At 33.1% G+C, this 123,451-nt stretch overlaps 13 protein-coding genes, 2 long non-coding RNA genes, 1 other non-coding gene and 1 pseudogene across 24 annotated transcripts; 7 read left to right on the forward strand and 10 right to left on the reverse strand.

Annotated features, from left to right (window-relative positions):
• Positions 1 to 8,938: 8,938 nt before the first annotated feature.
• On the reverse strand, positions 8,939 to 11,471 carry LOC7462356 (uncharacterized). 2 transcript variants are annotated; one of them, XM_002317486.4, is made up of 3 exons: positions 10,834 to 11,471; positions 9,923 to 10,501; positions 8,939 to 9,610 (listed from the first exon to the last, which is right to left on the reverse strand). In XM_002317486.4, the coding sequence occupies exons 2-3, from the start codon at positions 10,485 to 10,487 to the stop codon at positions 9,228 to 9,230; spliced, it is 948 nt and encodes a 315-aa protein (XP_002317522.2). In that variant the 5' UTR covers positions 10,488 to 10,501; positions 10,834 to 11,471; the 3' UTR covers positions 8,939 to 9,227. The 2 variants fall into 2 exon arrangements, with proteins under 2 accessions (XP_002317522.2, XP_024467436.1); XM_024611668.2 differs by lacking the exon at positions 10,834 to 11,471 and adding an exon at positions 10,662 to 10,811.
• An 8,008-nt stretch (positions 11,472 to 19,479) lies between these two features.
• Positions 19,480 to 23,831, reverse strand: LOC112329129 (PAP-specific phosphatase HAL2-like). 4 transcript variants are annotated; one of them, XM_052445667.1, is made up of 4 exons: positions 23,320 to 23,831; positions 21,850 to 22,531; positions 20,681 to 21,060; positions 19,480 to 19,851 (listed from the first exon to the last, which is right to left on the reverse strand). In XM_052445667.1, the coding sequence occupies exons 1-3, from the start codon at positions 23,474 to 23,476 to the stop codon at positions 20,757 to 20,759; spliced, it is 1,143 nt and encodes a 380-aa protein (XP_052301627.1). In that variant the 5' UTR covers positions 23,477 to 23,831; the 3' UTR covers positions 19,480 to 19,851; positions 20,681 to 20,756. The 4 variants fall into 4 exon arrangements, with proteins under 4 accessions (XP_052301627.1, XP_024467434.1, XP_024467432.1 ...); XM_024611666.2 differs by having other exon boundaries at positions 20,698 to 21,060; positions 23,320 to 23,830; XM_024611664.2 differs by having other exon boundaries at positions 19,480 to 19,889; positions 23,320 to 23,830.
• Positions 23,832 to 26,056: 2,225 nt separating this feature from the next.
• LOC7462358 (uncharacterized) lies at positions 26,057 to 26,494 on the forward strand. Its single transcript, XM_002316889.4, has one exon. The coding sequence runs from the start codon at positions 26,100 to 26,102 to the stop codon at positions 26,304 to 26,306; it is 207 nt and encodes a 68-aa protein (XP_002316925.1). The 5' UTR covers positions 26,057 to 26,099; the 3' UTR covers positions 26,307 to 26,494.
• An 8,621-nt stretch (positions 26,495 to 35,115) lies between these two features.
• LOC7460850 (receptor-like protein kinase THESEUS 1) lies at positions 35,116 to 38,448 on the forward strand. The gene has a single exon (XM_002316890.4). The coding sequence runs from the start codon at positions 35,568 to 35,570 to the stop codon at positions 38,109 to 38,111; it is 2,544 nt and encodes an 847-aa protein (XP_002316926.1). The 5' UTR covers positions 35,116 to 35,567; the 3' UTR covers positions 38,112 to 38,448.
• A 1,628-nt stretch (positions 38,449 to 40,076) lies between these two features.
• On the reverse strand, positions 40,077 to 41,441 carry LOC7460851 (uncharacterized). The gene is made up of 2 exons (XM_002317488.4): positions 41,137 to 41,441; positions 40,077 to 41,023 (listed from the first exon to the last, which is right to left on the reverse strand). The coding sequence occupies exons 1-2, from the start codon at positions 41,357 to 41,359 to the stop codon at positions 40,233 to 40,235; spliced, it is 1,014 nt and encodes a 337-aa protein (XP_002317524.3). The 5' UTR covers positions 41,360 to 41,441; the 3' UTR covers positions 40,077 to 40,232.
• Positions 41,442 to 42,402: 961 nt separating this feature from the next.
• On the forward strand, positions 42,403 to 43,440 carry LOC7462359 (phytohormone-binding protein CSBP). Its single transcript, XM_024581070.2, has 2 exons — positions 42,403 to 42,839; positions 43,014 to 43,440. The coding sequence occupies exons 1-2, from the start codon at positions 42,551 to 42,553 to the stop codon at positions 43,295 to 43,297; spliced, it is 573 nt and encodes a 190-aa protein (XP_024436838.1). The 5' UTR covers positions 42,403 to 42,550; the 3' UTR covers positions 43,298 to 43,440.
• Positions 43,441 to 43,507: 67 nt separating this feature from the next.
• On the reverse strand, positions 43,508 to 44,596 carry LOC18103382 (uncharacterized; annotated as a pseudogene).
• Positions 44,597 to 48,660: 4,064 nt separating this feature from the next.
• LOC7460853 (lysine-specific histone demethylase 1 homolog 2) lies at positions 48,661 to 52,312 on the forward strand. Of its 3 annotated transcripts, none has more exons than XM_024581307.2 (3): positions 48,661 to 48,996; positions 49,174 to 51,075; positions 51,170 to 52,312. In XM_024581307.2, exons 2-3 carry the CDS (start codon positions 49,542 to 49,544, stop codon positions 51,880 to 51,882), a joined length of 2,247 nt encoding a protein of 748 aa, XP_024437075.2. In that variant the 5' UTR covers positions 48,661 to 48,996; positions 49,174 to 49,541; the 3' UTR covers positions 51,883 to 52,312. The 3 variants fall into 3 exon arrangements, with proteins under 3 accessions (XP_024437075.2, XP_024437076.2, XP_052301357.1); XM_024581308.2 differs by having other exon boundaries at positions 49,529 to 51,075; XM_052445397.1 differs by having other exon boundaries at positions 48,661 to 51,075.
• Positions 52,286 to 53,929, reverse strand: LOC7460854 (uncharacterized). The gene is made up of 2 exons (XR_002976800.2): positions 53,787 to 53,929; positions 52,286 to 52,952 (listed from the first exon to the last, which is right to left on the reverse strand). It is a non-coding gene; the product is annotated as an uncharacterized LOC7460854 (long non-coding RNA).
• A 1,203-nt stretch (positions 53,930 to 55,132) lies between these two features.
• LOC7462360 (uncharacterized) lies at positions 55,133 to 59,245 on the forward strand. Its single transcript, XM_002316894.4, has 12 exons — positions 55,133 to 55,318; positions 56,167 to 56,280; positions 56,515 to 56,625; positions 56,724 to 56,786; positions 56,908 to 57,021; positions 57,114 to 57,263; positions 57,585 to 57,662; positions 57,739 to 57,960; positions 58,042 to 58,128; positions 58,210 to 58,329; positions 58,724 to 58,816; positions 58,949 to 59,245. The coding sequence occupies exons 1-12, from the start codon at positions 55,181 to 55,183 to the stop codon at positions 59,006 to 59,008; spliced, it is 1,350 nt and encodes a 449-aa protein (XP_002316930.1). The 5' UTR covers positions 55,133 to 55,180; the 3' UTR covers positions 59,009 to 59,245.
• A 239-nt stretch (positions 59,246 to 59,484) lies between these two features.
• On the reverse strand, positions 59,485 to 59,557 carry TRNAF-GAA (transfer RNA phenylalanine (anticodon GAA)). Its single transcript has one exon. It is a non-coding gene; the product is annotated as a tRNA-Phe (tRNA).
• A 1,421-nt stretch (positions 59,558 to 60,978) lies between these two features.
• Positions 60,979 to 64,958, reverse strand: LOC7460855 (probable disease resistance protein At4g27220). 3 transcript variants are annotated; one of them, XR_002976819.2, is made up of 4 exons: positions 64,776 to 64,958; positions 64,497 to 64,602; positions 61,315 to 64,324; positions 60,979 to 61,194 (listed from the first exon to the last, which is right to left on the reverse strand). XR_002976819.2 is itself a non-coding variant. In XM_002317490.4 (4 exons), the coding sequence occupies exon 3, from the start codon at positions 64,299 to 64,301 to the stop codon at positions 61,428 to 61,430; it is 2,874 nt and encodes a 957-aa protein (XP_002317526.4). In that variant the 5' UTR covers positions 64,302 to 64,324; positions 64,497 to 64,602; positions 64,776 to 64,958; the 3' UTR covers positions 60,979 to 61,194; positions 61,398 to 61,427. The 3 variants fall into 3 exon arrangements, 2 of the variants coding, with proteins under 2 accessions (XP_002317526.4, XP_024437228.2); XM_002317490.4 differs by having other exon boundaries at positions 61,398 to 64,324; XM_024581460.2 differs by having other exon boundaries at positions 61,398 to 64,324; positions 64,497 to 64,695.
• A 4,635-nt stretch (positions 64,959 to 69,593) lies between these two features.
• On the reverse strand, positions 69,594 to 73,699 carry LOC7462361 (probable disease resistance protein At4g27220). Its single transcript, XM_002317491.4, has 4 exons — positions 73,570 to 73,699; positions 73,386 to 73,418; positions 69,920 to 73,100; positions 69,594 to 69,765 (listed from the first exon to the last, which is right to left on the reverse strand). Exon 3 carries the CDS (start codon positions 73,083 to 73,085, stop codon positions 69,960 to 69,962), a length of 3,126 nt encoding a protein of 1,041 aa, XP_002317527.4. The 5' UTR covers positions 73,086 to 73,100; positions 73,386 to 73,418; positions 73,570 to 73,699; the 3' UTR covers positions 69,594 to 69,765; positions 69,920 to 69,959.
• Positions 73,700 to 75,124: 1,425 nt separating this feature from the next.
• LOC7462362 (uncharacterized) lies at positions 75,125 to 77,252 on the reverse strand. Its single transcript, XR_008056752.1, has 2 exons — positions 77,058 to 77,252; positions 75,125 to 76,970 (listed from the first exon to the last, which is right to left on the reverse strand). It is a non-coding gene; the product is annotated as an uncharacterized LOC7462362 (long non-coding RNA).
• Positions 77,253 to 87,189: 9,937 nt separating this feature from the next.
• Positions 87,190 to 88,012, reverse strand: LOC127905924 (60S ribosomal protein L23-like). Its single transcript, XM_052456954.1, has 2 exons — positions 87,931 to 88,012; positions 87,190 to 87,643 (listed from the first exon to the last, which is right to left on the reverse strand). Exons 1-2 carry the CDS (start codon positions 88,010 to 88,012, stop codon positions 87,231 to 87,233), a joined length of 495 nt encoding a protein of 164 aa, XP_052312914.1. The 3' UTR covers positions 87,190 to 87,230.
• Positions 88,013 to 100,795: 12,783 nt separating this feature from the next.
• On the forward strand, positions 100,796 to 106,783 carry LOC7462363 (ADP-ribosylation factor GTPase-activating protein AGD5). The gene is made up of 11 exons (XM_024581535.2): positions 100,796 to 101,046; positions 102,328 to 102,386; positions 102,570 to 102,660; positions 103,470 to 103,524; positions 103,622 to 103,712; positions 103,812 to 104,040; positions 104,484 to 104,700; positions 104,827 to 105,014; positions 105,231 to 105,563; positions 105,675 to 105,733; positions 106,396 to 106,783. Exons 1-11 carry the CDS (start codon positions 100,996 to 100,998, stop codon positions 106,556 to 106,558), a joined length of 1,536 nt encoding a protein of 511 aa, XP_024437303.1. The 5' UTR covers positions 100,796 to 100,995; the 3' UTR covers positions 106,559 to 106,783.
• A 5,894-nt stretch (positions 106,784 to 112,677) lies between these two features.
• Positions 112,678 to 114,401, forward strand: LOC7460856 (uncharacterized). Its single transcript, XM_024580951.2, has 2 exons — positions 112,678 to 113,429; positions 113,769 to 114,401. The coding sequence occupies exons 1-2, from the start codon at positions 112,820 to 112,822 to the stop codon at positions 114,173 to 114,175; spliced, it is 1,017 nt and encodes a 338-aa protein (XP_024436719.1). The 5' UTR covers positions 112,678 to 112,819; the 3' UTR covers positions 114,176 to 114,401.
• The last annotated feature ends 9,050 nt before the right edge of the window (positions 114,402 to 123,451 follow it).

Consider the following 123,451-nt stretch of genomic DNA (forward strand, 5'->3'; position numbering starts at 1 on the left):
TCTTTATCGGAAATCAATCTTAGCCTTTGATTCAGGCAGGAATGATCTTTACTGTTTGTTTAAAGGTATCATCATGGTCTGTGAAAATAGGTTGTTATAGGATGGTCAAGTTGGACACTTTGGAGAGGCGCCACAGTGGTTGTGAGGGAAATTAGCAAGCAAGAATTACATTGGGGTGCAGTACAATGTTAGCCTATCATAGTAGTGTATGATTTGTTTGGTTTAATTGAAAGATGAAGCATTAAATACTCTTAAAAAGTAGCAACCCGAGTAACCTTTTCAAGCAAAGGGTGGAAGAAGATGAACAGTAACTGAACGTCAAGGCATCTGGTTTTTTTTTTTTTTTATGTTACTATTTGGGTCTAAATAGCGCCATTTTGATCAAAACATGTCATTTCACTTAAATGAAACGACATCGTTTTGGCTTTTGGGGTTTTAATTTAGGGATTTGACCAAAATTCAATTTATTCCTTTAGCTTTTAATTTTTTTAATTGCATCCCTAATTGGCTTCAAACTTTTGATTTTATGCAATTTTGCCCTCACCAAACTTCAATATTAGCCCCGAATTTCAACACTTTTTTTCATTGCAGTCCTTGGTTTTTTATTTATGCAAATTGACCCTTAATTGACTATTAAACTTTTAATTTCTTTAATTTTACCCCTATCTTCAACCAAATTGCATCCTTGAAGTTTTGCCTTTTTTCAAAAAAAGTTCTTGAAAGTGAATTTCTTCAATTTAACCCCTATTTGACCATAAACTATGATTTTATTGTAATTTTACCTCTGATTTCAATCAATTGACTTTATAAAAATTAAGTTTGGTCTTATAAAATTCTAATATTCTCAATTGAGTCCAAATTGAGCTTCCAAACTTAATTTTTCACCAATTAAATCTCTAATACAACCAATTTGACCCATTAAAAGTATAATTAAGTCATTACACCTAATTAATTCTTGAACATAAAACTTTAATTTGGCTCATGTTTAAATCAAATTGGCCTATTAAAAATCTCATTATATTCGTAGACTTAATTTTTATGCAGATTCATCCAATAATCATTTAATTTGACATTAAATCTATATTTTCTCTCCAATAAAATGGGGTACAATTAGGCTTCAAATTTTGTCAAAAAATTTCAACTTGATTCTTTTGTATACATCTAGGACCTTCCTTGGCTAGTTTTTGTTGAATTGTCAATCTTCTTATTATTATTGTTTTTTTTTACAAAAAAAAGGTAAATTTTAAAAAATAACTCAAAAATAAGTTATAATATTAAGCATAGATAAAATTATACTGTATACACGAGTTCAACATTTTATTATCCATTAATGGACGATATGTTATGAAATTTGGAGCTCGCAAAGCAACAACAGCAAGGTGTTCACCTGTAAGAGGTCAGCGGAATTCAAAAGGAGGTTAATGGGATGATAAATAGTGATCTGCGCATAATGAAGGCTACAAAGAATTTATATTTATTTTTAATTAAAGTGTAAATATAAAATAAAAACTTGAGAAAAATATTTTTTTTAATGGTTATTTGAAATGCCCTTGTTAGTGATAAACTTCTTTATGATATTATTTTAAAAGGTTATAGATTTGATTCTCATAATTGATATAAAATATTAGATATTATTTATAAGAGAGTAATATTTTTTTTTTATTAACATGGGTGTCCGGGCCAGTTTGCGCGCAACTCGACTAATCTCACGGGCCCTGAAGTTAAAGACCATGTAAGCCTCCAGTGACCATCATATTAGTAATCACGGGGCTCGAACCAGATACTACAAAAAAAACAAACCTATTAGTATCAAACTCTTACCACAAGAGGAGCAATATTGATACTTTAGATGGAGGCAATGCACTATTCTCATATTATAATTTAATGAATGTGTCATTATTTATTATAAAGCGCCGATATGCACCCTGGTACATAAAATTCTTGAAATATTTTCATATTACTCTTTTAGCAATATATAATTTGGATGTAATTCATTGAGAAATATGCATCAGGGAATTCTTATGAGATTTTTATTTATTTTCTTAATATTTGAAGATTGAGAATCCTATAATAAAAATTATAATTACATTACAAAAACAACTAAAAAGCATAGCGAAAGCATTATAGACTCCTTCACAGTTTAATGTCACCCGAACAATTCCTCTCTTTTTTAGTCTTTCAGGGCTTTTTCTATTTCTGTCATCAAGTTTATTTTTTAAATTTTATCCTTGATCCTAAAAGACGTTTTTATTAACTTTCTATAGGCATCTCCGAAAATCAAAAAAATTCGAGATGTTTATTTTGTGCTCAATTTTACAAAAACAAATTTGATTTTGTTGCCTAGAAAAAAAAATAAAGATGTAGGGACTAAATTTAACATATTATCTAAGTATTTCCCTTCATAATTTTTTTTTGTTTTTCATTTTAGTCCCTTTAGTTTTTTCAATTTTTATTTTATTCCAGAACTTAATTTTATTTATTTTAGTCCTTGAGTTTGAAAAAAAAGAGTTATCAAAAAAACAACAAATGAGAGAAAAATTTGACAATTGACCAAATTTTAACCATGAAATAAGTAGTTAATATTGTTAACAGGTTCCATTTGATGAGAGAAATTTTATTGGGATGTTTTAATTTTGCCTTTTATCTTTCCATAAATAGTAGATTGGGCTTGACAAAAAAATTTAACTTGATTGTGTTTTTTTATACCAATTTAGGGGTTTTGAGTAGAGAGATTGAATTTTTGAGGTTATGAAGATATTTATTAGGTTTTTAGATGATAATTTATTGAAATTGGCTTTTTAAGTAGAAAAAACTCAGCTTTACAAGATGGTTATTTGCCTTTTAAATTGCACAATAAAATAACATAAATACCCTTAAGAGTTGTCGCATGTGTGTGGTGTCGCGGCGATATTCCATTTCATGTAAAGTATCTGGCAAATTAGGAGAGATAATGGATTCTTGTCTTTTATCAGTGGAAAGCGGGAATGGGAGTCGCCACCTAGTATTTTGGTCACTATGAAACCTAACTGGTCTTAGACATCGGGTACAGGGACTAGTTGCGTAAAGGAAAGTTATTAGCACCTCCAAATACATCTTACCTTAGCACCTCCAAATACATCTTACCTAAGGTAAGCTGCATTGTTTGACTGTCTGATAAAAAGCTAAGGTGTTATTGTATTTCTAATTATTGGTCTGTCTATGGTTTAAGAAAAGTCTTCATCGGTAAGGAGGTATTTATCTTATCAGGTAAAACTTTAACCGTTCTAATGTCAATAAAAAGGAACTACCTTTTTAATATCAGGAATACATTTTACGTATAAATTTATAATCCCAGATACTAAAAGAAAAACAAAATAGTTTTGGGGTATTTTTAAAATATTGGCCTAGTTCTCATGGCTTTAATAAACTAATTATTAAAGCCAAAATACATGCCAAAACATATATTTTTTGAATTTTTGTTGTATGAAAATACGATGTGATGATTTTATTTCTTTTTTATCTTTGAGAGACTTGGTCGTATGAAAGAAAACAAGATATTTTTTAATTATTATTTTCCTTTTGCAACATTTTCAGATAAAACCAAGTATTTTAATATCGGATTTGTATCTTTACAGTATAAAAATACAAACTAGTATTAAAAAAAAATTGATAGAAAAAATACGTGGGAAAGTCATAAAAAAATTTTGAAATGAATTTTTTTAAAAAAAATTGGATTGGGCCAGACCCGACCTAGTCATTTTGGGCTAGGTCGGACTTGTCCGGCCCAATGAATAGTGGATAGTGAATTAATTCACTCTTCATTGTTCACTTTGTAGAACAATGGAGGTAGAGCGAAATGAAGAAGAAGAAGGAAAGGAGGAGGGGATTACCTGGTGTGGTGGAAGCTTGGTTGTGACAAAGAGGTTTTGCTGGTGGCTCAGGAGGCTTCAGTAGAGGGAAGGTGGCCGGTGTCGGTTGCTGGTGAAGGAAGAAGAAAAGTTGTAGAGGAGAGAGAGAGGCTCGGCGACACGCTCACTATATGAGGTGGTTGGGCGGCTTCTTATAATGGATATGGAGGTGTTCAAGCCAGTGGTGAACGATGTTAGTGGCTGAAGGCCGCAATGAAAAGAGAGAGAGAAAGGTTCTGCTGGCAGCAGAAATGAGGGGAGTGGTTTTTTCGTCGATTTTAAACCCAAAGCTCTCCACACCTCAACCATGAAAATCAAATTCATTTATAGGTTGTGGAAGAGGGACACTTTATCTCTTCTAATGCTAAATCTTAGCCTTCGGTTCGACCCAAAAACACCCCAACCATTGGTTCAAAGTAGCAATAATGAAATGTCAGTTTTATGCAGGAAAATAGTGGCCGGGTTGGCTACTTTGGGACGGTGCCACGGTTTCTGAGGCCTCAATGAACTCGAACGGCTTACACTGGCATGTAGTCAGGTGTCACGGGATCATTTACATGTACGTTTCGTCCACTTTAGTGAAAAAACAAGGCATCAAATGCCTCGGGAAAGTGGCCACTTAACCATCCTCGTTGTAGAAGAAGATGAACAGTGATTTTTCTGTCAATTATGCTTTAGTCTTTTAATTTGTGATTTATCTCTAATTGCACCCCTGTTTGGTCTCAAACTTTCACTTTTGTTTCAATTTCACCCCTGAAAAACTTCAATTCAAACCCTAGATTTCAGCGTTTTTTTCCAGATTGGTCTTTGGTTTTGAATTTATTTAATCAAGTCCTCAATTAGCCATTAAACTTCAATATTTATGCAATTTAAGCTCCTGATTTGACCAAATCAACCCTTAAAAATTATAATTTGACCCCTAAACTTTAATTTCTTCCGATTAAAGCCCAAATTGACTTGAAAATTAATTTTTCTTGCAATCAAACCCTCTATAAATTCAATTAAACCTCCAATAAAATTTAATTGAGTTCATAAACATCTGATTTTGGACATTTCTTCCTTAAATTGAATTTTTCTTTATCAACAGGGCTCTCATCAATTAACGATATACTGTCAAGTTTCAGTGGAAAGCATTTTTGAACCTCCTCAACCAATTTCTAGCCATTTTTTAGGCACTCCAGCATCTTCTTCTCATTGTTATTAGTTTTTTGGATTTTTTTTTAATCCGAATATTTTTTTTTATTTTTGAAAGAGAAAAAATGAGTTTGGGAAATAACTCAAAAATAGGTTATGACAAGAGTCATACATTGTTAGATTTCATTGAGGGGTAAATTTTTATTTTTAATTATAAGGTGCATAGTAAAAAAACATATTTTCCCTTATAAATAAAAATACTTTGACTACCGAAGAGAGATGTCTTGGTCTAATCCTTTTTATTTGCATAGTAAAAATATCTTATTGCCCTTGGGGTTCAATTTTGTATACCTTGGGTCTCGTACCTCATTATTATTGGGTAAGTGAATGGTAATTTCGTCTTTTAATAAATTAAAGGAGTTTTAAAAAAAAAATTGTTGATGCATGTCCACGTCTTTAGAGGCGAGTGGGTTGATTCCAGTAACCAAAAATGTTGTTGCAAAGCATCTTAGATTTGTCTTGGCATCTTCTCTATATAACGGGGGTGTGTGTACATAATGGATCTTCATTTTGGCTCTGACGGCCATTTTGTTTTTTATTATTCTTTATTTTCTCTCTCTCCCCCTTGATTTTTTCGCTTTGCCCATCAATATTTCAAATCAACCCCTCAACTTCTCTTTATTTTTTATTTGGTCCCTAATCTTTTGGTTAATATTTGTTTTATTTGAAATAATTTATGAAAATCAAAATTTGTTTCAGTTTCAATTTCAATTTCATCCTCATTTGATTTTTTTATTTGTCAAATTTGATCCCTATTTTTTTAATTGCTATTTAGGTCATATGAGATAATTTTTATAATTTTTTTTTAGGGATTTCACCATCCATCATATTTTTTTTCTTATTAGATTTTATCCTTATTATTTTGATTTTTTTATTTTTATTCTTTGCCAATTTTTTTAGTTGGGTATTTATTTATACTCAATATCATCCTTTAAATTGAGTTGATTTGAATTTGAACTTTTTGGTTAAGCCCGTATTTGGAATTTCACAGGCTATAGTTTGGGAAATTAACCTATAGCTTAAGGAGGTTCACCAAGGGTTTTTTAGGTTTTTTTTTTTATCATTTTTTTAAGTTAATATTTTTTAAATTTTATCCTTTAATATTTATTTTATTACAGATTGGGTTTTGTTGTTTTTTTATATGCTTTCTAAGTCCTTTATTTTATTCTTTTTTTATTTGGTTGGGTTTTCTATGGTCTTTTTATTTTTTTTAATTTTTTTAAATAAATTTTATTCTTGAATTAAATAAAATTGATTGATTAAATATAGACTCATTGGCTTATTTGGTTTGAATACTTACTTTATTGTGTTTTGTTCGGTTTGCTTTTCTAGAGCATTGCTCTAACAACTCATGTGGCTTTTTTGTCATCTTGCATCTTTTTACAGTGAGGTTTGAACTGTCACAACAAACTTTTTTTATCATGGGCGATGTTCATGGTAGAAAGAAAGTGAATCTCCAACAATTTTTTTCTATCAGATGTTTTCTATGATTCGTTTGCTATCATTACCTTCTATTTAAAACATATTATAAAATTAACTATTTTATTAGATACAACCCAATTAATGATCCAAGTTCAAACTTCTTTAAAAATAGGGTTATCATCTTAGCATTGTTTTTATATTTAAAAAGAAAAAAAAAATCGGCCAGCACCAAGTTGAATCTAAACGCTAAGGTGGTGCGCGGCCTAAAAAGTTTTTAAGCAAGTCGAGGGCTGAACTCAAATTCTCTTAACCCTAGTAATCATAGGCCTTTGGAACATTAGAGCTGGGCCTTAAGTGGACTTTATCAATCTAATATTATCTCTGAGCTGCTGGATAAGTGGATGTTCTTCAATAACCACGAGGACTTTTCTGACTGGTTGTTTCTGCATTCGTTGCCGGCGTTAATGAACCTCATATTTCTCAGAGAGAGAGAGAGAGTTCTGATTTAAAGGCAAGAAACTCACTTTTGGGCAGAGTGTGTTTTATTTTGTAAATCTTGATCCAATAAGCTAGCTTTTAAATCTGGGAAAAACCATAATCTTTAAAATTATGTGTTCAAACATTTATTAATTGCTGCTACAAAACATCAACCAGTACATGCGACAGATACATGAGTTTTTGCACTCATTTGATCTTGTTGATCTGATCCTGTCTCCTTTGTCCATGGTCCATGATATATTGCAGAAGCAGGCAAATAGCTAGCAGCATCAACTTAAAGATGCTACTTGGCTCAATCTCTGTTTACCATGATTTTGCAATGGAAGATCAGTCTCCCATGGAGGAAACGCACCAATTATTTTGTCTGTTTACATAGATATATATTGAAGGTTCTGGGCAATGCAAACTGGAAACTATCCTGGTGGCTAAGTTTTTCACTTCTCGAAAATTAATTTTAACTGCAGATCATGCAAAGAGACTAGTGTTTTCATCATCAATGGCTGGGATGGCGACCAGACAACAACCTGACCGTCGCGTCAACTGAACCCTTAAAACTGCAGCAAAATAACGTTGTTCTTTTAACTGCACACCACGTGGCAAGAATATTGTGGTGTCCAACTTCAAATCAGACTGCTTTCAGATCCAGTTAACCATCTCCAATTAATTTGGGATAAACCTCTATGGAAAAGAAAGTTGCAGTCATAACTCCTAAAATATTGAAAATAAGCCTAGCTACTTTAAAGTGCTTAGAGTTTAGGTTTAAACTAGCTATTTCAATCGGGTTTTATTGTGAATTAGATAAATTTTTCTAACAAAAAAAAATTGAATATTCAAATTTTTCAACGCATTATTTTTGTATAATGATAAAGCATCTGATTTGTCTTCATGTACCCCAACATTTAAAATAAAAATTTATCAGAGAAATACAATTTTAAGCCATTCTTCTCTATGATGATGATCAAGCACATGATGCAATCAAAACATTTCAGGAGTCACGAGTCTTCACGAGGATGATCCAATAAACAATAGCACATAAGGATGTCTAATTAATTGTTTTTGCTTTGGAGTGCATATTTCCAAGATACTATGGTTAAAAACAAAAGGGATTTAGCCAAATGATTCGATGAACCGTGCTTTAATTAGCACCATGTATGGACACTTGGTGCAAATTATAAGTATATTTTTCTGTTCTTCATATTTGATTTCTGTAACTTTCACAGTATTTATGTAGAGATTCAATATAAACCCAGCTCATTCTCAGCTACCCCAAAACAATGCATGTTTCCCTGTAAAAGATCAAGGATTGTGCATCGACAACACATCATTGTCGACTCCGTAAGCTCGCCCACTAAGCATATCACTATCTCCTACCCCAGAAGAAAAAGAAATATGCAGTTGTCTTCCATCACTAGGCAGGGGCAGGGAAGGCCGCATGAACATGGAAATGAGCAACTATAATATCAAGAGACATGGGCTATCCTTAGAATCTACACAACTTTTTTTCAATACTATGTTTTGAAACTATTCTATGGTAAGCACCCACCGTCTAATTTGGTTGCGCTTGGCTTTAATTTGTAAAGCAGCGCGTTGCACATCTCATTAACTAATTGCTATGGTAGATACAGTAAGAACCTTTATAGCAAGCAGGGACTGTTCTATCATCATAACCTTGAATCCAACACTAACTGTGCTGTCCTGTAATTAGAAATCTATCTTAACATCTTGTTTGTGTGTTTTACCTATAATTATGAGAGTCTATGCTCTGAAACATCCTAAATTACCAACAACCAATTTAGCTGAAATGGAAAACACAAATTTCAATCTTTTTTTTTCTTTGGTTTCCATGAATGGCTTAGAAATCACAGGCATGCAGAAATTCAACATTTGACTCCACTATCAATACAAAGTTTTCAGTTTTCAGGTTAGGAAGCAGTAAATTAGCAATCAACTCCTTAAATTGATAACCATATACAATAACACTGCACTGGCCTCACTTGTGTCCTGTTTGTACGTGTACTATCACAACCAGGTCATGAGTTCAGAGGTTGGCAGAGAGAGAATACAATAACACTACATCACAAGTATATATTTTCAACAAGGCATCTGGATCGGCTTCGTCTCCCCAGACTTTTGAAAGTATGATCATCAGTAACTTACGTATATTTCTCTAATTCTTTTCCTATTCTTTCCTCTTGATATATATTTTTTCTGATACGTATTAGCACATCAGCATCTCCAATCCAGGCGGACCTCACAAGGACCCAGTATGTGCTGAATAGGTTTCCGAAAAGATACAATGTGGCTGCTCATCATGAAGGCAGTCACACGCTCTGAAACCGTAATATCCTCCATCTTCAATTCTTGTAGACGTCGGACATATTCCGGCACATGTAGTAGATCCCAGACGACCCCAACACCCCCGGGCTTCAGAACCCTGACCATCTCACCCAACACCCTCATTCTTTCTGCTGCGGCCTCCACTGTCCGATGGCCATACTCTTTTCCAACTGTGTGTACAAAAGTAGCTGATACCACCACATCAAAGTAGTTATCACCGAATGGTAGACTCCTCACATCACCCTCCCTGCAAGTGACATACTCTCCAACACCTGCTCTTGCAAGTCATGATAAATCCGTCATCTATAAGCGAAATAATTAAGGGCATGTGCAAGTAGAAGAGAAACTGCAAGTTATTTCGAAAAATAGAATTTAAGTTTGAATTTCTCAAAGTGATTGTTAGGAAATATATTCAAAATTGACAAAAGTTAGATAGCCACTAAATTTCTCAAAAATGAAATCCCAAAATTATCATGACAAATTATACTCAAATGCAAAAATAAATAAATAAAATTAGTAAGAGCATCGGTATCACAAGAATTATCAAAAGGTGCTTAACTTAATCCAACACCACCAAAACTCACCTTCCACGTTGGCGGTTCGAAGCGTAGACAAAGTAGTCCCTTTAGACCGGTCCAACCCAACAACCCGACCGGAGCTCCCTGTCTTCTTCAACTGAGTAGCCACCGCATTCAACAAAATCCCACGGCCGCATCCGATATCAAGAGCAACCTTAACATTAGACCAATCATTCACACAGCTTACAATCCTTTGCGCCATTTCATAGCGCAACCCAACAGAACTATAAAAAAAGTTCCCCGCCGCGAAAAACAAACAGACAGCAGATAGTGCTGTCACACAGCCGATGAACCCAGCAGCAAAACGTGCTGCACTGCCACCACCGGTGGAACTGGTGGCGGTGAGGAGGAAGAAAGTGTCTAGAAACTGGCAGATTGGTTGGTAGTATAGCAGGAAAAGGATTGACATGATGGAGAAGAGAGTAGCTTGAAATACGAGAAAGAGTAATGTTTGCCATTGTTCCATGCCATAAACTGTGTAGATCTGTGTCCAGTCTCTGCTGTTTGTTGATGTGGGTTTGTGCATTCTGTGATTCTGATGATGGAGATGAGGCTTGATCGTTAGTGACATTGCTAGATTGAATCCTGCAGTAGTACACAAGTAGATCATTAGATAACAGAGAGAGAATATTAGTCAAAAAGATAAAAACAGAGCAAATTAAGAGAGAAAAAAAAGTGCTTTGAACATTCTTTAATCAGTAACAAAGCTAAAATGAAAGGATTTGAAAGAAATTGGTTCTCTTACTTCACTTCAAAAGAGGCGTTTGTATGAAGTGAGGGGATCTTTTTCAAGGGGTAATTATAGAGTGATTAAGGAAAATACTTAAGAGAAACAAAGCACAAGAAAAATAGTATATTTCTGTTTAGTAATGTAGAAAAAGTACAATTAGTTAAATTAGCTGGAGCATTTCACATACCAAAACAAGAAAATAAAGAAGATGGAGGTATCTCGCTTTTCCAAAAGAACTGCAAAAGCTGAGTACTTGAAACTTCTTTTCCTTTTTAGCTTTCTTTTCCCCTATATCTCTCTTTTTTTTCTGGGTAGCCAAAGAAAATCCTAAAAATGCAACCTTTTCTTCATATACAATACCAAAATACCATCATCGGCATCAGATCCACTGGCTATTGCAAAGAGAATTTGACTGTCACTCTTAATTTCTGTCTTTGCCTGCCCAAAAACAGCAAGATCGTAAGTTCCCTGAAACCAAAGCAGAGCAGCCCAAGGGGGGTAGCACTAGAGAAGGAAGGAAAGGGATGAACACCCTGCTGTGCTCTTCTGTGCTCTTTTCAAATCAAAGTTACAAATAAGAGAGAGAGAAAGAGACAATGTGTCATCAGTGTAATAAATCTGAAAATGTCAGGTTTGTTATTGGGGATACCATTGATAACATCAACTCAAAGTCCCCGTTACTCCTAGTAGTAACAATTCACGCGCTTTTTGAGGTTGTCTTTATGTGTTTGTTTTGAATTTCAAGTGACAAAATAGGAGTAGTGGGATGGCTTCAATTCTTTATCAAAGAAACAGAGGAGAGGGGGAGAGAGGAGAGTGATTGATTTATCAAATTATGGTATGTATAGGGTGTGCTTGGAAGGGGCAAAAAGGGAATAAACAGGAGTTATGATTTTGTGACCAGCACCAACTTCACAATCAATTGACATTTTCTTATTGTTGAAAAGTCGTATATATATCCATGGCAATACCATGTAGATTTTGAAATCCAGTGGCGGTGGATGTATATTCTAAGGATTTGGAAAATATTTTCTTTTCGTTTTTATTTTTTTCCTATTTTATTTGAAAAATCAAATATTATACTTAACAATTTTATTGGTTTCTATTTACTTTAGAAATTCTTATAATAATTCTATAATTATTTATTAAAAAAATTTCTCCCCAAATAAACCTAGAGCAGGTATAAATAGCATTTGCTTAACTATTAGACAAAATTCAGCAAAATTTTATCTTTCTTTTTGTGTTGTTTCAGTCCATGTTAGTTACTAAAACAGCTATGTGAGTCGCTGGCAAAGCTATATTAATTAGTAATAAAATCCAATAATTTTTAGTTATTAATTACATGTTATATTTTATTAAATAATTATAGCTAAAAAAGACCGCAAAATAAGACATGTTCAAGAACAAAGAAGTGAGGAGGTTTCTTTTAGATAAAAAGATGTTCAAGAAGTAGTAATAAAAAGTTTTAGTTATCAAAACAATTGATTTACTTACATCATTTTATTCCCAAATTTTTTTAATAATTATAAAATTAAGATATCTTACCAAAACTTAAATTGACTATGACTAACCTAGTAAGAAATCCTATTAAAATTTAAATTGACTATGACTAACCATTTTCATTGATAATGATCATAGTTATTAGTTAACATGCTAAGTTAATTTGACTACAACTAATTATTTTTATTGATAATTATTAAGTAACCTAATAAATTAACAAATTTACATGTACTAGTATTGAGAATAAAATAACGCCAATAAATCAGTTGTTTTGATTCAAGGATGATGATGATGATGATATTTATTTCACCACCATGAATTTATTTTAAAATTTTCATTTATCAAAATGACTTATTTATTTATGTTACTTTTTTGCCAAAACTTTATTCATAATTATTAAATTAAGATGTCCTATTGAAATTTAAACTGACTATAACTAACCTAGTAAGGTTTCTATTAAAATTTAAATTGACTATAACCATCCATTTTCATTGATAATTATTAATTAAAATACTAATTTAATTTGATTGCAACTAACTATTTTCATTGGTAATTATCATGAATATTAACTAATAAGTTAAGGAATTCTATCAAGACTTAAATGGACTAGTATGGAAAATAAAAACATGTCAATAAATCAATTGTTTTGATTTGGAAAAGATAGGTATTGTTTTAAATTTTAAATTAAACTGAAGAACAAATATATATATATACACACACACACCGTGACTAATTAAATCTATGTGGTTACACTGCTTCTGGCAGCGCAATCTATTAAGTGCACTATTTTTCTAATTTTTTCTTGGCACGTGTTAATTTTTTTCTTAAAAAAAAAAACTCCACATCGATAACTAAAAATAGCTCGAAGTCATATAAAAGGGTTCTAAGGTCATTTACCAAACAAGTTTCCCTGTAGAGAGATTGGAATTGGATGAGGATGCATATCCCACTCAGGCAAAAATTAAAAAAAAAAGTGGGTCTTTACCAAACAAAGCAGAGTAAAATTGGGACCCATACAAGGAGAACGCGGTAACGCATAAAAGCAAAGAAAACAGGGTTTGATTGGATTTAAAAAAAATAAGTTTAAAAAAATTTAGGTTAGTTGTAGTAGTTATATTTAGATACGTTTTTGATAAAAATTATGGTTAAAGTTTATGTGTAGCAAAAAATATATATAAAATATTTGGTAGAAGTGTGATTGTAGTTGCTTATCAAATTACTTTTTACTTGGAAATGCATCAAAATAATATTTTTTTTTTATTTTTAAAAAATTATTTTTGATATCAACGCATCAAAATGATCTGAAAACACCAAAAATATATCAATTTGAAGCAAATAAAAATATAAATAAAAATTTATTTTTTTAAAGCACTTTTGAAACACAAAAACAAACATGATTTTTAGTGGGTCCCGCAGTACGAAACACAGTTTGGTTTATTATTAAACATGTTGTTGCGCTTGTTTCACCGCAAACGCAAAAGCTGGTGAAAAACAAACCTAGCCTTAGTAACCGTATCGAAATCGAAATTATGTTTTTTTTAAATTTATTTATTTTTTAATATTTTTTTAAAAAATTGATATTAAAAATAATTTTTAAAAAATAAAAAAATATTATTTTAATATATTTTCAAGTCAAAATCATTTTAAAAAGTAAATACTACCATACTTATAAATACTTTCCAATATTATTATTTAACTCTCTCTCTCTTCAACAATATGTAAAAATAAAATAAAATAAAAAGATGTCAGACATCACCGACTCCAAACATTACATTGCAATTAAAAAAAATATATCTAAAACAGTATAAAATGACGTCGTACTTAGAACTTGAATAGTTTCGTTGATGTCTAAATAGGTCTCAAAGTTGAATCCAGTACATTTTTATGATTTTACATTTTTTATTTTTCTTCTTGCACCAATCAAGTCAACGTATATATTGAAGCTTTGGTGCGGAAGGTTTGCGCAATTGTGCCCTTTTTATAATTACTTCTATCAATGTTTTAACCTTTCCAATTTCTTGTATGGATTGATTATTATTTCCTTTCGTATGAATGTTTCTTCATTCAATTAAATCTCTATTTGTTTCTTTATTTTTATGTTTTAAAATTGCTTTTGAAATTCTTTTATTCTATGAATGTTTTAACCTTTCCAATTTCTTGTATGGATTGATCAGTTCCTTTTGTATGAATGTTTTTTTATTAAATTAAATCTGTATTTTTTATATATTTTAAAATTCATTTTTATTTTAAATTAATTATTTTTTGATATTTTCAGATCGTTTTATATATACTATACTGATATTAAAATAATTTAATATATTTTTAAATAAAAAATATTTTAAAAAATAATTACTACAATACCCCTAAACATTAAAGTATATGAGATTTTTCCTGGTCGTGATTCAAACAACTGGGGATTGAATGTTTCTTCAGTGGAGAAGTGTACGCTAGGGATTTCATATCAAAATTGGATAATCCCTTCAACTCGTAGCGCTTCAGTTAAGCATCTCAGTTTTTCATAAGAAATATTAATTAAGTAATTATACGATGAATTGGTCTCAAGTCGCATGCTGACAGTCCATTTGTTGCCAAGTTTCTCTACAAAGAACAATCACCATGCATGGTTTTTTTAATCACCATGTTAATTAAGTAATTATATTGGGCCACGCAACCAATATATATATATATATGAGAGAGAGAGAGGACACAATTTCATACAATGTTGTGTGCCAATAAAAATTCCAGGTATAAATCATATGTGTTCATGTTACAAATTTAAAAGATCGCATCTATATATTATCAAATATCACAACTCTAACCATCTAGGTGGTGATCCAATAGTAAGAGCTTGGGACTAAGAATTTTGTTTTTTCTGTGGTCTCAGGTTCGAGTCATGTGGTTGCTTATATGATGGTCACTGGAGGTTTACATGGTCGTTAACTTCAGGACCAATGGGATTAGTCGAGGTGCGCGCAAGCTGGCCCGGACACCCACATTAAACTAAAAAAAAATATCACAACTCTACCCTACCATTAATTATCTATATGACTTTTCATTTGGAATTTCAATAAGTCTATATTTTGTTACTCATTTTATTTTTTTATTATTAATATAAATATTCAGATAAATTTTCACATACCTCAATTAATTTGAGAGATTCTTTACACCTTATTCTTGACAAACACTTTTGTTGCCGAAAATGAAATTTCACATGGTTCTCTTGTTCGAAATTCACGTTATTAGCCTTTCTTTAGTTCCCTTCATCGTACATTCTTCCACTCGATTACAAAATGAAAACTATATACGTCTTCTTTAATATATACTACATGGTTGTCCCGTGCAGTGTGTCGTGGGCTAATCCTTTTTTTTTTCATCATAAAAAAAAAAGTAAAGACAAAGTAAGCGTTCCAAAATAAAATAAAAAAACATGAGATTCAGGTCATTGATTTCACCCGGTTTAATAAACATGTATAATTTTGATAATATAAATATAAAAAAATAATAGAAAAAAAACAATTTATATCCATTTGGATAAACATGCTAAATTTATGACGTGATCATGATATCAGAGTAACCTCAATTAAAAGTTTAATTATTAAATAATTCAATATGAAAGAAAAAATTTAAAATAAAAACAACAACAACAAAAAAATCGTAGATTGAATATAGGATTAAAATAACCCTCTAAACAAATGAAAAAAAAAATAGGAATACCAATTCCAAACAAATAAATTTCTCAAATTTCTCTAGAATGTTAAGAGCTGTTACACGTAAACGTCAATCTTACCGATTCAACATTTCTTGGAAATCTCTAAATCTTATAGGCTATATAATATAACTATATATCATAAAATTCAGGCTTTTGATCCATGTTCATGATTGAAATCTTGTCCAAGAAAAAACTAGAACAAGGGGTCGTGGGAGCACCCTATCACCGGCCCTAGGCATGGCTGGAACTGAACAAATCTCCTATAAGGTTATGAAAAGTATTAAAAAAAGCTAATTAACATCTACTTATTGCAATAATTTTGCTCCTACAAGGGTACTATGTAGCATATAGCATCTGACAATGGCTTATTGCTACAATAATGCATCCCTAGAGGAGAGTAGCAGTAATATTAATGGGACCAATAATTAAGTTCAACTAATTCATTAATAGTTCATTGACTTCTTTTCAAATTGAAGTGAAGTGGTGAAATAATACCAAGATTTCATATTCTATTTTAAACATTGTCTGCTTTGTTTAAAATCTGTTTAAAATTAATATTTAGATACAGTTTAACTTCTTAGATTTTAAATTTATTTTTTAATAATTATAAATTCAAGTTTTTTTATGATCATTAAAGGCATACATGATCGTTAACTTTAGGGCTCGTGGGATTAGTCGAGGTACGTGCAAATTAGTCCGAATACCTACGTTAATAAAAAAAAATATGTTTAAAATGAACATAATATTATATTATGATCTTGCTCGTAAAAAAAATAAAAAATCAAATTCATTCAACAAAATGATGTTTATTCTTTCGTTTATTTTTAAGTAATTTATTTTTTTAATTTTCATAAGACTTTATTCAAAACACAATTTCAAAATGTAGCCTACCTTGGTTATAGATGGCTTGAAACAGGTGATAACGTATCATCATATATTTATTCTTTCGTTTATTTCTCCCACGCAATCTACCTTCTTTTACCTCACTGATTTCCATAAGCAAGCATTTCTTCCTGAACCATAAACCATGTTGATATTCTTCTTGGAAGAACAGTAGCCCTAAACACTGTGCGGTGTCGGCACAGCTCTCGATCGAACCCACAACTTAATTAATTAGATCATTACAATGGATTCAATTAACTGGGGAAGGTCAATATATATAAATATATATATCCAAGAGAAAGGCACAAGATATCATATGAATCACTACAACGTGATTGTAGAATCTTTTTACGTTTAATAATACAAGAAATTAATCTATTTTACTGTTTTACATGCACTAAGTCTTAAAGATAATGTGGGCTCAAATAAACGAGTAATATCAATTAAAGTATTCCCTGCCAAGTGCCAACCATCTATCGAGTAGTACAAACGACATCCAAAATAGTTGCAAGAGTTCATGCATGCTCGAGTCTTATGAAGATTCACATGGTGCTTCATTCAATTGACTCAATATCCTCATGGATCTGGTTTTACTTTATAAAAGTAACGCAAATCATGGATTTTCCAACCTTAACAACATCGATGAAATATATATATATTAATTTTATTTATGAAAGTTAGAGCCAATTAAGTATTCTAAATCAGTAAATCACTCGTGTTGATCTACAAAGAGAGTGAGAGAACACAGCTACCTGTTGCGCAAATTGATTTTTTCTTTTTTTGAAATAGGTGGTGTTGCCTGCGGCTGATACAAGTAAAAATCTACAAAAGATCAGGAGAGGAAGAGTCATGTTACTCAACTAATCAGATCTTGAATTTATTTTTTAGAAATTATCAGTTTGAATCTTATAAATTTCAGGCCACTGAAAACTTACATAGTCATTAACTTCAAAGCCCGTAGAATTAGTTGAGATGCGCGCAAACTAGCCCGAACACTCACGTTAATAAAAAAATTCGGTTTGATTATTTTTGTTTTTTATAAAAACCAAACCGAACTGAATTAATATATACGTAACACACTTAAACAAATATCATCCACATAGTTTCAACATTATCATCAAACAAATTTTTATATCAATTTTACCCTTATGCTTTCAAAAATCTTAACAAAAGATTTTGCTTTTTATTTATATTTTGTAAGAAACTCAATGTCCTTCGTGGAGTAATTTTAACAATAATTTTTATTGAGAAATCAAAATAATATAATGATGAAATTGATATAAAGTGATTTAAGTCAAGATTACTATAATAATTTATTGAAGGTATATTTAGACTTTGCCTTGGTATTTATTTCAAGCCCTACAAAAGAAAAAGTCCACAATAGTTGTGGAGATCGCACCAAATCTCCTGTCGTATTTGGAGGTTGAAAGAATTAATATCGACTCCCCTCGCCAATCGCCGTATGACATGGTTGTTGACTAACAAAACTTTATCCTCCTCCCTTTAATTTCTCGACGGCCATGACGGTAATGCTTACAACTTTTTCCAAATGCCATAGCCCACAGGGACCACCGGGACAAGGTTCAGGGAGAGGAGCATCATCGTCCCGGTTAGTCAAGACTGGTATTTGGATGGTATTTCGGGTGCTTGGTTTCCTAAACCAAGAGCTGCCTAACCCATCTTCTATACATCAAACCTAACCTTGACTTTGGCACAAGCTAGTCTTCGACAGGCTCTGTCTAAAAATTCTAAATCTTCCCAAAGTATTCAAGTTAGATGGGAATTCGTCAAACAATGATATTTTAAAATACATGCAAACATGTAAAATTTTTGAGGTACAATTATAGCTGACTGTACACATTCTCAATCCGTATCTTGCAGTGGATTGTGATTTGTGAGGAACAAGAAGGCTTCCTTCGGGATAACTATGGCATTATTAATTAGGATTACTGTAGGTTTTAGCATCAAGAGTTCTAACTGTAGTTCTGGTAAAAAGAAAATCTTCAGAAATCTACGTTGTTAAAACGCTTTTGTATCACATAATACTGAAAAAATCTCACAAGCTTTACCTTACAATCTGTGGCTTTTTTACTCTCAACTAATTCTTGAACTTCTATTACTCCGCTGCATCGTTTTTAAAATTGCAAAAAAAGGAAAAGCTAGACTTAACTTAGGCTATGAATCAGACAAGACATTGAACAAGATTGATCTTGTTGGATTTTAATGACCTGATCGAACCTGAACAAGTTAACAGGGAGAAATTTTTTTAAAATAAAGAACGAAACAATAGTGTTTTGATTGACTCGATAACCCATACACTCTTCTAGGTCAGTCCTGAACCCGAACTAACAGCTACAGTGTTGCACGATTAACACCATTTTGAAGTACATTTTGTATCATGATCTGGATTTTTAAAAAATGAGAATGTTGTAGTTTGAATTTTAATATTTGAGGGCTGGAAAATGCAACAAATGGCACATAAAGATTGGATAACCTTGATGTAATTGTATACACCTCTTGGATATTTATTCATCCAAGAGCTTATTCCAAGCAGGGTGATACAACCATAATCCAACTATGGTTGTAGATGCCCATTTTCAACTTGTGGAAGTTCATCTATGTCTAGCAATCAAACTGTTTACTTTCTTTCACAAAAGAATATATTCCAACCGCAGTCTAGCAGGAGGCACAGGAAATTGCCAAGAACCACAGGTGATTAAGGGGGGAGTAAGAAAAACAGGCTTGTATAAACATCAGCATCGAGCAAAACTTACATTTTACTCGGTTAGCTTGCAAGACAGTCACATATTTAAATAATGGATTTTCTCAATTGGAAACAGTCATGGAGTGATGCAGGAGCACTCAGCTCTGCATTGAAATGTAAGTTAAAATATGCCAAATGTCTATCAGCTCTAAATCATCATAGTTGAGATACCGCTGATGATATATTGAACCTTTCTATATGAATAAAGTTGTGAAGAGCTAATTATCATTACACAAAACCTGGATGAGCAGCTTCGATCCCCAATCCCTGAGCTGATGACTCGAAGTTGCTTCGCTCTGACAGCATAGTATAAAAACACTGTCTCGGCGATGATATATACACACAGGAACCTTTATCAGCAAAAGTGACAGAAACTGAGTTACATTCCCTGAAATACGTTCAAAATTTCAAGAACAACATATGTTAAACTGAGTTAGTTACCCTGAAAGGTTCAAGATTTCAAGAACAACAAATGTACCTGAGATGAGCATAAAGGATTCTGAATTCTGTTCATATTTAGATTTAGGTCCCATTGAAAAGCACTGCTACAAAAATTTGATTTTTTTTTTCAAATTAATATTTTTTTATGTTTGTAGATCGTTTTGATATGTTAAAGTCAAAAATAAATTTTAAAAAATAAAAAAATATTATTCGATACATTTTAAAACAAAAAATACTTTAAAAAGCAACCGCTACCATGTTATCAAACAGGCTCTTAACCTCAAAACTTATAGGGGAAAATCAATGAAATCAATGTGGCTAGAAAACTGTTTCATGTCAACTTGGCACCAGCAATTTGACACATCACACTGGAAGATTTCCTTCTTTTTTTCTTTCTTTCTTTCTTTTTTTTTTTAAAAAAAAAAAACCTTAATCCCTCATTCTGAGAACCGATTGCAGTAATCTCACATCTGTTAGAAAATTAATCTAGTGCAATTTGACTTAAGAAGGTAACTGTCAACATTCTCTCTCTCCAACCTGTGTTTCACCAAACATATTCTATTACCTTTATGTTTGCATCAAAATAATCTACTGCAGCCACATTATAATTTTATGACATCTAATTTTTACTCCAACAGTTTGTTCAGTCGCCTCCAAGTCATGTTAGAAAATTAAATTTAAAAGAGATCGAGACAGGGAAAAATACTAACGGCAAAGAAGACAGGGAAAAATACTAACAGCAAAGAAGGTCGTACCCTCGCAAGAGCATGTAAATCATGTTGCATCAGAATATCATGAATATTCAGAGAAGGCTTCAGAGATTCGAAGACTCCCAGCTAGCATAAACAGCTCCAATGAGCTTCTCATGCAAGGTGGTCCCAGAGCAAGCAACTATGCCCCGATCAAGACCTTCTAAGTACAAACCCCTTGAGAAGTCCAGGGGGTGGCCTCCAGCATCAGTTACCACACCACCAGCCTCTTCTACAATGATAACCCCAGCAGCATGATCCCATATCTTCTCTTTGTACCCTGACTGAGCAAATTTCATAAAGATCTCAGCATCACCTCGAGCTATGGCTGCATATTTCACCATGCTATGAACACGCAAGGGCTGTTTGCTGTCATCAAGAGTGTGAAAGGATATATGAGGACCAAAACAGAACAGGAACCCTGCTAATTGTGAAACCCACCCACATGGATGTAAATGTATCCAAAGAAGTAGGCGGCCTCTTGCTCTAAAAACTTTGCAATGAACTAAAAAGGAAAAGCAACTGAAAATCAAATAAATGACTTGAAAGGAGAAACAAGGAGAGCAGATGCATTCTTTCCACTAATAAAAGCTTTAGCATGATATGACATAAATCATGCTTGATTGTACGCATAAAGCATTTGTTTTGGCAATTCAAAACAATACAAGGTAACTGAACTATAATTGCTACTTCGAGGCAGTTAAATTCTGTTTGTCCTCTAAAATCTTAAAACCAGGAATTTAGACAACTTAGAAGACCGAGTTTTTTCCACAACCTTGTTAAAATTTTTAAGACATTCATCAGGTTCGCAGTCATTGTTACCATACTACGATATGAACATTGAAACATTAAGCTATAGAAGTTATTGTAAGATATAGTCTACCTCTTGTCTACCCCTTGTGCTAATGCTTTCAGTGAGAAATCCTTCTTCTAAAATTCATCAAGGAACTAAAAGAAAGAAACTTTACTACCATGCCTCTCCGATTGAGCATCAAAGAAGAAATAAGTCATTTAAAACTCTAGGCCTTAAAAACTTTCATTTTTTCATTTCTTAGTCAGTCGAAGTTAGCATCTGCCAAGCAATCATTTCAACCATGCAGTGGGAAGAATAGTTTAAACTCTAAACATGTAGGGAAAAGTAAAAGAAATACAACACACTTAAGCCCCATGCTGTGAGCAACTCCAGCAGTGAAGGAATGGTTTGTGTTGGCTTTCTCCACTGGTTCACAGAAGGTTGCCAGTGCGGGGTCATCAATTGCAGAAACTTGAACTCTTTGTGCAGAATTTGACCAAGTATGTTTCTTATTTCCATGTATTAACGGCTGCATCCATGCCTCACCACTGCCTCTCTGTGCATACAGCACGCATCCTTTTTCCCATGTGTCAGAAGTATCAGACATTTTTGGCATGCTCTGATAGGACTGATGATGATTTAGCCATTCTTTCTTCCGAGGGTAATTAGGGCACCCAAGCACTCCAATCACAACTTTTCCCTCCTCTATCAATGCAAGAGCCACAGCATATTGGTCCCCACGCACAAATCCTAATGTTCCATCGACAGGATCGAGTACCCAATGTCTTCCATTGCGTCCCCCAGTTGAGTTGCATCGGCTTATGGCCTCAAGAATTTGTGAGGTTCCAAGAGCTTCCTTGGGACTCTGAAGACCATATTTTGGTGCTTCAGCTAAGCATTCATTCACAGTGTTCACAACAGCTGTCAGCAAACCTACTGAATCAGAGTTTGAGAGAGTTTGAACATCTTCTTCAGCAACTATTGACACCTTTTGATTGCTAAAAGATGCCGACAGCATCAAGCTAACTGTTGCTTGAACACTCCAATCTGCTCAAGCAGTGGCACCAAGAGAATTAGTCAATTAGTATATGGTGAAACATACAAAAAGAAAACAAAATGACTTGGGAAAGATAACACCTTGGAGATTAGAACTTTTGGCATGAATAAGCCTTCAAATGCTTATGTACGCCAAACTATCAAGTCAACAAGCCCCATAAATATATTGTTGAATTATCAACACCAAAGGAATATTAAAAGAGCAATTTTATTTGGTACACATTGCCAAATAAACAATCTAATTAAACTCTCTCTCTCTGTTTTTTCTTTTTTTTTTTTGGTTAAAGAAACAGGTTTCAAGCATTTAGCCCACTGCTTGAAAACATAAACAATTAACCAATTCCACATAGCATCCTAAGACGTTCTAATTCTTAGAAGCACCGAATATGGACGTCCTATTATTAGTAACTACGCCATTAATTAAGCCTGAGCTTGTTCACCAGGAGTACAAAACATTCTTAGTTTTGAAACGGGCAACAGCAGAACTTTAAACAAGTTAATATTTCCACCGCAAAATTAAAGCGCACACACAAACACCAAATAATTAATTGCATTTCACATGAAAATATCATAGTATGAATATTTCCAATCACTCAAATTTCAATAATTCCAATGCTAACATTTCCCAATCCCTCTCTCTCTCAGCAACCAAAACAAACAATTACCAACACCACATTACAAATGCAGATCACCCAATTAAGCCAAAAACCTCATTCAAAGCACATCCATTAAAAACTTTTAAAAAAAAAACAAACGAAAAATAAAAAAAATTGAATTACCTGCAACAGTAACAAGAGAATCATCATCTTTAGACTTAACATGGTCATTACTAGTCGAAGAAACCAAGCCCTCTTGAACTCGCTGGCAAAGAGAACAAGCCATGTGAACAACTCGAACAGCCACATCCAATTCCTTAGCGTAATTGTTCTCTCCCATGTTTTTTATTTATCTCGTTAACCAATGTTACGAGATGCAGAGTTCGGATTTCTAACAGCCCGCCTCAGAATTTGTCCTAAAATTCATCAAAAAAAAAAAAGAAATCACGTTCTTAACGCGAGATATTTGAAAGCCACATACTTCTGTTTGCTTTTTGATGAATTTTAGTGGCGGCCATTTGGTTGTTGCGTACTTTGGGGTTTTCTTTTCCAGCTTTTTTACGAAGAAGCGGAAACTATGTGGGTTCGAGACTTGTCAGTGTAGAAACGACTCGAGTAGCGGGTTCCATACTTCTGAAAAGTAATATTCCTCTTCCTGAAAAGAGAAAAACAAGATTTCCTTTTTCGCACGTATGGAGTTTAGGAGAAGTTAATTCGGAAAAATATCCTATCCTATCGGATTTTCATCACTTCTATCTTCATTTTTTGAGTTTAGGGTTAATAATTCATGTTTTATTCAAACACAAATCCCTTAAATAAAAAAATAAGACCTTTTTATGTCTAAATTAATAAAGCATGGAGGAAAATAATGTATAAAAAGAAAAAATATATATATAAGAGAATGTGTGTTCTGGTCGTTTCCTGAGTTGTTGTGTTGTGTTTATATATATATATATATAAACCAAATGATTATTGGATATCTATATACTCTGTAATCATATGAATCAACATTGTGAAAGAGTAGGTTGTAGACATTTTGTGCACCCTACTTGTATAGGTAATTTATGGAGAATGATTGTTTTGTTGTGAACGACCGCCTATGACATCGTGTTAAATTACATAATTATTAACCAAAAAATAATAAATTAAATGTAAAACTTTTATGATTAAGGGTGAAAATTCTCAGTTAATTAGCATAAAAATCAGATAAAATAAAATAAAAATATGTACGTGAAAGTATTTGTGGTTTAAGGGGGCGTTTGTTTGCCCAAAAAGTGGTTATCTGGAAACTATTTTTTAATTTTTCATGTGTTTGTTTGTCATTATAAAAATTGATCAACATAAAATACTTTACAGTCAAAAAAATAAAAGATAAAACAAAAAAAATATATTTTTTTTTATTGTATAATTTTCATGTAGTAACATATTTTAATAAACTTAAAAACATTATAATAAAACATTATGTCTTTTAATATTATGTCTGTAAATAAAACTATAGGACTATAAATAAAATAATATTTTAAATTAAAATGAATAGTTAATATTTAATTTTATCTCAATAAACATAAACGTTAAAATTAATTTAAAAATAAATTAAATATCAAGTGTTATTTTTTAATATTATAAATATCCACGTAGTATTAAAAAACTCACTCCTTCCATCGTAACTTTAACTTAGGCCATGTTTGTTCCCGGAATTCACTTTTCGGGAAATCACTTTCCAAACTTTCCTGTGTTTGTTTGCTATTAGGAAAGTTGGTCAACAGAAAACACTTTCCGGTCAACGGAAACACTTTCCGGTCAACGAAAAATACTTTCCAGTCAAAGAAAAATTTGGTTTGGTTTCCAGGAAAGTGTTTTCCCTTTTAGCTGTGTTTGTTTTCCGGAAAGTGGTTTCCGGGAAACCACTTTCCAAACTTTCCTGTGTTTGTTTGCCATTAGGAAAGTTGGTCAACGGAAAACACTTTTCAGTCAAAGAAAAATTTGGCTTGATTTGTAGGAAAGTGTTTTCCTGGAAAATTTGGGCGGAAAACACTTTCCGGAAGTTGTGAAAAAATTAGAAATGTCATTATTTGCTGATTATATCAAATTTGATCCTCAAACTTTTGATTGTTATATATAATTTGTTTTGAATATTTATTTTTCAATTCCATCTCTTAAAATTTAATTTTTATATTAATTTTGGTCCTTATTTTTATAATTGTTATTTGCTTTTTCTTATCATTTTTTTATTAAAATTTTTTATCTATCAAATTTGGTCCTCATTCTTTTGATTGTTACTTATTTTATTTGAAATAATTTATGAAATGTTAATTATTATTATTTTAATTTCTTCACCTTTCATTTTTTTTATTTTTTAGATTTGATCTCTATTATTTTGATTATTATTTATTTTATTTGAGATAATTTATGAAATTATATTTTTTTTCAATTTCATTCTCTTTCAACTTTTTAATTTGTAAGATTTGTTCCTCATTATTTTAATAAACTTGAGAAAAATAAAACATTAATAAGTTATTTTCCAGCTCATTTTCCATGACATAACCAAACACTGGAAAGTGTTTTCCAACTTATTTTCCATTACACTACCAAACATCAGAAAATACTTTTCCGGAATTCACTTTCCCCGGAATTCACTTTCCAAAAAAAAACTACTTTCCAGCAAACAAACGGGGCCTTAATTTACTATCCAATATATATATAGAAACTCACCCTTATAAATACTCAGAAAGGAGTATTTCTTTTCAATATAAAAACTACACCAATTGACTCTCTGGGATTAGATGAAACATATACATCGAAGTACTTTGTCGGTTTCCTTGCCACATGTCAGTCATGTAACGATCAGTACCATACCTAACAGTCGCCATGTATGCGTATAAATACCATGACAAGCACACTTGCCATTAGTACACTGCCAAACACACGAATAACCTCAGAAATCTCTTAAATATTTCATTGCAATGGTTTGTTTCTGTTTCTTGGTGGACCAAACAAGGAAGGTTAGAAGATTCAAGCCGGTAGCCGGGTCATGTTCAAGGTGCGGTCATGGTGCAAGCGTGGCTGATATGAGAACTTCAACAAGATTTTGTTATGTTCCATTTTACTGGGATTCTTGGAGAGCTGTTATTTGTACCTTTTGTGGAGCTATTCTCAAATCTTACAGATGAATTTTCGAGCTATACATACATATATATATATATTGATAAAAGTTTTGGAGCTATATACACACATAAATCTATGATCACTTGGCTTTATTGGCTCTCTCTCTTTCTCCACCTTCTTCTGCTTTTTACTCCATGTTATGTATGAATCTTCGTATAATAATATGCCTTCTGAGGGATTGACTTTGGTTTAAGGGTATATGTTATTTTCTCATTTCTGGGTAACGTCGGATGGAGGATACTCTGCCACTTTGGTGCTGCAGCTAATTAATATTGCTCCTGTATGTTTAATTTCTTCTGCTGGAAAACAATACTAGGTCTAGGAATGCTTGGGGATCAAGCAGCTAGTTCATAAGTCAGCGAATGAATTGTACACAGTTCATCAAGTATTAGAACACGTAGAGAGAACCCATGTAAATGAATATATACTCTAACTATCATAAGGATATTGACATCATGAATTATGCAAATAGTTTTAAATTCTTGCCAGCTTAATTTCTATCTTCTCTGGATTGTTTTTCCGAATTTGAACAGGCCTTGCTTGACACAGACCCTTCTCACTGTGCTCGAGTGAAAATATCATTGTCGCGGCTTAATATTTTGAGGCGTAGGTAACTAAACAAGAGAGAAGTGCATGTGTTTTCATCTACTGGAAACAGCAATTTCATTAGACTAAGCTCAAAGCACATTGCTTGGATGTGTTTAATTTCGTTAGTCTGAAATTGAGATTTGCGTTTCCAGGCACAAGTGCGTGCATGTTATCCTGATACCTAAAATTGATTAAAACCACACATTGGATGTCAAAGTTTTGAGCACAAATAATTTTATTTTTTTTCAAATGTTCACATAGAAATGTGATAGCGACTATTTGAATGAAGGGGAAAAGGGAAAGCTTGCAATGCCAAAAATCCAGGCTAGCTTTTAATTTAACTCATTATAAAAGGTCCAGATCAAGAGCACTGCCTTGTAACCGAGGCGATGTGGAGCTTGCCCTCCGAGCTAATTGGCCCTTGAAAAGCAGCGAAAGAGACTGCAAGAAGGAAAAAAAAAACACTGTTTTTTGTTTTTTTTTTTTGGTAACCCGGTGTGTCCGGGTCAGTTTACGCGCACCACAACTAATTTCCGGACCCACTGAATACCCTGCAAGCCCAGCAGGCAGGTAAGACACCGTGGGGATGACAGACATGCACGCTGAGACTCGAACCCAGATAACAAAGGTAAAGAAACCTTGTCTTTTTTACTGGCCACAAGCCTCGGTGTAAAAAAAAAAACTGTTAATGTTTATCTTGCTGTAGAAGGAATCATTAATTTCTGCACAGATGAGAATATTATGCTTAAAATATCCGATTTTGTAGAAAGGTTATTTTTCGATTAATGATAATTGTTTACATATCCAGAACATGACAGGTGCAAATAATTGATTGGATTGACAGGATGCATCACTGGTAAAAAAAATAATTAAATTCCAAATGTTAAGACTTAAATTCTAATAGAATTTCATCTACATTCAATAAAAACAAGAATTTAAAGTTTTTTTTTTGTTAAAAAATATCTTTTTATTTAAAAAAAATTATTTTTAACATCATCACATCAAAACGATACGAAAATATAAAAAATATTAATTTAAAGTAAAAAAAAATTAAAAAAAATTATTTTTATTTTATTTTTATGATTGTGAGTGTGATTGAAATAAAGATCCTGTAGCTATAATTGTGATTGTGATTTTTAAAAAATCCTGTAGCTATAATTGTGATTGTGATTTTTTATTTTATTTTTTGGTTGATTGTGAGTGTGATTGAATTTAAAGTTTTCTCCAAATATGTTAAAAATACATTCATTAGCTAAGACTAGTCAAAGCCCAAACACGTTGAACATAAAAATCCTTAGTTTTGACTTTTGACAGGAACGTTATCACGCCACGCTGATTGGCATAAATGTGTGCAACCGGATTTTTACACCGTGTTGAACTTTAAGTTATTCTCTCTCTATATTTTTTCCCCATGACGGCTGGTAAAAATTAGTTGGGCTTCCACGCGCTTTCAAAAAAAAAAATTAGCTATTTCATCCATGCATTGATGCGGGTCTATATTTTTTCTTTTAAAAAAATTATAAATATATAAATTTTTTAAAAAAAATTCAAAGTATAAATCAAAAGGTTCATACAAGTATTTAATCAAATAAAACAATAATCATTATATAAATAAATAAATAAATAACATTAACAATAATCAAAAGAATAATTAAAACAATTAAGAGATGGATGTAAGTCAAGATATTTGATATCACAATATAAGTCATTTATCTACTTGTGTTTAATGAATTTATTTATAAAAATCAAATTGTAACATAAATCGACATTTACTTAAAATTTATTGAATAAATTTAAAAGAAAAAAATTATATGCAAGGCTGCACATATTAAAAATATTGTAAAAAATAATTTTTTATTTTTAAAAATAAGTTTCATGTATATAAAATATAAAAAGAAATTATAGATGAATCACACAAAAAATTAAACACACTCAATATCATAAAAAAAAAAATCATTGTTTAAAAAAGGCTAAATAAGAAACAAAATCACAGAGAATGAGTATTAATCAAAACATGCAAAAATTATTTTTAAAAATACATATAAAAAATTAGTAATTTAAAAAACTATATAAAAGAAAAAAGAAGGGCCTGGTAAGCTAGGCCTAACGTCTGGCCCTTAAAGAAAGGCTCGCGGGTAAGCTTTTATTTTATTTTTTTGAAGTAAATGGGGTAGACGCCAGACGATACAAGAGGTGTTATCTATAATTGTCTAGAATTTAGCCATTGTGGTGGTTGAAAAAAACAAGGCTTTTGTTTTTTCAACTCAAAAACCTATTTTGAACATTTTTTTAACCTAAAACACCATAATCAATTCGAAACAAAAAATCTTTCAGGGCTCAAATATATTGTTTTAGGTGTTTTCAAGGTAAAACACTTAATCTTAACTTCCCTCATCATGTGAAATTATTTGACACAAAAATCAACCATTTTAGTGTTCAAAATCGTCGTCAACGATAATTTTCTCTCTCTAAGAAGAATTCGGCGACCACCTCCCTCTTCTACACTAAAAAAAAGAGAAAAATAAAGTATGGTACCAAAATATAATGTTTAAAAATTATAGGGACCAATTACCTAAAAGTTTTAAAAGATGGAGAACTAAAATGAACTTTTCAAACAAATTGAAGAGTCGCCACTCATGTTACCCATGTTTTTTACTTAAGCCCTCTTTCTATCAATTCAACCCTCAGCTCCAAAAAAATATGTAATTGGAATATAATTTGGGCTCAAAAGACCTCAATTACACAAAACAAACGTTCAGGGATCAAATTGAATTTTTTTTTAAATCTCACTATTGAAATCCATAATGAAAGTGAGAGAATGAATAAAATAGCTAGGGTAAAAAAATCAAAGCTTTATAGTTTCTTATAATGTCTTAAAATCTATTTTTTATATGATGCTTTAATAATAAAAATAGATATAAGTGAGAAAAACATAGAAGAAATGTTTTTTTTCAAATTATCTTTTCTGATTATTTTTTTTATTTTAATGACAAAATGGTTTTTTTCTTAGCAATATATTTTATTAAATAAAAAGTCTAAAACATCATGAAAAAAATATTTTAAAAACTACAATTTATATTCCTTAAAAAAATATTTTACTAAACTAATTATTCTCTTCTCATTGATGCATTTTTTACCAAAACACTTTTTTATTAGTAGCATGTTCTTAAATTAAAAACAACGACAATTAAAATAATGTTTTTGTAAAACTTTAAATAATTTAAAATAACCAGGAAAAGACATATCTCTTAAATGCATTTCCTTATTAATACATTTCTATTATTTTTTTCTAACAAGAACACCTTTTTTATTAGAAGCATTCTATTTTAAATATAAATAAAAAGCTTATCATAATATGAAAATCAATTTTCAATAAAAAAACACATTAGAGATCCTAATACTATTTGAGCATATCACCTCTCTAAATCCATCAAATTTGTAGTGTCTATTTATAAGATCCAATATTTAATTAATATAGCTAATTCTTTAATTCACAATATAGCTAATTCTTTAATTCATAATATAGCTAATTCTTTAATTAATTGATAAATGATGGTAAGAGTTTTTTTAAATCGAATATATAAATAAAATTACTATTGTGGACAACCTAAAAAAAAAAACCCTAGAAAACTTAATCGACAGCCTCTAAAATAGAAAAGATGAGATGCTACTTGAAAGGTTAATAATCACCCCTACAAGCATAGAATCACTTATTCTCCAAAATAATCATGAAAGGTTAAAATAAAATTAGATATTTTTATAGTTATAAAATAATGTAGATATTTTTTTTTGAAAACTAGTTTATAAATCATGATAAGTTTGCTTTTGATAAAAAAGACATTATTTTTATCAAAACAGAAAATAAATAAATAAATAACAAAAAGGGAGTTTTCGCTAAAAAAATACATTTTTCTCCAAAATTTAAAACTTATTAATTCTTATGATGTTTTATTTTAATTGGTTTGAATTTTTATTCAAACGACCATACCATTGTTAAAAAAAATAACAGCTTTGTTAAATAAATAAAAAATACATAAATAAAAAGAGAGGATCTTGACTTAACAAAAAAACACATTTTTTACTTTAAGATTTAAATAATTGAAGTTCTGTGAAGTATTTTTTTTAATCGCTAAAATAAGGTTAATTGGTGTTCTTGTCATCGAGCCGGGCTGATTCTTGATTTAGAAGTGGATGCGAATCCAACCTCGTCTCCCTGGTTAGCTGGACAGGTCAGGTTTCTATCTCCTTCCACTTCCAGGTCTGAGTCTTGATTTTGAAGACCAATGGCCCAGTCGATGAACCCTAGGTTTAGTAGCTTACACATACATTACATGATATATATACACAATTTCCTCTCGCATGTATAATAGCAAAAGGAAAATAAAAATAATTTATATTCAATGAAAAATCTCATATCTTAGATACTATAATCTCCCTAACAGTGTTCTAACATTTGCCATTGCTTCGGAAAAAAAATATCACTTCAAAGTTTTCTACTCAAAAAATTTTATGAAGTTGAAAAAGTAATTAGTAACATCCTATTAATTACTTTATAAACTTATCTTGAAAAAAAAAATACAAAAAGAATAAAAAAAATAAATTCATGACCTATTAATAGTAATAATAATATATTTAACTATATAGTAGGTGGCCTAGTGATAAGAACTTGGGACTAAGGGGTTTGATTTCCCTGTGGTCTCAGGTTCGAGCCCTGTGGTTGCTAATTATATGATGGCCACTGGAGACTTATATAGTCGTTAACTTCAGGACCCGTGAGACTAGTCGAGGTGTGCGCAAGCTGATCCGGGCACTCACATTTTATATATATATATATATATATATGATAGGTAAGATCGTTTGAAAGGGAAGTGGGCAAGGGTGAGTTTTATATATGATGAAAATCATAGACATTAATTTGAATTCAACATATTTATAAAATATAATTTGTCGTGTTATCAAGAACAAGGAAGAGAAATTATATGCTCTCAATTTTAATTTTATTATCTATTTAAAATAATTACAAAAAAGCATTTTAATAATCTTGAGTTTGAGTTGAGAGTAAAATAGTCAAAAGATTGAGAAATGAAACATTAAATGCACAAACTTTCATAAGATCATGTTATTGCGGTAACCCCACCTTTCTCATTAATGACTATCTTTCATCAACCTGTCTCCACAATAAACACCAGTATTTCTCATCAAGAGTCGTGACGCCTAACCATCCTTTCAGTATGATATTTACATGATAGTTCTCCATCATTACTAAATACGGTATTTGCAACTCCAAGCTTCTAAAAATAAGTTCATATAATTAAGATAATTAAACATCTCATGTTACCAAATAAACACACAATAATAATACCACTAAAAACCACACATAATATTTAGTTTTCTAAGCTATAATTTTTTCTCTTTGTAATTTACTAACTTAGTATCAGAGAGAGATTTTTAATTTTTATTTTGATAGAAAATTTGTTTTTGTAAAAGATGTATTCGTGGAAAATCTAAATTTAAAATGAATTCTTATGAATTAACCGATGATGATCAAATCTCTAATAACCCACTGTACAATCACAGAATGGCAAGACGAAGGATCTGATCTCTAACCTCAGCCTAGGAAACTCCGAATCTTACACCAACTTAGTTAAACGTGTGGGACTAAGCTTTTAAACATCTTTATTGAGTGATTTCCGACCTTATTAGGCCATTTTTAACACAATTTGATCTTCTTTTTCATGCAATTAACCACGCAAGTAATGCACGTTAGGCAGGAGTGGCCCACACACGAAGCCTCTTCATTTATTAATCCTTAAATATGCGTTCCATTGAAAGAAAAAAACATGCCCCTTCTGCATGTTTCTTGAGTGACTGGCTAGAAATCTCCAGCTTGGAGTCATTAATAGTTTTCTAGAGAATAAAATTTATCAAGAGACATTTAAAAATACTAAAAGGTGGAGAGAGAAAGAAGCTTATAGTGGCGGTGGCCATGTGCTTTGGGGCGGCGGTTTATAAAAAAAAAAGAAACGCATACGACTGTTTTGACGTCAAGACGTCCACTATTATGCATGATTCCGTCACTAGCTGTCGTTTCTTCCGTTGGGGAGGTATTGTTAACGACGTTGAGATAATGACAGCTTTTTTTTTTTTGTTTTAAAAAATAAGGGATATTTTAGAATTAATTTGTATATCGAGTAACACTAAGTTTTTTAATTAGATAATTTTAAAGTATATTCTCATATCGACTTTGTGCATTTAAATAAAATTTAATAAATTTATCTAGATATTCGTTTGAATATTTAAACCTAAAATAAAAAGAAAAAAATTGACTTCTTTAATTATAAGATAATTTATGGAAACTAAAACTTATTTTCTTTAAATATTTTCATAATTATTTATAAATGAACGTTAATGTCTAATAATTATGTCAATTAATTATAGATTTCAAGAAAAAATTATAATTTTAAGATTTTTGTAACAAGTTTTTTATTGGTAGATTAATGTTTAATTATAGAAATTATCAATAGAGAGTGTGATGAATGTTGTTTTTTAAAATAAAAATTAAAATAATTTTTTTAAAATTTTATTTTAATATTATACCATCATATTAAAATAATATATTTTTTTAATTTAAAGTAAAAAAGTAATCAAGATTTAATAAAAAACCGATTTAACGGCAGGGGGCCTAAACCACCTAGAATTTAACGACGTGAATGTTATTAATTAATTAGTGTATGCCAGGTGTGCCAAACGGTGATAAGACACCGTTATCTGACGCCGCCTAGTCTGTCCCTTCTCAATCTTAAAGCCGCGTAAAGCGGGTCCCAAAGATCGTCCCATCAACCATTTCCCTTCTTAAAAAAAATTCAATGTTAATTGATTGTTTTTTTTTAATATTTTTTATCTAAAAAAAATATTAAATTTTTTAAAAATATTTTTAATATTTTTGGTATATTAATATATATATATATATATATATTTTAAAAATATTATTTAAAAATATTTTTAATTAAAAATAATTTTAAAAAATATCAAATATCATATTACCAATCACACACTAAATCTTCTCTTGAAAAAAAACAAAACTATACATAAATATAATGGTCTTGTTTATAAATTATTCTCAAATTGTTTTAGCTTGTAGCCTATTAAATTATCTGTGCTTCACTAATAAAACAAACATTTGGTCTAATAATTTAAAACTCAAAATCAATATTATAAAAGGAAATTAATCTCAATGCAAGAATTAATATCATCTACAGAAAGAAAAAAAATAAATGAAAATAGAAGTGTGCATCCTCAAATTCCCCCAACCACAAAGATTAAGAAATTTAGGATTAGCTTCCATACAAATAATTATTAACTTTACAAATAATTACTTTCTGGGCTAAGCTTGCTTTTGTTTTTGGGTATTAAAAAAAATTATTGTTTTGAAAAAACATCAAATTAATATATTTTTAGTATTTTTAATGTTTTTTATGTGATAATATTAAAAATAAAAATAAAAATCTGAAAAAATTAATATATTTTTAAATAAAAAACTATTTTAAAAAACAATTAATATAAAAAATGTGAAACATAAATAACCACACAAATAGACCTCATACGTAACTTGGCTATTCCTGTGCATAAATTCCATTCTTTACAAAGACACATGAGAAATTTTATGGTGTGATTATATTGCCGGCAGCTCCATATTTTATTATACAGTAAAGAAAATAATTAAAATAATAAAATTTGTTTAATAGAAAATAAATTTTTTTATAATTTTTTTTGGGAATAAGTACGATTTTCTTATATATAACTTTGTTAGTGTAAGCTTTAAATTCTTGTTTTTTTTATTTTTTTTATCAAATCAACGGCAATAATTATCAAAATATATATAATAATAATAATAACAGTTGAGTTTTTTTTGTTGAATGAAGCAAGAAGTTTCCATCCTTTTTCTTCTTCTTGTGGGTCCTCCTTTTTTACTGGTAAATGACAGCCTAATCACCAGCCTGGAAAGCAAAGGGTTTGTGAAGTAACATTAGCGGTGTGTTTGGGATGATGAATTGTTTTTTTAAATTGTTTTTTATTTAAAAATATATTTAAATATTTTTTTGTTTTTTAAAATTTATTTTTATATAAATATATTAAAATAATTTAAAAAATATAAAAAAATTAATTTAAAATAAAAATAAAAATTAATTTTTTTTTATAAAAATCCAGTTAAAACACCTCCCAAACGCCTCCTGAAAATCTCGATGCTTGATGGGTTTTCATGGCTACACTCATTCAATGTCTACTGGTCTTTGATCATTAACTCCAACCCAATTCCCCCCCCGAGCTTCTCTACTTTTCTTTCTTTCTTCTTGAGGTAAGAGTGTATATTTCAGCAAAAGCTTTTGTCTTTGCTAATCTTCAGATTGCATTCTTTTATATTTTATCACCGTCTTTTAAGTTTTAATAGAGCCAAGGTAGGCTGAAGTTGGTCTGCATAGATCTGAGGTTCTTGAGGATATTGTTTTGGAGGCATTTTGTGATTGGGGAGCTAGGTTCATAAGGCCTCAGGCTTGCTAGGGGAGATTCTTCTGGTTCCTAGATATCTTTGTGAAGTGGGGTTTGTTTTTTTTTTTCTTTGGAGTTGGGAATTGGGCATTTTTAGGTTGCTAGGAGCTTGAGGGTTTGGGATACTGCAAATGGTGAGGATGAAAGGAGAGAGTTGGTTACCTGTAGTTGTTGCTTTCGTTTTATTTGAGCTCATTGGTCATAATATATCATTTGCTGCATTCACTCCTCCTGATAACTACTTGATTGCTTGTGGTTCTTCACAAAGTGTCACCTTTCAAGGTAAAACTTATGTTCCTGATTCAGGGCATTCTTCTCCCACTATAAAAAGTGGGGCTTCTGTTATTGCTAAGTCCAATTCTAGTTTCCCATCTCCAATTTATCAATCTGCTCGAATTTTCTCCGGCATATCATCTTACAAATTTGATATTAAGCAAGAAGGCAGGCATTGGATCCGCCTTTATTTTTACCCTATTCCAAACTCAGGCCATAACTTGATGTCTTCGTTGATTACAGTAGCCACAGATGATTTTGTACTCCTGAACAATTTTACATTCAAGAACTATAATGGTTCTTATATGTTTAAGGAGTATGCAGTCAATGTGACTTCTGATACTTTGACCCTTTCCTTCATTCATTCAAACAATTCTGTCACATTTGTTAATGCAATCGAAGTTGTTTCTGTTCCTGATGGAGTACTTCCAGACCAGGCGTTAGCTATAAATCCGTCTTCTACTGTTAGTGGTCTTTCTGAACTTGCCTTCGAAACTGTTTTCCGGTTAAACACGGGAGGTCCGTTGATCACTGCTGAAAATGATACTCTTGGGAGGATTTGGGAGAATGATGCCAAATATCTCCATGTGAACAGCTCTGCATTGAATGTTTCAGTTAACCCTGCATCCATAAGATATCCAGCTACTCTCACTACTGAAATAGCACCAAATTGGGTTTATGCCTCCGCCGAAGTAATGGGAGATGCAAAAGTAGCCAACATGAACTTCAACATCACTTGGGTGTTCTCTGTCAACCAAAACTTCAGCTATTTTGTGCGGGCACATTTCTGTGATATCGTGAGCAAGGCTCTGAACAATCTTGTATTCAATCTGTACATAAATGATGATATTGCCGTTGAGAGTCTTGACCTCTCAACCTTTACTGGTGGCTTGAATGTACCCTATTACAAAGACTTTGTCTCCAACGCATCAGTAGATTCAGATACTTTCACTGTAAGTATTGGTCCAGATACAACATCGGATATGATAAATGCAATTATGAATGGGCTGGAGATTTTCAAAATCAGCAATGAAGTTAAAAGCTTGGATGGGCTTTCTTCTGTTGAGAGCGTCCTTCCTCAATCACCCTCGAAGAAAAAGAAGATTGGAATTATTATTGGTTCAATTGTTGGAGCCCTGGGTGCATTTGGTTTGATTGGTCTCTGTTACTGTTGCTTGGCAGCCCGCAGGTCAAAGACTACTACTCACCAGGCACATCCATGGCTGCCATTGCCATTATATGGAAACTCTCAGACCATGACCAAGATGTCCACAACTTCTCAAAAGAGTGGAACAGCAAGCTGCATCTCGTTGGCTTCCTCTAATCTTGGTCGGCTCTTCACATTCCAAGAAATCCTTAATGCAACGAACAAGTTTGATGAGAGCCTGCTTCTTGGGATTGGCGGCTTTGGCAGGGTGTACAAAGGAACCCTTGAAGATGGAACTAAAGTTGCTGTCAAAAGAGGAAATCCCAGATCTGAACAAGGTCTCGCTGAATTCCGAACAGAGATTGAAATGTTATCAAAGCTTCGCCACCGTCATCTTGTCTCTCTTATTGGCTATTGTGATGAGCGGTCTGAAATGATTCTTGTCTACGAATACATGGCTAATGGACCACTCAGGAGCCATCTATATGGCACCGATCTACCGCCTCTATCATGGAAGCAACGACTTGAAATATGCATTGGGGCTGGCAGGGGCCTGCATTATCTCCACACAGGTGCTGCTCAAAGCATTATTCACCGAGATGTTAAGACAACGAACATTCTTTTGGACGAGAGTTTCGTGGCCAAAGTTGCTGATTTTGGCCTCTCAAAAACAGGCCCAGCTCTTGATCAGACGCATGTGAGTACAGCTGTTAAGGGTAGCTTCGGTTACCTTGATCCTGAGTACTTCAGAAGGCAACAACTCACAGAGAAGTCAGATGTGTATTCATTTGGAGTGGTTTTAATGGAAGTTCTCTGCACTAGACCAGCTCTAAACCCTGTTCTCCCGAGGGAACAAGTCAATATAGCAGAGTGGGCAATGACCTGGCAGAAGAAGGGCATGCTGGATCAAATCATGGACTCTAATCTAGCAGGAAAGGTGAATCCAGCGTCTCTCAAAAAATTTGGGGAGACAGCTGAGAAATGCCTTGCAGAGCATGGAGTTGACAGGCCATCGATGGGAGATGTCTTGTGGAATCTTGAGTATGCTCTTCAGCTTGAGGAGACCTCATCTGCCCTCATGGAACCTGAAGATAACAGTACAAACCATATCCCAGGCATTCCATTGACGCCACTCGAACCATTCGATAACAGCACAAGTATAATTGATGGAGGGAATTCTGGAACAGAAGATGATGCCGAAGATGTGGCCACTAGTGCTGTATTTTCTCAGCTAGTAAATCCTCGTGGAAGATGAGAAGCGAAGGCTTTCCATCCATTCTTGGACAAAGGACATTCTGGTGAAGATTCTGGGGAATGTTCCCGGATAAATGTGAAGATATAACTATCTCTTGTTACGTTATTCAAATTTTTTACCTCAAATTTTCTTCCATAGCTTGTAATATAGTTGAGTGATGCGTGCGAATCAATCCATCAGAAACTGCACGGTACCATAAGGGTTCTATTATTGTCTTGATCTAAAATTCTTCTGGCTTCCAGCTGCCATGCTATTTATTTTTCACACAATTACAGGATATTCAATGTGTTGGGTTTTACAATTTTTATTTATATTCACAGATTGATTATAAAAACAAGGCACAGCTCACTGTCTCAGTATTCTGATATACTTGCTATGCTAGCTTGAATTTGTGATGTCTTGTATTTCTGATATGCTACTACGTTACATAGAACAAAACAAATTTCTCTCCAGGTGTAAGACATGATTTGTGGGAGCTCATTCCCAACAATGAGATTCAGCCTATACTCCAAAGCTTTCATTTTCTAGTTCTTGTGATCTGGAAAGTACCATGTAAATCTTCTTATGTAATAAATTGTGCGTTTTACATAGCATTCGATTTGATCACCACAATGTCTAGCTATTTCAGCAGTTTATCCACTTCCTTACCGTGGTCATTATGGAGAACAAACAGGAGCCATGATTGACTCACAGCAACTTAGAGACAGGCCACCTTCTGTTCAGGACAAAAAGAAAAAAGAAAAAAAAGAAGAGCTTTGTCTTTGTGAATAACCTCTGCTAAAGCAATTGCTGCACAATCACTGAACAATCTTCTGGTCTTCGAATATTTTTTTTGTAATTAAGAAAAAACTAAGACTTTTGATCGAACTGGGCTCGAGCGAACATGATTCCGGAAGAAATGGTCAGACGGGATGGGTTGCAAAAGGGTCTGTATTTAGAATTGTGATTAAGAGTTTATTTAGAATTATGATAGAGGTGATAGTTCAAAATGGTTTTCATTTAGAAATATATTAAAATAAATTTTTTTTATTTTTTTAAAATTATTTTTGATATCAACACATTAAAACCATCTGAAAACATAAAAAAATTATTTTAAATAAAAAAAATTTAAAATTTAAAAGAACACGAGGTACACCGCATTTTTTAACCGACTCTAAATCTTATCCCGTGGAGATTTTCCGCATTTGCTGGCCCAAGGTTGAATGCTTTCAATCCTGATATTCTCTGAAGGAGAAAGTTTTACAAATGACCTGAGTCTGGATCATGAGAATCGGTCAGATAGAATAGGATTCAGATATTATACATAATTTAATTTTTTTTTATTATTGAAATGAATTAGCTCTCACTACTCGAAAGAGGAAAACAAAAAGAATTAGGCTATTAGCAAAGTATTTTGTTATGCAAAATCCCTTTATCAACTCATAGTTTTTTCTTTCTTTTGTGCCTTGGAAATGGAGTCCGAATTGTTGGCAATTAAGATTTTTCTTTGGACATCGTAGTCTGCAAATCAAGGCAGCTCACATGACTATTCCCTAGTTTCCAAACTAGATCCTCCTTTCAGAATTATTGTGATACTATGGATCTTCTCAAAGTTTTTGATATCTTCGATATATGCTCATTAATCTTAACTACATTAAAGAAGACATTAAATGCCTTTCCGATTCCTATCTTTTGATTTATATTATTTGTTAATATATTTCTTCAAGTAAGATTCTTGTAGACTGATTCAACTATAAAAACTTATATTATTAATTATGATGTAAATGTATGGTTTATATTATTTTTAATAATACATGAAAGGGAATCAAAAGAAACGCTAACTAAGACATAATCGAGGAGGCAACCGCGGGATGGATCCTGTAATTAACATGGGAGAGAAATGAAAGAAACAACGACGACTGTCAAGATCGAACCATAAAGCAAATAACTTATACTGAACTTTGAGAAGAAAGATTTGAAAAGAACTAGCAAAAATGACGGAACAAATTTCATTATAAAATTGGAAATCATTGTTTTGTAGCAGACCATAATCCTCCTGAAACTCTTACCAAATAAGTTTCAATTATTCCGGAAGGAGTTGAAACTTCCGGTGTTATTTTTGCACATGACAACTATTCCCACTCACTTCCTGCAAACTATTCCATGTCCACTGCTGGAACCTCCGGTGCAATCAAGCTTGCCAAAATCCATCAGAAGAGTGTCCTTTTGGTCCAAAACCCCAGCTGGAGAGAACACACAAGCGCCACAATCGGCAGAGAGAAGAGATGTTGTCCTAAACATTTCCTCTCCTCCCACAACTGGCATTGCAACTCCTGGCTTCGCCGGGTTCTTGAAATCAGGCTGGTAAGTCCTCCCAATTACCCCTTCAACTTTCGACGATAGACCAAAGAACTGGAATTGAACCTCTAAGTGAGCAAAACAGTCATCGGAAGGTATCTGATAGTTATGAATCCTGTCATCTTCTTTGGTTACTGGCACAACATTGATTGAGATCTCTGCAACCTCCGGGAGAGTGACTAGGACACTGTTCTTGCTCGATGTTCTCTGTACTTTAATATCACTATCTGGGGATTGCCATGTAGATAACTGGCCTTCCGGTATGATTAGATCTTCCCCATTGTGGGAGAATTTTAGATGGTCAACCTCACCATTCCAGGTTGATGCTTCGGTGGCCTCAAGAGAGAAACTGTGCGAGTCGAAGAGGATGCCAAGGGCTTGAATCCAAGTAAAGTCCCTGGTTCTGCCTGCTGGCCGAAGGCCAATAAAACGGGCATTGATTTGTAGGTTGAGATCAGATACTAAGCTGAAATGTTCATTGCTTTTGCCATGAAAGTAAAAGACAATGCCATCTCCACCAATGAACCGGGGGTCCAAGCATGCTGCTCCAGGTGCATCGCAATTCGGCTTGATACCTATAATCACCAAGAAAATCATTTTGAGTCGTATAATTACTAGTATAACCCATCAAATGAGGAAAGCTGTTCTGATTTATGAAATTATAGAACCGTTGTAAATAAACACTTACGTTTGCATTCGGTCTGGCATACGGGCGAGTTACAGTTCAAACGGCAAACTTTTCTCACTTTGGGGTCTGTTGGATTTGCTTTAGGGCATTCAGCTGGACATGCCATTTTCTTGCGAGCACATGGCCCGGTGATACAGGTCCGATAATCAGCATAGATTTGTGCTGCACCACAGGCAAGTAGCAGAATCATCAACAAGCCATAATTGCTACTCGAAACCTTCATAGCTATTTCCGTTCAATGACCTAAAGATATAATAGATTGTTGGTAACAAACCTGTGCTGATACTTGCCTCTAAAATTCTGATCTCTATATAGATTTTAACAAGTGGGATTTCTTCTCCTTTTTTAAAAAAGGTAAAAAATAAAAATAATAATAATAAAAAAAAAACCAACTTGCAAATTCGATTTCTTGCTTAGCTGAACTTCCATGTGGTTGTCCTTCAAGTACATTTATGGATAGTTAATTTCTGGTCAATGCTTTAGAGCTTAAATCATGATTTAAAATTGTACTCCAAGGTATTCGACTTTCAGCCACACTGAAGAATTCAAAGCCTTTCCAAGGGTGCTGGTTTGAGTGTGCATTAAAGGGAATCAGCATGCTGAGTCCATGCTGAGTCCATGTGATAGCCACACCCTTTTAGCCTGGTAAACCGCTATGAATTCCTGTTTTTGTGCTGCTGCATGTTCCTTGATAGCGTTCCCTGGCTAATTACAGAGTACATACTCTCTGTTCAATTTCAACATCATTTTTTTATTCCCACTTGCGGCATTGCAGGTTTTGATTCCAGACATGATCCTTGACTATCGAACTCTTTCTCCTCCTCAAGAATCGAAGTCCTCACAATCGCCTTTGAAAAATAGAGCAGGGTCATCTCAGGAGCAATATCTGGCCCATAACCAGTAACCATTGGAGTCTAGACAGTGAAAATGGGGATTGTTTTTATCACTTGTGAAGTGAGCATGTAAGCTTCTGACAGTGACTCTTGAAAGAGAGTACAAGTACAATGAAATTCCTATCAAGTGGTACACCTACAAACTAAGGATTAGTACTATAACTTTATTGATAATAGGTTAAATGGGCACTATTCTCATTTGTTTGTTTCGGCATGCAAAACCGACAGATAGTTCAAGTTGCTGTCCCATGTTAATTGGAAATGTCATCTTAAAGCAACATTTTTAGGAATTCCAGCTTTAACAATCAGAAGCACAACAGTCTATATGCGACATTGTCCAATCCAGTGGTACATTCCCCTTGGATATATTATCTTGTAGCCCGGTTGGTGAAGTTATCCATCAATCATACATCGATTATTCATTATTCTTTATCCTTATTCACCAAGATTCTTAGGACACGACAAGCATCTGCAGACACATTATTTTTTCCTCCTGCACAAGAAAAGATGCCATACATGATATGCGCATCCTGCCCTATAAGATTCTCTTATCGCTCACGATTGATATAATCTCCCTAGCTTCTAACATATACACACCCCTTTTCCCAAGAATTTTGCGTTTGAGAGTCATGATTAAGGAAGTGAAAACCCAAGTCAATGTTGGGGTTGCAGTGGATGTCTTATGGAAAGCTTTAACCAAGGATTTGAAGGATATTCTTCCAAAAATGATGCCAAATTTAGTGAAGGATGCTGATATGCTAGAAGGAGATGGTGGCCTTGGTACAATCTATCTCTTCAACTTTGGTCCCGGTGAGTCCATTTCTTTGGCTTATACTAATCAATGACTGAACTTAATTTCTTAGTTGGATCATTTAATTTTCTGAATGAATTAAATCAGCAAGTGGAAATCACATATTTGTCTCGTCTCGATGTACCTGTGATGGCAGTAACCGAGTTTTTTTTGCATTCGAAATATTATGTCAGGTATAAAAACAGTAACATACCAGAAAGAAAGGGTTTCAGAGTTTGATGAGTCTGTTCATCGAATCGGCCTGGAAGTAATAGAAGGAGGCCATCTGGATCATGGGTTTTCTCATCACAAGGCAACTTTCCAGCTTACTTCAACCGGAGAGCAGGAGACTCTAATTGATGTCACGATCTCTTATGAGTCTGCAACAGAAGAAGATATCATGCCACCAAATACACCATCATCAACATTACTTTTCATCAAGAACCTGGAAAATTATTTGGTGCATGGTGCACCTTAGATCATTTTTATTACCTGGGTTTCTTCTCTTTTGAGTCCTTCCCTGTTACTGTAATGAAGGGCAGAGAATTTCATTTTGATGCATTGATCTTCAGTAATTTTTGAAGTAATAAAGTTTCCATGTCATTTAATTAACAATAACAAGTACATAGACACGCACAGAACATCTTTCCACTTCAATAACATCACCTACGAAATATTACTAGCACATGTATGACAAAAGACAAATGATTTTACTGCAAGTCAATATCATTGTCGTTTTAAAGTAGTAGAGTGCCATAGTTTGTCAACGATGGTAACCATCCCAAATCATGACACACCAAACATAAAAAAAACATAACAGTGAATAGGAAGAAACGCCCTTGCAATACAAATACTGGCAAACAGCACCTGACAGCCGACATTACTTAATTAAGTCTGAAGCCAGGTAAGCTTCTATTGTTTTTCATTAGGAGAGCCACAAATTGCGGCATTTATTTCCTGCAAACGATGCCATATCCTGCAGAAGCCCCCTTGGTGCAGTCTAGAGTGCCATAGTTCATGACTGAGGAGGTCTGTTGGTTTGAACCACTTTGTGGAGAGAATATGCAGGAGTTGAAATCAGTAGAGAAAAGGGATGTGGTTCTGTAATTGTTTTCACCTCCCAAAATTGGCATTGCCACACCAGGCTTTGCAGGGTCTCAATCAGGCCTGTAAGTCCTGCCAAGTACTCCAACTTTTGAGGATAGGTGAAAGAACTAATTAAACTGCACCTCCAAGTGGACAAAGCAGTCATTAGCAGGCACTCGATAGTTGTGGATTTTATCATCTTGTATAGTCACTGGAACTTCATTGACCATCTGCTCTATCCTTCAAGGTGATTATGGCACTGTTCTTTCCTGATACTCTCTCTACTTTTACATCTCTCTCTGGTGAGTACCAGGTGGTAAGAGAGAGCCTTCAGGTATGACTAGATCTTGTCCATCGTAAGAGAACTTTAGAGGTCAACTTCACTGTCCCAACTTGCTGCCTTAGTGGCCTACAGAGAAAAGGTTTGAGAGTTGAAAAGGATTCCCAGGGTTTGAATCCAAGTGAAATCCCAGTCTCTGCTTGCTGGCCTGTGACCAATTAAGCGGCTGTTGATTTGAAGATCAAAATCTGATACTAAGCTGAAGTGCTCTTTGCTCTTTCCATGGAAAAAGAAGACGATGCCGTCACCACCAATGAAGCGAGGATCATAGCACGCTGATCCTGGGGCTTCACGGTTTGCTTTGCGATCTGGAAAAGAAAGAAGATATATATATATATATATCAGAACCATGCTTCAGCAACTGTAGTTTCCACAACCAAATTTTGCAAATCGACAGCCAATAAAAAAACATCTAAATGTTTTTTAATCCTGAACAGCATCATTTTCATTAATAACATCATTGCCAATGCTATTTTAATTATCAACCTGATGAACATATTTAGCATTGATAATGAGAATTGAATGAATAGAAGATGGTTATATCTTACGCCTGCACTGGGCCGCGCAATGAGGAGAGTTGCAGTCAACATAGCAAACTTTTTTGTTGTAGTCATGTGAGTAAGGTGGCGTTTGATATGCCGGAGAATGATGGATTGAACAGGATAATTGTTTTTTTGTGAAATTATTTGGTGTATCATTAGATATTACAATTTTTTTTTATTAAGCTAAGGCTGGTTCAGAGAAGAAAGTTTTATCCTACCAAAAAGAGAAGGATAAGCTTGTTTAACTTTTTTTTTTTTTTTTTGTATAGAGATTAATCTAGTTGATTTTATCAATATAAAAATAAAAATAATAATTATTATAAATTTAAAATTCAACTAAAAATCGACTAGGAATAAGATTAGGATCACAGGTCAAGTAGACTATTAACTCGAGTCAATATAAAAATAAAAAATATTATTATCATAGTATTAATATTCGACTCAAGGGTGTCGATCCAGGGTTAGGTTTGGATCACTGGGTTAGGTTTGGATCACTAGTATGAGTTGACCATTGACCCGGGTTAACATAAGGATAAAAAATTGTTATTATTATAGCTTTAAAACTCAACTCGGGGTCGACCCGAGGTTAGGTCCGGGTTACAAATTGTGTTGACCATTGACCTGGTTCAATTTAAGGATAAAAGTGATTATTATCATAGTTTTAAAACTCGACTCGAGGGTTGACCCAAGACCATGTTCTGGTCACAAGTCGGGTTGACCATTGACTTGAGTCAACATAATGATAAAAATGATTATTATTATAGTTTGAAAACTTGACTCGGAAGTCAACCTGGGGCTAGAACCAGGTTACGACCGGGTTGACCATTGACCCGGGTCTACCTTAGGATAAATATAGTTATTATCATAATTTTAAAACCCTACTCAGGGGTCAACCCGGGGCCAGGCTCTAGTCATGGGTCGGGTTCCTGGTCCCGGGTAGACCATTGACCCAAGTCAAAATAAAAATAAAAATGAAAATGATTATTATCATAGTTTTAAAACTCAATTAAGGGGTTGACCTATGGCAAGACCCAAGTCACGGGTCGAGATGGTCAACCCGTGTTGATCCAAAGCGGTGTAAGAATAAATATAGTTATTATCATAATTTTAAAACTCGATTCATGGGTTCGACCCAGGGTAAGACTCGAGTTACGGATCAGGAGAGTCAACTCATGTTAACCCTTTTTTTAAAAAAAAAAAACAAAGCAACCTTGTTTTGACAATATATATATATAAAGTCAATGAATTGTTTTACCTATGTTTATCTCGGGTCAAGTAGGTCTAGATCTCGGGTCGGCTGAATCCCATCTAACATCTACCAATTATCCAATAAAATCCAAAACACACCCAACACATAACAAAATATTTATTTATTCAGTTCTAGTCAATCCATTCCAATCTACCAAACACTAAGTGTAAGGGCAAGCTACATTATAGCTCCGGTTCCTGGGGGTGCTGCAGTAGAAATATGGTTCTTCTGCTTCTGCTTGTATGTACCCTGTAACTACGGTTAACAGAATGATGAAAATGGACCTGCTACTTCAGTTAATGATATAGGAAAGAAAACCAAAATAGGCCAAGTGGTGCAAGAACTCAACTTCTCTTGTTGCTATACATATAGAATTTAACAAGCTGCAGGTCAACTGTTACGATTGGTAATTAAGTTTCTCTTTTGATCTTTAAAACTCCTTTTCAGCTTGTAAATCAATCTACACCAGGTTGGTGTTTGAAGGATGAACAATGGCTTAGTTGGCTTGAAGGCGATTAACTAATTAACACCTTCCATGCGCAAACTGTAGTTGTCTCAGGCTTAGTTGGCTTGAAGGCGATTAACCAGTAACTAATGCCTTCCATGCGCAAAGTGTTGCCTCACCGGAGGAGGCACCGCACGCTATGACAGGAATATCGGTAACTTGAGACTGTTAAAGTTAGACTTCATCATCAAGGATGGTGCTATTCATGAGTGAGGAGGTATAGGCACCAGATAAGGCCTTTAATTTGTATGTTTAATGCTTAGATCTTGGTTAACAGCACCTGTCAGCCAACCTGAAAGCTGGTTCATGTTCAGTTCTTTCGATGGATACTAAGCTAAATATTTTTGTGTTGTTACTTTGTTCTGCCTTTCGTGCAACAATTTGCACTGATTAGAGTCTAATCCCTACTCCGCCAATGATTTTTATTTATTTATTTATTTAATGATAGTGAGCATCTTTGAATCAGCTTAATATTATTGAAGATTAAGTCTTCTTTCTTAACGATCTTGATGCATGAGATTCTAGAGAAAGTAGGGTGTTAGAGCGGGTTTGTTGCAATTACAACCTGTGAAATGAATAGCAATAGCCTAAGAAGAAGCTTACAGAGGTGTTTTTTTTAAAATAAAATTTCTCGAAAATATATTTAAATAATAATTTTTATTTTTTAAAAAATTAATTTTAATATTAGAACATCAAAACAATCTAAAAATATAAAAAATTAATTCTAAAATATACTTAAATTTTAATGAAATGTTATTTGAAACGCAATTTTAAATGACGCAATTTCAAATGACGCCTGGATATTCTAAATGATTTTTCTTATAAAAATTATTGTAATTTTTTATTTGATTTGATTTGATTGTTGGATTATATTTAAATTTTACTATAAAATTTTACAAGATATATTTTATAGTGGGTAGTTGCCAAATTTTTTAGCTTTAATATTTGACCAATTTAATTTTGGTTTTTGGTTTTTGGTTTTTCATTTCTCCTGTTTGCTTTCGATTTTCCTTTTCTTTTCTACAGGAGGTCGGCGAGGGGTTTATTTAAGCTATTGTAAGTCCTCATTTTTTTTTTTATGGTTATTTGTAAGATCCTTTTTTTTTTCTTTTTTTTTCCTTTTCATGATTTTTATGTATTTCTATTTTTGTTAACGTAATCTATGTTCAAGTTATGTCATGTCTTAAAAGAACGACCTTCATATCAACCTAGTATATTTAGAAATTTTAATAATTCTCCTAGATGTTGTCTCCAAGGTTTGAACCTATAAAATCAAAGAAGAAAACATATAAACCATGAGGGGTATAGCTCAACTGATCAGATTCTAGATTTATTCTCTAGAGATCACCGGTTCGAGTCTCTTAAACTTCAGGATCACTGGAAGTTTATATGATCGTTAACTTTAGGGCCCGTAGGATTAGTCGAGATATGTGTAAGCTGATCCGGACACCCATATTAATAATAATAAAAAAATATATGTCCTTGAGCACCTTAGAGTTAACTCTACCAGTAATTGGATAGATAAGAAATAGTTGTATTAAGTCATTCAGATTTTTGTAAATGTTTAAGAAATAAAAAAAATAAAAAAATATTTGTTAATAAATCTTTAAATATTTCTATGTCCTATATATTTTAAAAAATCTTAATAGGTTAGAATCTCATATTGTTTTGTCTAAAAAGATCATTTTTTTATTTCCCATATGTTCTCGAGATTTCAAGTTTTTTGAGAAATATTATTTTTTAATGTTTTAAGAGTTTTTTACACTTTGAAAAGAAAAATAGTGTTTTTTATCCTTAGAAATTTTCATGAATTTTTATTGATCGTCATTTTATAATCTACATTTAGATTGAATAAATTTGGTTACCAAATCTTTTCCATATATGCTTAATTTGGGAAGTTTATCCAATTTAAGTTCAAATCTTCCATTAGTTTTTCTATTATTGATTTGATTTTATAACAGTTTATCTTCTTTACATTTATTTGCGTTAATGTGAACTCTTAATTTTCAAGATCATCTTCTTCATTGATGAAAAACTTGGAGTATTCTTGAATTATCATATTACATGGAGCTTATATGTCCCAAATCTATTTTTATTAGATATGTATAATTGGGATGTTACCTGAGCGATTAGACTAATACAAAATCAAGGAAGCTTTTAATCAGTTTTAACCCTTTTGAATGACGCAAACAACCCATCATCGGTCCTCCAAAATCCCAATTTCCAAACCAATCAATCTTCTGTTTTCGCAGTGCCCTAAGCCCATTTCAGCCCTACCCATCATGCCCTTTCAGTTCCCTCCAATTCATTTCTAAGTCAAACCGAGTTAACTCGCTCTCTCCTCCACTTTTCCAGGTCCTACCCAAACCCTAACAGAAACTCCCGTTCAATTTCTCCGGAGCAGAACACACTGCCCCATACCCCAAACTCAACTTGTGTGGAGAGGATTCCAAAGGTCAGTGACCCCCTTTTTTCCCATTTCTTTAGTAATTTCATGCACAAATTCTTGGGTTCTTTTTTATTTACTGTATAACATAATATGCGACACATTATATACAAAATATATTGAATCTGTTGTATCCAAAGTCAGCGACTACCAATTTGAACTTTCAATTTATGTTGTCTTTTATAGCTATGAATCTTCGATCTGAGTTAAAAGAGGGATGGGTTTGGAGTTAAGTTCCTAAGCTTAAAGTGCTTGAAATTGTGGTTTTTGTATTATTTTAATATTAATATGAAATGGGTTTAGTGATATTTTGGTGAATTATTGGTGGGTTTTAAATGGAGTTGATGAATGAGACAGGCCCATTTGGTAATATTTTGCTTGCTTCTGAGATGGTATATTAGTTTTAAAAAATGAAATTTATGATTTTGATTGATAAATGAGAAGTGCCAGTGTTTTATGAGAGAGTGCTTAAAGTAGAATAGCATGTTATGTTTGTGATGGTGTTTTGAAGCTCAATTTGAGTTGGAAAGTTGGTTTTTAGTGCGTAATAAGAGATGGACACCCCGGAACAGGACGGTTTGCCTAGAAAGAGGTCAATGAGGAAGAAGGCGGGTTCACGGAATTATGATGAGAATTTGATGGATGAACTGATAGAGAAGCATTTAGGCGGTGCTTTTAAGAAAAAGAAACAAACAAAGGAGGATTTGGAGAAAGAGACTGAAACTGAGGCGATGATAGCGATTTCTCTGGGGTTCCCAATTGATGCATTGCTTGAGGAGGAGATTCATGCTGGGGTGGTAAGGCAGTTGGGTGGTAAAGAGCAGAATGATTATATTGTTGTCAGGAACCATATTCTTGCTAGATGGAGGAGTAATGTGCAGGTGTGGCTATCAAAAGGGCAGATTAAAGAAACTGTGAGTAATGAATATGAGCATTTGATAGCCGCTGCGTATGAATTTCTTTTGTATAATGGATATATTAATTTTGGAGTTTTATTACCACTGACATCTCCCATGCCAGAATTGACAAATGAAGGGTCTGTGATAATTGTTGGTGCCGGACTTGCTGGTTTATCTGCAGCAAAGCAGCTCATGTCCTTTGGTTTCAAGGTCATTGTTCTAGAAGGTAGGAATCGTCCCGGGGGAAGAGTTTATACTCAAAAGATGGGTAGGAAGGGTCAATTTGCTGCTGTAGATCTTGGTGGCAGTGTTATAACTGGTATCCATGCCAATCCTCTTGGAGTTCTGGCTAGACAACTTTCTATTCCACTTCATAAGGTCAGAGATAACTGCCCTTTGTACAAGCCAGATGGTGCACCCGTTGATAAGGGTATTGACACCAATATCGAACTCATTCATAATAAGATGCTTGACAAAGTGATGGAACTAAGAAAAATAATGGGTGGATTTGCAAATGATATTTCGCTTGGTTCTGTTTTGGAGAGACTCAGGCAACTGTATGGTGTGGCCAGATCCACTGAGGAGAGGCAATTGCTCGATTGGCATCTCGCTAACTTGGAATATGCAAATGCTGGATGCCTTTCAGATCTATCAGCCACATATTGGGATCAAGATGATCCGTATGAAATGGGTGGGGATCACTGCTTTCTTGCAGGAGGGAATTGGAGATTGATAAAAGCATTATGTGAAGGGGTTCCCATATTCTATGGGAAGACTGTGGATACTATTAGATATGGACACGATGGGGTTGCAGTAATTGTTGGTGAACAAGTGTTTGAAGCGGATATGGTCCTATGCACCGTTCCTCTTGGAGTCTTGAAGAAAAGAACCATCAGATTTGAACCAGAATTACCTGGAAGGAAGCTTGCAGCAATTGAGAGAATGGGTTTTGGGCTGCTCAATAAAGTGGCCATGGTTTTCCCTCATGTTTTTTGGGGGGAGGACCTGGATACATTTGGATGTCTCAGTGAGCATAGCAATAAGCGTGGGGAGTTCTTTTTGTTCTATGGTAACCATACTGTTTCCGGAGGTGCAGCGCTCATTGCATTGGTGGCTGGAGAAGCTGCACAAATGTTTGAAAATTCAGATCCATCTATGTTGCTTCATCGTGTCCTAAGCGTCCTCAGAGGTAAGACTTGTGATGATTTTCCGTTCTTACTTTTTCCTATTCTTCTGAAAGCTTCGTGGAGTCCACATTAGTCAAGTTATGGTTCTTTTGACAGGTATATACAATCCAAAAGGCATCAATGTTCCTGATCCCATACAAACAATATGTACAAGATGGGGTGGTGATCCCTTCAGTTATGGTTCTTATTCCCATGTCAGGGTACAATCATCAGGCAATGACTATGATATACTTGCAGAAAATGTGGGGGGACGCCTTTTTTTTGCTGGTGAGGCCACAACTAGGCAATATCCAGCCACCATGCATGGTGCCTTCTTGAGTGGCTTAAGGGAAGCTTCTCGCATTTTAAGTGCCAATAGAAGTCAACAAAACAATCCAAGGAAGTCTTTGCCGAAGAATCTTGGGATAAGTAATGATACCTTGATTGGTCTATTCAAGTGGCCTGATCTCACATTTGGAAACTTCTCATTTATATCTAATCCTTTGACAGAAGACCCAAATTCAATGGGGATTATGAGGGTTACTTTTGACAGTCGTGGAGATGATTTGAAGGAGGAATTAGAGAATAGCTTCCAGCGTCCCCTGAACTTACCTTTACAACTTTACACGGTGTTATCTCGTGAACAGGCACAGAGTCTTCAACTGGTTACTGGAGGGGATGACTGTAAGTTGTCACATTTGAGTAGAAATCATGGTTTGAAGCTAATGGGACCTAGTGCTCTAGTAAATTTTGGTAGTTCCTTAATTTCTACTATTGCCAACTCACGAAAAGGAAGGGGTAGGAACCGTGTAACTGCTGGAAAAATATAGTACTGTTCGGAGATGGTATAATATGATTGTTCGATACTCGGGCTCCTTTTGATTCAGCATGGAGTCTTTTGATGCATATGCTTCCTATGTGAAATGGCATATGTGAATTTGATGAACCTTTTAGTCCTCAGATCTGTATATAATCTTGATGAATGGGCTAGTTTCCCCCTCCAAGAGTAGACAGTTATCTGGAGTTTGTGAAGCACCATTTGTTTGTTGACTACTGAGCTGACCGATTTGGCATTAGTGCATGTAACTGCTAATATGTTTAGTGCAGGTAAAACTAAATCTACGTGCTACTCATCTTACTTGAGGATGAAATGTTGTGGAAATTCATGTACTCTTTTTCTTGGCCCATTTGGCTCTGCCAATTCATCTTGTATTTGTACTCTAGATTTGCCTGAAACATTTCTTTTAGAGTTATGATACAGGTCTCTCTCTCCTCTAGGTTGTACCTCCACGGATTCAGAATTTGCACAAACTTACAATAGACATGTTTTCTTAACAATGGCTCTCCCCAACAGGAAACTCTTGAGCATTTGGGACAATTATTGTTGAACTCCTAACAGTCATTCCAACTTGGCCAGTATTGTGAATGTCAACATGTTTAACAGTTCCACTATTGTCTAATTTTAATGTAACAAGCTTCATGCGCTGGGAATGGTAAATTGCAAGCAACATGCAAGCATCAATATTAACTGGTTAAATGGCAAGGAAACAGAGTGAAATCTACTTCACAACTCCAAACTGTAAGGCTTTTAGGACTCAAATTTTCACCCTCTTCTTACCTGACCTTGGCAAGAAAGCATTGCAAAAAAAACGGAAAGCTTAGGGAACCTACGGCTCTGCATTCTGTATGCAGCGATAAAAATTTAATCTGGACTCGATCGATATCAATCCATGTCTGTCTGCATGTAGTCCACGCAGATTCGACAATTACAGTCAACTAACCTGCACTTGAGGCACCCAAAACAGACACATGGAGTGCAACCATCACAAGTGGGTGAGCGAGGACAACCTCTGCTGCTTTTACTGCTCGTTCTCTCTTCTTCATCGTTGCATGCTATCCTCTATACCCAACACAAAGAACATATTTAGCATGCAGTTAAGGCCTGGAATTGATGAGATGATTCTGTTCCCCCACAACGAAAATCTTAGCCTAAGGGGCATTAATCAATAGAGATCTATGTATTGATTTCTTTTCCCAACAAAATGTATGCCCACAAGCAATTATATCAATTGAAGCCATTTATTTCCATAAGCCCAAAATATTTCATGTAACTATATAAATTAAATAGTACATGATTGTCACAGATTAAACATCTTTTTTTTCCATGCTCTTAAATGGTTCATATATATATAAATATACAGTCAAATGTTTTTAATGAAGTGTTTTCTTTTATAAATAGGTATAAAATTTATGAGTTCAGAAGCAAAGTTTAAGTTAGAGATACTAGAAAATTTAATTCTATGCAGACATACACAAACAATAAGACACTTAAAATTAGTTTATCACCAAAGTTTGGAAATTAATGGTGATTGGAAATTTTTTCTTTGAAAAAAAAAAAAAACAAACCCTAGCCTACGCTTCAAGATTCAGCGAGCGAAACGATCATACCACAACCTAATTTTGTTATTTATTTGAAACATGTTTAAGATAAATGGATCTTCATTAATTAGATAAATTCTAAACAATACTAGAAAATTATTGAATACATACGGAAACACCGATTAAATTTTTCAATCAGTATATTATGGTGATATTTATCGACTGAATTTTTTCATCAATAAATACCGATAAAAATATATCATTAGTATATATATTGAGAGAATCATAATTGAAATAAAAGGAAATATGTCTTAGGTTTAAACAACAAACACAAGCAACTAGCAAGAGATTTTACCTGGGGCCACTCTCACCGAAAAAGGGCTGGTTGCTGATTATTCTTTAGTTAGGTTTGAGCTTCATATTACTCTTATCATTCTCTGAATGTAACTTCTTGAGAAGGGAAAACAAAAACCTTAAAATTAAATATATGAATAGTTCAAAGTAAATCTGAATTAAAATTATGAAAACAAGTACAAGAATGTGAGTCATACATAAGGATTAGCGATAACTAAGGCCCTTATAATTTCTAAAGAAAATATAAGGTTTTTTTTTTATGATATAAATTAAATATTGAATTCTTAGACATAAAAAAAACCTGTTAATTAAATTTTACTTTCGTTAAATTTGCACCTCCCAGTATTCGGCACTTGACAATTTTAAGGGTCGATTGAAACAAATTTATCGTTATCACAATGTTATGCCATCCCAAAACTAAATGTGAAAAATAATAAATAAGTAAATAAATTTGAAAAAAAATTTCATTTTAACTCAGTTTTTTTGGGCTTTGACTCGGTTTTATTTTAATTTTTTTAGTTTGGGTTTGGTTCGATTTTTTTAATTTCAAGTTTATAAAACTGAAACCAAACCGCACTGGTTAGTTTTTTTAAAATTCTAATAAGTTTAATCGATTGTTTTTTGTTTTTTCTAATTATTTTTTTTCCCTCAATTTAATTGATTTTTCTATTCATTCTCATGGGAAGTCACAACAAAAGCCTAAAACGTTAAAAATCTTTTGCATAGTTACGAGTTTTATATGCAATTTTTTTTTTTTAAAAAATACAATAGTTGTTTTTTAAAATATATTTTATTTAAAATTATATTAATATATTAAAATAATTTTAAAATATAAAAAATAATAATTTTAAATAAAATTTTAAATTTTCATAAAATATCATTTAAAATATAATTACAAACAGCTTCAAAGATTTGTTTTCCAATAATTAATAATAGTAATGGGAGTTAATTATAAATTAGACCCTTAGTTTAGCAAAACTAACCTGTTAAATTAGTCCTTATTGTCTCAGAAAATATTAATGTAATCCCTATATTCTTAAATCTATTTATTATTTAATCCATTTAGTGTGTTTTATGTTTTTTTTTCCATTTTATTAAATAGAAAAAGAAAACAAAGAAGTAGATAGGATGAAAAATTCATAAGAAAATAAAATATATTTTTTTGAAAAAAAAGGTTATTAAATTAAATATAGTCAATAATAATCAAAGTATTATTTAATTATTTTTTATAGCACAAAAATAAATTAAATTATTTTGATACACTATCTAAATTATAATTAACGAATAAAACATCTTTTTCGATGGAAAAAAAAATAAAAAATAAAAAAGCTCTATTGTTATGTTAAATCATTACACTGCTGCTACACTAACCTGCAGCAGCTCTGAGAGACTGGAATGAAGATGTGGACCTTATCCTGCGCCACTCCTGTTGCTTATCCTGCAAACTCCGTGAGAGTCTCCATGCCATCAGTTAAAGTTCCTTCAAGCTCTCAAATTTCATTTCAGCACAATGAAAGTCCTTTTGTTCCAGAGGTAATGAACCCAAAAACCTATCACTCCAATTTGCTCTCTTCTCTGTTTAGCTCGATAGAAAATGCGGCAAAGTAGTACAATAAAACTGAAAGTTTAGCCCTTTTCTGCTAGGACTAGAGAACCTTTACTTTCTTTGACTCGAAATGTTAGTTTTCAATAACCCAGTAGTTTAATCTGGTTGTTGCTCTGTTTGGTTGCATAGAAAGTGCTGGGAAATGAATGACTTGGATTAAATTATGTTGTGGTTGTAGTTATCTCATTGTTTTAAAATGTTATGTTTGATGAGACAAAGACTGTGTCTTTGGTTTATGAGAGATTGGAAAAAAGGAAGAAAGATCAATACAAATAAATTTATTGGTTTACTATTTTCAATATAATGATTGGTTATTGGTCTTTTCTGAGGACAACGATTTTTGTTGCTGGGATATGTAGGAAATGACTAGAAATTAATATCTTCAATCAATTTCATGGTATTTTGGATATGGAGGGAAAGGTTTTCTGCCTGCGGGCTTATCATCAAGTGGTAAAACGGTGGGTAGGTTCAAGCTGCGGATTGTGTTCTGGCTTTCAAAAGATGAGAAAAACTTCCCATTAGATGCATAAGATATTGGCTTAGTTGAGACTTGGGATGAGCTACGTTTATTTTTCTCATGTGATTCCCACAATTTACTCAGTAGTCAAGCATTCATACTAAAATCCTCTACTACACTTTCTGATTTGGTATACTTATTACACCATCCATGAACTAGAATAATTTCATTGTAGTTTTAGACATTCTATTTGCTTTCAATGTACTGCTTACTGTATGTGTTGACCACTGAATCTTGATCCATATGACTAATATGCAGGTTGTGAAAGCAGTAGACTCCTTGCATTCAGAGTTCAGAGCTGTGGATAATTTGGTGGCATGCAATACTTCTCGTGTTCTTAAAGCTTTCCAGAATGCTCGGCTTGGATCTCATGTAAGTACAAAAACTATTTATATGAAACTTGCAAGATGGCATTCAATGGATATCAATAAAGTTTCAGGTAACCTTTAAGGTTTCTCATATGTGTCATGAAGTGTAAAAACAAATAGCTGCTTTCCATAGCATAAGTACCTTTGGATGTGTGCTTACCTGTTTTCCTCTCTAAGAATGAATAAATATATTCACGTATGGTGGTGTTTATATTTCCATACTCATGGTTATAACCAGCACTTCAGCGGGTCCACTGGCTATGGTCATGATGAAGCTGGTGGACGTGAAGCACTGGACCAAGCTTTTGCAGAGATTGTTGGGGCTGAATCTGCACTAGTTCGCTCACAGGTTTGCCCTATTTTCTATCTGTATCCTTGATTCTTAATGTTATTCTTTTTTAATCCAGCATGCTTTGTTAATTCTCTGCTCCTTTGGTCATCCATTAGTTTTTCTCAGGAACCCATGCTATTACCTGTGCGTTGTTTGCATTTTTGAGGCCAGGAGATGAGGTGAGCTGTTATTTTGAGGTTTTCTTTTCTTCAATTTCTGTTGGAAAGCCATGTCAGTAGTTTTATAATGTTCTCTGCTTTAATTGGCTTCCATGAGGAGTTAGATTAATTTGATTGCCAGCTCTTGGCAGTTGCTGGTGCTCCTTATGACACCTTAGAGGAAGTTATTGGAAAGAGGGACTCCAATGGACTGGGTTCCCTGAAAGATTTTGGCGTGGAATACCGAGAAGTTCCTGTATGTTACTAATAACAGAACTAAGCAAGGTTTCTTTTCTTTTCTTTTTCAAATTTCATTTGCAAAAGTTTTCTTACATTATGATATTGCAGCTTGCTGAAGATGGTGGACTTGACTGGGATTGTCTTATGCGTGCTTTAAAGCCTCATACAAAATGTGCCCTCATTCAAAGGTCATGTGGTTATTCTTGGCGTCAAAGTTTAAGTGTAAATGAGATAGGGAGGGCTATAAAGATGATCAAGGTATGAACATAGAAATATGCAGTAATTCCTGAGGATCATGATCTGAAATTTTCAGTGAAGTTGGCTCATTTCAAAATGCTTGGTATTATGCATATGTGATCTGTATGCTAGCTGTGGTTTTATGTTGGTTTGAGTGGTAAAATTGTAAAATCGTGGAATTAGTTGCCTCTCCCTCCTTTATTCCTTTCAAGATCGGTGCTTGTTTATAGTTCATGCAGTTAATAAATCAATGTGCTCTGCCGCTCCTTTTTACACTGCTGTGTCATCTACTGTTTAACATTTTTCATTTTCATCAATGTCCCTTCAAATGCATACTTGAAGATGCAGAATCCTAACTGCTTGGTCATGGTGGATAATTGCTATGGTGAATTCGTTGAAAGCATTGAACCTCCAGCTGTGGTATGTGATGTAGCTTTCATCCTTTTGCTGAAGAAAGGTAGTATTTTTATTTTTTTCTTGGTTAATGGTGGGGCAGGGTGCAGATCTGATTGCAGGTAGTTTGATTAAAAATCCTGGCGGAACCATTGCACCATGTGGTGGATATATTGCAGGGAAGAAAAAATGGGTAGAAGCAGCAGCTGCTCGTCTCTCTGCGCCAGGGCTTGGGATAGATTGCGGCTCAACTCCTGGTGATGTAATGCGAGCTTATTTCCAGGGATTGTTCCTTTCACCTCAAATGGTTGGTGAGGCAATCAAGGTATTCAATTATGCATGTCCTTAGTTGCCATAATACTCTGTTGTGTTTGGTGGTGGGTTAATTGTTTCTTCTGTAATAAAGGGGGCTTTTCTAATCGCTGAAGTCATGGCATCAAAAGGATATAAGGTGCAGCCCCTACCTCGTGTCACCCGTCATGATACAGTCCAGGTTTGTTTTATTGTTTTGTTCTAAGCTCTTCTGAGATACTTTGGCAGCTGAAATTCTCGCTGATTTCATGATGATTTTCAGGCAGTGCAGCTTGGTAGCCGTGAGCTTCTCCTCGCTTTCTGTGAGGCTGTTCAAAGAAGCTCCCCTGTAGCTTCATATACTAAACCAGTTGCAGGCTCAACTCCTGGATATGCATCAGAGGTACCGCCTGGCTGTATTCACGTTGAATTTTATACTAAAACGCAGTTAAAAAGGTTTTTGAAGCTCAATGTGAGTGCTGCCTCTAGGGCAGTATGCTCTAGTCCTATGGCCAACTGCATGGGTTCCATCAATTCAAGTTCTCATTTTCGCTATCATGGTCACTTTACTAGATTAATAAAAAGGATACACATCTTTGTGTTTTTAATGACTGAAATTCTCGTGGCAGTGACTATACTGGTGTTGCACGAATAAATTGTCATATGGATTAGCTCAAGACAAGGAAAACTTTTTGTATATTGATAATTTCTTTATAATTTTGTGATTATTTTCTATCTCTTGTAACTAGAATTTTAGTAGTTTTTCTGACATGAGCATCTCAAATATAATGTATCAGGTGATCTTCGCTGATGGAACCTTCATTGATGGGAGCACAAGTGAATTATCATGTGATGGACCCCTAAGGGAGCCTTTTGCCGTATATTGCCAGGTACATACTCGGTGCACGCATCTCCATTCCCACGAGTATTGATGCATTAAGGAAACGAGAAAAGCACTGCAATCTTAACACCCATATTTTATTGTTAGTAGATTTCTGAATCCAGTTTTTCCATTGATGCAGGGGGGAACCCACTGGACTCAATGGGGCCTTGTTCTAGGAGAAGTTTTGAAGCACATCTGATCCCATTTTGATTTTTGTCCCAACAAGAGATCACAAAGTAGTTTCGGTTTAAACTGTATAGTTGAATGGTCTATCAATCATCATCGTCAGAATTGCTTGTATTCTCATACTGCTGTAATTTAGCAGAAGCACTTCAATTTTGCTTTTCAACTGCCAAATATTGGAGAGGACTCGAAGAGACATTGATGTGATGTAGCTTGACTTCCTCGTTATCATAGATTTGAGATTCTCATATGATTTCTGTCTGCAGATCCGTGCGGCTGCTTCATTTTAACAAAAGGGTTCACCTTGATAGACCATAGAAATTGAGTCGAAACCACCTGTTGTATAGAAACAAGATGCCTGTCTGCCCAAACTCTGTGATTGTAAAACAACTCCCAAAATTATCGATATCATTTAGGAAGATAAATCGCACTCCTCGATTAAGAAACAAGCCAAGATAAATCATAAACAGAAGAAAAGAGCGTAAAAAATAATGCGGTGAGCGTGGATCGAACACGCGACCTTCAGATCTTCAGTCTGACGCTCTCCCAACTGAGCTATCCCCGCCTCTTGTTTTCTTCTTCTGATGGATTGTATAAGATTATCATAAAACTACAACCGTCAACTAGTCGTGGGATCAACCGAAGGTCTCCATATCCATCATCTTGACCGTCCAAACTACATTTTCGTTATCATGCTTAATGGCTGTTGCTTACTACTTACTATATTAATAATACCTTCCATTCGGACAAAGAAAAATCAAATACCAGAATTTTAAACTTCTCTTCCTTCCTAGTATCCATCAACCAAACGTACCATAATATACAGACCACCCCGACAATCGTCAACAACAAAACAAAACTATTCTCATGTTCTGTTGGAATAGAATTCATGGGTAAAGCATAGAAAAGAAACCCTGTGATTCCTAAGCTGCCAACCACCTATTTTCGTCTCTTCTACGTTTCTTAGGTCAGCGTAGGCTTGATATTATGGTGTATAATATTTTTTAAAAGTATTTTTTGTTTGAAAATAAATAAAAATAAGTTTTTTTAGATTTTTTATTTATAATATAACACATCAAAACCATTGAAAAAACAAAAAAAATAATTAATTTGATGTCTTTTTATTCTAAATATACTATTAAAATACATACAAACGTAATGTCAAACAACCTTTTATTTATTCTAAATATACTATTAAAATACATACAAATGTAATGTCAAACAACGTTTTAGTTGGCTGCCAGGACATGAAAGGACAAAAAAAAAAAATTTCTCTTGAGAAATTCTGCCTAGAGTATTACTCTAGGTTTACTTTAAACAAAGAGATTGATAAAATTAAATGCAGGACCACCAAAATTTAAAACGATAAACATATCTCCATCTAAGCTTTTTATTTTATAATTACTCCTCTTATCATCTTATCTATTTTTACACGTTTGCGGCGATGCGACAACCATCTTTATAAATCAGGATTTTTGTGTATGGATGAAAAGAGTAAGAAATTCTTGTTATTTATCAATTAAAAAAATTTGAATTTGCCACCTAATATTTTATTCATTAGAAACCGTAATTGATCTAAGAATCTAAATAAAAAGACTGGTTACATATAAAAAGGATTATATTAGTCCTAGTACATTCAATCAAAGATAAACTACATTGTTTATTTTTCTGATTATTACTAAGATATTATTGTGTTTTTCTAATCATTGTTCTGTCTATTGATTAAACGCTTGTCCACACCATCCACACCAGTAAAGTAAACTGCGACTTTCCTTTAACAATCTACACAGATGAGGTGTAATTTTCTTATTTCTGTTTCATAAAATATATGCAGCTGGGAATGTTCTTCTTGCTGTTAACTTTTTCCAATTTGTTGTCTAAATTAATGCACAATTGTAGAGAAAGAAGACTGGGATGCTCATCGCAGAAATGGAAGCATGAAATGAGATGAAATATATTACAGAAAAAAACAAAAGAAATGAAATCTAGGAAAGCCTCCATGAGTGCAGCAACTGAAATTACTTCATAAGTCAAAGTAGTCTTATAATTTCCGGTGAAGGTTCATCACAGTATTTCAAAAAAAAAAAAAGAGTAGAAACGGCATGAAATACAGGAAAATGCACGCTACAATATACCGGTTTCTGAAATAGTAGGTACTCCGTGAAAATCGATCCGGCATCAGCATTCACAGGGTATTGGATCCTGCATGTACAAACGGGGAACAGAAAGGATTTAGAAAATTAGTTGAGAATCCAACTAGGTACCAGTTGAAATATGTGAATCGAAGGACTTTTATACTTAAAAAGTGGGTGAGTGATTTACGTTGAGAGAGAGAGGGGTTAAAGCCATAAAGGGTGGTATGAAAAATATATGAAGAGGACAAGTAAAGGCTAAAAAAAGCTTGCCAGTAAAACTTCTCTTCAAAAACGTTTTTCTTATGTTTCTTCCTTGGTCTTCATCTTCTTCAAGCAGTCTGAGACTCTGGAACCATCACCTAAAACTAAAAAAGGAAGAAGTACATCCTTAGTGTTTGGATGGTCCCACTCCACCGACTCCCACCATTCTTTTGGATCTACATCGATTTCTTCAAGAGATGTGGGGGGACATGGCTGGCCACTGTCAAGCACGGGAAGGCAGATTGGTATCCTCTTTAGCTTCGGACAATCTCTTACTCTGATCTTTTGGAGAGAACCGCAAATCAATTTGGCACTACATATACTTTTCAGTTTTGGCAAATCAACAAAGTTGAGACGTCTTAAGTTTGGGAGATCGAATTCGCTGGAACTGCAGCTACTGCTGCTTTCTTCACCCACAACCCAGTCTACACTTGTTGCTATTATCTCCTCCATTTTGTGACATTCCTCGACTGAAATCAATTCCAGGTTTGCTAGGTTTCGCAGCAAGGCAAGAGGGAACAGCTTTTTCATACTTGAACACCCATAACAATGGAAGTCTTTGAGATGAGAAAATATACCATCAGATGGCAGCGGTAATGGAGTAGAGCAGAACCAAGAAGATGAAAGCAAGCTCTCCATTCTATCACACAGCTGAATTTCAATGCACTCTAGTTCAATTGCACACTGTAATGATAAGACGTCGCATAAACTTCCTGCATCAGTGCATCTCAAAATCACCAGTTCTTGAATGTCACATGGGAAAAATGGAGAACTTCGATTCCAGTTGATATTAAAGTTACATAAACATACTTTTCTACTTCTTCCAGAAAATTCCAACACACGTAAATAGTCTTTGTTATCATTCCATTGTCCTACTAAAAATTTGTATGTACTTAGTGATAGGGTCCCGTCCCAAGATTTGAGATACCCTATGAAGTCAGAGAAACATTTAAAATGGCATTCCAAAGTTTCCAACTTCCTCAAGCATGCTACTTCCTTTCCTTCAACTGTTACTGGAGCATATTGTCCCAGCACCCAATCATCTAGTGCAAAGACTTGCAGGCGATAAAGTTGAGGTAATATTCCAGGAGGAAACTCCTTTTGACTACATCCATTGAGTTTAAGATACCTGAGGTTGGATAGGCATTCCATGTCTTGAGGCACATCTACAAGTGCGGTATCACTGAGATCCAACCTCTTCAGTAGCCTAAGCTTTTTTAATGATGGCACATGCCTTAGCTGCTCACAACCTTTGAGCAATAATGCACTAAGATTCTCCAAATCAGAGAAAGAATCTGGCAATAATTCAATATTTGTCTCGGACAGATCAAGAACCTTGAGCTTGTTCAAATGCTTGAAAAAAGAATACGCAATAAATCTCAAAGTGTAATTATAGGGTAACAATAAGGTTGAAAGATTGGGGCACCTTGGTGAATGGCTAGAAGGAATTTCTTTGAATGTACCATTTATCCAGGACACTCTTGTAAGAACCTCTTTCCACTTATCCACATCTCGTAATTCTTCACCAACCATGATTGGAGAGCTCATTCGCAGGATTTGGCAGGCCATGTCCCTAATCAAGCCATGCATCCTGACAGCTCTATAACCATTATAATCATCACAACTTTCCAACAAACAGACATTTTCAAGTTCATTGAGCATCGTATGACCCTCATCAAATTCTGCTTGCCTGCTATCAATCCCTTCAATTATTCCCTCATCAATCAAATAACCTATCAAGTCCTCCCTACTAATCCCATAATCTTCTGGAAATACCGCACAGTATAAGAAACATTGTTGTTGTGCTAAATCATCTAACTGGTCATAGCTGAACCTCAATGACGGAAATACCTTATCTTTCATGTCCCTAACTTTAGATTTTTTCAATTTCTCCAATGTATTCCTCCACTCATGCAGGTCACTCACACCCCTCATGCTTTCTGCCATTGTAATAATTCCCAAAGGTAAACCAGCACATTTCCTTGTAACAGATTTTGCAATCTGCTCAACTTCTGGAGAGATTACTACATCATGTGTAAATCTCTCTCTAAACAAAGTCCAAGCTTCTTCCCAAGGTAGAGGCTCCACTTTGATTTTTTGCAGGCAGCCCATCCCTCGACAAACTTTTAATGATCTAGTTGTAAGAATCAACTTGCATCCCTTCTCTTGGACATGAATTCCCACCTTCTCTGGATCAAAAGTGTCCCACAGATTGTCCAAAATGAGGAAAGGCTGCCATTTCATTACAAATGCTTCTGAAAGTTCCTGGGCTCTTAGGATCTCGTCGTCTTCATTTGAAAGATGTATACCTAGACATCTAGCAATAAGATTCTGCAATTTATAAATGCTAAAATCTTGAGGTATAGTGATCCAGTAAACATGATGAAAAGTGCCTGATGTTTTTCTAAGTTGATTGTAAACATGTTTCACCAGTGAAGTTTTACCCACACCTCCCATCCCATAAATGCCAATGCGTAAGACTTCATCATTCATTAACCAAGACAAGATGGCATTCTTATTCTCTTCAAATGCTTTACCCGCTAACTCTGAAGAGCTAGTGGGTAACGCATTTTCTCTAGCATCACTTTTGTTGGGAATATGGCCACCAGAAGAGCTAGCTTCTGCAACAGGCTTCACTAATCTTTCTGTCTTGTTATCTACATTAATAAACCAGTCAGCTCTAATTCTACATTTTTTGTTGACACCCTCCATAGCTAGAAAGGCTGCTTCTTGAACATCCTTAGGCACTTCTCTACAAATCGCAGCACCATGCCCTTTAGTACCTGACCAGTGCCATTTGATCCTTGAAATCGAAGTACGAAACGCAAATAGATGCCCGCAGAACTTACACTTCTTCTTACCAACATTATTCTCCTCAACGTAAGCCTGGAATTGATCATCTGATAAAACCATTTTCTCCTTGTACTTTAGTGTCCCTATAACATAAAAAAATGTCAAAACATTCAATAAAATGAAAGTTTAATTAATTGCACCAAATAAAAAACTTGCATAAATTCTTCTGTTTATAAAAATAGAAAAAAATAAATAAGCATGATTACATACAAGATAATTCAAAATAGGACTAGGCAAAGGAAAAAGACTTCGTACCGTGCCGGCCGATAAGGTGGTGTAACTTGGAAGACGTTAATTAGAACAGAAACAGAGGAGCATAGACAGGTTAACTAGCAGCAAACTTCCTCTCTTATCTTCAATCCTGTGTGAGAGAAATAAGGCGGGTTAGAACATGGAATCAAATAGGTCTCTGAAATAATCATAATCTGATCGGATCTTCAACTCCAAACAAAATCTACAAAGCAGGCAGTACTAATTATAGTTGAAAGACAATAAATAAATAAAAAATATGAAACAAATTAGGTTATTGTTTACCTGTACTGATACAGATGTTGTCCAAACTTAAGAGGATGATTTCCAGAACGATCTGATTATAAAATCTGAAAAAAGCAAGGAAGCAAGCACTGCAAATGAAGGGAAAGCGCGAATTGGAAAAGACAGATGTAGGCTGATGTGAAAAGGATGTAGCCCTGGCAGGCAACACAAGCTAAAGGCAATTCTAATTTCAAGCGGATTATTATTATTATTATTATTATTCACCTTCCTAGAAGCTGCCGCCTTGGAAAAAGACTAAATTTAAAATATAAAAAAGATATTTTAAAATTATAATATAGAAAAATATAGAGCCAAACTAATGATTGTTCTTTCGGTTAAACATGTTTTTAAAATAATTTTAAATTATTTTTTATTTAAAAAATATTAAATTAAAATTTTTAAATTTTTTTATAGTTTTGATACATGGATATAAAAAAAAAAATCTAAAAAATATATTTTTGATTAAAATAAACCTTACATTCTATTACTAAATACACACTTAAAAATAAAATAAAAAATATTATAAATTTTTTTTTAAAGGATAAGGAAATTGTGCCCATATAGTCCATTTAATTTAATTTTTTTTTAAATCACTTTATAAGAAGGCGCCCTTTACAAAACCTAAAACGCACCCAACAATAAATTAAAAAAAAAAACCCAAAATTTATCTTTTATCAATAAGATTTTTAAGTTCCCCTTTATATTTTATATTTTATATTTTATATTTTATATTTTATGAAGGTCAACTTCCCCTCATAATATCGATGTTTTTTAATTAACTCTTGAAAAAACAACATTCACATGATTCATTTTAAAATATATATTGATTTTAATAGAAAATTCATTTAAGAAAAAATATATAAAAAATGGAAAGAGTAAGGAAATTTTATCCATAATTTACTTTATTTTATTTTATTTTATAAAAAAATCAAAAGTACTCAATATTATAAAAAAAAATTGTAAGAGCAAGGAAATTAGGTTTCGATGTGCAAAAAATTATTTTTGTTTGAGAAGAAAAAATCAAACGCAGGGATAATGGTGGTAAATGGAAATTTTTTTTATGTGTTTTTACTTTAAATTAATATATTTTAGTGTTTTTAGATTATTTTTTAATATTAAAAATAATTTTAAAAAAATAATAATAAAATATTTTAATATATTATTAAATAAAAAATATTTACTGTTATTAAACTTTTAAAAACTTCGTTGCTTTTGTGCTGGTCGTATTGAAAGAACGGTGATTGAAGAAAAATAAATACTTTGGGTTTGTATGACTGGAGTAAAAACTCAATCTAGCCCCAATGTCTTTTTTAATTACAAATTGATCCCTTTTGATTTTATTGATTTTACCTCAGATTTAATGGACATTCAATAAATTTATCCCTTAAGTTAATTAAGTATTAGTTTGTATTCCTGCGCTGCGCTACATTGTGAGAAACAAATAAACTTTAAACGCAAAACAAAAAATGTCCGAAATTGTTTATTACTGTTATGAAATCTAAAATTACATTTTTGTTTTTTCAATCATTATAATTTTTTTATTATTGTATTTCTTGTTAATTTTATTTAACACATGGTTTTTAACCATTTCTTTTGTTATAAAACAAAGATTTTATTATTGATAATGCAATTTAAAAAAAAAATATGTGATTGAAATCTACAAAAATCATAAATATAATAAAAATATGTTAAAAATATATTTAAAAATTTCAAGAATAAAAAAAAGTATTCGAATTGAATTATTATGAACAATTTATCATTAGTATTTGTATATCATATACATAATATATAATTATTAAAATTCAAATATCATTTTATAATATTATTTATGTATCATGTTAAAAATAAAATGAAGATGAATTTTGTAATTTTGTAATTTTTTTTAGTGCAAAAAAAATCAAGAACTCGTAACGCTTTACACGTGTATTAATTGAGCCACAACACTAAATCATTATAAATAAAATTTAAAAGATATATCACTATGCTTTATTTTCTATATAAACAGTAAAACAAAATAATTATTTTCATACTGTAGATTAATTTTATCCAATCTGCACGTATTTAATGCTTCCATCCAAGATGACAAAATAAGTTGAGAAACGAAATTTTATGGTTTCCCCGTCTCCTTCACTCTTCTCTGGCTTCTGTTGATCCCCATTTACAGCAAAACTGTTCTCCGCTACATGCTGATTTTTTGACTTGCTGGCCTCATCCTCACTCTTAAAGTATCACCATTTCTCCCGTTCTTGACAGCCACGGCATTAAACCTCGAGATATTGATCTAATTCTCAATTGCTCACAGAATTTTCAAAGCTTGAATTGCAGTTGCAATGGAGCACAAAGAAAACCAGCAACATTTTTTATGGAGGCTATTCAATACGGCAGAAGAAAAGGACGTTAGCTGAAGGATCAGATTATAGGAAACTTTTTCTATTTTATCACAGCAAGTCATTATGCTTGTTTTTCATAATTTAATTCATTGCCTCTTCATCTTAGAAAAACTAGCAATTTCTCTATTCATGAGTTGCATTTGGATTTCGACAACAAGAACTGCTACCTCTGCAATTTTGATATAATTTGCACACAGTATTGTCCTTTAAATGTCCTATGATCTATCGCTTTGCTTGCACTTTAGTTGTTGTTTATGACTACCTATATTATCAAACCTTTGATACAAGCTTGGCTGCAATCTTCATTGTCATTGCCCAACAATCTCTTCTTTTCCATGGATGTTGTCTCGCTTCTAATGAAGCATATTGCATCTCCAATTATTTTTTCCATCTATTTATTTCTTTTTTATCTCCATGTGTGTAGGTAGCCTAAAGTGACCGGTGAAGCGCGGACAATTAATTTAATATATACATAAAAGGCATCACACCAAAAACAAAAACAAAAAAAAATTAAAATTTTAATGAAAGGTATTGCCTGTGAACTATTGAAGTTGCAACACATTAAGGATGGTTTTACCAATTTAGTCCATTATACCCTTGTAATATCATTTTTTTCATAAAAACATTGTTCATCCTTTAGTCTTCGCTAGCCTTGGTTTCCACGCTTCGTTGTGGAGTCAAATTATTTTTTTGTACAAAAAATAATGTTTAGGCATTGAAATATGGTTAAAAAATAACATAAAAAACTTATCATGATAAATATGTAACAATGCTAATTATGATTAAGTTAACATAGGATAACAAATGTTTAATTATTATTATTGAAAAAATAAAAACTATGAATTTCATTTGAAGGATAAAATTGAAAACTATAAAAATTTTGACAAGAAGACCAAGGAAAACAATAAGAAATCAAAAGAAGAGATACCAAACTAAAATTACCATTATTATCATTGAGAAAACCAAAATCATAAACTTGATTTGAATGATAAAATTAAAAGTCATAAAAACTTTATCAAAAGGGCAAAGGGGAAAAAACACGAAATTAAAAGTAGAAAGACCGAATACAAAATCATTATATATACAAATTAGAAACCAATGGTTAAATTGAAAACATATAAAACTTTAACAAAATGGAAAATGATAAAAATATACAAATCAAGACTATAGGGACTGGAATTTAAAATACCAATAACACTAAGGACCATATTGTATTTATCAGGGTAGGAGAGAGGAAAAAAAAAAAGGTCACTGACGATAAACTCTTTGGACTAAACACGCCCCCCTATGATGGAAGAGGAGACGACAAGGAATCGAACTATATGGTGGAAACTCATTTTTTACCACTGAGAGACGTTACATGCGTCGCCCAAAAAATGCGACATCTCCCACTCGCTAGCGCAACTTTTTCTAATAAAAAATATTATTTTAATAATAAATTACAACACCATTCCCATACAAACCAACAATTAACAAAAATAATCAGGGCCAAAAGATTCTAATATCCTTGACCCAATGGTACATTTGTACATTTGTAATTCAACTGTATATAAAAAACCTGAAAATAACTATATACCCCTACCCAAAATAATTGATTTATTTACTCTTGAAGGTATTTTTGTTATTTTATTATTCATAAAATATTGTATAGATAAAAATACTATCATATAAATCAATAATGATGAATGACTCGTGTAAAAATATCATAATCTCCCAAAATCAAAAGCAAGCAAGTTTTTTTGCCAAGACTATAAACGTCAAGTGAATAATGAAGTTAGTTGATTTTTTCATGCATTTTAGTGTAATTGTTAGTTGATGTCATTATTATTAGGTAAATGAGTCCAACATTATCATTGTTCTACTTCAAAAAACAATTTCAAGGTTTTTTAGATTAGAATGTATTTTTATTAATTTTTTGAATGTCAAATATTCACAAAATTGTAAAAAATAGAAAATATGTTGCAATGCTTCCAATTTTGTTAGAGACCCTAAAAAACAACATTAATTTATCCGTATAGTTTTAATATAGTTCCTATATTACTAACCTAAAAAAATTTGAAATTATTTTGGAAGTAGATTGGTGTTTCATAACATATATGAATAATTTCAACACAAAATACCAAAATAAATGAAGATTTTAATGGACAGTTTTGGTCAATGGTTAAAGCTTGGTCTTTTGACCTAATGTTGACATCAAACGGAGGCTAACGAAGGGGCAACATTTATCCAAAAGATGATGGCCCAAGAACATAGTCTTTTAATTCTCTTAAATTTTGATTTTTTTTATTTAAAATAATTTTTTATATATTTTTATATCATTTTAATATACTAGTATTAAAAATATTTTTAAAAAAATTAAAATATATATATTTTAATATATTTCTAATTAAAAATACTTTGAATTATTATCATTATCACAAGATACCAAATCTCAATGTGCGACAGTCTCAACATCAATAGTTAAAGTGCAGAAACTATCATTAAATGAGAATAAAAAATACATAAAGATGCTGAGCACATAGCGTTAGCTATCAACTTGGCACCTGCCATTCCAAAAGCTTTCTTCGCAATTCCTCAACGTATTTGAAGAAGCGTGAATCCTAGTCCAAAAGGGGCACAAAGAGACGTGAATATCAGTATAAAATCAAACGAATAGGAGGTAAAAAACAAGAAAATCAACTCATGTCTGAAACATGTAAATCAACAACAGGAGCATTAAAGATTCTTAAGAGATGGAGGAAAAGAGGGGCTTACCAATGGCCAGGCAGTTTATGTAACCTCTCGCTCAACAGCATCAGGGAGGGGGTTGATGGATGTTCTTTGCACTGCACTTGTCCCATTCCACTTGCTCCCACCATTCTTCTGGATACGACGGGATTTTTCGAATTGATTTTAGCAGGGCACGAGAGAATGGTAACCTCTTCAGCTTCAAACAGTAAACAACATCAAGTTCTTGGAGAGAATCACAAATCATTACCCCACTGCAAATGCTTTTTAGCTCCGATAAATTTCTCAATTTTAGTAGCCGCAAATTTGGCAGCCTGAATTCCACACTGGCATCAATGGAACGGCTGCTGCTGTTTCTTTCTTCACCCATAATCCCGCCTTCGTCTTCTTCTTCTGCCGCTATTATCTCCTCCATTTTGTCACAAAATTCTACTTCAATTACTTCGAGGTGTTTGAGGTTCGGTAGCAAGCCAGAAGGAAACAGCTTTTTTATACTTGGACAATTAAACACATCAAATACTCTGAGACAAGAAAAGGTACCAATAGATGGGAATGGTTGTAAAGCAGTTCCTTCTCTGCCGAAGAGGGCAAGTAAGTTCTTCAACCAGTAAAGATGAAGAGTTTCGACGCTTTTAACTATATCAGTGGAAAAGCTGGACAACGTGAACAGGAACTCCACACCATGGCACTCAGAAATTACAAAAGACTTCAGTCCAGTTGCTTGTACGTTGCATAAGTTTCTGGCATCATGGCATTTAGCAATCACCAGTTTCTGTATGCCTTCAGGAAGTGCTAGAAAATCTCCTCTATCGCCAATATTGCAGTTGTATAACCGAACTTCTTTATTTGTGTCTTTCTTTGAGATTGGAGGAAGCATAAAATCTGTAAAGACATTGTCACCTAGCTGTCCTATTTTGATATCGTAAGTGCATAACGGTTGCCTCTCTTCTTGAGATTTAAGATACTTGTTGAAACCAACAAGATCATAGAAATGGCATTTCAAAGATTCCAACTTTCTCAAGCCTGCTACTCCCTCTACTTCAACTGCTCTGAGACCTCCTAAAGACTGGTGCAGGTGGAGGAATTGTAAATTAGAGAGATTAAAAAACATAGTGGCAGAAAATTCCTTGAGTGTAGTCCCGTCGAGATTAAGATACCTCAATTTGAAAAGCGAATCTATACCGTGAGGCACCTCTTCAAGTGGAGCATTACTGAAATTCAGCATCTTCAGTTTCCTGAGCTTTGCTAATGATGGTACATGTCTCAGCTTGTTACAGCCCCTCAGCCATAATCCATCTAGATGCACAAGACCAGAGATGGAACCTGGCAATTCCTTTATAGCAGTAAAAGAGAGGTCAAGAAACTGGAGCAGGCAGAATCGTTTGACAAAAGAATCTGTGATCAATTCCAGTTTGTGATTTCCACATAACAACAAGGTTGCCAGATTGGTACACCTTGGCGAAAGGTTTGGTGGAACTTCCTCGATGTCATTTCTCATTAATGAAACATGCATAAGACCCTCGGTCCATTTCTCCTCATCTGGGAATTCTTTTAATTGAACACCAGCTTTAACCATTGCTCTTGAATTCATAATTTGGAGGGCCATATCCCTAATCAAGTCATGCATCCTGACATATCCATAATCTTCAGTTATAAAGCTCTCCAATAAGCAGGCATTTTCAAGTTTATCAAGCATGAAGTGGCCGTTATCAAATTGGGATTGCCTGCTCCCTCTAGCTTCTATTATTCCCTCAGCAATCAAATACTCTATCAAGTCATTTTTGTTGATCTTGCAATCCTCTGGAAACAACGCACAATATAACAGACATCGTTGCAATGATAAATCATTCAAATGTAAATAACTAAATTCCAATATCGGAAACACATCGAGTTCCATGCTTCCTTTTGTACGTTTCAATCCTTCCAATTCCTGTAATGTTTTCCTCCACGCGTAAACATCTTCCACCCCCCTCATGCTTCTCGCCGTTGTTTTAATCCCGAGTGGAAAACCAGCACATTCACTCGCAAGAAATTTTGCCAAATGTCCCACTTTGATATCAAAATTCCCAAGTTCCTTAGCAAACAAGCTCCAAGCCTCTTCCTCAGAAAGAGGCTCCACATTGACCATGTACTCTGGGCAGCCCATCCATTTACAAACATCTAGTGATCGAGTTGTAAAAATCAACTTGCATTTATTCCCTCTGATAGGAATTCCCACCTTCTCCACATCAAAATGATTCCTCAAATTATCTAATATCAGCACAGATTTTTGTTTTGTTAAAAATGCTTTTGAAAGTTTTGCAGCTCTACTCTTCTCATCTTTTTCATTTGAAAGATCTAAATCAATGTTTTTGGCAATCAGATTCTGCAACTTATAAATGCTAAAATCTTGTGTTACAGTAATCCAATAAATATGATGAAAAGAGTTTGGTATTTTCAGAAGCAGATTATGGATATGCATCACCAGTGTTGTTTTGCCCATCCCTCCCCTTCCACAAACACCAATAGTTAAAACCTGCTCCTTCTTTAACAAAGACCAAATCTCATCCGTATTTCTTTGAAACGCTTGACCCACTAGCTCCGTTGTCAGCAATGCATCTCCTCTAGTCTCATGTAACCCTTCCTGAATCAGATCTCCAGCCATGTCCTCTCTGCTACAATTCAAATCATCGTTCTCCTTTGACAAATCAAATATCTCTTGCCAGTCTTTTTCAATTGATTGACCAACTAGATCCATTCTTGGCAATGCAGTTCCTCCAGTCTCGTGCACATCAGCAACATTCCCTTCAACAGAGCTACCAGTTTCAACAAACTGGATCAATTCTGCAGGACTCTTGCTCTCTACTTCATCCGAGCTTTCAGCTTCCATCAGCACCTCTTCTATATCCCTTGCAAGAATTTCAACTTCATTCTTTTCTTCTAGTGAAGAAGTAGAAAACTTATTAGCTACCTCACTTGGCATGGTTTTAAGTTTCTTTCTTGAGCCATGAATAGCTAAATAGGATGCTTCTTGAATCTCTTTAGGCACTTTTGTACAGATATTAACTCCGCGCCGTTTGACTCCTGCGAAATGTGATTTGATCCTCGATATTGAAGTAGCAACAGCAAATATATACTCGCAAAACATGCACCTCAAAAGACCACCGGTCATCTTCTCCACATAATCCCAAAAGGGATCGTTCGGTCTAACCATTTCTATTGTTGAATCCTTACATGCACAAACTAAATTAATTTTAGAAGAATGGAAGTTATAATTTATTATTTAATTCAAATAAGAATATCGAAAAAGATTAGAAAAAGGAAACAACTAAGTTATAAAGAAGTAGGCGATGATACCAAGTAGCAATTACAGACCAAACAGGAACTCTAGAAATAAGCATACACAGGAAAGAGAAACAAAAACATTTGTGAATTTACATTAACTTCAAGATACAGTAGAAAAACAAAACAAATAAATAGGAGCATTGAATGAACGGAAGACAACACAGCTTACCTTGCCGGTCGGCTTGGTTGATGTGGCTGTTGTCTGAAAAGATGTTGATCAGTTTAGTTTAGTTTAATTAGTTTAGAGCTAATGCAAGAACACAGGCAGCGTCTGAAAAGATGTTGATCAGTTTAGTTTAGTTTAGAGCTAATGCATGAACACAAGCAGCAAAGCCAATTGTAGGATTCTTAACCTTAAGAGAGTCAACGCGATTTGTGGGAAGATGCTTGCAGTTGAAGGGAAGTTGATAAGAAATGAATATAGACCTGCTTTTGTAGTTCTCGTTGGAGCGTGGAAAGGGCGTTTCTTCCGAGTAATTTACACCGGCTCATATTCATATTTAATTTCATTTAAAAAAGTGGTTACAGTTTTTGTCCTCGAATTTCTTATGTTACGAAAAACTTGCCCCATTTCACATTTTTACCATTCTAACACTTTAATAAAAAATTTGTAAAATTAAAACAGGTTATAAAAATATTTAAAAAATAACATAGTTTAAACAAAATTATAATTCTAAATATTAGTTTTGTAACCAGAATAGCAGTTGTTTATTTATAAATCAAAAATGAAATTAATTAACATGTATAAAATTTAATTAAGAAATAAGAAGGGAAATAGGCGGATGGGGTATGAAAAAGAAATGAGAAGGAAATGTGTCTCTATTAAAAAATATTGACGAGACGATTCTAACTATACCATAAAAAACCATCAAACGAGATCATAATTGGTTAATGGTTTTATTTGTAATTAATTAAACCCTAAAATATCTTAACCTAAAATTAATTCTGAATAAAATCACTAACCAATTACGAATTTGATGATCTTTTATGGTGTGGTTAGAATTATTTTGTTGAGATCTTTCTAACAATATTAGATATCTAAAAAACATTATTCCTGATAGCGGGTACAAAACTCATATTCAGAATAGCAATTGTATTTAAACTTTATTATTTTTCAAATATTTTTGTTAGATATGTTATTTTTCCAAAACTTTTAATAAACCATGTCAACTTTTCAAAAACAAATCCAATTCACAAGTCATCCAAGCAGAAAAAAAAAAATTCCAATTCAAAAGTCATCCACGGATAGAATTGCCCTTTTTACGATTATTTTGTAGGTATGTTCAAGATTAAAAAAAAAGAAAGAAAGAAAGAAAGAAAAGCATTGACGAGGACTGAACGAAGAGAAAAATAAAACGAAACGTGAACCGTTGGGCAAGTTAAGTTGTTCTTTCCTTCCGCCGTACGCCATCTCAGTGCACCTCCTTTACACGCAGACATGTCTAAGCACAGATACCACCGAATGAACGCCCAAGACCTGCCCTAAGACTCAAACGAAGGCGTTTGTGCTCTGGTTCATTTTGATTGCGACCTCGTACTGAAATTCTCTCTCTTTTTCTTTATTCAATCACTGAGCTAGACTAGACAGACACCCCTTCAGTTATATTTCATCTGTTTTTCTATTGAATAACATGTGAAATGCACATACTTCCTTGGAAAACATCAAAATATCATCAAATATTGGTAAAAAAAACATTTAAAAAATAACGTCCCCCTGATGTTTATGATTAAATTATCATCAAAATAGTTTCATGACCTTTTGATAACTTTTTGCTATATTTCTGTGAAAAGCATGTGAGCTGTATAGCAGTTAAATCTGATGAAATATAGCAGGAGTATCAGTCAAAACACTTGATGATTATATGACCAGCTCATAAAAGCTAGCATTAACAACACCTGAGGAGGGCGTTAATCAAACATATATGCTGATAGATCACTAGGGCTAAAATATATCAGTTATCGTCACCAATCAGTAATCCATCCATCATAGACAAAACTGCAACTTCGTAACACGCGAATTAACAATTTGACAGAACCCATTCCCCCCACCAGAGAAAAGAAAATGAAAGAAGGAAAGAGAGAGAGAAAACAGAAGCTAAGTTCATGACTGAAGGACTCATGCATCTCTAGTTATCGGAATCCCACAGGTGGTCAGTTAACACGACGGGGGGAAAAGACGCCCTAGTCAAACAAAAGATACAGAGCACTCTGATGAAAAGAAAACAGCTTCAGAAGATGTTCACAAGATTTAAATTTCAGCCTACCAGAGAGGCATTTGTTTCAGCACTGCATACAAGGGCAAACCATGTCCATCATGCCTTGGAGATACAATCTGAGGATTTAACTTTCTGCGATGATGCTAATCCTGCAAGATCAAATTTATCAAAGACGGTGAGGGTTGAGGATTAACATTCTTTTTGCTTCCAGTTCCTGAAGATGGGCTTTTGCAAGGAAAATTCAATGCAAAAAAAAAAATGATGGGAAGGAAGTGCTATAACTATATGATCAGGTAAGGGAAATAAAATTGGAATGTTGATTGAATTTACATGAATCAAGTCTAAGAAGAAGCAGCATGAACTAGCAGGAAGAATAATAAGCATACACAATTTGAAAGATAAATGGAGAACAGTAAAACAAAGTCAGAGTGTCACGGGGTAAGAATCTGGAGAGGGAAAGAGGATACTATGCAGGGGCACCATTTCTAACAACTTTACACGCAATAATCTTGGTAAACCAATGGTTTTTTCTCATTATTTTGACAAGTCTGCAAAATTAAGGAGAATAACAAAAACTTCCAAACAACACAGTTTATGAGCATGGGAACATATGTAGAGTAGAAATCTGATCAACAAATGGAGAGAGGAGGAGCTCAGCATAAATGCAATATTTGGCCCTTGGTCTTCTGTGTTTGTTTAGGCCCTGGTGATAGCCCGTAATCATTAAGGAAAGGTACACAAATGAATTACTTATGAAATGATCACAAATGAGCAAGCAAAGCATCCATTGGCAATTAGAAACATTCACTTCGTACACATTTATGACATGTAAGAAGAAAAGAACAAAAATTGAAGATAAAAATTGAGCAGAAAAGGGTAATGCCTCTTGTAATCTAGAACGCTTACTGAAGTTTACAGGCTCTCCTAAGCCCTAACAAGTGATATGGTAATGTAGTCTTCAAACACAGAAAGAGGGGATCTTCATCTCTTAAGCCCTGGGCTATGAGATAATAAGCATTACAAAAGGGCTATATATCATAAAAGAATTTTCTTTATAACTAAAATATGATATGCAAAGATGACACTGATATGACACCAACCAATATCCCGCATGAAAATAGAACCAGAAAAACTTCAATCACTGTGGCGAGGACCCGGACTGCTAACGGCAACCTCTACAATGAAGAAAAAAGTTACACAGAAATGCATGAGATGATGCAAAAAGAAAAATGACTTAAAATCAGACCACAGAGGAGAAGACAGGAAATTTTTTAGCTCACTCCAAAACATTGTTGCAAAGAAGCTAGTTGAGTTCAACGATAACCAAAACCGAATTTACATCACATGTCAAATCTTCAAGATAGCTAAACCTTCCATCATACCCATTTCATCAACTCAAGAAAAAGAAGAGGCAAATACAAACAAAACCAAATTCCAACAAACAAATTTCAAGCCAACTCGCTATAGCACTGGCAAATCAATCACAGATGCAACCCAGCAAAAAGCAACTCCAATTCCTTATCTTGTGAGCCGGTCCTCTAACAAAATCCAAGATAATGGTTAATCTTTACAGATAAATTATCATCTTTTTTTTTTTATTTATCAAAATTGCTATATTTTGATACCTGAATGGACACAAGTTGAAGAATTTCATTAAAGAACCAGCAAACGATGAGAAACAGAACTGCTGGGTGCAGGAAGTTGATTCATCCTCTTAATTTCTTGATGAACTGCCGCTGTCTTCTCTTCATTACCCATATGGTTCCATCTAACTGAACAACTGTTGATATCGAAAGGGCAAGCCGATCCACGTATCGGGTAGTTTTATTTAAAAAATATAAGCTGAACATCCTATTTATACTAAGTCAATATTTTCTAAATTATTGCATTTCCTAAATTAAATAAAAAATAAATAAAAACAATTTGGAGTAAAATATTTTTCTAAACTAAATAAAAAATAATCAAGACTAAAAAAATAAAACACAAGAAAATAGCAAGCAAAGAAAAATGCAATTGACATAAAAGAAATTACACTATAATCCTAATTTATATTTTGTTTCTGAATAATTATATCTAATTTTATATATGTTTTTAAAAGGTTTGTAAGCCTTTAAATAGCCCACTTTTACAAGAAAAAAAAACTAGAATTCTAAATAAAAAGGAAATAACATAAAATCTAAAATTAAGTTCAAAATATAAAAATAAAAGGAAAAAATAATGAAATTGACTCTAAACAATATATTCGAGGTCTTTCAGAGCTTAGCTAATTAGAATCGATCATTTTTTATAAAAAATGAATCTAAAAATTATCTAGTAAAATTTAAGTTTATCCAACAATAAAATTATTATGAGATTTTCTTGTCAAGTTATTTATATAGTGCAAGCAAACGTCTTATCAAGTTTAGTTCTATCCTATTATCCTATTAGTCCATAAATGAGTATGATATGCTTTCTATATAATTTATTAGTGGTAAATCTACGACTCACTATTTAGAACTATTGTACTCTAATGATCCATTTACATCAATTTTCTATTATGATTTCGTACGAACATTGCATGATCTAAAATCAAGCATGGCAAGTGAATCCACTAACCCATCTTTATGGGATCTTGATCAGGCCAAATTAGTGAGAAAACTTGAAATTAAAAAAAAATCTTCATTTCAAGCTTTTGCTTATAAAAAAAAGTTGTTTCACAGGGGTTTTTCTATATAAAAAAAAAACTTTATGCTGACCCATGACTTAGGTCAAGTCGACCCTAGGTTAAGTTTCTTAACCATGGGCCATTGTTGTCCTTATCTCATAATTAAAAAACAAAACATAAACCCCACCGGCTTTTCACTGTGGAGCAAGACTCCATGCATTATGGATTGCTAAAGTACAATGATAATTTTTCCCTCCATGTTTGTAAGGAAAGGGATGAGTTTTTTGTTTTTTTTTTAAGGGGGGGATAGTCCTTTTCACGGGATTCAATTAGAATTATCAATTTGTTCGAGAGTAAGTTGGCTTCTTCATATTTTTATTGAATATTTAAATTATTAATCTACCCTTTAAAAACAAAAAAAAAATTTAACTGGGAGGCATGGGGCGTTTTTTGTTTTTTAATTATTTAGAACAATATAATTAATTAAATACTCTTGCAATTTTGTTTTTCTTTTGCTCGGGTCTAGTGATGTTTTTGTTATTTCCTTTTGGTTTATTTATAATTGTCAATTAGAGTTAGGGGTGATTGGGTCTTTTGATATCTATAAAATTATTTAAAAATAAAAGGTTGTTGAGGCATGCACCGCATGCACCTTTTGCAGCGATGTTTGAAGTGGTGTATCAAAAGCTTTCTAGTGGGTGGCGCGCATGATAATGGAGGACATACGGTGTGGCTCCGGTAGATTTTTTTTTCCTCCTCCCCCTTTTCTCTCTTCTCTCTTAGGCAAAGTACACAAGCTTCATTTCATTTGTTTTATTCATACAATGTAGTTTTGATTCTTTTGATTTCCATCTATTTTTTTTTATATCTTTTTTAGGTTAATTCTTGTTTTTAATTTTGTCCCTATCATTTGATTTCATTTAGTTTTCATTTTAAATTTGATCTTTATTCTTTTAATTTTTATCTATTTTGTTTTTTTATCTTCTGTAATTATTATTTTTTTAATTTCATCCCTCATCATTTAATTTCATTTAGTTTTTATTTTAAATTTAGTTCTCATTCTTTTAATTTCTATTTATTTCATTTTTAGCCTTTTTCTAATTTTTTTTTTTCAATTTCATCCATAAACATTAGAAATTGCAATTTAATCCAAACCCAATAGATATCGCCTTATCTTGCCTCGAACGGGTTGGGCTTTTTATGGTTACCTTACCCAATGAGTAATGAATAGGGTATAAATATTATCAAAACATACTTGAAACTCACTCGAACCTAAGCTAAAATATATATTTATATTATATAAATATATTTGTAGAACATTTTGATTTTTTAAAAACAATATGATACATACATATCTTGATTTTGACATAAAACACATATATATGTATAATATTTATTATTTTATAGTTTAATAATTTGATACACACATTACACATACACACTCTTCAAATTTATTTATTATTTAATAATAAACTTTTGTTATATAATAAATATTAGTATGGATAAATAATTTCATCTCATGATGTTAGGAATGACAGTTTAATATGAACTCGATGAATACCAACCCAAATAGGTCAGTATTTCTTCTATGGTTACTTTACTTAACATTGGATTGTTTAATAATTAAGCTTTCAATTTTCTTATGACGGGGTTACCCTGATGCCACAGCTAGATCGTAGATTTTGCATGTTAACCTAAATGGATTCGGGTCATTTTTTTAACCATTTTTTATTTGCCACTTTTTTTCATGTTATCAAAATTATATAGACTTATTGACTTAGCTCAAGTCAATAACCTATATCTTGGTTTTTTTGTTTGAGAACACTTATGTTGTCTTGGCTTCCCTTTTTTACGATGGAAAAAAATTAGATCAGCCCGCGATGTAGCGCGAGCCACCCATCTAGTACTTACAATTCTTAATTTGGCCTTGTAATTTTAACTTTTCATCATATTTACCACTATGATTTTAGGTTTTGGTTATATTTTTTTTCTATGGTTTCGCTTTTGGTTTGATCATTATACCATTTTTTATCATATTTGTAAATATAAAAATAAATATAACTATTAAAAAATAAATCATAGATAACTATTGGGTCCTGCTAGCAGAAGGACCCAACGCTTCTTTCCTTATCACCAGCACCCTTTGAAACTCGCCTTACAATCCTTCCTCTAGCAAAATCTCACATGACTCTCTAACTTTCCTCACCAAAGAGTAAGAAATTGAATCGCGTCCATGCGTGCTAGGATAAAAGCAAAGTAGTGATGATCATGCAAAGATTCTTAATAGGTATAATTAGAGGCTAGAGCATTAGGCATTTCATCGAGTAAGCGGTTTGACTACTGGAGCTTTTGGAGTGAAGAAGGAGGCACCGAACATAGCAGAAATGTCTCGAAGAGACTGGAGAGGGCCGCTTTTTTTTTTAGCTTAGACTAAGGGCATCGATTCCTAGTACTATAACAAAAATTGCCCTTAACACGCAAATGAAAGCCCTCATAACACTGTAGCTCGCTAACTTTATAAAGGATGAAACATGACCCAACGTTATTGGGCCCTGCTGATCAGCTGGACCTAACAGCCTTGGGTTTGGCCGCGGAGCCGGACCTAGTAGCGCCGCCAGACCCAACAATATTTTTTGACTAAAAAACACAAAAGACAACGTTTTCTAACGCTACAGCGTCAGACCTAGCAGCACTTTTTGACTAAAATACACAAAAAACAATGCCCTCTAGTGCTACAGTGTCATCCACAGTGCAAACACTCTATGTCTACTATGTGGTCCACAATGCAATGAGTCCATATCCACAGTCCATGCAATGTTTTTCTCATGCCTTTTAAAGTATAATATAATATGTCAAAGTGGCATTTTTATGAGTAAATGAAAGATTTTTTTTTTAGATTTCCTAACATGTGCTTGACATAAAAATAAAAATAAAAATAAAATTGGGTTATTTTTTATTTTTAAAATCAATAAAAAAAATTAGAGGCTTTTAAACATTCAAGTCTTTTAAAATTAAGGTAATCCTAATGTTATTTTCCCTAGTTTTCTATTGAAGAGTTTATTATTATTATTATTATTATTATTATTGAACGAAAAATAAAATAAAAGTAATTTTAATAGACCGCAATTTATGATGATTTTTTTGTAATTGTATTTAATTAGGGTTGGTGTACTAACAAATTCTCTCCCAGTATTACAATTTTTTTTTTTTAATTTCTAGCTTTTTAACATGTTTTTTAAGACCACACATTAGATATAAAAAAATAAAAACATTACAATAACAAACCGTGTCAAGAATAATTTTTACAAGCAAACTAAAACAAAGAAAGTTCATTATTTTTATTAAAAAAGTAAAACAATAATAATAAAAAAAACAAAGATTAAAAAAAAAATCCACTGAACCAACTAATGCGATTATTTTGACCAAGGGTTGGGCATGACACTTTAAGGTCAAAATATTTTGTAATTGCGCAATAGTTTTTTAGCAAATCCAATGGAATCAACATATGTTATCTAACTAATAATTGATGCATATCATCTTTGTCACACCCGACTCTATCGTCAGTGAATAAACAAATCAAATAAATTTATTTTTTACGCATCCACATTTTTTTATGTAACTAAATAAAAGTAAAATACAATAAAATAAAATAAATTTTCATCAGTATCTTTATTCCTGACTCTGGCGTCAGTGAATAAACCAATAAATTTACTTTATTTTATTTTATTTTTTACATGCATATTTTTTATTTTTATGTAATTTAAATAAAATACAATGAAATAAATTTGAATCAATATTTTTTATTCTGACTCTGGCGTCAATGAATAAAAACAATAAATTCATATTTATTTTTTTATTTATACATACACACATCTTTTTTTTTTTTGGAAGTAAAAAAACATTGCACGACATATTTTCATTTAACAGTAATAATTCATAGATTGAGCACATCTACAAAAAATACAAGCACAAAGAAAAAGAATCAAATAAAGTGTGAGGGGCCCACAAATGAATCAACAAAGACCCCTAAATATTTTTGGAATTTTCTAATATTGAAAAGGGGCTCGTTTGGCCAAACGTCAAACTAGAATGGGCATAAAAATTATGGCCAAGGCATAAGGGTGTGTTTTGCCAAACACACCCTTAGCAAACACACTTATAGGCCGGATCTAGCCATGCGTGAAAGGTTCACGCATGCATGCAACAGTAACCAGTTAATTATTTTAGCAAGCAAGGAAGGAAACTTACCTAGACATGCGGCTGCTGGAGGTGAAGTCGAGGGAGACTGGGCTAAAAAAAACGGTTGAGGGGGGCGGCGGCTAGTATAGGGTTCGCCGCCCCCTTCTTTTTTTATGTTTCTCTCTTTTAGGGTTTCTGATAATGGCCTCCTCTAGGGTCTCCTCCTTTTTTGTGTGTGTCGTTTAGGGTTCCTCTCTAATCGTCCTCCCTCTTTTTCATACCCTGAGATCTGTATTTATAGTGTCAGAGTCCCTTTGCGTGTGAGAAACCAAGTTTCAATCAAACTCATTCTCTTCTTTGAAGTTTGAATTTGATTAAGAATCAAATTTGAAAGCGGATAACTATCCTTATCTTAAAGACAAGGATTATCTCGAAGATAAAGATTATCTTGAAGATATGGATTATCTTGAAGATAAAGATAGAATGACAAAAGCACATTGTAGTCCTTAATTTTCACGGAAGTTGACAAATCACACTTTTCATCGAAATAAATCTCTGATCTTTTAATTTTTCATTTTAAACCCTGTAAAAATTAAATTAAAAGTCAAAGGGCCAAAATTGGGTTATGACAGTTGCCCCCTCTTTATAATATTTACGATGCAAAGATATTGAAAATTTTCATTTTCTTTAGCTTTGTGTAGTAAATTTATAAAGAAAAGTAGATACAGAAAGAATTTCTTTTATTAGAGTCTTGAAAACTTTGAAAACAGTAGATTGACATATGACTTTTACAGAGAGAACAAGTTATTTGGAAGACGACCCATTTTTTTGTTTTTTGTTTTTTTTTTTGCTTTTTTTTTTAAATGGATCAAATTATTTTGGGCAACCTGCCCAATGATAAAAGAAACACGAAGAATTTCGTGAGTGGTCTAATTGTTCCAGGCGACCTACCCAATGATTGAAAAATACGAGGATTTTTTTTTTTGTGATGGTATATTGTAATGGGTTACCGGCCCAAATGGTCACATTGTAATGAGTTACCTGCCCAGTATAGGATGGTATATTGTAATGGGTTACCGACCCAGATGGTCACATTGTAATGGGTCACCTGCCCAGTATAGGATGGTATATTGTAATGGGTTACCGGCCCAAATGGTCACATTGTAATGAGTTACCTGCCCAGTATAGGATGGTATATTGTAATGGGTTACCGCCCAGATGGTCACATTGTAATGGGTCACCTGCCCAGTATAGGATGGTATATTGTAATGGGTTACCGGCCCAAATGGTCACATTGTAATGGGTTACCTGCCCAGTATAGGATGGTATATTGTAATGGTTTACCTGCCCAGTTGGTCACATTGTAATGGGTTACCTGCCCAGATGGTCACATTGTAATGGGTTACCTGCCCAGTGGAAAAATACGAGGATTTTTCAGATGGTCACATTGTAATGGGTTACCTGCCCAGATGGTCACATTGTAATGGGTTACCTACCCAGTGGAAAAATACGAGGATTTTTTTTTAAGACATGATAGGGCTCGAAGGCGCATTATTCAATAGATGGAAGCTCGGAGGAAATGAGGGCTCAAAGGCGCACTTAAAAGGAGGTAGGATAGGAAATGCACTACCTTTGATGGTCGAGGGCTCGAAGGCGCTCTCAAAATGGAGATAAGACGAGGGCTCGAAGGCGCGCTCGAATGGAGATAAGACGAGGGCTCGAAAGCGCGCTCGAATGTAGATAAGACGAGGGCTTGAAGGCGCGCTCGAATGGAGAGAACACGAGGGCTCGAAGGCGCGCTCGAATGTAGATAAGACGAGGGCTCGAAGGCGCGCTCGAAGGCGCGCTCGAATGGAGGTAGGATAGGAAATGCACTACCTTTGATGGTCGAGGGCTCGAAGGCGCGCTCGAAAAGGAGATAAGACGAGGGCTCGAAGGCGCGCTCAAATGGAGATAAGACGAGGGCTCGAAGGCACGCTCGAATGGAGATAAGATGAGGGCTCAAATGCGCGCTCGAATAGGGATAAGACGAGGGCTCGAAGGCGCGCTCGAATGGAGGTAGGATAGGAAATGCACTACCTTTGATGGTCGAGGGCTCAAAGGCGCGCTCGAAAAGAAACAAGACGAGGGCTCGAAGGTACGCTCGAATGGGGATAAGACGAGGGCTCGAAGGCGCGCTCGAATGGAGAATGAAAGGTGGTGGGAAAATACAGATATTTTTCAGGTGGCCTAATTTTCATGGGCGGCCTGCCCAGGTTGAAAAATTCTCAAAAGTGAAAATTTTTCAAAAGTTATTTCAATGTTCTCCATTTCAAGTTGGCCTTCCGCTTAATGGATTCTGTTAGAATTTTCTCTAATAAAATTTACAACACTCATTGTCCAATGTCTCAAAGTTTAAATGATATGCATGCATCTTTACCTGATTTGAAATATAGGCCCCCCATTTCTTCTTAGTCTTCTCGTTGCTTGGTTGGTGAGATCTTGCTATCTCATTTGAGTCATCTTTATCGTTTGGCTTTCTAGCCCACTCGAGTTGGCCCATGTAAGTTTATTTCCAGATTTGTTTACATAACTCAGCTTTTGCGGTGCCCATCGTGACCCACTTGCTTGCTAGAGATTTTTTAATCTCGTCAAATAATTTGAGAGGATTATTCATTACCCCTCGTCTCACCGCTAAAAACATTCAGTATCACTTGCTGAAAGGATCGAGCTGTCTTTTATAAACCAAAATGCCCCCTTGTCTTGTTGTAAGGGATGATAGATTTTCCTTAAACACTGTTGTTACCCATTTTTTTAGCCATACATGCTAATGGAGACCTCTTTCTACCAACCAGATTGCTGCCAGTTTCTGTTTTTTAAAATAATTTTATCTCACTCCGAATCCTTCATTAAAGTCGTAGTCCTGGACGTATAGATGAATTTGGGCTTTCAAATTGCCTGATTTCGATATCAGGAGCTCAAGATATTCCTGTTTGAATATCTGATGAAAATTCTGCCGCGAGCAGGATTCTGACCAGAGTTGCACTAAAAACTCTGTTTCCATCATGATTTTTCTGGTTTTTATTCTTAGGTTATACTCTCAATCATATCGGCATGCTCGGCATTCGTCAGTTTTTGAATCAGATCAGGAAACCATTTTTTTTACCAACCAGATTGCGGCCCGATTCTGTTCTGTAAAACGATTTTATCTCACCTTAAATTCTTCGTGAAAGTTGTAGTCCTACACGTATAGATGAATTTGAGTTTTTGAATCGCTTGATTTCGATATCAGAAGCTCAAGATATTCACGTTTGAATATCTAATGAGGAAGTGAAAATTCTGCCGTGAAAATTCTGCCGCAAAAAAATAAATTCTGCCGCAAACATTTTCTGCTGCAGGAAGGATTTTTCCCCCCAAGTCTGCAGGACTGAATTGAAAAAAATACTGAAGTAAGGGAGTTAATTGCATATATAAATTGGAAGAAACTTGGCTGGGTTTTGGAGAAATGGAAAACGGGGATAGGATCCAGAAATGGAAATGCTGCCAAGAGGGGTTGCATTTCTGCTGTAACGAAAAAACGACATCGTCTCCCTTTCATTAATTCTCTACAGCTAGACGGCGCCGTATGAGAACAACCCCTTTGCTGGAAATATAATTAGCATGGCACTGTACCCCGTCTGATTCCTTTCCCTCCTCTGCAACCTTTTGCTGCTGTTTTTTGAAATCTTTCGTCCTTGCATCCTGCAACCTGCTGCACAAAACAGTCCTCCTTTGTACGCTAGGATGGCAGCAGCGGCATTGTACCTCCAGTGCCAGCTGGGGAAGAGGACGCAGTCACGCAGAGGGAGCCTCGCCATCATCTAATGGTTGGAATTCCATCCCCAACACAGACGGCTGGGATGAGAGGGGGTGCAGGTTAGCTTCCATGTGTTTTGCTCGGCTATATATATAGGGCTGTGCAGCAGAGAAGAAGAGGGGGGAAAAAAAAAGAAGGAGAGAAGAGAAAAGGGAGGAGAGGGAGAGTTTAAACACAAAGGAAAAAAGAAAAGAAAAGAGAGAAACGGAAAGAAAACAGTAGGGAAGAAAGAAAAGAGAGAGCAGAGACATAAAGAGAGAGGGAAGGCTGAGAGGAAAAAACCAAGATATTAAGAAGAGAGTAGGGGGAGACGGAGAGAAAAAAAACACGCAGAGAAGAGATAGAGACAGAGGAGAAAAGGGAACAACAGAGGGAAGGGAAGTTAACTTCAACCTATTCTACCTTTCCGAAAAGGAATTTGACAAAGCTCTAAAGAGTTTTGAAAAAGTTCCTAACGGTAAAAGAGGAAGGATTTCTTCGGGCCATCAAAGTCAAACACGCAGGGACTGCCCACTGGTTTGTTCTCCCTTTCTGCTAGCAATATCGGCAGGTATGAGTCTCTGCCTCCTTCTTCCTTTGTCATATGTATAGTTGATGTCTGCTGTTTGTTCTTTTCAAAGCTTGTTTCTGCTTTTATTTTGGACATTCGAGTCCCGTTTTGGCAACATGGTTGTGTGCTGGCCTACATTTTCTACCATGGCTGTGAGCAAGGCGGAGCTAGGAATTTTTTTTATCTTGGGCTATAAACTGTTATTGATCCTTGTTGTAGAGCTAACTTAGAGCTTGGGAATTCTTACTTGATCGTGATGGTTTCACACTCTTGTAACTCTCTGTTTAAATTTCTCTTCAAAACCCAAGTTAAGACCCGATGTTGTTGAGAAGAAAAAAATTAAAATCCCATGATGCTTCTCGAGTATTGATAAAGATAAAAGAGTAGATTTTAATAAATAATAGAAGACAAAATCTTTGTAAGGAGTAGGTTTTTACAAAAAAACAAAAAGAAAATTCTTTTTTTTTTACTTTAGCAAATATATTTGTAGGAGGCGCGCATGCTAGGGTTCGGGGCGGAGCCCGAAATTTTTTTTTTCCTTGCACAAAATTCATAAAGTTCACTACTGCATATAAAGCTCCAAATAAAATTTAGTCAAAATAACAAAAAACACAACTAATATTAACCCTACAAAAACATATAGGACTTAACGACAGTATGATTCCCAAAGAAAAGGAACAGTTAGCATTAGCTGCACTTGCAATCCTAGGCCAAAGATCAGCACACTCCTTTCCAATTGGACCGGTAATTGCTGAGCCTTTCATTTCTCCTTTGAGGTTCACACTGACACCAGCATTATCTTCAAAATACATGAAAACACCATCCTTTCGGCGCCAAGGCTTACGCTGCCTAATAATGACAGCAGGCATAACCTTCTTCCTGAGATCAGGCTTCCCCTTCTTGACAGTGGCCATTACCATATCACCAACGCAGGCAGAAGGCAAGCGGTTCAAGCGACCCTTAATTCCCTTCATAGATATGATGTAAAGGTTATGCAGGGAGAGTATTGAGTTTTTTAATAATTATTTTTTAACCTGGGCTACAGCCCACCTTAGCCTCCTATACTCCTCCGCCCTTGGCTGTGAGTAAATAGGAGTTTATGTAAGAGATGCTGGTTCCTTTCTTTCCCATTTGTCCTTAAGGAATCGGGCCTTAAAGGTCCTCATCAGTATCCCTCCTCTCCTCTGTTTGTTTTTTTCTTGTCTTAGAATTATGTAGGGAAGGGTTTCTGCTCCTAAGGGTTATTTGTCCAGAGGAGAAGGCAAGAGCAGGAGGGAAATTCCTTTTTACCTGAAGCAATCATGTTGACAGGGTCTTGGGTCATTTTCTTTCTCCTCTCCGTCTGCATTTTGGAGAGGAGATGGTTGGCCATGTTTTTGATAGTTTTAGTCTGTGACGAAGGTGGTAAAGGTACACTTTTGAGGTTGCTTTTTTTTCTGTTGCATGAACGAAGTATGACAACTCCTAAGATTAGGAAAACAGAAGGGGTTGAGTCACGGGTTCTGCCGTATGATTTGTGCACGCGGATTTACTCCCGTCAGTTTGAAGAAGATGGGTTAAGCTATGTTTAGGATCTGGAGTTTATAGACCGAATTTTTATTCGTGGAAAGTTGGCTTCGAGGGGTCATCTTCAGTCTTTTTATTTGAACTTATTCTTGTGATGGTTTGATAACTTTAACTGTCATGTTTGCGTGTAATTGTTGCGATTAATCGTGTTTTGAGTTTAAAATGTTAGTTTCAGAACTTTGGCTCCCACGTGACGAACTTATTTTGGTGATGGTTTGCTAACTTTAACTGTGATGTTTATGTTTAATTGTCACGATTAATAGTGTTTTGATCAAAATATAAAAATGTTTTTTTATGTGTTGCATACGGTCAATACCCTAATATGTTTTTAATATTTTTTTATATAAAAAAAAACAAATATTTGAAGTTTTGAAAATGTGTTTTCGCAAGGATTTCTTAAACACAACACAAAAATTATTTTCTTGCATCTTGGATTTTACAACATGTTTGTAAATTCCAAAGGATGTTGGCCAATATTTCAAAAATACAAAAATCTTATTTTTGGGAATTTATCTTTATTCACTATTAATGTTTGGATAAAGAAATCCCAAATGGGTAAATATCCAAAATATTATTAGGAATAATTTGTCATTATTCATTATTAATATTTGGATAAAGAAATCCCAAAGGGGTTGATATCCAAAATATTATTAGGAATAATTTGTCATTATTCAGTATTAATATTTGGATAAAGAAATCCCAAAGGGGTTAATATCCAAAATATTATTAGGAATAATTTGTTATTATTCACTACAAATGTTTGGATAAAGAAACCCCAAAGGGGTTAATATCCAAAATATTATTAGAAATAATTTATTATTCACTATTAATGTTTGAATAAAGAAATCCCAAAAGGGTTAATATCCAGAATATTATTAGGAATAATTTATTATTATTCACTACAAATGTTCGGATAAAGAAACCACAAAGGGGTTAATATTCAAAATATTATTGGGAATGATTCGCCATTGTTCACTGTAAATATTTGGATAAAAAAACCTCAAGTGGTAAATATCAAAAATATTTTTTCTAGGAATAACAAGTATTATCCCTTAATAATATAAGGACAAATAAACCTATGAAAGGTAAATGTCCGAAATATTGTTAATAGAAATACAACTTGTTTATTTTTAATATAAGGGCAGATTTATGCCCAAAATTTTATTTAGAACAATTTAATTGCGTATCCTTGAAAGAAGCCTCAATTATAATTGGGGACATTTCAAATTTTGATTCCATAATTTATGAGTCATGAAAATATGAAATACTAAGGCAAAAATGGGCTTTTAAAGCACCTTGAATTTCCTTAGATTTCTAACTTAGTTTTTTTATTTTCTCTTCCTTGCGATTTACGAGTCGCAGACACTTGAAATACTAAGGGAAAAATAAGCTCTTAAGCACATTGAATCTCCTTAGATTTCTTTTTCAGCTGTCTCTAAATTCATGAATTCTAAATTTATTTCAAATCAAACATAGACTTTAAGAGATCTGTGTCGTTTCTCTTTGGCACTCTATAGACATATCTAAAGGTATGATCTATATTGGCTAAGGGTTCTTCCCCTTAGACTTCGAACCCAAGTTCGTGCATCATAGCAGACTTATCCTAGGAAACTGACGGGATTAGAGAACATCAACACCATAGCAATTATAGGCAAACCAAACACCAAGCAGTTTACCTTAGGTAGGGCGTACTAGGGGTGCTAAAACCTTCCCTTTACGCAACTAGTCCCTTGCCTTAGAATCTCTGAAAGACCAGTTAGGTTTTCTAGTGACCATAATACTAGGTGGCGACTCCCTTTTTCACAAAACAAAGACCCCAACATCAATCCCTGCTACCAGGGAGGGTCGCCTCGACGTCGAGCTCTCGAGAGGGTACGACAAACACAATGTTGTCCCCTTGTACTGGTCATTGCCCCCAAGTGTGTTATGTCACTGACTTAGATGAATAATGGTTTTAAGAGACCAATCTCTCATTTCTCTCCTTTTCAGTTTGGTGAAGAAGTATAGGTCTAGAATGAATCTTGAAATCTTGATCTTGCATTTTAAAAACAAAAATTATTTCGATGCGAGTCTAAAACAATTTGCTTTTGAAATCTTGCAACTCCTTGGTTATTTTCTTTCTTGAAAAAGAGATTATTTGCTCTTGTGTTTGGCAATGAGATCTTCGGTGAAAATATGTCATGAGATGACCTTTTGTTTCAAAGTGAAGGGCTCGAGAAAAAGCTTGAGGTTTTGTATGAGAAAAACTTGTCTCTTTTTTAGCATACATTTTTATCAGCATGAATAATAATGAGTAGTTTGTTCTTGATGTCATGAATCTTATGAAAAAAATATTCTTTGCATATTGAGAGCATTGTTTATTGTTCTAGATTGCTTGCTTGCTTGATTAGAAAGGACTTCTACAGGCACGTAACGTAGCTGTGGTTTTTGGCTATGAAAGAAAAGGATTCATAAGGCTCAAAGAGTGTTTCAGGGTTTCAAAGACTGAAGATCACTATCAACAGTTTGACTCTTGACGTCATTCATATTTTCTTTTGCCGCTCTTCTTTGATTTGCCCCTTTTTTCTTTTTTCTTTTTCATTGCTTTGCTAGAGCATACTCACTTTATCTTGGTTATCACTTTTTCTTGTGAGTTGGGCATGCCCCCTAGCATTTGAGTTTCTTGGGCTCTTTTGCCTTTTGGCTTTCTCACGGCTTTATTATCTTTCTTGATCATTGAAATTTCACTTGCCCCCAGTGTGGGGTGTGATCCTAGTCGGGATTTTTTCATGAAAGAAAAATTATTCAGGCTCAAAAAGGGATCGCAAGGGATGTACTTATTTCAGAATGTGAAAGGAATAACAAAGATGGCCTTTCCTCATTTCAAGCGCAAGCAGTTAAGATCAATAAACTTTGACCTCATCTAGTGTGATGGTTTGGTCTTTGCAAAGATGCATGTCAAGGGTCATGAGCAACAAGTTCACTACATACCATTATTCATACATTTAAAAACACATGATTCAAGAGTCGTGGGGTAAGGGTGTTTATTTATTTCTTTTTTTTTCTTTAGAGTTTGGTCACCTCTATGAAGGAGTTGCTTGATTCACTTGTCATTCTACAAGTAGAATGTCAAAAATATCGTTTTTGAATAAACATCAAATTACTTTTGAAATCAAAATGCCAGATCAATTTTTTTTCAAAACTTCAATAGGGAACTGATTTTGGTAAAAGAGATGAATTGCGTCTATGAGATCGCGCAAGGCTTCAAAGATGTGTTTGTGAGTCTTTATAAGAAAACTCTCTTAGAAAAGTGAATAATGCTTGGTCGTAAACACGATTGAATGATAAACTCATTATTTTCATTGAAAGTTTGGAAAAGAAGTTCAACAACAAAGAACTTATGACAACATCTTGGGCTATGAATACTGGCATAATAGCATATAAAGGGGCTAAACATTTAACAATCATTGATTGGAATTTCTGGAATCATTCATTCTCCTTGACAAGGGCATCTCTTCAACAGTCAATAATATCACCATAGCTTTATCTTCAAGATAGTTGATTTCTAAAAATTGGTGTGAAGCAATTAGCTATAGGAACGATAAGTGTCTTGGCAACCACCTTCAGTGAAACCGTTCTTCTCTGTTAGGTTAGCAATCTTACATAACCCAATGGCTTGTTCAATCCTCTCAGCTATAACAACCAGGTCAGTGAAATGTTGCGCAGAGCTTCTAACCAAGTATTCAAAGTACGGAGCTTTAAAGCTGTTGGAAAATAAACTGATCATCTCTTTTTCCAACATAGGAGGGTTAACCTGTGCAGCTACCTCCCTCCATCTTAGAGCGTATTTCCTTATGGACTCCTTGTTGTCCTTCTCCATAGCTTGCAAGTTTAAACGATCAGGGTCCACGTCTATATTGAACTTATATTGCCTCATGAAGGCATCAACTAAATCTTTCCATTTTTTAACCTTGGTATTGTCCAACCGCATATACCAAGTGAGGGCAACGTCACTCAAACTGTCTTGAAAGAAGTGAATTAACAGTTTCTCGTCATAGACTACCTCAACCATTTTGTTGCAGTATGTCTTGAGATGAGTTACAGGGCATTGAGTTCCTGTATATTTGACGAATTCTGGCACTCTAAACTTCTTAGGAATGACTACGTTAGGTACCAAATACATCTCAGCATCTTTTATATGGTCATGTAGGCTAGTTCCCTCGAATGCCCTCGGCCTTTGTTCCAAGGCAACCCTTTTATCCAGGCCATCTTCTTTTACCACCTTGTTCTTTTGAGATTCCTTTATTGTAAGGTCAATGGTAGATGACATTCCTATGGGATATGTTGGTTGAGCAAATTGGGAATACATAGACTGTTGAGACACCTTATTTGCCCCCAGATTCTGTGGATTTACGAGCATAGGTTCAGGCTGAGCTGTAGATTTTGCTTCTTCAGGTTTAGATCTCAAGGCTTGTTCGAGTAGGCTAGTAAGCCTGACAACTTTCCATCTTTTTTCGGTGTGGGGCTTCCAACTGGGCTCTTTCTTCGTTTTCCATTTGTCTTTTTCTCAAATGATTGTTATAGGTAGGTTTCAATGAGGGACCTATATTTCACCTGGAGTGCGGTATTATGACAGGTCATAATTGTATGTTCTAACATGCATGAAGATGAATACAACATATTGGGTATGGATTCGCCTTTTGGGGGGTGACATAACGATCGCTATTCTTTAAATGTGTGGTCAGATCCGAATCTGATATTCATTGCAATGCCGAGAGGAGATCTGTTTAGCGTTTTGTCATCTGAGCTTTCAGCCACATTCTTGGTGTCTTTCACTATGTATCTAATGTCTTTGAGTAGCGGTATCTCACCGACATCCAGTCCAGGGCAGTCTCCTCGGTCATTTGCAAGGATTCAGACTCGAATCCATACTCAACAGTTGTTATCTTAGGAATATCGGTCATTATGTCACTCGAAAGCACGTTTAAGCTTATCTCAATGAATTTACGCAGGGATTAACCTAAAGGATAGGTTCTAGTCATTAAATGCATCAGGGTAGTTTTGCTATCTAGTCTTAACGGTCTTTCGCATGCTCAGTGATCGCCCTCGAAAGGTTGATATGAGGTTTCCAAGCAGCGTGAAGATAGAGGCCCTGAGTAATATCAGTTTGGCATATCGACCACTGTCAAGCAAACAATCATGCGAGAGTTGGATAGTTTCGCGAGCCTTACCCAGGCTAAAGCCATTGGGGTGCCGTTACTCCTCCACTTATCTTAAAGTTGATATCACATGTATTTTAAAAATAAGATGAGTGATGTGTGAAAGCCTTAGACCCATGTCCAATACATATGCATGATAAACAATGAATAACTATGCATGCTAAAACAGTAAAAAGAGCAAAATATAAAACTTGATAAACACAAACAACACAACAACAAAAACAAAGTACAACAAAACATTTTTAGCAATAAAAAAGACAAATAGCAAAGCTTAGTCCTAAGGTCCCCAGTGGAGTCATCATTCTGTCACACCCGACATCGTGGCGGCCTTAAAAAAAATTTCATGGAAAAGAATGGATTTCTGGCATCCTTTTCTTTAATGGGGAATTGTATTATTTAAGGAGTCGTCACCTAGTATTATAGTTATTAGAAACCCTAACTGGTCAACAAAGATTCTATGGTACGAGACTGGTTACGCAAAAGGGAAGATATTATCACCCCTTGAGCGTCCTGCCTAAGGCAGGCTGCATTGCTGACTTTGTCATAAATTGCTAATGTTTTGTTGGTTTATGCTACGGTGGTTTTGCGTGTAATATTCCTGACTCTGACGTCAGTGAATATTTAACTACGGATATTTTCAACTCTGGCGTTGGTAAATATTACGTAGCTATAAAAACAAAATAAATCTAAATCATTATTTTTTATTCCTGACTCTGGCGTCAGTGAATAAACAAATCAAATAAATTTATTTTTTACGCATCCACATTTTTTTTATGTAACTAAATAAAAGTAAAATACAATAAAATAAATTAAATTTACATCAGTATCTTTATTCCTGACTCTGGCGTCAGTGAATAAACCAATAAATTTACTTTATTTTATTTTATTTTTTACATGCATATTTTTTATTTTTATGTAATTTAAATAAAATACAATGAAATAAATTTGAATCAATATTTTTTATTCTGACTCTGGCGTCAATGAATAAAAACAATAAATTCATATTTATTTTTTTATTTATACATACACACATCTTTTTTTTTTATGGAAGTAAAAAAAACATTGCACGACATATTTACATTTAACAGTAATAATTCATAGATTGAGCACATCTACAAAAAATACAAGCACAAAGAAAAAGAATCAAATAAAGTGTGAGGGGCCCATAAATGAATCAACAAAGACCCCTAAATATTTTTAGAATTTTCTAATATTGAAAAGGGGCTTGTTTGGCCAAACGTCAAACTAGAATGGGCATAAAAATTATGGCCAAGGCATAAGGGTGTGTTTTGCCAAACACACCCTTAGCAAACACACTTATAGGCCGGATCTAGCCATGCGTGAAAGGTTCACGCATGCATGCAACAGTAACCAGTTAATTATTTTAGCAAGCAAGGAAGGAAACTTACCTAGACATGCGGCTGCTGGAGGTGAAGTCGAGGGAGACTGGGCTAAAAAAAACGGTTGAGGGGGGCGGCGGCTAGTATAGGGTTCGTCGCCCCCTTCTTTTTTTATGTTTCTCTCTTTTATGGTTTCTGATAATGGCCTCCTCTAGGGTCTCCTCCTTTTTTTTTTGTGTCGTTTAGGGTTCCTCTCTAATCGTCCTCCCTCTTTTTCATACCCTGAGATCTGTATTTATAGTGTCAGAGTCCCTTTGCGTGTGAGAAACCAAGTTTCAATCAAACTCATTCTCTTCTTTGAAGTTTGAATTTGATTAAGAATCAAATTTGAAAGCGGATAACTATCCTTATCTTAAAGACAAGGATTATCTCGAAGATAAAGATTATCTTGAAGATATGGATTATCTTGAAGATAAAGATAGAATGACAAAAGCACATTGTAGTCCTTAATTTTCACGGAAGTTGACAAATCACACTTTTCATCGAAATAAATCTCTGATCTTTTAATTTTTCATTTTAAACCCTGTAAAAATTAAATTAAAAGCTAAAGGGCCAAAATTAAGTTATGACAATCTTATTTGATTATGCTAAAGGTATCAGTCCCTAGACTATTTAGGTCATAGTGTCTTTATAATATTGTTGTACTTTAAAACAAAGTTACTTTTACCAACTTTAGGTTTAAAAGCAATGTTCAATTAATTTTTGTTTTAATTTCAAATCAAATATATGATACTTTAAATTATTATTTTTTTTTAAAAAAAAAAGCAAAGTAAAGTGTCAACTACTTTTAATAATAATTAAAAAAAACAGTTTAAAGGTTAACTATTTTCTTGAGCAAAAACGCATTTTATATATATATATATAAAGCATAACAATTTTGTTTTTATCTTTGCAAACCAGACATGTAAATTTTTTTGTCTCGTACTTGTCTTTAGCATCTTGTATCTCAAACCAAACCCAACATTATTAAACATTGCTTTTATTAATGTTGCTTTGATCTCACAACTTAAGAACAACATAGCATAGTCACACTAAATAGGCATTTGCCCTTTTTTTCTATGTTTTTTATATTAAACAACAATGAGATTTCATTAACAATGTATTAATGTCCAAATGGTAAGCATTGTGCAAATTTCAAATTGAAATCCATCAAAACTCACACCCAAAACAATAATGATAATAGAAAAATCATGTATTTCATGTTTTGAAAGTATAGAAATTTATTTTAAAACTACTCTATAAATAGATTTATTTTATGTTTTTGTCTCTTCAACCAAACATGTTTCTTTCTGTGCTATCCTGGTCTCTTCTATTTCAAGACAAGATAGTAATTAAATGCTACCTAAAAAAACAACAATTGAAATAGATTAGTATAGAAAATTATGAATAACAACATGATATGATATATCAAAACTATGATTTAGAGATAGATTTATTTTATGTTTTTATCTTTCCAACCAAATATATTTCTTTCTCTACTATCTTTATCTCTTCTATTTCAAGACAAGATAGTAATCAAACGCTACCTGAAAAACTAACAATTGAAATAGAGTAGTTTAAAAAATTATGAATAAGAACAATGATATGATATATCAAAACTATGATCTAGAGATAGATTTATTTTATGTTTTTATCTTTTCAATCAAATATGTTTCTTTCTCTACTATCTTTATCTCTTCTATTTCAAGTCAAGACAGTAATCAAACGCTACCTGAAAAACTAACAATTAAAATAAAGTAGTTTATAAAATTATGAATAAAATTAATGATATGGTATATCAGTTAATAAAGTTTTAAATATGTGTGAAAAATCAAAATCAAACATTAAATTTTTAAAAAATATGCAAGAATACTATCAATTTATTAGAAAATATAACATACAATTTTACAAATTCTAAACTATATCTTTAAAACGTTCACCGTAGAGAATGAAAATCTTTCCACAAAAAATAAGATCAGAAAAAGAATAAAAACACAAATCTTCTACAAACTTTGATTTGAAAAAGGAAAATGGGAGAAACAAAATATACCTTAGAAGTAAATGCGTGCATATGCATATCTCACGGTGACATTATAGAAAAGAAAATTTAGCTTTCTCGTCATGCAATTACACAAGCTCACAACCACCCTGATTTTAATTATAATTGTAGTGGGATAAAGAAGAACCTCTCGTTCGCTCTATTAATAGGATTAAATTCAGGGGTCGTGGTACACGCAAACTGACCCGGATACTCATGTTAAACTAAAAAAATAAGATTAAATTCCCTTTTTGAAGATCTTAACAATACTTTTTTTTATATATAATTTTTGTATGTTAATAAATTTTTTTTTTGAATGATTTTAATACACATTCTCCATTTTTTTTTGTTGATTAACGTGGTGTCCGGATCAACTTGCATGCATCTCGACTAATTCTACAAATTTTAAAATTAACAACTATATAAATTTTCAGTGTTTCTCGTATTAACAATCATAAGCTACAACCATTCTCCGTATTTTTTGTATGTTGATAAGTGTAGATTAGCGTTGGTGTCACTTTCCATGGTTACGGGGATTTCTCCAACATCAAAATGGTCATGATCAAAGTGTTGTCGCATTAGGTCATTCAAGGTGGGTTATGGTGGAGGTGGTTGTAACAGTGATGTTATTATATTGTGTTCATTATTCAGGATTTTTTTTCCCATATCGTTGAAGAAAAAAATATATTTTATGGTGGTTTTTTTCTCGCTTTTCTTTGTTTTTATGGGAGATTCTTGAAATTAATATCAGACAAAAAGTCGTATTAACAAAAATGTGTAGACAATGATAATGATATAAAGGCTAGTTTAATGTTCTTTAGTTGTTGGTTCCACTCATGCCAAGAAAAACAGTGGTTGCAGATGTTAAGACCAGCTCGCAGCATGTCTCATTGCCAACCAAACTCCCCTGTCAAGGTTCCAAACTAACTAATAGCCATGATAACCTACCAAACCAAACTTCTAATCCAAATTTATGGCCGAAAATTAAAAAAAAAAAAAAAAAAAAAACTTATATTGTTAGCTATTATTTTTACATGGTTTGGGATCAAGAAAAATACTTTATTCCAGTGGCAAACATATATTCTACACTTACGGGTACAGTGATATTTAATGAATTAATACTTGTTTGGGAATACGATAACGATTATTTTTCAAAATATTTATTTTTAAAAATTTATTAAAATAATTTTTTTAAAAAAAAATTATTTTAGATACCAAAACATCAAAATAATCTAAAAATATTAAAAAATTAATTTAAATTAAAAAAATTAAATTCTTTTAAAAATACTCTTTAAACAAGGAAAAAAAACTGGTGGGAGTTCTCTGTCCACGACAAAATACTTGTTTTGCAAGTCTCGCAAATAGAATAAGCCTTGTTTGTAACCATTTTTAGGCCATCAAACTGCATCACCGTCAGCCGCATAGCCAATCTAGCCTTCTACAGTCTAACCTAAGTGTATGTCTCCCTGGGCCCAGGCCCGACAATTGACCAGGAAAAGTCCAAAAACTCTTTTTAGGCTTCAAACAACAACCTCGTCACTGTTTATTTGTGATAATTTTAGGATAAAGTATCTGTTAAATGTAACATTAATACACAAAAGTTACAATTTTTTTTAAATCTAATAACTTAGAGAATTTATCCCCCTATTATTTTTTTATCGTGAATAAAATTCAATTTCTGATAACATAGAACTTTTAAGCATTAACACAATAATCCTAATCTGCTTTGAAGCATGGCTTAATATAAATATATGCGTAATCACATTGTTTTCTTCAATATAAAACAGGTAATCCTACAACTTTCGAGTAGTTTTAGTTAAAATAACTATTATTATTCTTTGGATTAATTTTTTTAAAAAAAAAAATTCAATTATTGCTTAAGTACTTTTAAAAGAAAAAATTAACTGTGTAAGAATTGATTTAATGTGATCCTGTTGACATGGCAAGTCTAAAGGCATATATACCAGAAAAAACATAGTTTAACTTAGAAAATTTCAAGACAACATGTTTTTTTTTATTACAAATATTTAAATGATAACGTATTAGGTAAAACATGTAAAATATGTTATTGTAGTTATAAGATCGTGATAACTTCATAAAAACTAAATAAAAAAATATTTTAAAGCTCAATTCTTAATCAATCCAATGTTGAATGATAAAACTAAAAGAAAAATAATTAAAAATATATATCATGAGTCAACCTAGTTTAACTTGCTAAACTTGAGTTATGAGACCAGAATAACTCAATAAAAAAAATTTAAAAAAAATTATGAAACTCACTTCTCAATCAATCCAATATTGAAAAGATAAAATTAAAAAAAAATAATTAAAAAATAACACAAAATAAGACTTGAGTCAATCTTGGCTAACCTGTTAAACTTGTAACTCGGGTCATGCGGCTGAGATAACCTCAAATAAAACAAACCGAAATAAACAATGAAATTTAATTCTTAATCAATCAAATGTTGAAAGAAAAAATTAAAGAAAAAATCAATTATAAAAAAGGACAAAAAAATCTAAGTCAACCAGGTTAACATGTAGAAGCTGCAATCTAAGTTATGAGATTGAGATAACCTTATAGGTAACAAATTAAAATATTATGAAACTCGATCCTCAATAAATCTAATGTTAAAAAATAAAATTGCAAAAAAATTTAAATAAAAAAATATTATTTTAATGAACATTTAGTGAGGAGGGGAACAATTATTTCCCCTCTTTAATTAGTTTTTGCTAACTGGATTATTGACTAGCACTATCTTGGGAGTCAAATCATATATATTTTTTTAACATATAAAAAAATATTTAGGCATTACTAATATATTTTCATTAAAAAAAGAAAAATTGTATGGAGATTGATTCAATTTGATTTAGTTGATTTTGAGGATTCAAAAACAACATAGACGATCGATAAAAACATAGTTGGACTAAAACAAATTCAAGTCAATATTCTTTTTTTAAAAAATATTAAGACGACAACATATCAAATTAATATGGGTTAACCATGTTTAACCTGTCAAATCTATAACTTAGGTTATGAGATAAAGATAATCCTATAGAAATTAAATTAAATCAAATTATAAAACTCAAATCCCAATAAACCTAAAATTGAAAGATGGAATTGAAAAAAATAATTAAAAAATGACCTGAATCAATCGGGCTAACCCCCAAACTCGTGACTCGGGTCATGATATCGGAATAACCTTATAGAAAGTAAATCAAAATATATTATGAAGTTTAATTTCCAATTAACCGTTGAAGGATGAAATAAGAAATTAAAAAAAACAAAAAAAAAATTCACTTAGCCGAGTTAACCTACTAAACTCATGACTCGAGTTATGATGTTAGAATAATTTGATAAAAAAATCTAAATAAATTATGAAGTTTCATCCTAATAAATTAAATATTAAAAGATAAAAATTAAAAAACAAAACAGTAACATGGGTGGAGAGAAACAATTATTTATCCTAATCAATTAGTTGTTGTTGAAAGCTATGCAATTGGTATTGGAAACCTTTTAAATAAAATAAACTAATTTTTATACATTGAAGTATGAATAACGAAAAATCATTGAAATAGTTTGAAAAAGACTTATTATCTATTAATAACGAAAAAAAACTTAAAAATACTTATTTCTGTAGAGTAAGGAAAAAAAATACTGACATTATGATCTTTTTTGAATAGCTTGTCGAACAACAAATCAACCACGCGGATAGTAAGCTTGAAACTTTAGCATCCTCCATTTATTCGAGAATAACTTTTCCTGTTTTTGTATTTATCGAAACGTTTTTGACATGGACCGGATGATGATACCGCTAAACTGGATCACACGGGTAGTGGCCCATACATCCACTTCTCTTCCGCGTTTCGTGACTCAATTCCACCATCCCACACGCACCAAAGACCATCTTACACGTGCGAAGAAGAAATTCAACAAATGAGAAAAAGAAAAAAAAACAGATGAATATATTTTATTAAGGAATCGCTTTTTGGCTCCTCCTCTTCTTATTTTGCTGTTTGGGTTGCAAAATAATCAGAGGGAAACGAAAGAGAGGAGATTTTGGTGTAAAAAGACCAAATTGACCTCGACTCCTCTCTCTCTCTATCCTTTTGCAGCTTCTACGACTCTCTCTCGACCAGCCAGTTTCTTCCTTTTGGCGGTTATTGTACGGTCACCATGAACCAGAAGGCCAACGTCTCTAAAGAGCTCAATGCTAGACACAGAAAGGTTATTCTTCCTTCCTTGATCGAAATCTCAATCCTGCCCCTGCCTGTTCTTGATTGTTTTTGTGTTAATCTCGATTTCTTTTTTATTTTGATAATTTTATCACGCTTTGAATTAAACGGCGATTGATTTGATATGATGTGTGCTATGACTTTAGATTAACTAGATGATTAATTAGATCGTTGATTCTTTTATTTCTGCGTGATTATGCATTTGATCTAATATTTTACTGGTAATTGATGAAATGTGGCTTGATTAATTAATGGTGATTGCGTTGATTTTGTGGAATTTATTTAATTTTTAAGCTATGCGAATTTCAAGTTTTAGATTGGCTGAGATTTATACCTGATACGATGCTATTCATTTGTGTTGCTGGTTGGTTATATAATATGCTGAGATCTAAGTTTAGAAGATTTTCTGTTGTTGTTAGAATTGGATTTTTTTCAGAATTATATCTTTGAGGTGAAAATCTGGTCTAATTCGAAACCAAGAGCCAAGACATGTACTTAAAGTTGTTGCAGTTTGTAGATATTAAGATAGGCTCATCTATATTAATGTCACTGATGATTATTTTGCTTGTGATTTTGTTTCTTCAGTAATGATAAATATACGTGTTTCTAGTTTGTCTTTGATGAGTGCTGCTATGGCATTCTCAAATGAGGATTGAGTTCAACCTTAGAATTTGTTTGGGTTTTTTTTGTGCTAGCTACTGTGCTCATATGCTGTTTGTATGTTTAATTATATTATTTTGCGTTGAAGGGAATGGAGTGTGCATTTTTATGAACAAGTCTGTTACCTGTATGCTATGCAAAACCTGCCAAATTAGCAGTCTGATTATTGCATTTTTCAGTTGAGCTATTTTGAATTGAGTGTTTTGGGATTAAATTTTAGTTATTTTACAAGCAGCTGGAAATGCTACTCTGTCCCAATATTTAATTCATGGCTGAACTCTGTGGAATTTTCTGGAGTCTTTATTGGTTTCCATATTGTCCCTTGTATAATGTATTTCATTCCTATGGTGATTATTTGAACCTTATAGCAATGGGTTACTATATTTTGATACATGTCAAAGTTTAGACTTTATGACTGCCATTGATGCTAGCTACATACGGTGCCATTTGTCAAAGTGGATTATTTGATTTTTGTTTATAAATTTTTTGCTGTGGTGTTTTCCGTATTCTAATTGTTTTTTATTTGTGATTCTAGAAGCAGTACTATTCATTCCCCTTTATTTCTAAACAGTGTATTGTCTTGAATTACTTTTTTCCTGTTTTGCATATGCAGTTCTTGGAAGGCCTCCTCAAATTGCCTGAGAATAGGGAATGTGCTGACTGCAAAGCCAAGTATGTATGGAGAAGAATATGAGGATCTGATATAATTAGGATAATAGTAAATAATTAGAAAAATAAATATGCAAAATTATTTAACTGTCATGGATCTTTGTAACTAGCTTGATGCTGTTAGTTTTCTTATTGTTGCTCTACTATCAGTTTGAGCTGCTGGTGTTAACCTGTTTGCAAATGCAGAGGTCCAAGATGGGCAAGTGTGAATTTGGGTATCTTTATATGCATGCAGTGTTCAGGGATCCACAGAAGTCTTGGGGTACACATATCAAAGGTGACAATTTGCTTTCTAAACCATCATTAACTTTTAATGTAGAATTAGAATCTTTAACAAAAGACTAAGATAATGGTTGTTTTTCTTTGTGCACATAAAAAAAGTTTTGTAGATAAGGCCTTCAAAGTCTTCTATGAAGAGTTGCTTTGTGAAAAACAAATGAGGAAATGGTTTTGTATTAGCCTTTTTTTATTACAAAACAGAAAACTGAAAGAAAGATGGTATGGTGATTTTGAATCTGTATGAATGACTGTTATTTCACCATCTTTTATGGCTAAAAGGCATTGTTTCAGATACAAAACTATCTCATCTCACTGGGTAATATTGTAGGCTTATCATTACCTTTCCTGATGTTACCAAGTCCTAGGCAAGTAGCATATTGTCTAGCTTCTTTTGATTATATCTATACTTGATTTGCTGTTTAATAGTCCTCCATTCATTTCTACAGCTTGGTTTCTATTTTCAGCAACACTGGTTAATGAAATTTTTTTGTCTGTATTGCTCCTGAGCTTCAATTTGTGCTCTCCAATTTCCTAATGATATTGCTCTTTTTTTTTCTTGGATTGATTGATCACAAGCAAGCACAATGGTTATTGATGTGCCGTTCATTTTCTTCTTTTTAAAGCTGTAACTGACATGCATGGTAGCTAGGTCCTACTGTTGGTTGATCAATGAATTTATATCTTGCTGTTGCCTACATGTCATGAATCTGGTTATTCGTTTTTTTCTCTTGGAGATGCTGCTTAATATGCATCAAAGTGCTATTATCCTTAAGCATATTTTGTCTCCTGATTGGTTCTCTTCTGCAGGTTCGATCCGCAACCCTTGACACATGGCTTCCAGAACAGGTTGCATTTATTCAATGTAAGCTCATTGGCTTGTTGCAAACTTGTGATTATTATGATTGTTTTACAATTACTTTTGGGTTTAATAAACAGCTTGCTTTGTACTGTTTGTTTAGCAATGGGGAATGAGAGGGCAAATAGTTATTGGGAAGCAGAGTTACCCCCAAACTACGACAGAGTTGGAATTGAGAATTTCATTCGTGCGAAGTATGTGTATTCTTAGAACTCTTTTAGTAGCTAGTTTTCTCAATCCTCTTTGTGTGTTGATATGATTGCAGTGCACCTGACTATTACAGTTTCTTTCAGGTATGAAGAGAAGAGATGGGTCTCTAAAGATGGAAGAGCACAATCTCCTCCTAGTGGGCTGGATGAAAGATCTCTGCATCAGAGACCCGGTGAAAGAAGTGGGCATGGACGCACCAGCAGTTCTGAAAATTTGTTCGAGGAAAAAAAGAATTCACAAGTATCAAGCTCAAGGAACAGTGCTACTGCTACAAGAATAAGTGTTCCTGTTCCTCCTAGAGGACCGGAGCAGGTATGCTGAGTTTTATCTTCTTAGTCCAAGTAGAACAGTCATATACTCAAAGAATCTGTAATGAAATAGTTGATCATTTCTTTTCTTTTATTATGTTTTGAAAAGAAAGCTTCAATAAATCCTAAAATCTAAGCATGTAAAATTTTGTTGGGAAGAAAAGGTTTTGATGTTAGCCTTTGGCCTCTCGCGAATAAAATCTATCTCCAAAAGCACAACCACTCACAATAGCCAGTGTTTATGTGCAATTGAATTATGCCATATCTTAGTCATATGCTTTCCTGTGTCTCTTATACAATGACTATTGGTTAGAGTAGTTACATGCATGATTCTTATTTCTTCCTCACTTTGTAATCATCTCGCACTTTATTATTATTTTTTTCATCCCTACACAGAAAGGTCCTCCATCCATAATGATTCGAGCATGACATTTTTTTCATAAACAGGTTACTCCTGCAAAGCCTCAACAGGTTGTTGAAAAAGCTGAACCAATGGTGGAGGCTACTGAAGCTGCAAAGAAAGTTGCAGATGCTGCTCCAGCTGTCTCTGCACCCAAAGTTGATTTTGCTACTGACCTTTTCAACTTGCTCTCCATGGATGGCCCTAGTGAAAATGGCTCAGAAGTAGCGTCCAATGATGATAATGGTTGGGCAGGTTTTCAATGTATGTAGTCATGTGTTTGGACAATTGTTACTTGCTATGATCTCCTGTGTCTTTTGTTGATATTTCATTTTCACACACATGTACGATGATTCTTGTTATCAATGTGGACCATTCCAAAATTTGCAGCTGCAGCAGTTGCTGAAGAATTATCAACGACTGGAAAAGCTGTTCCAAGAAAAGCTGTAGAAAATAATACTCAGTCCAATTCAGGAATTGAGGATTTATTTAAAGATTCACCTTCTTTAGCTATCCCTTCAGTCTCGGAGAAACCCCAGAAAGATGTGAAAAATGATATAATGAGCCTTTTTGAGAAGGTATGTACTTTTGGCATTTTTTATGCATCTTTTGAACATTTCCTCTGGAATTTGTTTGGTCATTTATCATATCCTGGCTGTGCTTTCCAAATTCTTGATCACATCTGTTACCTCTGTAAAAACCAACTTTAGTTTGAGTTCACGCAAGAGTTTAGTTTTTGGAAGTTATGCGGAGTTGAATTATTAGCTGATGATTTTGTTTCCACCATCTTATAGTCCAATATGGTATCACCATTTGCGATGCATCAACAACAACTTGCTATGCTAGCGCAACAACAGCAACTTCTTATGGCTGCTGCAGCAAAATCTGCTGGTGGGGACCCAAAAGTGATGAATCAACAGCAACTTGCTATGCTGACACAGCAACAGCAACTTATGGCTGCAGCAGCGAAGTCAGTTGGTGGGGACCTGAAACTCTCAGGCAGTATTCAACAACAAGGGCCAAATGGTATTAACATACCTGCACAAAATTGGCCAAACATGGGATACCAAATTCCTGGTTTGATGATGCCAGTAGCTGGGCAGGGTGACTTACAGAAACTTATGCAGGTACATATCATGGAATTACAGGTTGCTTTCATATTTACTGATACTTAATTAGCTTCATTTGGTAATATTCTGATGTTGCTGTTTTTTTTTTTTTTTTTTTTTTGGTGTTAGATTGGTAACATAGGACTGACACATCCAGGGGGAAGCGCTATACAATATCCACCATCTAGGTATATTTGTTTTTTCCAGTCTGCTATGGTGTTGATGAATAGAGAAACATGTGATTGTGCTTTGCACTCTGGTGGAACTGAAACCATGGACATTACAACCACTTTCTTGTGTGTTTTTTTTTTTTTTTTTTCAGATGCTAAGATTTTTCATGTTCCTCTATCTTCCCTCATCCTGCCCAAGTTTGGTCCTCAGTCTTGCATTGCATCTAAAATTTCTTTGCATGGGGTATAAAATTTTGCTAATTACTTCAATTATTTCCAATTGAAGAAGCTCGCTTAGTTTCAAAGAGTGAAGAAAATGGCAGTGAGAAAGCTATAGCATAAGCTTGCAGCCACATTTCTTTCTTTTCCCCATTTTGTTACTTGCAGGACGGTTGCTCTGTGCCACTTAAAAACACAGCAGTTTTAAGTTTTAGGAGACCAATATTTCTGTTTTATCACTCCATAATATGTAAAATCAGACTGTTGGTGCGTTTCCTGTGCTAGTAAAACGATACTGTCCATCATAGAACAATTAGAAATGCAATCATTTGAAAGTTTTTACAATCATTTGAAATCAGATCCATTCATGCTTTTCTTTTCTACCAATAAACTTTCGTCTCCTGTCTAGTTTTTGTGTTAGATGATTACCTACCCAAATTCCTGCCATTTGTTGTTTGCAGCTTTTTTGACATGGGGCAAGTTAACCCTGCCAACGGTGGGACAAGCACTGGAGCCAGTAAAACTCAATCAGCAGCTCCGGTTTCATCTGGTGGTACTAAAATGCAAACCGGAAAGGATTATGATTTCTCCTCTTTAACTCAAGGCATGTTCTCAAAGCAATGAGTGCCTTGAGGGAGGGAGTTAATGTGGGCTTCATCATACAATACTGAAGTAGTTGCGTTACAGGAAAATAGCACATTAAAAGCTTTTGTTTCCTCCCCCTGGATTTGCGATTGTAAACTATTGTGTAGAGGCGGCAGTTCCAGTTTTTCCTTCATATTTCGTTGATGGTTCATTTGTACGAGTAGATGTATTCAGAGTAATAAATATGGGCTAGATTGTTTGCCAGCTTCCCCTTGCTCTCACCTTTTTGCCATGCTTGGATAAATTTATCTTCAAGCGTCAGTGTTTTTCTGCCAAAAAAATGTGCCCCTGGACATGATTAGAGATCATAATTTCTTCAGCAGAGGACTTTCTATTTTCTCATTTATTCAACTAAAAGTAGAGGTGGGGAGACCTTCAGTGCTGGTGCCACACTGGGTATTCTTTCAGTGATAAATAAGAAAACCCAGGAAAGAAAAGCCCTGAGGAGAGTATAATTGATAGTTCTACGCGTAGATGATGGATGATTTTTTTTGTAATTGACGCCCCCCGCCCTCTAACCCTTTTTTTTAATTGTATCCTTGCAAATCTATCAAAATTTGTCAAGGATATACATAATAATAATAAGAAGAAGAAAGAGAAAAAACATGGTTAGTCTAAATTTATTGGATAAAGTTTTTTTTTTTAGTTCTCATACTTTTCTCTCTCTCTCTCTCTCTACAATCCCTATATTTTTTTAAAATTTTAATTTTGATCCAAATATTTATTTTCTTTGCATATCAATTCTTGGGCTAGAGATAGAAGAGAGGCATTTAAAAATGGTAAGGAGAGAGAGTAATTAGTTTGATTATTTTTGGTGACAAAAATTGTTGCTTTTAGTATCTAGGGGTTTTATTTTGGATAAAGTTTATTTTTAGTTCTCATACCTTTTTTTCTCTCTCTCTACAATCCTTATATTTTTTTAAATTTTTTTTAATTTTGATCTAAATATTTATTTGCATATCAATTCCCGGGCTAGAGATAGGAGAGAGACATTTAAAAATGACAAGGAGAGAGAGAGAGTAATTAGTTTGGTCACTTTTTGGTGACAAAAATCACTGCTTTTAGTATCTAGGGGTTCTATTCAATAAAAAAAGTTTGATAGTAGTGATTTTTATCTCTAAACATCCATGAAAGAGGAGTTCTGGTTCAATTTTTTTTTTCCTTCTTTGGTTGATTTTTTTTAGTGTTTTATGGCTTTAAAAGGTTACAAGATGGTTTAGAAAGGGTTTTATGGTGTTCTTATTTTTTAGGTGAATAGCTTGAAAAATGAAATTTGTTTTTCCTGATTTTCCTGCCGCCTCTTTAGTGGTTGGATTCTGGGTAGCAAATGATTTGTTGTCTACTTATTTAAAAAGAATAAAATGCCCCCTAAAAAATAAATTAGTGGCCCAGGCGCATGGACCCATATTTTTTTTTAATTGTAGCCTTATATATCTAATTTCATGATAAACTTGTCAAAATTTATGAGGATATATATTAAAAAAAGGAGATCATGGAGTAAAATAAGGAGAAAAAACATGACCAATCTAAAATTCTTGGAAAAAGTTCTTTTAAATCATCATATTATCTTTTCTCTTTCTCTGTAGTCCCAATATTTTAAAAAAAAATTAATTTTGATTAAAAAATTTATTTTCTTTGCTTTTCAGTCCTTGAATTAGAGAAACAAGAGAAAATTATCGGTTTAGTCATTTCTCAAAGGTGAAAATCATCATTCTTGATGTCGACAGGTTCTATTTAATTATGAAAGTTTAATGATAGTGATTTTTATCTTTAAACATTCATGAAAAGGAATTCGTGTTTGGTTTAGATTTTTTTGTTTGGTTGATTTAGCTTCTTTTTTTATTATTGTTTTGTTTTTGGTTTTTAAAGTTAGTATATGGTTTAGAGAGGTTCTACGGTGTTTTTAGATATAAAATTATTTAAAAAAAAATTGGCCTAAAAATCATTTTCCCTGATTTTACGATACATCAACTGAATAATAAGAAACAGACAACATGTCACGTGCTTATCTTTTCAAGTACTATATCACGATCAACTTCATAAACCATGATTCAATTATTAAGAATATCTCTACATCTAAATTAAAAATAAATCATAGGTATGCATTTGTGTGCGGGTTTTTCTTCGTTCTTGGGAATTGAATCATGGTTTATAAAAGTTGATCGTGATAGAGTACTTGAAAAGAAAAGAAAAAATGGAAACGTGTAGAAAGGGGACAATGATTGGAAGTCTTGCTAAGTGAATACCCTCCTAACCACAAGTCCAAAACTTCGAGATATTCAGTCCACGTGTCCAACTTCCTCACCAATCATCCGACCAATCCCTTTAGTTGGGTCCAAATTATAGGCTTGCATGAAATTCCAGGATTTTCCACACCAAAATTAGGCCAATCTTGGACTTGATGTAACTGTAGTTGGAAAATATTTTAAAATTTATTTATTTATTATTTTTATTTTAATTTAATATATTTTTGATATTTTTAGATTATTTTAATGTGCTGATATCAAAAATAATTTTTAAAACATAAAAAATATTATTTTAAAATAAAAAACATTTTAAAATATAGTTTTTCCGGAAAATTCTGAACACCCTCTCAACCACGCACATTTTGGATCCTAGGAGCACCGAAAACCACTTCCAGGAAACACCAGATGGACACGTGTCAACCGTCTGTTAGCTCGACGGCTCCATGACAGGTAAAACACTGAATAAACCACTTTTCTTGTCAAACATTTGTTCTTGTCATTGTGAGGTAGATGGATAGAGCTGTGTAGTTTTCAAACTTCAGTCCCACACCCTTCCACTTATTACTTTGTAGAAAATAATAATAATAATAAAATGTATATGTTATTTTTTTACAAAAATATACCTTTTTTATTAGTGAATTTTTTGTAGGGTCCAAGTTTTTAGATCCTGAATACCCAAATTTCAATCTTTTTCAACCCAAAAACATGAAAGAAAATATTATATATACCTTCAAAACTATATTTTTAATCTCAAAATACATTTTAATCAAACTAAATACTCAAAATCAAATTAATAAACAATGATTTATATTGTTGGGCATCATTGGTAGAAATCACCTTCATTAAATCACCTTCATTAAATTCCCTTCTTAAAAATAAATCTATAAACACTAATTAGTAGGGCTGGAATTTGATCCTCCGAAGGCTTTCTTTCTCATATTGGCTGTGATCACACAATGAATGAAGGAACAAATAAAACCACATATATATTTAGCTTGTCATCTCACTTGACAAGGCAAGGAGTGGACAATGGAGAGTATAAATAATTGCATCCTTAGAATTAGGCAACCCGATCTTGGCGTATTTGAAGTGATATTGTGTCTCCTCCGTCCAAGAGCTCCTTTTGTCCGACATGAGCATGTCCAAGGATTTCAGACGGTTCTGCCATGATCTTCAATGTTTAATCGTCGCCTAATTGCACGCCATGCACTTCCAATTAGGTGGTCGGCACTTGTGGGCCGCCTTAAGAGAAGAGACAGCTGAAGAAACTTGTTTTAATTAAACGACAAATTTGTACAATTTGTCATTGTTAATTGTTATTTTTGTTTAATTTACGGCGCCATATATATAGGTAGGCAGGCGCCTAAACACCTCTTGAATTATATTTTATTATAATTTTAATCAGAGTATTCTCATTGAAACCTCTTTAAATTCAAAAGAAATTAACGTAACCTCCATCAATATTATTATAAAGGATATCATTTAGAATATGATAAAATTATAATAAAAAAACAAGTGTCCATAGTCTAATGACTGTTTATGACCTTTTAATCTTCTGTTTAATGTAACTTGCATGTGATATTTAATCGTTAGAGGTCTCTCTCTCTCTATATATATATATATATAATGCTTTTCTCGGAGGGTTAGAGCTCTATAATGCTGGTCAATCTAGTTATTATTATGGTGATAATTATCTTGATTTATGATTACCGCTGCATAGTTCTGTGACAAAAACAAAAACTATAATTCTTCATCTCTTTTTTTTTTTTTTCTCTCGCCAGTTTGTTTTCGTGATTACTTCTATTTTTCAAGCAAAACACGAAAAATCATTATTGATAACGAGTAAAACTTGATTTACTATTCATGAATCCCATCATTAATTGTGTTTAAAACTAAGGGTCATTAAAAGCAACTCAATGCTGCTTTCCTCTTCTTCCCGTGAAGAGTGAATCACTCTCCACTGTTCACGTGAACAGTGGAGTCATTCTTTACTGTTCCGGTCGGACCGGGTCGGGTCCGGCCCAGAGCTAAATGCATTGAACTGAGTCCGATCAAGTAAAAAAAAAAATATTTTTGTAATTGTGTTTTATTCAAAAAACTAGTGTTTATCGGTCCGGTCCAGAGCTAAATACATTGAACCGAGTCCGACCCGGTAAAATAAAATAAAAAAATTTATTTTTTATTTTTAATTGTGTTTTATTCAAAAAACTAGTGTTTAAAAAAATTTTATTTTTTATTTTTTATTTTTAATTGTGTTTTATTAGAAAAACTAGTGTTTAACATTATAAAATATCACTACTTAAATTAGACGGAGATCGCTTGATGACATACCATTTGCAGAATTTGATCGCAATCCCAATTTTGTTCCTGATTATATTTTACCTGATGTTGTTGCACACTTAAAAAATCAAGAAAATTATAGTCTTTGTCGGATGTATTTCATACGTGATGAAAATATAGATAGTTTAATGGAACAATAAAAATTATTTTATAAAAATTATTATTTATTTCATGATATAATAGCAGTCGTTACATCTACAATATTTAAATTAAAAACCATCAATATTAATATATATTTTTTAAAATTATTTTATAACCTCAATTTGAAAAGCATTCTTAACCAAACACATTAAACTACCTTTTGTTCAACCTCAATTTCAACCACAGTTTTAACCAAATATATATAAATATTAAATTAACCTTAACTAAAAATATTTTTTATAAAATATTTTTTTTAAATCATAATCATAAAAACTATCACAATATCCAGTATATTTTTATAGGAATATGGAATTAGTTTGAACAGCAGAGGAGAGGCAAGTAGGCTTAGTGGGCATCAAACTTGGATCTGATAATTACAGCCTAACAAGATGTTTATGCTCGACCTTATCTGATTAAAAGGTGTACCTTCGCTTTAATTCCATAATTAATTCGTCAGCTGTACGTAACTTTTATTGATTCACGTTCTTACAGTCTCATTCGACGGATCATATCAATCTTAAGTTAATTTATGATTGGGTAATTGAAAATTTAATTTATGAAAAGTTGACTTTAGGTAACTTACAATATATTTTAACAAAAAGTAGTTGATTGGGTAATTGAAAAGTTAATTCATGACTCAATTATATCCTTTTTTTTATTAGATTTTTTATTTTTTATTTAATAATTATAATTTGATTTGTAAAATCCACATTCAGTAAACAGTGTTTGAAAATATAAATATGTAAATCAATGCAAGATGAAAAAATATTTTAAAAAAACTATGAAAATACAATATAAAAAAATGATATAATTCATTTATAGTTACTTAAAAAAAAATTGTCATTTTGAATTTTTTTATTTCAAATTTAATTTTTTTTACAATATGTTGTTTTAGAATTGGATTTGATATTTTATTTCGGTTAGTTTTATATATATGGAGCTCTCACGATGTTAAGAATAAGTTTTAATAATGAATTAATGATTAATTAGGTAAAATAAAATTTAATTTTATTGATTTAAATCAATTAAAATTTTAAAGATCTAAATTTCAAACTCAAACAAATTAATTTTAGATTTTCATTCTAAGAAAAAACATCTTTATCTTAACTTAATATTTGATTGAAATTAACAGATTTATTATTATTTATTAAAATATATAATTCTTAATTTATTTTATTAAATATTTATATAATTTTTTAAATTTATATTTAAAGCTTTCCTTGATAGAAAAAAAAAAGTTAAAACCACCCGAACCTTTTTTTAAGTTAATAAAAAAAAAAATGTTTCAATAAAGAGGAATAGCATAGTAGCTAGCTAGTGTATCACACAAGTACACTTCTCACCACAAACTCTTTCTACTCTCTATATAACACCCTTCCATTTCCTCATTTCTCTACCCGCAAACTCTCACATTCACCTCCTCTCTCTCTCTCTCTCTCTCCATTCTGATCTAAGAACCTGAGGATTTTGAACAATCTTGATTCTTGAAGCTCCATTTTAAGTGTGAAATAGAATGGTGTTTCCTGCATCGAGTTCTGGAAATCCAATGCTCTCTCTCAAAGTGGCTTTGATATCAACTGGGGTATTATTTTTAGCAGTGATACTAAAGCTTCCAGTACTGGTAACAGACTTTGCGGTCTCTGAACTACCTATCATGTATTCCTCCGTTATTTCTTGGCTTCAGCCACCTTATCTTTACTTGGTCATCAACTGCATAATCATCTCTATTCTTGCCTCTTCCAAGCTTCAGCTTCAAAAGCCAAACCAAGAACAGCAAGTGCCCTTGCCACCAGCGGATATTATTGTCCTTCCTGTGCAGGTGACGGAGGAGGAGGAGGAGGATATATCTGTTCGTGTAGGGAGTGCTGCTTATGTTAACGAAGCTGTTGTTGCAAGTGATCGATATGATGATTATGAATATTTGGATGTAGAGGATAAGACTGTGATTGTGGAGGATTGTGCGGTGGAGAGTGGTGAAGTATATGAAAGGGAAGTGAATAAGGCAGCTCCATACAGGAGTGATTCTATAGAGTTCTTGATTGAGAAAGATCAAAACAAAGAGAAACCATTGGTTTCTGCAAGATTAGGTCGCAGGAAATCCTTGATCAAAGCAAGTCCTGAAGGTAGATCCTCTTGCTTTCTTTTTTCATTTTTACACACAAATAAATATTTATTTTCGTAGGTTTATACACATTTGTGAATGTTTGAAGCCAATATCTATCTGGGGTTTTTTTTATGTTTTTTCTCAACCATAAAGCCACTTTAGAAATATGAAGAATGAGAGATTCTCTTATTCATTTTTTTTTTAAAAAAAAAACTTTTCATCCTAACCTTCATATAATGTTTTTTTAATGATTTACCTTATAAGTATGATTATTCAAAAAATCTGCAAAAACCACAGAGTAGAACTGTAGAATGAATCGGTGATTTCTAAATTTTGATTTTTGATGCTAATTATTTAGGTGGTGGGAAGGCGGCGGCATTGCGAGTATCAAAACCAAAACGGCACGACACGCTGGAGACCACGTGGAAGACTATAACGGATGGTCGTCCAATGCCACTAGCCAGACACCTTAAGAAATCCGACGCGTGGGACTCGCACGTGCGCCGTGAGAATGCTCCTCCACCGAAAATGATGACGATGAAGAAATATGAGACTTTTAACGATAGCATCAGCAGCAGCTCAGAGAAGCTTAGTCGGAGTCCTCATGGATCAGGGAAACTCAGGAAAGAACCTTCTCCGAGTCAGGACGAGTTGAACAAGCGAGTAGAGGCGTTCATAAACAAGTTTAACGAGGAAATGAGGCTGCAAAGGCAGAGGTCTTTGGACCAGTACTATCAACAGATGAGTGGTCGGGGAGCTTATTAGGATTAAATTTTCGATTATATTTTGTTTGGGAATAATCACTAATTACTATATATATATATATATATATATATATCGTGTATTAAAGAGTAGAGATCACAAAGGAAAGAGATAGAAATGACAAGATCTTAGTGCTCATTTTTGTGGTCGGAGGAGGAATAAATTATTCATGATTACGGTAAGGTGCACCTTTCAAATACTATAAATAAAAATGTTCAATTCGACTTTAGTTCGAGTGAGGTTTTTTTTTCTCACAATATTTTTTTCAAGTTTTTTTTAATTATTTTTTATATGAAAAAATACTAGTTTAATATTTTTTTTTAAATATTTTTAAAATGTTTATATCAAAAATAAAAAATTATTTTGATATATTTTTAATTAAAAAATACTTTTAAAAAACATGATTTATGGTAATACCAAACTCAAGAGGTTGTCTATTTTCAATTCTTTGTCTCAATTTCTTTTTCCTTTTTTGGGGATTGGGAACGAATGTATAAAGATATTTAAGGTAACTGTAACAAAAAAAAAGATATTTAAGGTAAGTTTTTATTTGGTTTGAGAGATTAAAAATTAGATCTTAGATATTATAAGAGTGTAAAAAAATAATTAAAGATGAACCTGTAAAGAAATTTAATATATAATTTTAAATGAAAAATACCGTACATAACATTCATGAATGGTTAGATTTTAGGATTTTGAATTTTATCATCTAATTTGTGCAAGGAGTAGACTTAAATTAAAATTGTGTTTTTGGATACTTGGCTTTTTTATTGTTAATAGGGTGTTTGGATATTTGGCTTTTTTTATTGTTAATAGGGTGTTTGGGAGTGTGGTTATTGTTGTTTTTCAAATAACTTTTCGTGTCGAAATGTATCAAAATGATATTTTTTTATTTTTTTAAAATTATTTTTGAGATCAGTACGTCAAAACAATCCAAAATATACAAAAAAATTTAATTTTTTTTGAAAACGCGGTTTACAATAAATTTACATTATGTTTTGAGAAAGCTTGGCACCTTCAAAATTTAAAAATTTAAAAATTTAAAATTTTTAGTCTTTAAATTTTTATTTTTTTTATAATAGTTATGCATCCAGTCCCTCTAAATATAAAATATTTACTCTTTAACCTTATAGTTTTTACTGTAAGGGGCATAGATATTGATTGATTGAAATAACTTTTCTGTAATTACTCTTAGAGATTAATTTGTTACTATTTTACAAGTAATTAATTCTCTGTAATTGTTTGATTGAATGTTTTGAATCTTGATATTTCGGCAAATATATATAGAAAGATTAATCAGCAATACTCCAATAATTAATGAGGTGTTTGAATGAGACCCCCTCTATGAAAATCAAGGGTTTCACAAATAATTAAATTCTAAATCACATTTGGTCCTTAAAAAACATTAATTAGCAATCATCATAAAATTAGAGAGAAAACATTGAACCTAAATTTATCATTATATATGCTTTCTTTCAGATTTTATTTTATAATCTTAGAAAACATTCAAAATGTTTAGATATTTCAGAATTTAAATGTTTTTTCTTCTTTTTTAAAGTTTTTAAACAAAATTAAGTGGGGTAGAGGTATCAATCAAAACGGGATACTCCGTACGAACTAGCTAGCCAGCATTGGAGAATTCTCTCAGTTAAAGCGTGTATGGAAGTGTGGTTGTCGTTGCTTTACAAAGTGTTTTTCACTCGAAAATATATCAAAATAATATATTTTTTATTTTTTAGAAATTATTTTTGATATTAACACATCAAAATAATATGAAAACACCAAAAAATATTAATTTGAAAAATAAAAATTCAATTTTTTTAAAAAATATTTTTGTAACATAAAAGCAAACAGTATCTTAGTGTGGCACTAATATACGCATATAATTAGCCAAAACAAAGCTTCAGAAATGTGATGGATGTTTAACATGGCGGTCATGCCCTTGCTAGCCATTTGTTTCACTTAGATTTGGCAGGCAGGTCTTCGATTTGGCTACCGAACCACAAGTCTATAACCTCGAAGATAGAGCTCCCTGTCGAGCCGTTGCTGTCTCTGATATATACGGTCCCATTTGTAGAAGAGCTTCTTACCTCGTAGTGTTGTTGGCTTTCTATTGCAATCTTTTCTTTGAGAATTTATAAGAATATTAGTTTGCTCATCAAATCAAATATATAAAAAATAATTTTATTTTTATAATTTATATAATATACACAAAATCCATGAATATTATAGTTTATATAAAAAAAAATTGTAATTTGTTAAGTAAGAATTATAGATTATCTTCATATTGAAGAGGTAGGCTTTCTCATATTAATTAAAAGTCACGAATTTTGGAGAAAAGTCCCCTTCCAAATTAAATAAAATAACTTTAGAAGATAACTTATAATTATTTTGCTAACCTAGTAAGTGTAAACTTTTCAAGATAGAAAATAGAATGATTAAATTAAGATGAAGATTAAGATTGCTTATAAAAATAGAAAAAAAATGTAAATTAGGAAACTAGATGATATAGAACTGTTGTTATTTAGTGGAATCACCTACTAAACTTGATATATAATGTTAAATAGTCTTTTATATTAGTAATTCACTTATCTAAATAATAAGAAAAGAATTAATGTGAATCCATGTAATAAATGGTAGAGAATAACATAAATCATATCATGGGACTTCACCTAACAGTTTAAGCTATTGGGTTGGGATGATTTTTTGACATGATATCAGAGCCTTAATGACCAAGCGATCACAAGTTCAAATCTCACCATCCTTATTTATTTGATAAAAATAAATGAGAGGTAAGTTTCATGCAAAGATTGTAAAAGACATGATTCCTATAAAAATAAATTCCTGAAAAACATGAAATTATCTTATGCTTAAGTCAGTATGGGTGTATAAAAAAAAATTACAATAAAAAAAAATAAAATGAGTGTTAAGGAATGTGTATCTTGCATAAGTTTCAAGGGTTTCACCCGGCTTTCATGTTCTTTAATCGGCTTTTTCTCATTTTGGCTAGCTTTTCTTGCTAGAAATTGTTGTGTGTTTGTGTTATTTTTTAGCCTCCTTTTAGTTTAGCTTTTAGCTTTGATTGTTTGGGTGTATTTAAACACCGGGACTTGGAATTAATTTCTTCACATATAAGATATTGTATTATTGATGGAAACTTAGTTTGGCTAGCCAGGAAGGCTCTTAGCTATCGTGTCATGCATGTTACTTGTCAGAAATGGTTCTTACTTGTGTCGTGCATGCTACTCGTGAGAAATGTTGGCAATGATTATGTGATTGGATAGAAAAAGGTATATATTTGACCTGCTTAAAAAGTATAGAATAAAAACATGGAATAAACCATTTATGCATAGTGTGTATGAAAAGTTTGTATGGGCAGCTAAAAAAACCTGGAAAAATGCATAGGAAATCATGTCGGGTAGATTGTTCAAACCAGAGCAACACCAAATTTAGGTTGGACTTTGACTAGAAAATTTCAAGTAGTTTTAGCTATGCTTGAACAGCTGGAAAAAAAAAAAAAAAAAAAAGAATTTCAGCTGTATAGGCCAGAGCCAGAACAAATTGCTGTAATTTTATTTTATTTTTTCTTCATCAAGAATTTAGGCTCGATTTACACAGAATCTGAAATGATATGCGAATACCTCAAACTATCAAATCAGGAAAAAAAGAAAAGAGTAGAACTAACTGTTCAAAACTTTTACTAGAAACCAAGTATCAATATCACAACAACAGTGTTCACGACCACAAATTGGATAATCCCTCCTAGAGATTCGTTAAAGTTATAATCTTCAATAGCAATGAGTTCTTGAAGAACTGCTTTAAAATCTTGAATAAATTAATGAAATTGTTCTTCCTGTTTTTTAACAAGTTCAATGAGAAATCAAAGCAAACAGCAAAATAGACATCTTAAATCTTGCGCACGGGGACAGATTCCTGTCCCACTCATGCACTGCACCGTCAGAGCGCAGCTTGCCATGAGGTTGATCTTCCGAGTTTGAAGGCAAGGTCTCTTCATTAGTCATTACCTCTCTCTTGGCAGTGCTCTACAAAAAGATGGATAATCAGTATAGAAGAGAACGACCCAAGACTTTTTTGCTGATTAAAAGAAATGGATTTCTTCATGAATATTCATTCGTACTACTTTTTTGCTGATTGAGTTCTCGTTGTTTTGCTCTCTTTCTTCAAGACTTTATTGCTTCCATCCTTCGAACAAATCTTTTGTTTCCACATTGCAAAAGCCATGACAAACTCTAAATCTTCATCGACAGAATACAGGCTTGAACATTTTTGAAGAACTCGAAGCTAAGATACCTATTCTGCTATCACAAAAATTCCACTAAACCTTATGCTCTCACGACAAACCTCTGAAACATGTGTTTAATCCTAAAACAGACTGTAGAGCATATCTCTTTATGAAATTCCATTCCAAAACATGCCCAGATCCTCGTTAATAACATCAAAATCAGTTTCTACATGCTAAATTCAAGACATAATTAATTATTATATGCAATAAAGTGAAACCGAAAGCCACATCAGCACTGACCTCATAGAAGCAACAGAAGCTGGTTTAAGAGAGATTCTTGGATACGTCCAGCTGCATGTCATTAAAAATTGGTGGTGTTCTCATGAATCGTCAAATATGTATTTTTTCTTCGCAATTAGAAAAGCTATTTTTTTTAGTATTGATTGTTATCATGCTTTTACAAATCAATGAGTTATGGAGTCAGACTTTTACACTTTAATTATATATAAAAAAAAAAGAAGAAGTTATGTGGCCTTGGTGTTTTCAAACAGAATTGAATAATATTTTCAACGCATGAAATAGGCTTTATTCTGTGTTTTTATCATATTATAAAAAATAAAAAATCATGTTACGGATTATTTAGCCAAAAAAAGTAAGTTCTTGAAGAAAATAAATTAGTGCTTCGTTATAGTTTTTTTTTTTATCAGGGCTTTTTTTCCGGCTTGATTCATTGTGGATTTAATTTTGTTAAGAACCCTAGCTTTTATATGAAACCGAAGAATGGGCTTTCTGAGCCTGGATCTATAACAAAATTTAATGGGGCATCAGTTTCTTGTTTATCATGGGATTTCATACAGAGGTCCTACCATGTTCAGAAAAAACCATGCCCAGGCTTGGCCCGTATGGACTAGCCAGGCGTGCACTTTTTCCATATATATTTCATACACAGGTCCTACCATGTTAGGCTATATATATATACACACACACACAAAGATCATAAAATTATTTCTAGCTTATTTTTTTATTAAATACTAAAAAGTAATATATATTTTTTTATGACACAGCAGGATATAAAAAAATAATTTATTTTATACAAATTTACTATTCATATAAACTATTTACGATAAACAAAGCAAGATACAGACTATTTGGAGAAGGCTAAAAAAAGCAAGAATTGGAGACAATATAAAAAACAAAGAAAAAGAAAAAGTGACGAGCAAGAAGAGCACATGAGACACAAAGCATTAGGAGTGCATTTTTACAAATAAATAATGAATACATAACACACAAAATATTAATAGTGTTTGGAACGTGGTTATGATTGCTTTTTAAATTGATTTTTACTTAAAAATATATTAAAATAATATTTTTTATTTTTAAAAAAATTATTTTTAACATCAGCACATTAAAATAACCTGAAATATTAAAAAAATATTAATTTAAAATAAAAAAATAAAAAAATTATTTTTTAAAAAATAAAATACAAAAACAAACCGCGACAACAATCAGGACCCAGTAGCAGAACAGAAGATCCATAAACATAGTAACAACTCCATCAAAGTGTTGGATTTGGGAGGAGCCAGGAATGTGATTGTCCGAGCAACTTTGGCAGCTGCTTTTGGACCATTACATATGACTATGCTTCTTTGAAGACATCCTGCACAAGTAGTCAGTAATATTTCATCACAATGATGTTCAATCATTAAAAAAGGTGTCTAAGCACATGCCACTAAAAGACTAGCCATCTAGTGAGTGAGTCCCATTTACACATCAGTTAGCTCAACCGCTGCTCTTCTTTTGGGCCCTCTAGATAGGTCCGTGTTTTGTGGCGGGGGCCTATCTATTTTTTCACTATTAAAAAAATATTAAAAGGAATAAAATTAAAAAACTACCTCTGCTCAATCAACTCGGTTATTTTACATGCATTCCCACCAACTTCTAACTATATTGACTCACTTTATGAATCTTGTAATGATGTTAACGGTTCTTAAAAATAAGTAGCATTGACAATCATTTCAAGAATAGACTCTTTCTTTAATGCTAGGAGAGAGTTTTATCTTCGAATTGATGAGTAGTTTTACATTTTTAAGTTTTAAAAAGTTTTTGAAAAAAATTAAATTTTATTGTTGTTGTTGTTATTTTAAATTTATATATTTTTTTGTATTTTTAAACTATTTTGGTATGATGATATTAAAAATAATTTTTTAAGACTTAAAAAATATATATATTTTTAATGTATTTCTAAGTAAAAAGTATTTTGAAAAGCAACCGCTACCACACTTTCAAATATTTCATTAAAAAACTACAGGTAATAACTAATGTCACTTGTAGTTTTTTTTCTCTGTTACTTGTAAGACTATACATTAAAAAATAATGATAAAAAAATACATTTAATTATTTTGTCACTTTTAAGATTATTGTTATTAAACTTGACATTAACAGTGTGTTGATTTGCATTTGACCAACTCGTTTCTAGCTTGGGTTAAGTATAAAATAAAATTAATATATAATTGACATGGATTGACTCAGTCAGTCCGGTTATGTCAAAATCCAAGTTGATTATTAAAAAAATTAAAAAAATATTGTTTTGGGTTTTTTTAAAAAAAATTAATTAACCTAAGTTAACCAGCCTGATACATGAGTCATGTATTGTACCGTGTCGGGTTTAATAGCTATGTTTAAGATTAGATTCTCAAATATCATAGTCCAAGGTTACCCTTGCATTAAATACAAAAAAAATATATAATACTCTTTTTAAAGCTAACCAAATAATAAAAATAAAAATAACTATTCCCATGCAACAGTCATTCATAAATGTGAATTGATACTACTTTTTGAATCAATTAATTCAAGTTAGATATTAAATATTTATCCACAATGTCGAAAAATCCCCTTATGGATCCAATTCGAAGTGCAATAAACAATTTTAGAATAGACGGAATTATGAAATTGGACGTACATGAAGAACACGATGATGAGCGTTCAAACCAGAAACATAAAAAGACAGTGAACATGCAGTAATTATTGGATCGATGCTAAATAAGATTTGATTTGCTCTTCCGAGGTCTTTATGTCATTCACTCGGGGGATTAGACAGCCTTCCAGGTGACTTGCATGCCATGGGAAACAATCGGGGAACATTTTCATGAAACACTTGGCTTTTTTCTTGGGAATTATAAATCGCAAATCCAGAGGCTACACGTGGCAGCCACGTAACTATCATAACTCCCCGTCCAGGTTGGCCTGCATGCGAGGTAAGGTATTTAAAATCTTGGAATTTCTTGACGATCGATCAAGCAATTGGAGATTCTTTTAAGGTCCTTTTTTTTATTTATATATTATTTATTCTATATTAGATCTTGCACTGCAGAAAAGGGTCATCGTGTTCGGGGAAAAAATGCCTTCCATCCGCTAATTTCTTTCACCTCTTTTTTCAAACTTCGAGGGTCGTTGTAAGGGTTTTTTTTAATGGAGTTGAGACTTTTAAAAAAGTTAAAAGGGTAATATGAAATTATCTCTGGAATTTTATGTAGTAATTTAATTTTTTATATAATTATATAATATTATAGTATTAATAAAAAAAATCACATGAAATATTTTATAAATATAAAATATAATGATAGTAAAATGACAATGGTGATAGAGATGATAATATTACGGTTATTACAACAACAATAATAGCTGTGATAATTAAAGCCGGTTTAAGCTAAAAATTATTTGGGCAATAATTCAAGACCCTCACTTAATAATAATAAAATATTAAAAATAAATAAGATATATTTGTTAATTATGCTTTATGGAATCGAACATAAAAAGATTTTGTTAAATATTTTAAAAAATTAAATTTATAGTTTTATCCAAAGTTTTCATTTATCTTAAACCGGCTCGGATGATAATAGCGACAATAAGAAGAAGAAGAAGGTGATGACGTGGTGCAACTCATGGTGGAGGAGGAGGTGAGAGTAGGGTGGTTGTAAATGTGTAGTAGCGGAAAGTTCACAAGGTGATGGCAGCAGCAACTTTCTTGAAAGACAAACTACAAAAATTAGCGTGTTTTTCCCCCCCTAAAAGATTATCACATTACTTATTGATATTTTTTTTTATTATGTATTCAAATTAAGTTTAAGATAACATGATATTTTTTAAAATAATTTTTTATTTAAAATATATTAAAATAAATTTTTTTTTATCTTTATTATTAATACATCAAAATCATCAATTGATACTAAAAAAACATCAATTCAATGTTTTTTCAAGCTAAAATACTTTTTAAAATACATCCAAAAATAAAAATTAAAACATTCTCAAACACACCCTAACAAACAACATGAGTTGAATTTTAAATTAAAACACACCCTAACACAGAGAAAAATTGCTAATGTGGTTGTTAACCATTATTGTTAATTTCAGTCAAACTTATTAAATCAATTCTAAAAATTTAAGATGTGAAATTTAACTTGAATTAGGTTTTAAGTTGAATAAAAAAAAATATTATTTAATAAAATCAAGTTGACTTAAGTACTCGTTATTTAATCTAGACAACTCCGATAATTTTTTTTAAACAAAACTAATTTTTAATAAAAAAATAATTAAATCGGTTGATCTAATAATTATCAAGTCAATTTAATAATTTAATGATATAAGTTTTTTTTTCGAAGTCAGTTCCCGAGTCAGGTTTACAAGACCAACAATATGGCATGGTGGTCTAAAGGTGCAATAAAGCCGTGAAATACGTGGCGCCATCAAAAGGGGTCAACAAAACGTTACGTGGCTTTAAAAGGAAGAAATTAAGAGGATCAGGGCGATTAAATGGAAAAGAAACATGTATTACCTGCTGAGGATTAGGTGGGCTATGCTTTGCCTGTTCAAAATTGCTGTTGACTTCTCCCTCACATTTTCTAATTTGGCCGTTGCCTTTTTGCACCTGATTAGCGGGGGGCACGTTACCGTTATGTTTTGGATTATATAATAAACTGGACCCCCTGGGAGAAAATTTAAAAGGTTGTTCAAATTACTTATTTACCCTTACTGATCAA

The sequence above is a fragment of the Populus trichocarpa genome, chromosome 11, assembly GCF_000002775.5.
Source record: "Populus trichocarpa isolate Nisqually-1 chromosome 11, P.trichocarpa_v4.1, whole genome shotgun sequence".
NCBI classification, from domain to species: domain Eukaryota; kingdom Viridiplantae; phylum Streptophyta; class Magnoliopsida; order Malpighiales; family Salicaceae; genus Populus; species Populus trichocarpa.

Bases quoted from the DNA above. Each gene is read 5' to 3' on its own strand.
- LOC7462358 (XM_002316889.4), top strand. From the start codon at position 26,100: ATGGTTTGTTTCTGTTTCTTGGTGGACCAAACAAGGAAGGTTAGAAGA.
- LOC7460856 (XM_024580951.2), top strand. From the start codon at position 112,820: ATGGTGTTTCCTGCATCGAGTTCTGGAAATCCAATGCTCTCTCTCAAA. The intron at 113,430-113,768 runs GTAGATCCTCTT...CTAATTATTTAG, and splicing joins GATCAAAGCAAGTCCTGAAG to GTGGTGGGAAGGCGGCGGCA.
- LOC7460851 (XM_002317488.4), bottom strand. From the start codon at position 41,359: ATGAAGGTTTCGAGTAGCAATTATGGCTTGTTGATGATTCTGCTACTT. The intron at 41,024-41,136 runs GTAAGTGTTTAT...TGGTGATTATAG, and splicing joins ATGCCAGACCGAATGCAAAC to GTATCAAGCCGAATTGCGAT.
- LOC7462356 (XM_002317486.4), bottom strand. From the start codon at position 10,487: ATGTCACTAACGATCAAGCCTCATCTCCATCATCAGAATCACAGAATG. The intron at 9,611-9,922 runs GTGAGTTTTGGT...TTGCAAGAGCAG, and splicing joins TCGAACCGCCAACGTGGAAG to GTGTTGGAGAGTATGTCACT.
- LOC7460850 (XM_002316890.4), top strand. From the start codon at position 35,568: ATGGTGAGGATGAAAGGAGAGAGTTGGTTACCTGTAGTTGTTGCTTTC.
- LOC7462360 (XM_002316894.4), top strand. From the start codon at position 55,181: ATGAAGATGTGGACCTTATCCTGCGCCACTCCTGTTGCTTATCCTGCA. The intron at 56,281-56,514 runs GTAAGTACAAAA...GGTTATAACCAG, and splicing joins ATGCTCGGCTTGGATCTCAT to CACTTCAGCGGGTCCACTGG. The intron at 56,787-56,907 runs GTGAGCTGTTAT...TTTGATTGCCAG, and splicing joins TTTTGAGGCCAGGAGATGAG to CTCTTGGCAGTTGCTGGTGC.
- LOC127905924 (XM_052456954.1), bottom strand. From the start codon at position 88,012: ATGGCCAACCATCTCCTCTCCAAAATGCAGACGGAGAGGAGAAAGAAA. The intron at 87,644-87,930 runs GTAAAAAGGAAT...AAAACTCAATAC, and splicing joins TGTCAACATGATTGCTTCAG to TCTCCCTGCATAACCTTTAC.
- LOC7460853 (XM_052445397.1), top strand. From the start codon at position 49,542: ATGGACACCCCGGAACAGGACGGTTTGCCTAGAAAGAGGTCAATGAGG. The intron at 51,076-51,169 runs GTAAGACTTGTG...TTCTTTTGACAG, and splicing joins TGTCCTAAGCGTCCTCAGAG to GTATATACAATCCAAAAGGC.
- LOC7462363 (XM_024581535.2), top strand. From the start codon at position 100,996: ATGAACCAGAAGGCCAACGTCTCTAAAGAGCTCAATGCTAGACACAGA. The intron at 105,015-105,230 runs GTATGTACTTTT...ACCATCTTATAG, and splicing joins TAATGAGCCTTTTTGAGAAG to TCCAATATGGTATCACCATT. The intron at 105,564-105,674 runs GTACATATCATG...TTTTGGTGTTAG, and splicing joins ACTTACAGAAACTTATGCAG to ATTGGTAACATAGGACTGAC.
- LOC7462359 (XM_024581070.2), top strand. From the start codon at position 42,551: ATGCGCATCCTGCCCTATAAGATTCTCTTATCGCTCACGATTGATATA. The intron at 42,840-43,013 runs GTGAGTCCATTT...ATATTATGTCAG, and splicing joins TCTCTTCAACTTTGGTCCCG to GTATAAAAACAGTAACATAC.
- LOC7462361 (XM_002317491.4), bottom strand. From the start codon at position 73,085: ATGGTTAGACCGAACGATCCCTTTTGGGATTATGTGGAGAAGATGACC.
- LOC7460855 (XM_002317490.4), bottom strand. From the start codon at position 64,301: ATGGTTTTATCAGATGATCAATTCCAGGCTTACGTTGAGGAGAATAAT.
- LOC112329129 (XM_052445667.1), bottom strand. From the start codon at position 23,476: ATGGGAGAGAACAATTACGCTAAGGAATTGGATGTGGCTGTTCGAGTT. The intron at 22,532-23,319 runs GTAATTCAATTT...CTGCTTGAGCAG, and splicing joins TTCTCTTGTTACTGTTGCAG to ATTGGAGTGTTCAAGCAACA. The intron at 21,061-21,849 runs GTGTGTTGTATT...TCTTGATGACAG, and splicing joins GCTCACAGCATGGGGCTTAA to CAAACAGCCCTTGCGTGTTC.